We start from the raw sequence: 125,812 nt of genomic DNA, 5'->3' as shown, positions 1-125,812 counted from the left end.
TGTACTTCAGTGCTTCCAATAAGAACTTGTTGAATCAAAATAATACCGCCAAATAATGGTCAAATAATCTCTTTAATGATAACCTTCGAATATTGGATTCTGAGCAAATTTTGGTCGACCGTGCACACACCTTTAGTAAGCCCAAATGTTCAGTGATGATTATGGCTAATTTTTGATGAATTCACGCACAGTTTCGATGGAATTTCCGGTGTGATCACGGATTTTGATTGGCCCACATGTTGATCGTCATTTCGACCACTTTGAAAACGTTAAAACCACTCGTGCACTCTGCTACGGGATAACCAATCATCGCCATAAACTTGTTTAATTAATTGCAACTTTTCAGTAAAAGTCTTAGCAAATTTAAAACAAAATTTAATGTTGGCTCTTTGTTCGAAGCTCATTTTCGCACAGGTAAAACAAACACACTGACACTTAAAACGCAATAACTTCACTTCCAATGTCATAATGAAATGTCAGGAAATTCTCACTGGACAATCGATAAAGATAGCAGATTCTAACGCACCAGTCGACATATAGATAGCTAGTTTTAAAAAGTCCTGTTTACTTTGGAATTTACCTTGTATAAGGGACATATGGGATTTTAAAATATTTTTTAATTTATTTAATGTTTTAAATTTTTAAGAAGTGTCATTTCCAAAAATGAGCATTGAATTATTTATTCCCTTAATGCGACCAGAATCCTTCCATACCTAAATTGTCTTTTCAATGGATATAATCCAGAATCCTGCACACAGAAATCGGCAAAAGGGTTAATATATAGGTATTTAGAATTCTGGTTATTTTCCGATAAATATGGGTAATATAATAGAATGACCATCCCTACACTTCATATACTTTACTCAACTTTTTTTCGCTTTCATATCTGACTTTGATGAATTCAATATGGTGACGAATGGAAATATTTATACTCTGGCAACATGTTGCTATAGATTATGTATTAATAGTGTTGTTCACCCAACGGTTGTTTATATCACCTAAAACTAATCGGGATGACAAAACAAGTTGAGCTCTGAGTGATTGTCTGTGTGTCCACCTCTAAGTAGAAACTAAAATATCTTGAAGAAATTTAGTAAACATGTTCTTTGCTCCCAAGCGGGTTTGGTATTGAAAGCTGTGGGAGGTGATGTCAAAATTGGACTATGAGTGCCCATCTTGGGGTGAAATGAAGTCGCACGTCTAAATATGTTCACAATCGGGCCATAACTTTTAAAGCTCCCATTTAATTAATATGTGGACTTCAGTGCCGACGGCTGCATATTGAATATAGATCAATCTGTGAGGTATCTTAATGAAAGTCAGAGAGTATCGTTTTCTACAAATAATATGTCGTGTTGTCAAAAAATGTTTGGTTACACACGAACTTAGCCCTTCCAGACTTCTTCAGTTTAGTGGACAGATGGTGGATAGTTCATCAATGGAATAAAATTTAAATTTAAATTTGGTAAATGTTATCTCTGACAAATGCGAACATCTTGTTGAAGAGAGATAATCAAATTCCATAGTATGTCATGGTTTATAATGTGATCTTGGTTAATAAGAGTCCTTTTATACTTTCAATTAAGGACTAAAAAAATAGAACACTTTTACGCTTGACTCTATAAGCCGTAGAAAGTACAGCGTTCCCACGTGGGGATGATAATAGCAAGTGAAGTTTTCACTTCCATTTAAGTAAGTAATTCACAAAAAATGTGTAGACTGACGAATCGAAGCTGGTATTTTATGCAGGAAAAAAATCAATACCATTAAACCAAATACACAGCTATAAATATGTCTTCAGATTGATTGATAGAAGCGATAGAAGCAATAGCGTTTCCCAAAGATCATTTTTAAAAAGAGATTGTCGGCTAATACATATACATACATATTCCATTTCGCCGTTTTCAATTTGTCCTTCCTTTCTGCAACTAATAATTTCCCTCTACCACAATATTAGCCTTTTTATTCTCATTCCCGCATCAAAGAAGCGAAGTCAGCCGAGTTAGTTTAGAATGAACAACAATTTTTTTCTCATAAAGTCGCCTAATGTTTCGTGAAAGTGTCACAATAAACGTTAATAATTCTTGCACAATATCCACAACAAATTCCACAAAAAATAAAAATAAATTACAGGAAAAGAGCCGAAAGCAGAGCAGAATGAGCAAAGCGGCCTTGAAGCTAAGCAAGCCGAAACACTTGAAGCCAGCCGAGCGAGCAATTGAGCTCATCGCAAACGTTTGCGGCCAATGTCCATTTCTCGCTTAATTAAGGTCAAATGGCTGTTGGAATTAATCGACGAGGGGCAGCGGGTGCCGACAATGAGCCGAACAACTTGAAAGACGCTCGGCGGCAATTGAATGCGAATAGAGCCGAGGGAGGCGTGCTAATATACTTGTACATCTAAATGTTTAAATGGTGTTATACTATTTGGAATAGTACCCGAAAGCGAGTGTGAGTGTGCTAATGGTGGAGACGTGTTAATGAAGCAATAATACAAGCAGTTAAGTAAATATGCAAATTTAACGAAGCATTCCAATTGTATGGGCTAGCTGACACTTGAAACTGGCTAATAAATACCTATTTGCTTTTATCAACAGGTTGAAGGCAACTTTTTTGCTGTCAAAGGTAAACAAATTTGAGCAGTCCGGTCGGTCGACCGGAATTTTTAAATGAAGTCGATATTATATTGCGAAATTTTCTCAATAGCAGAATTTTTTAGATTGTGACCAAATAACATTAGTTTTTCTTCTAGCATTGTTAAGCCATTGTTTTAGTGTTGATATGAAATAATAAATTTCACTTTAAAAATTACACTGTCCAACAAATGAAGACTTTTTGAATGGAACAGAATAGCGACCCCATAATTCTGAAAGAGTTTGTTGAGTAGATCATTTTTGTAGAACAAAAATGCCTTTGGCTTCTACCAAATTTGTAATTTACGCAGAAATAGCATGTATCTGATTTGTGATTTTCAGGTTCACTCCATACAATAGGCGCAGAAAATGGCAGCGCCTTAGTACCGCCTTTGTCAAAAGACCACTTTCGCAAGTAGTACATACAGTTTTTGGTATCCAAGCTTCACATAAAAATCGTATTCCAAAGAAAAGAAAATATGGTTCTTCAATTGTAGGGAATATCTTTCTTCTGCTTTAAAGGTGCGTAAAATGTCCACAAATAAAACAAAACCAATTTCTTAATTTGCAAACAGAATCCGCCATGCTTATTTAAGCTTTAATTGTTCTTTTTTTATATTCATTTTAGTAAAAATCACACCCGATATGTACTGCTTAGTAAGCCAATTATGCTTAATTTTATCACACCCGATTTGTAAGTCACAGCTGACTAGACGCGAGAACTCAGTGTTTGGCCCGGCCGAACTTGACGACGTTTTCATCTATGTATATTGTATATGTTGGCGTGTAATTTTTTTATCAATCGTAAAGAGCTTTATTTACAACAATGGTGTCTTTGGTGACCCCCACTGAAATTTTCAGCCAAACATTTTTGTAGAATATTTTAATCCTTAAGTGTCCTTTTTTAAAGGATATTTTTTGATTTTCTCGAAAAAAGGGTCAAATTGACCCATAAAGAAACCAGTTAGAGGGTTAAGATCTTCCCCAAAAATAATCTTCATACAATTCCACAATACAACTCTGACCATAAGAATTCTCTCAGACATTAACTTACAATATTTTTTTCATATAGTATAATACTCCCTTCAACCAAAAAATGAAAAACTTTGACCCACTGTAAAAAAAACTCAGACGTGCTGGACCATAAGTTTGTTCTACAAAAATGATCTACTCAAAATACCCTTTCAGAATTATAGGGTCGCTATTCTGTTCCAAAAATGCTGTTGAACAGTGTTATTTAACCTTGTGAAACGATTTCATGGAGGACCGCACCATTGTAACCAAATATTATATTTGTAAGCCTATAGTGTCTCAACTGGTAATGATGTGGTTGACGGATGTAGGGTGCTCAACTACGCTGTCAAACATCTATGTACTTTGCAACTTTTACTCAATGTCGTTTTTGCAAAAGATTTAATGCAAGTCTAACAATGATACCCAATATACCTAAACAATATAGCAAAGTGTTGAGTAATTTTTATTAGAGCTGTTAAGATTATTGTTAATTTCTTCTGATTAACATCATGCTGGTACTCTGCTGTCACTTTGTGTTCTAGAGTTGGACCTTTCATATGCTTGGCAAGCGCTGGTTATTAACCGAAACTTGTACGGCTGAGAGATACTTCGGGCCAATAAGTAACTCAAGAGGTTCTCTGAACTCCTTAGTAAGATTCATTTCGCATCATAGGTTTCTGAATGGGCACTGTCCAATAGGCTTACAAACGGTGTATTACACATCAGTAAAGCAGTATGGAAGACGACGAGGTGTAATAATCTAGACACTTTCTTATCAGCTGCACTTTTGTCAGACTGAAATAATAATATCCCTGCAGTCACACTATCGGCGAACCTGGCAAAGTGGTTGGAATCTTTTAAAGATTTGTAGTAGGATGAATGTTCTTCGTTGATCTATAAAAGTCAGGCGATCCCTCTGGCAGTTTTGGTGTTCACAGAGGACTAATGTTCAAAGTGGGCTCCTTCGTTTCCTTTTTTGTGAGAAATCAGCATCTATGAACAAATCTAATCTACCTTTAATATCTCTATTGAAAGATACATTTTGTAAGAAGTGGACAGGAACGATATTATCATATCGTATTCGATATATATGGACGCTAAGCTTTCGATTGCCACTACTTTTGGCTCAGAGTTGCACCGTATCAACTCTTCCTCCATTATTATTTCATATTCTAAAGCAAAAGAATCTTACGGAATGTACCATAAAAGATCTTCTTAAGGAAGTTAACGTGGTTGCATCCACTTTTTTAATGATTTTCAAATAGTGAGAATGGGTAAAATTTATCCATTTTGTCATAATCCTGCTCTAAGTGCCATTATCATGATGTCGAAATATGCTATATAAAAACACTTTAAATTTGCTGCGAAGGTTACTGTTAGACTCAGGAAAACTGTTCACATGCATAGTCCCTCTGATGAACGCGTTGAAATCATTCGTTACTTCGAGTGCATCTTTGATAATTTGGTCCGAGCCTACCACTGCTCGGGCGGGGTGAAAGAGAGGGAGCAGTAAGCTTCTTGACTTAGTTGGGTATCAGTATATATACTGCTCAAAAATATATCTGCCATCAGAAACCTGAGAATCCATTTCGATAGCAGAGCAGCAATATTACCTTTGACCTCGCTGTCTTTATATACAAGACTGGTTATGAATTGGGCATTTTATCCTTTGGAGTTGAGGTTAGAAGTTGAAAATGATGTTAATTGTCAAATCGTCTCGAGGCCTGGTGGAAACATTCTAATCGACTGTCCAGCTTTTGCTAGACTGAAGTCGAAGCACCTTTTTGTCATACCTTCGGAAAGACAACATAACTAGCTCGAATCAATAATCCCTGCCTCAACAAATATGTGATAGACTCAAAGCGCTTTATTAATGTATGAAGAATTCTTGGACCATACCAAGGGGTTTGGTATTACAAAGAAGCGGTGCTTCTACGGTCCGCGTAGGTAGTAGCGACCATATAGTACCAAAATCTTATGGCGTAAAATTTCCTTAATTTGGGTTGAAATTCAATTTTTAATGAAAAACCTTTTATCAATTAATTGATATCTTTAATTAAGTTACTGTTCACATAAATTCAAATAAATGTTAGCTGAATGATATACAGGTTCTTATATTTGAGGTTGTGAGTTAAATCATAGCATACAATAATTTCATATCTTTCCTCTTTTCAACAATACTACTTACTTATATTACTACTTACTAACCTGAACCAACCCAAAGGGAAACTCTTAATTCGTCTTCGCCAAACTTTGCTGACGTTGTCAGTCGCGCTGTCGTATTCATTCAATTAATCAGAAGCCAAGTGTAATGTTTATTTTTAGTGCCATCACAGATGTGATCTTCGCACCAACACGTCGCTGCGCCGGCAGAATTCAAGCCTCATTTTCACCATTTTCATTACGCTTTTCCGCCGTTTACCGCCGAAATGCCGACACTGTTGCTGGTCATGGTTTTGTGCTCGCTTCGTACGAGGGTGTATATGTGTGTGTGTGGCTAGTTGTGATGTTAAGCCAATGGTTATGAGTTGGTTGTGCAAAGTCAGCGGCGGCAGCAGCCAAAAAAAGGAAATGAAGGCTGACGTTTTTCTTCCTTCCGTCTGTCTGCTAAACGTGTATTATGGCTTGCCGTTATCATTATTGTCAATCTAGCGTAAATGAAATTGATGAAGCCTGGCAACTGAGCATGTACCGAGAGTGTGTGTGTTCGTTTGCGAGTTTTAGCAAAGGGCAATTGCTATTTCAGCTACAAGCTTGGTGAAAACGATTAAATTTCTAATTATTATTGTCAAAGATATTCAATTTTTATGCCAAATTACTTCACAACGATGTAGGTAACGAAATTTTTTTATATACATATGTATGTATGCATATCAGCCGCTAGACAGTTCAGACAGATAACTTCATTTGTTGTGTCTTTAGATATTTACAATTTTTATACTCTCGCAACAATGTTGCTAAGGAGAGTAGTTTTGCTCACATAACGGTTTTTTGTAAGTCCTGAAACTAAAAGAGTCAGATATGGGGTTATATATACCAAAGTGATCAGGGTGACGAGTAGAGTTGAAATCCGGATGTCTGTCTGTCCGTCTGTCCGTCCGTCTGTCCGTCCGTCCGTCCGTCTGTCCGTCCGTCCGTGCAAGCTGTAACTTGAGTAAAAATTGAGATATCATGATGAAACTTGGTACACGTATTTCTTGGCTCTATAAGAAAGTTAAGTTCGAAGATGGGCAAAATCGGCCCACTGCCACGCCCACAAAATGGCGGCAACCGAAAACATATAAAGTGTCATAACTAAGCCATAAACAAAGATATTAAAGTGAAATTTGGCACAAAGGATCGCATTAGGAAGGGGCATGGTTGGAAGTAATTTTTTTGGAAAAGTGGGTGTGGTCCCGCCCCCTACTAAGTTTTTTGTACATATCTCGGAAACTACGATAGCTATGTCAACCAAATTCTATAGAGTCGTTTCCTTCAGGCATTTCCATATACAGTTCAAAAATGGAAGAAATCGGATAATAACCTCGCCCACCTCCCGTACAAAGGTTATGTTGAAAATCACTAAAAGTGCGTTAACCGACTAACAAAAAACGTCAGAAACACTTAATTTTACGGAACGAACTGCAGAAGGAAGCTGCACTCCAAACTTTTTAAAAATTGAAAATGGGCGTGGCCTCGCCTACTTATGGACCAAAAACCATACCTCAGGAACTACTACGCCGATTTCAATGAAATTCGGTATATAATATTTTCTTAACACCCTGATGACATGTACAAAATATAGGTGAAATCGGTTCACAACCACGCCTTCTTCCAATATAACGCTATTTTGAATTCCATCTGATGCCTTTTCTGTATAATACGAGTATATACATTAGGAATCAATCGTCACCCTGATCACTTTGGTATATATAACCCTATATCTGACTCTTTTAGTTACCGTTATGTGAACAAAACTATAATACTACTCTCCTTAGCAACTTTGTTGCGAGAGTATAAAAACCCCGGTAGCGTAGATATTTTTTTATGGTCACTCAAGATGTGCCCCTTAAAGTCTGAGGCTTATAAGTGTTTCTTTATACACTTATATTTATACTCTCGCAACAATGTTGCTAAGGAGAGTATTATAGTTTTGTTCACATAACGGTTGTTTGTAAGTCCTAAATCTAAAAGAGTCAGATATATGGTTTTATATACCAAAGTGATCAGGGTGACGAGTAGAGTCGAAATCCGGATGTCTGTCTGTCCATCCGTCCGTCCGTGCAAGCTGTAACTTGAGTAAAAATTGAGACATCATGATGAAACTTAGTACACGTATTCCTTGGTTCCATAAGAAGATCAATTTCGAAGATGGGCAAAATCGGCCCACTTCCACACCCACAAAATGGCGGAAACCGAAAACCTATAAAGTATCATAACTAAGCCATAAATAAAGATATTAAAGTGAAATTTGGCACAAAGGATCGGATTAGGGAGGGGCATATTTGGCCGCAATTTTTTTGGAAAAGTGGGCGTGGCCCTGCCCCCTAAGAAGTTTTTTGTACATATCTCGGAAACTACTATAGCTATGTCAACCAAACTCTATAGAGTCGTTTCCTTCAGGCATTTCCATATACAGTTCAAAAATGGAAGAAATCGGATAATAACCAAAGTGCGTTAACCGAATATCACAAAACGTCAGAAACACTAAATTTTACGGAAGAAGTGGCAGAAGGAAGCTGCACCCAGGCTTTTTTTAAAAATTGAAAATGGGCGTGGCCTCGCCTACTTATGGACCAAAAACCATATCTCAGGAACTACTACGCCGATTTCAATGAAATTCGGTATATAATATTTTCTTAACACCCTGATGACATGTACAAAATATAGGTGAAATCGGTTCACAACCACGCCTTCTTCCAATATAACGCTATTTTGAATTCCATCTGATGCCTTTTCTGTATAATACGAGTATATACATTAGGAATCAATGATGATAGCGGAATAAAACTTTACAAAAATACGGTATTTGAAAAATATGTAAATGACGTATAATGAAATCTCGATTATCACTTTATCATGCGAGAGTATAAAATGTTCAGTGACACCCGAACTTAGGCCTTCCTTACTTGTTTTTTACTATTTTCAACATTTAATTATTAATTCAAACCGAATATCTATAATATTATATTATTAATATTATTATTAAATATTCATAATAAACCTGGAATACGAGGATTGCAGTACACACATTCATATCCATCATTCATTTAATAATATAAATCAATATAATAATATTATAAATGTGATAGGAAGTATGCATGCATTCACAATCCCAAAAAAAGAAAAGAAAAAACGTTAACTTCTGCTTGCACCGAAGCTAAATACCCTTCACAGGTGCATTTCTGTTAGTAACTACATATGTGTTCAGTTTGTATGGAAGCTATATGTCTATAGTCAACCGATCTGAACATTTTCTTCGGAGATTACATTGTTGCTTTAGAAAATAAAATATAAAAAATTTCGTGAATATATTTTGTCAAGTGTGAAAGTTGTCCATACAAGAACTTGATACCGATCGTTCAGTTTGTATGGCAGCTATATGTTATAAATAACCGATCTGATCAATTTCTTCGGAGATTACATTGTTGCTTTAGGAAATAATATATACCAAATTTCGTGAATATATCTTGTCAAATGTGAAAGTTGTCCATACAAGAACTTGATTCCGATCGTTCAGTTTATATGGCAGCTATATGTTATAGTGGTCCGATATCGGCCGTTCCGAAAAATTAAGAGAAAATGACGTTTGCAAAATTTCAAAACGATATCTTAAAAACTGAGGGACTAGTTCGTATATATACAGACAGACGGACGGACGTGGCTAAATCGAATCAGCTCGACATACTGATCATTTATATATATACTTTATAGGGTCTCCGACGATTCCTTCTGGGTGTTACAAACTTCGTGACAAACTTAATATACCCTGTTCAGGGTATAAATATAAAAGAGATGAACTTAGACTTAACCAAGATCCCTTCTTTCGGTAAAGCACTTCTTTTTCACTAGAACTGACAAATGCTATTAACCTAACGAAGAAAACAGCCTTAAATTCGTTATTTTTTCCATTGGCATTTGATGAACATATTCTAAATACACTAGTACAATCCCCTTGAGTCTTATACGTGTTGACCTTTATTCGTTAATGAATTTTTCACTGTGTTGAATTGTTTATTATATACATACATATGCACCCAATATGCAAAATAACGTATGATCAAAAAATTGTGCAATACCATTTAATGATTACATATATAAATAAGAAAATAAAATTAAATATTATACTTACCTGGGCATTTCTCGCTCCCCAGGAAATTTATGCAGGCGTAACGAGCCTTTACATTTCTACACGCACTTGCGAGGGCATTTTCCTTCTGTAAAAAAGTTTAAATTTGTATTTGGCTTTAATTTAGCTTATAGAATACTAACCTGTCAATCGATATGAACGGGAACGGGAAAGAAATTGATCTGTGAAAATAATAATAATGTAATAATTATATTAAAACTTAAATTACTTACTTTTAAAATGCACCATCCCTCCGTTTGAATATTTTCAAATATTATGCCAGTATTTCTATTGAGCATGGCAAAATAGTGTATGTAAGCAGTAAGCTAATTTAAATTCCTTTAAGAATCATTTTTATTCAAAAACTTAGCTTAGAACTAAAAAAAAAATATGGTAAATCTGTTAGGATGGTCAAACACTCCATTTGGGAACGAGTAAGATTCCTGATCGCTGGCATGTATAGCTAAATTCTGACATATAAAACGTGTATGTAGTTTGTGACTACAAAAATGTATACTTAAAATATAGGAAACATAGCTTTTATAATTATCTTTTGATTTATCTTACATATACTATATCATGAAGGTATAATTAATTTTTTTGATAACAGCTATAAACTTTACTCTATAACAACAACTGAAAATAGTATTTATATTATATAATTATAATTTATAATTTAATATTATAACATTTTCGCTTTCTGCAACCCGTTTTGACCTCTCGCCAGCATTGACAGACGGCAGCGTTAAACCAGATTAATTGCATTTTTCGGGATTAATTCAGGAGTTACCACAGCTAACTCCGTTGCTGAATCCAAAAATAACTCTCAAAATTTTAGGGAGTTTGTGAGATTTTCGTTGGCAACATTGTTAAAAATGGCCAATTTTCATCTATTGTGAATGAAATACAAGCAACCCTGACAGCTGTTTATCAAATTCTCAATATAATATCAATAAAACTTCTATGTTATGATGCAGTTTTAAAAATAATGTGTTGATATGCTTTTGTAATAAAAAAATGGTTTGGTATAAATTGGTCGGCTAACAACCGTAATGTTTATCTTCTATCAATTTTCATTGAAAATATTATAAAAAGGACAATGAGCTGTTTATGAGAGTTTCAAACTCGCATAGCTGCCATCTGTCACCTACAAATTTGGATCTGATTAAGTGCGCAGTTAATCCGGATTAACGCTGCCGTCTGTCAAGGCTATTATTCACCAGAGGTGGCCATGATGTTTTTATTGTAAACGTACACTGGAGGGAGGTCAAGGACTGTGAATTGCTCTTTTACTACGGTGAATGGGACTTTCCCTACTCCTCTATACCATGGTGTAGACGATGCTCGCACGTTTCGTACTAGTGATCTCTCCACTCAGGAAGGTTTACTTTTTCTTCTTCTCAATAGTTTGCAATAGATTCTGCTTGCTGATCACTCTTATCACGCCATTTCGATCTAATTCACAACTAATGGACTATTCAAAGCGTAATGAAGGATTGAACATTGCTTTGGTATTCTAAAAGAACGTTTTGACAGCCTCAAAGAATTAAGGATACGTATTAAGAACGATAAAAGTCATATTCTATGTTCCAACTGGTTTATTGTTTGCTGTATATTGCATAACATCTTATGAGCTTATACTTTTTTTTATCGACTATAACCTTTTTAGCAGATGGAAACCTATAGAACATAGGCACACACATTGTAGTATTAGGTTTTCGTGAGAAAAACTGGTTTTCGAACGGAAACTTGTGTTTTCGTCCATGTAAAATGTGTCAAACGAAAACACAGTTTTCGCTGAAAACTACCTGAAAACTTACATTCCACTCATTATAATCGGTGCCTGCTCTAGTTTAATCGATGTTTTTGGAAGACATGTTTTGCCGGCCCTAAAATTTCACCTGATATTTGTTTACATTCCATATACAAAAACAGCTGTCGCTTGATATTCTCTAGGGGATTCTCTTGCTCTTGCAAAACCTTGCACGGTGCAGAAATTGCAGAATTTTCCTCTTGGTGCAACGGCACAACAACAAACACTCGCAGAAAATTATTTGCAATGGCTATAAATATGTCAGACCAAAAACCATGTTCTGCAATGGTGCTCTCTTGGCCTTGCATATGTCGGTATAGGATTTTTGAATTTTGTGTCTTCGTGCAATCTTGCAAGAGCAAGAGAATGCCGCTATTGATAGTTGTCAGTGAAAACTCATCGAAAACACACATTCCCTGCAAGACGGGTAGCTGTTAGCAAACGTGTAAGCGACTTGTTATTGTTCACTTTTGCATTCGTTAAAATATTTGTTATTTTTGTTCAGAGAGTGGGAAAAAAATAACACAGCTATTTGATGTTCAATGGTTTTCTTGCTCTAACCAATGGCAAATATCGCATGCTGCGTTGTTCTAACAGAATGAATGCATTTGTTAGCAAATCTTTTCACAGTATGTTACGGGTAACAAATTCTTTTGTTAGCGCTTAGCTTACCTGTGTGTTATGGATAACAAAAAGTATTTGTTACCCGAATATCTGTTAGTGTTATTATTTTCGTTATCAGTTTGTTACCTATAACATATAAGCATGTTAGCAAAAAGAAGCAGTAACAAGATTATCTGTTACCCATTTGTTACTTCTAGCAAATTCAATTATTTTAAATAAAATTCAGTTTTTTTATTATTTTGCTTTATTTAATAATAAAATCAAAATCAGATATTTAGTTAATAATATGCCTATTATTATTGCATAAAACTAGAAACTTCAACTTAAAACTAATATATGCAACTTAAAACTAATATATGCAAGTTAAAACTAATTTATATGTATAACTTAAAACTAATACGTGCTCTTCCGGTGACATAGGCAGTTTCGAAGCGAACTCCACGTAATGTTCGTCCTCCAAGTCACGGGTGATGCGGATAATCGAATGATGCATCTTTGCCGCTATGACGCGGCATTCGCGCAATAATTTGCTTTGTGCTTGCACTCGGCCTTTTCTGGCATCTAGAAAATTAAATTATAAAAATTAGCTTCTGTTTTAATTTGGTAATGTAATACTGCGTTACTTACTTTGTCTGTTAGGGACTTTTTAATGGCAGTGAGTCGGGTCTCAATCGCATCCAGCTTCTGGATTACATCTGAAAAACATAAATGTATTTTTATAAAGCAAATACTAATACATACATTTATATAATAATACATTATACCTGCATGGCCGCCAGAAGATGGTGACGGTACCACAATTTGTCATGGTTCTACTCGAGGAGCGCAAACGAGGTTGTAAGATATTTTTTTAAACACTTTATCTGTAAAAAAAAATATTATTAAAACATTAAAAATATTTATGTTCAATACAACCTCTATGGGGGCTCAATGGTTGTGAGCATTCAACTTCGGAATACATTTCTTCCACGAGGTCATCGAAATTCATTCTATGAAAAATCATAAAAAAGGTGATGATTAATGATATTTTAATTTTAATTTAATTTTTAAAATCATGCTTCGGAGCAGAAATGCGTGTATGCTTATTCGAACTATGTTCACTTTTATTCATTATGAAACACTAATGTTGTTTTTATCTTAAACAAATTTAGATATTCTGCATACGAACAGATATCTTAAACGAACAAGTGAACATTTTTAGTTATAGAGGAGGTTCTTCAGTTCAAGAGTAAATATACATATACTCGCGGGAATATTCGAGATATTTGCGTTTAAAGCTGAAAATTACCACTATTCGAAGAACGTATTTTTCGATTTAAAATTAATTTTACACTTATATTTCGCATTTTTATGTTTTATAATATTAACTTATTGTTCAATTATTTTTTTTAACATCAATTAAAGGATTACACTATTGATCTGCAGAACCTCCTCTATCCGACCATACCTATTTTATTCCCGAAATCCTGGGAATTCTAAATTCTACACAATTATAATTGTAACCGGACAATTCGTTTCAATTTAGATTTTAAATTTTTTACATTTACATATATGTAGATATGTATAACGCACAAATTACATAATTCACAAAAATTCACTATCTATAACAACTATTTGAATTAAATATGCACTATTTAACTTTAATAATTTAAAACTTACTCTCTTATTTGTTTGTTATACGGGCACAATTCCGATTACTTTGGCGCCGCAATTTGAAGGTACCGTTGGAAAGAGGAAGTCCTCCTTATTAAAAAATAAATCATAGGTACCGCAAACGCTTAGTTTACGAGATATTCGACCTTAAAGTTCAAAAATTCCCAAAATTCGAACATTTCAACAAGCTATTTTACCACATTAAACACACTTTACTCACATTTTTCATTTCAAATTAATTGAATTAAACTATAAACTTTTAAATAAATCCACATTTTACACTTTTAACAGTCATTTTGACGAAGAAATCTTTATATTATTTCCGAGTTATTTGCAAACCACTATTCTGAAACAAGCTCAGATATTTCATTCAGCACACAGTTTCAAACCTCTAAAACCACCACACTGTCCGACACTTCCTACTCTGTCTCCCCTCTTTCTTTTTCTGCTAAACAAATAGAAACCAGCATTTCACTGTCTGAATTCGAGTTCGTTGCATCTACCGTTAAGGGTAAGTCCCCGGGGCAAGATAAAATTTATTATCCAATTATCAGACATATGCCAAAAAGTCTCAAGCTCCGATTGGTAAAGCTTTATAACAAAATTTTCAATACTGTTGTCTACCCCCAATTTTGGAAAACGTCCTGTGTTATACCAATACTTAAACCACACAAATCCTCCTATGAACTTGCTAACTATAGGCCGATTTCCCTCCTTCCATGTATTGGCAAAATTTTGGAAAAGATCGTGGGTAACCGCTTGATGTGGTATGCTCAGCGAAACAAGTTCATATCACCGAATCAAGTCGCCTACAAAAAAGGTCAAGGCACGTTATATGCTTTAATCCAACTAGACTACTTCATTACTAACGCTTTGTCCAGCAAAAACCACGTGTCCGTACTATCTCTGGACTTTCACAGAGCTTTCGTCAAAATTGGAGCCCATATTATTATTCGACAACTAAGAAAATGGAAAATAGGCCAGAATATGATAAGTTTTATTACTAACTTTCTCACAAACAGAAAACTCAAAGTCAACGTAAATGGTTTTCTTTCTTCAACACTCCCGCTTTCTAATGGTACGCCGCAAGGCTCACCTCTTTCAGCCCTCCTTTTTATCATTGCTTTCGATGATATTAGTAGGATGATAAAAAATTACAAAGGAGTTGAGCACCAGATCTATGCTGACGATGTCCTAATCTACACAAAAGTCTCTGACGTTAATTTAGCTCAATCCTTATTTACTAATATACTCGCCAGAATTGAGACTTGGTCACTGGAGTCTGGTGCTTCACTTTCCTTAGACAAAACACATATCCTTCATGTATGTAGGAAGCAAAATTGCAACGGTATTTCACTAACCCACAACCAAACTAACATCGAATGTAAAACACAGCTGAAAATACTAGGATTAATTTTTAATTTAAAAATTCCAAGAATACAATCGGCTATTTCGAGATGCTTAAGTTTCGCTGCAGAAAATAATATTTTACGTAACGCAACACGCAAATTCACCACTCGACATCCTCCCTGTCTGATCAATGATAAAATACTACAGAATAAGCTTATGTTTTTGTCCAAGCAAAACACACCAAACGAAGTCATTCAACAAACCTTTGCTGAACTGGAATCTAATTACACAAATAATGGCTGGAAGTTATTGTTTACGGATGGCTCCAAGTCCATCGATTCCACTTCGTTAGCAGTTGTCACTGCCACAGGATAAATTATTTGCAATTGGCTTCTTCCCTCAACGAGCTCTGTATTTACCGCTGAAGAATCTGCTATCCTTTATGCAGTTAATTACGCATAAAAGACTAAAGGAAAGTTCCTCATCTGTACAGACAGCAAATCGTGTATGTCTGCAATAACGTCTCCTTCCAATCGCAATCCCATAATAGAAGTTATCAGGGACGCGGTCATTGGTGCCCTTCAGAAAATCCAAGTAATGTGGATCCCTGGCCATGCTGGTATTACAGGCAACCACTTTGCAGACCTCGCTGCGAAAAATGTAGCCAGAACTCCTGCCTTAACATACTACGTCTCATCCAAGCAAGACATTCTTAACCTTATTAAGCACAAAAGGCATCAAAAAAACGCAAGCGAATGGAAAACATTTAAACATCACTACGCGGTCATAAACCCAGCCAGAAATCGTATAATCTACTCGTCAACAGTTCCAACTAGCGCAATGAAGACATATACTCGATTAAGGATTGGACACACTATCATAATACACGCCCACTTACTATCGGGTAAAAGCCCATCCATTTGCCCATAAAACTCTCATAAAACTACTAAGTGAACCTTCAGAAAAAAACGTGATGATTGTATATAGATTCTTAAAAACCAACGATTTGTTAAAATATATTTAAGCAACTTACATCTTTACTAACCCTTAGCAAATAGAATTATTCACCTAGTTAGAATTACAAGACGGCTGAAGGCCTCGTAGCCAGTGCTGCGTTAATGTATTTATATAATAAAACTCTTTTTTTTTTATATGAATTATTATAAATAAATAAATAAATAAAATCTTTATTTTAAAAATTACATTTTACACTCGTAATGAACATCATGTGAGTGCTAAAAATTATGACGAAATGGAGCGCTGCCATGTGATAATAAGGAAATTCGCTGAAATGCCTTTTTTCCCAAAAATTCCTCTACCCATTCATGTGGATATGTTCTTTATTTAATTTAATAAACAAATAAGTAATCTTATATAGTAATATTATATAATATTATATATATATATTATATAATATTATAATATACAAAAAAACGTATTATCAAAAATAAATGGAAAGCGCTGACAGATATAATAACCAAAATTTAACCATTTTATAACGAAACCTCAAATTATGTTTCCATATCAGTGCAAGATAACCAAAAAATATAACCACTTTATAACGAAACTCAATATATTTTTTTTATTTTATCGCAGAAAGGAGTACTACGCGAAAGTACTTCAGTCATATAAATCACATATTACACATATGTATACATATAAAGGAAGAATATTTTTTATAGTTAATATAGAAAAAAGAATCACGCGAAAAAGCACACAAAGAAAAATTGTTAAAAATCCTACATATTTGCTGTTTTCCCTCATAATAGTAAACAATCTAACCTTTTCAACGATGAATGTGCTAAGTGATTTTTAAATTAATAAATTTAGGTAAAATATACCAAAATAAAAGTGAAATGTGAACTTATTTCAATGTTTAGAGTGTATATTTAAATATACGGAGTGAAAAACGTGAAAAAATTTAGTGAGACATAGAGAAATACCATGTATTAGTGCAAATTTTTGAACTTTTAATCGTGAATATTTTAAAAAACAAAAGTTATTTTTATATTATTTTTGGATATTTCTTCTCTGGAGAAGCTCTCCTATCCGCACATACCCCATTTATACGGAAATTCGGTTTTTTACCCCTCCGCCAAAGTAATCGGAATCGTGCCGAAAGTACTTCAGTCACCCCAGGTATTCGCTCGACCAGTGTTATTTTTTTAAAGCGCGGCCGAAGGCCGCCAACGCAGAAAGGAGTACTACGCGAAAGTACTTCAGTCACATAAATCACATATGTATACATATAAAGGAAGAATATTTTTTATAGTTACTATAGAAAAAAGAATCACGCGAAAAAGCACACAAAGAAAAATTGTTAAAAATCCTACATATTTGCTGTTTAAGATGTGGCAAGGCTTGTTTTCCTCATAATTGTAGACAATCTAACCTTTTCAACGATGAGTGTGCTAAGTGATTTTTAAATTAATAAATTTAGGTAAAATATACCAAAATAAAAGTGAAATGTGAACTTATTTCAATATTTAGAGTGTATATTTAAATAAACGGAGTGAAAAACGTGAAAAAATTTAGTGAGACATAGAGAAATGCCATGTGTTATTAGTGCAAATTTTTGAACTTTTAATCGTGAATATTTTAAAAAATAAAAGTTATTTTTATATTATTTTTGGATATTTCTACTCTGGAGAAGCTCCCCTATCCGCACATACCCCATTTATACGGAAATTCGGTTTTTTTATCCCTCCGCCAAAGTAATCGGAATCGTGCCGTTATACGTAATAGATTTGAATTTTCCAAATGGTCCAAATGATTTCTGTAATATTAAAATTTTTAATTATACACACAACATTAAATTCACAATGCTTACCTTTTCTCCTTCTTAATCTTTTTCCTTTTCTCTATAATATATAAAAGAAATTAATAATATACATATAAGAAATTAATTATAAAATATCAAATTATCAAATAACAAACTAACCTCTTTAAAGTCCAAAATAAACTGCGCTTTTCGTTTTCTTCTTCTTGAAAAATTAGGTATTCGTCTATCCTATTCTAGCAAATTAACATTACAATATGTTTAGAATTTCGCTAGTTTTTCTCTATCTTACATGCGTAATCTCCCATTCAATTGAAAATTCCAGAATATGTAACAATGTTAGTGAACAGCTGAAAATGTTTCAATGTGTTTGTGCAATCTGTTACCTCCGTCTTGCAGGGTTGTCGGTCCGAACGACTTACAGCCCGATTCTCATGCCCTCACAAAAATCACCAACCTCACTATAGTGATGTTTTTGTTATTTGTGAGGTTTTCCGTATGCTGGCGAAAATTCAAAAGCTCAAATGCTCACTATTATCACAAATATCGGTGACGTGTGAAAGCAGCCATGATAATACAAAGCATCTGTGTTTGTTTTGTTTTACATCAATATTTGACATTTTTTAAAAAATATTTGAGTGTTATAACTAGCATGGAGGAACTGTTCTTTGCGTATGCGACAATTGTTGAGGAGAAGGGATCGGGTGGTAAGAAAAATTTTGTAGGGTTTACGAGACAAAAGCGATCATTTTACTATGCAAGACACAACATTTATAAATACATTTCGATTCCCAAAATCGCCATGTAAAGTACTTATAGGTGAATTGGTGCCGCATGATGTGCAGAAGTTGAGTATATCTTTTGATCTGCGTTTCCTGGCGTGTTTGTATTTTTACGGGCTTGGCTCTTACCAAAAATGCATTGGTAATAGTTATATGCTCTCTATGAGTCAGTCCTCTGTGTTTAGAGCTCTGCACTTTATTTCGAAATTAATTGTGGATGTTAAGGGCAGTGAAATTTATTTCCCTTCAAGCGCGCAGGATGTTTCAGATATATATTTCCAGTGGCGTTTTGTACTATAAATATTAGTATATACATACATATATGTAAGTTACTTACTGTCTCTGTACATTTTACTTCCTCTAAGAATGAATTAAAAGGCATCTACATATGTATGTTTAAATAATTAATTTTATTTTATTTCATTTTTTTTTATTTTTTTACATTTTTATCATTACTTGTTTATTTTTTCAGACAATTTAGCCATAACCTCTGACAGCGAGGCTATATATGTATATATATATATAAAATTTGCAAAATTACTTACATATGCTGATTATCCATTTGTGTTTGCATATTTTTATTAAAACAGCTGTTTGACAGCAAAAAGCTTTTTACCTCACGTGGTGACTTTTTTAAGTTTTTTTCTTATGAGGTTTGAGCAAGAATAGCCTCACAAAATATGCCTCACAAAAAATCTCTCAAATTTTTCCTCTCAACTCGGTTGAGAGGTTTTTTCAGAATAGGGCTGTTAGATTCCACAACATACAAATGTGTTTTCAAAATGTTATCAATGTCGGTCCGAACATAGTATAACTCTTTATATAAGTTCATATTTACGAAACCTAAAGAAGTAAGCTAACTGCCATATATTTTTCAATTTCGTACAGAAAGAGTGGCTTTCTTTATTTTCTAATTATTACACCTTTTATTTTTCATCAGTTTCTATATTTATTTAACTCTATATCTAATTTTTTTAAATCTATATCCAATTTTCGTTCCTGAATTTTCTTCGAATTTATTTTTTTATTTATTTCACAAAATAATGCCAATCGGCAATATACAACAATTACTTTTATAAGCAAAAAAAAAAGAGAAAAAATATAATAATAAGGGCAATTGTATTACAGCGATCAAATTAATGGTATGGAAGGAGTTTGTCCTTTATATTATTGATGAATGAACTGAGGGAGCCTCCATAGAAATCGATGTTCTGGTCGGTTTTATTACACCATCCCGACAGTTTGTCAATGTCATCTTGAAGCAGCTGGACATCTAGCTCATTTTTGATGGTTCTGTAGATCTTTAGGTCATCTGAGTAGAGCAGGTATTCTGACAGGAGATTTTTGCCAATATCATTAACAAAGATGTTGAAAAGGAGAGGTCCTAAGTGGGATCCCTGTGGCACTCCAAATGTAACCTTATATTCCTCAGACAAGTATTTTTTCTTTTTTTTCAAGTAGGGGGAAGCATCGAAAGCCGAAGTGCGGAACTTTAATCTGCTAAACCTAACCTACTCTCAACTCAGGACTCTCCCACGGAACCACTGGCTAGGTATTACTTCGTGGGAGGGACAAGACATTTAAGTCTCCTCTATTGCGCGGACTGACGGACGCCTAGTCTGTTGAAAAGATCTCAGTTTGGTCATTATGAACGCTGCCGCTTCGCTGATTATTCAAGTTATCGACCGTAAAACTATTGCAATGAAATAATACATGTTCAGAGTCTTCTATATACTCTGTACACGTCGGACAGTTCGGACTAATGTCATTGTGGAATCTGAAAAGGTAGTTCTAAAGCATCCATATCCACTAAGTATTTGGGTCAGATAGAAATCTAAGTTCCCATGTCGTCTGTCTATCCACGAGTGGATGTCCGGTATAAGTCGATAGATCCAGCGCCCTTTGGATGAGGAATTCCACCGCTCCTGCCACATTTTAGTACTCTTGTTTCTCTCCTCTGTCTTTACCGATACTGTTTTCGGCGTTGATAATTGATATAAAGACTCCAGTTCATCTCCCTGGATGTCAATGGGCGGCATGCTGGCTAATACTTCAGCAGCGTCGGTTGATATAGTCCGGAAAGCACTTATTACCCGAATTGCATAAAGCCTATGCACTGCAATTATTTGTTTTGCATACGCTTTTATATCCATTGCCTGTATCCATACTGGTGCCGCATACAGAATTACGGAACTCATTGCTTTCTCTGTTAAGAATCGCCGACCGGAACGCACACAGCCACTATTGGTCATCATTCTCGATAGGGCATTATAAATTCTGTTTGCCTTGGCGGAAGTATACTCCAAGTGTGCTTTAAATTTTAATTTGGAATCTAATATTACCCCCAGATACTTCAATTGTGGCTGCGAGGTAATCTTGCCCCTATGGTGAGCTCTATTCGTTCTTCTATCTTCCTAGTGCTTATCAGTAAAACTTCTGTTTTTTCCTCCGCCAGTTTCAGACTCATAGAAGAGAACCATTGGCGTAGACTATTTAAGCACTCATTACAATTATTTCTCAGGTCGGCTAATTGTTTGGCGACTCTTACCACCATGAGGTCGTCCGCATAAGCTACTAGTTTCACGTCTGTTGGTTGCTGTCTTCTTAGCACCCCGTCACACATAAGGTTCCATGATGGTGGGCCTAACACTGAGCCTTGTGGTACTCCACTTGAGATAGAGTAGCTCTTGGTGCCTTCGTCCGTCTCAAAAATCAGCTTTCTGATTTAAAAATAGCTCGTTATTTTGTTTATGAGGTATTCAGGGGCCCGTAATTCATAAAGGGTTTTAATTATGTCTGCCCATTTTGCTGAGTTGAACGCATTTTTGACATCCAGGGTAATCAGCGCACAATACTTTTTTGTGCCACCTTTCCATCTTTTACCGCTTACTGCACATTTCGCAATATCGACGACTTCTCGTAGTACGTCAATAGTGGATATCTTTTTTATGAAGCCGTATTGTCTCTCTGATAATCCGCCGGCTTTTTGGATTGCTAGTTCCAAGCGGTTTCGTACAATGCTTTCGTACACTTTCCCAATAGTGTCGAGCATGCAAAGAGGTCGATATGATGAGGGTTCTTCTGGTGGCTTTTTGGCTTTAGGAGTAGAACCAGGCGCCGAATCTTCCGCGGATCGGGGAACACCTTTTCTAATATACACGATTGTACATGTTAATAAATAAACTGTGTCTAAGTGTTATGGCTTCTTTAAAGGCTCTATTTGGTATACCATCTATTCCAGGCGCTTTAGAGCTTTGATTTTTTTCGCAATAACCAATAGTTCGTCTTCTGTGACTAATAGGGGTGGCTCCTTAGCTTTGTTTCTTTTAATGTAGGAAATGGATGCATGTGTAGGGAATAACGCTTCGACAACATTTTTCATAAATGATGCGTTCTTAGGTTGCTGCGACTTATTTTTGAATTTCGACATACAAATTTTGTATGCCGATCACCAGGGGTCTATGTTCGCTTCCTTACATAGCTTTTCGAAACAGGATCTCTTACTACGGATAATGGCTGACTTCAGGAGCTTTTTTTTGCATTTAAATGCTTCTCTGAGGCGGATTTCGTTTTCCCCTCCCTGGTTGACAGAGCTTCCTCAGCTTGGCAATTTCGTCGCTCCACCAGAATACCGGCTTTCGATTATTATCGTATCTCGTCCTGCGCATAGTTGCGTCGCATGCTGCAACTAGTTTCTTCTGCACAGCGGATACTAAGTAGGTGGCGTCTTCGCCTGGTGCCTTTACCGCAGTCCAGACGCTCTCAAAGACATCGGTATCAAATTCCTTTTCACGCCAACTACGTTTTCGAGAGGGATTTTTGCGAGGCAGTTCCCTTTCTTGGGAGAACGAAACTTTAGCGATTATAGCCATATGGTCGCTATTTGTGTAAATATCTGATACCTTCCACTCAATATGTCTGCTAAGCGTGTCGTTGGCAAACATTAGGTCTATTATAGAGCCCTTATTACCCTTTTGAAACGTATTTTTTGTGCCATTGTTTAGAGTCGTGAGGTTTGCTTGACTCAAAAGTTCTAGAATGAGGCGACCACGGTGATTTGTAATTCTGCTACCCCAAGCAGTAGATCATGCGTTAAAATCACCCGCTATTATTATTGGCGATTTGTTTCTGGTCTCTAGAGACAGCCCCAGGAGAAAATCTTCAAATTTTCTAATTGTTGCGCTAGAACGAGCATAGCAGCTTACAAAATATATACCTTGTATCTTCGCCCATGTAAAGCCGTTATGGACTTCTTTGGAGGGGGGTGAGAAAGCTTGTCCTTTGCAGGCCCATATTGCTGCCTTGCCACCTCTATCTTTACACCAAGTGCTCTCCGAATGCAGTCTGTATGGTTCGCTTAGTAAGGCGACATCTATATTCTCTTCTTGAACTGTTTGTTTTAGCATATCTTGTGCTGTAGCGCAGTGATTAAGGTTTAGCTGTAACAACCTCATTTTTTCATTGTTTGCTACGTGCCCTGCAGCTCCGCAGCGTGTACAGAGGGCTGTCCGATCAGTCTGACTGACACATTTGTCTGCTATATGACCCAGTTGGAAGCACCTAAAACATCGGGTAATGGGTGAGTATTCTCTAAGACGACACATAGACCACCCTATCTTCACTTTGCCCAATTTTAGTGCAACTTTAGCGTCTTGAGCGCGCAGACAAATAAGAGCTATTTGTGTGCCACTTCGGATTTCCTCATATTTTTGACGCTTGATTTCTTCAGGTTTTGAAACCCACACTCTTTTTTTAGTGCCTCGCAGATTTCTTCCGGTGTTGTAATTTCGTCTAAGTCCTTACACACTATTGTAACGTTATGGGTTTTTGGCTGTATCAGTGCCATTTCACCCACCGCTCTTTCTAAGACGGTTTGAAATGATTCGGCTGTCTTGTCTGCCTGATTTTTCAACTCGATGAGTAGGTCTCCTTTCATCCTCTTCCGTATATAGGTCACGTTTGATCCCAGCTCTTCAAGACCACTGTCGCTTTTTATCTTCCGAAGAATATCAGCATAAGACGCACCGTCCTTTTTGGTTATTAAGATGGTGTCCGGTTTCGTTCTAATTTTCTTCTGAATCGGTTTCTTCTTTTTCACAACATCCACCCATTTTTCACCTGCGCTATGTTGACCCGTAGTATTTTCTTATATTACTTTCGTTGGCTCCCTGTTTACTTGTTGCACCTTCTCAGTAGCTTCTTTCGTTTTTTTAGTAGGGGTAGGTCACCCGATGCTTCACGCAGCCGCTTTGAGGTATTCATCTCTTTAAAAATATGAGATATCTGGGTTGCTTTCTCAACCATATTTTTTTTCTCCGGTTTCTCGGCTTTTTTATATAGGCTCATTATGCTACTCAGTAAATCGCGCACAGCTTGATTTACGTGCCTTTGACCAGCCCTCATATTTTCCAACTCTTTAATTTTACAACCCAGCTTGTTAAAATGGTCGGAAGTTTCATTATTTAGTGAATTCTATTCATTTCTGCTTGCTCGGTCAGTAGTTTCATCGCTAATTGTTGATCCAGCAGCAGTGGATTCCTCATTCCTGCCATTAGGAGGCGTTCTCAAAATTTTAGAATTCCTCCGGAAAGGATTCTCTGGTGTACGGCCCATACTATTCTCAGAGGCAATGCCTCAGTGAGAAAATAGTCTGGCTACACCTGTCAATCAGTAGGTTCAATCCCTACCGCTAAAACCATACTTATATTTTCAATGGTTGGCAACGCCTAACCCAAAAGCAAAACAAAAAGGGAGAAAGCGAAAACGGAGAACAGCTGATTAATCAAAACAAAACGGCATAAAAAAAATATGTGCACGTGTTGCTGTGATTTGCTGTTAGTAGGGGAAATGGAAAAAAAAACTTAAAACTAAAAAATTTGCAAGTTTGCCAAGAAAAAGTACAGTTATGTACAAATGAATTTTTATTTAAAACAAACTGTACTTAGCAATTTCTCTAGGCTTATTGTCCACTTGAATCCTCCGGACTTCCAGTAAGTACCAAGACAAAATCTATGTGCTGTCACTGTGAAAATTGGGATTAATCCAAGAAAAATCAAGAACGTAAAAAAAACACTTCCACTTCACTCGCCTTGTGTCGCTCACCATCCGACAAGACAAGTATCCATCAACTCTAACTTGCAGGTACGAATATAACCAATCCAAGGCATTGCCGTCGACTCCGTAGACTTGAAGCTTAGAAACAAGAATTATGTGATTTACAAGATCAAAGGCTTTGCTAAAGTCAGTATATATGGAGTGAACCTTGAGACCATCATTCAAAGTGTTGAGTAGGAAATTAGTGAAAGAGAAATGATTGGACGTGGTTGATCTGCCACCTGTGAATCCGTGCTGTCTTGTCGTGATGATATCTTTAAAGGCAGCAGTAAGTTGAGTGAGGACCAGCTTTTCAAATAGTTTTGCCAACGCTGATTGAATGTATATAGGCCTGTAGTTGGAAACATCAGTTCTCTGGCCACTTTTGAAGATTGGACTGACATACGACAGCTTCCATGCGCTAGGGAAGTTGCCAAGCTGCAAAGATCTATTGAATATGTGAATGATAGACTCATAGAGCATAGTATCGCAGTTTCTAAGGAAAACATTAGGTATATCGTCAGGTCCAGCACCTTTGTTAGGGTTCAGCTTGAGTATTTGTTTCAGAACATCTTCACATTTGATTTCCAGATTATCGAGATTGGTTTTTGGGTTATTGATCACTGTATTTTTGTTAATTCGATCATTATTGTTATCATCAGTGAATGTTGTTTTGAAGTATGAGACAAACAGGTTACTGATTGATTCACCAGTGGTAGCAGATTGATCAAGCCATGACATCTCAGATGGAATGTTCACACTATTGTACTTCTTATCCTTGATGAACTTCCAGAACGCACTTGTGTCAGACTGAACCATGTTCTCTATTTTGTCAACATATTTTCTGTAGCATTCAATACTTAAAGTTTTGCAATCCCGCCTTAACATGCGGAAGCGAGCGTAATCTCGTTGATTATTATAGTTCTTGTATTGTGAGTGACCCGCATTTTTGACTTTAATTCTGTTGATAAGCTCAAAAGAGAACCAATTAGGGTAATTACTGGCATAATTCTTATGTACAGGCACATATAGGGTAATGCCTTCCTCTAGCTTGTTATAAAACCAAGCAATTTCATTGTCGATAGTGTCTGTTTCATACATTTCTACCCAGTTAACCTGTTAAAAACGTTGAGATTATGATAATCGGCTTTCTTGAAGGAGTATGTAGGTGAACTCGGTGATGTAAGATTAGGTCGAAAATTAAGACTGATAGAGAGAACCGAATGATATTTGTCCTCTTCAACAAATGGTAGGGTTTTATCAACACTAATTTCAATATTACTGTAACAGAGATCCAGAAAAGTGTTATCACAGTTGCTTGTGTTGTTTAATTGAGTGCAATCAAGTAAAGCTAAACCATCTTGAAGAATCCTTTCACAGTCCGCACGGGGGACACTACTAGGCAAATTGAAGTCGCCTACAAGTAATAGTTTAGCAATTTTAAATTTATCATTTATAAAAGAGAGCAGAGTGAGTAGATTAGTATAGGAATCAAAGTTTGAGAGAGGTGGCATGTAGACACAGGCAACAATGATATCATGGGAAGCACCTTTTACGTTGACGAAGACGAGCTCTAGGTTGTGTTGATCAATTTGTATTAGTTCAGGTTGAAAGTGGCATTTGACTGCGATGGATACTCCACCACCTCGTTCTAGACCGGGCAAAACTGGATCCCAATCGTGCCGAAAAATTGTGTAAGTGCTGTCGATTAGTTCGCCATCGTGAATCGATGGGTGTAACCATGATTCAGTAATACAAATGAGGTCGATATTACTGACGGCAGACGCTGTGAAAAATTTATTTAAGTTTGTTCGGAGCCTCCGCGTGTTTTGATAATACACTTGAAGAGCTTCGGGTTTCGTCCTTTTCACTGAGCGAGCGAAAATTTTTGAGAGTGATACTTTATCATCTTCCTTCCATCTTGGTTGACTCTGAAATTCCAAGAGCGATGACGTTTGATCTTACGATCATTAATTTCTTTTATGATGTCCTCAGGAGAAGATGGTGATGATGATGAGATTTTGTAGGATTTTGTAAATTCTTTTCAATAGTTGTAATATGGTCACTCAGACTCGTGCATTTTTTATCGGTGATGGCATGTTGCTTGGCGAGCGCTTTAACTTCTTTTTTTTAACCCGGTGATACTTTCACTAATAGATGATTTAAAGTTTTCAAGATTGTCATAAAATTGTTTGGCAAATTCTTCAAATTGTTTTTTTTTTAGGACTATTTCAAGTCTATCAACGTTGTCATTCTCCTTTCATCCTCCGAGTCATCAGAATGTCTTACACTAACCTCCAAATCATTGCATTCCAGACACCTCCATAAGATACGATTTACCTTGATGTTTGTTGCTATTGCGTCAAATTCAGCATTACTGAGGTTCAGACATCTGGAATGAAACCACTTCTGGCACATAGAGCATCTCAATCCTTTGGTGTTTTCTGTGTTGTTTACAATTAGCTTTTTAGGTGGCATGTTGATAATCAGATTGACACATTACCAGTAGTATTAGTAACTAAAAAATGTATGTTCACAACACGATATTTTACTCTATTAATTTAGTCAGTCAGAGTTAATTAATTTACAAAAATTATTTTCATTAATAATAAAATATCACTAGCGAAAAAACCATGTATGTCACAGATACACATACTTCTTCCAAGAATTCTACTTCGAATTCTGGTGCAGGACTAGCTGGACGCAGCTGAGGCGTAGGAAGGTTACTTGCAACCAGTAACGGTTGGATGGCCGGTAACTGCTTTCCAAATATTTCCTTCAGCTGATCGTAATAAGGACACATTTTAGCAATTTTTGCTGAAATTGGTAAAAAAAGTTTTTTTTTTGTTGTTTTGGTCTGACATATTTTATAACCATTATAAATAATTTTCTGCAATCCGAGCAAGGTTTTTGAAAAAGCAAGAGGATACCCCTGTAGTTTGACGGGCACGATTACGATTCTTGCGGCGCCGCGATTTGATGGTACCAATGGATAGGGGAGGTCCTCAGGATTAAAAAATATATACATATATACCGTCCTCATACGCATAGTTTTCGAGATATTTAACTTCAAAGTTCCACAATTTTACATGCAATTCACTCTTATTTTGTTTTGTTTTGTTTTGTTTTTCTTTACATGTCATGACAAATACCAGTGTTACCACATATTGTCTTTTAAAAAACTGTTCAAAATGTGTCTGTTTAACATATATAAAGAAAATGGAACAAATGGTCTTTGTATATTATGTTAATTGATAAATAAAGATAAAAAATAATATTCCTTTGAGTCGAACTACTTTCTGCACTGGCGGCCTTCGGTCGCGTTTCAAAAAAAATAACCCTCATCGATCGAACACCGGGGTATTCATAGTTCCTTTGTGTCGAACTACTTTCTGCACTGGCGGCCTCCGGCCTCGCTTCAAAAAAAAATAACCCTCATCGATCGAACACCGGGATATTCATAGTATATTATTTATATATTTATATTTATTATATGTATATAAGTTAACACAATATTTTATGAGCTTCTACATAAATTCCATTCCCACATTATATGCTAGAAACATACAAACCGTTTGCATACTTTGGAGTCCTATTACAACCAAAAGTGAAACTGCGCTAAACGCGCATCCGCTAAATTCTTAAGTGAGCGAAACACGCGCAACCATGTCTTCTCCCCCAAAACCAAATCGCTGCAGGTCAGCGCTACACGCGCAAACCCTTTTAGCTGACCAAGCATCTTTGGTCACGTAGGCCGGCTCAAGCATAGGTTAGATTATAAACCTTAAAGTTAAGTGTAGTTAGTTTTGTAATAAAGCTCAACAGAAGCACATAGTGCTGCTTATAAAAACGCATTGTTTTATTTTTTATGTGGCGCCCGAGCAGGGACCGTGAGGAAAAAATAATAATATTTTTTATACTCGCGGACGAAACCTAAATAACATTTAGAATAAATTAAACAAGTGTAAAATAATACAACTATAAAAGGAAAGATTTAAATTAATTCATCAAATACAACCAATACAACAAATACAACTCCTAGAGGAAAGATTTAAGTTAATTCATCAAATACAACCAATACAACAAATACAACTACAAGAGGAAAGATTTAAATTAATTCATCAAATAGAACCAATACAACAAATACCACTACAAGAGGAGAAATCTAAATTAATCACACAAAGGAGGAAACATTATCAACACAGGAAAATGCAAATGATATTTATGTAAGTTTGATATTAAGATTATTAGTAAGTAAGGTTATGTGAAAGGAAATAATTATTGTTATAACAAAAGAAAAGTTAACACTGTAAAAAAAAAAAAAAAAAATTTAATTTAAATAATCAGAAACAAGTGAACAAAATGAGTCAGGAAGAACAAATAGCATCGACATTGTTGAGATTAAATCTGCACTCATCCAGCACTAACGTTTCCTCTCCTAACATCCCTTCCACTTTCACTCCTAATCAAAAAAGAGAACTCGTTTCGTTAATATCGGAAACAGTTTCGACCATATTACACCCACAAATCGAAGAAGAAGTTGAACATCCTGTAGATTTTAGCATTAACGTGGACGCATCCGAAAGAGTTCCGGATGTGGTAAAATGTTTAAGAGAATTTTCGGGTAAAAACGGAGAATTCAGTTCACGGCGGAAATCGGTAGATAGAATATTATTAATGTACGGACAGAATAAGAACACCCCAAAATATTTTGCTATCCTGCATACAATAAGACACAAGATAGTTGGCGAAGCTGACACGGCCCTTGAGTCTTACCGCACCCCATTAAATTGGGGTAAGATAAAAAAATGTCTGATGTTACATTACTCAGACAAGAGAGACGTTAGCACGTTGGAATATCAAATGACAACACTTGCACAACGGGGTAGCACCTTTGAAGAATTTTATCAACAAGTTTATCAATATCTCTCGCTTATCCTAGACAAAATCGATTGCCTGGAGTTAGGTGAAGAAGCTTTGTATGCCATGAAAACGACATATAGAGAAAAGGCACTCGACACATTTATAAGAGGTCTGAACGGTAACTTATCCAGTCTGTTAAGTGTAAAGGAACCAACCAGTTTACCACAGGCTCTCAATATGTGTCTCAAATTAGGCAACATGAATTACAGGACGAACCATACAAATAGTATCAGTCGCTTGCCGACCAATACCAAACCTATTAGTCACAATCAACCCATTAGCCACAATCAACCAAGGTCATACTCATTCAAACCCCAAGTAAGACCCTTTTACCCAGAACTTACAAATGTTCACAACCAATCCCTTAGACAAAACCAAATTCAACAGTACGGACAAAACCGACACTACGTCACAGTGCAACCAAACTTTAGACCACCTCTTCCTCCAAAACCTCCTACACCAATGGAAGTTGATCGCTCTGTTCAAACGAAGCAAATAAATTATCAGAATAGGCCTCAGTATCAACAAAATCAAACATTTTATAATAGGCAGCAAACATTCAGTAACAAACCACAAGCATTTAATAATGGACCAGCGCAGGCTAATAATAATCAAGCTAGTAAGAGACCACCATCACAGATAATACAGACTCCTAATAAAATGCAACGGATCTACAATACTGAAGTTACAGAAACTGACCCAATAGAATACAATAATGAAATATTAGAATATCCTGAAGGGTACTACGAGTCTTCACAGACTACCAACCCGAATACAACGAAGAACAAGAAGAGATCGAAGCAACCCCTAGTGACAATATCAATTTTTTAGACTAAACTCCTCATTGCCATACTATCGTTTCAAAATGAAAAATGGCAATGAACTAAAATTTTTATTAGATACCGGATCGAACAAAAATTATATTAGTCCAACTTATATTAGGAACCCCATTCCGAACAAACCCTTCATTGCAAATTCTGTTGGTGGACCCGTCAAAATTACTCATCATGCTAATATCAGTGTTTTCGGTGATGAAGTAGGTAAATTAAAATTTCACATTTTGCCCAAGTTAAGAACCTTTGATGCCATAATAGGTAACGATACAATGAAAAGTTTAAACGCAGTAATTTTTACTAAGGAGAACTATTTTACATTACTCAATAAATATGAATACCCCATCCACCAGTTAGCAATTAACTCTATTGCACACACTACATTAAGGCTAAATCATTTGAGTCCCGAAGATAACGAAAGATTAAAACAACTCTTTAACTCTTGGCCAACATTATTTGCTGAACCAGATAAAAAATTAATATATGTCACGAACGTTAAAGCCGAAATTAGGACTAAAAGCGATAGACCAATATATTCCAAAACTTACCCGTATCCAATGCCTTTAAAAAAAGAAATAGACAAACAAATTGAGGAATTACTTAAAGATGGCATTATTCGACCATCGAAATCTCCCTACAATTCTCCGGTATGGGTCGTACCGAAGAAAGAAGACGCCTCAGGATTAAAAAAATTTCGTATGGTTATCGACTATCGTAAATTGAACGAGGATACCATACCAGATAAATATCCCATTCCAGATGTTACCACTATTCTAACTAATCTAGGATCAAATAAGTATTTTTCTACAATTGACCTTAAGAGTGGATTCCATCAGATTGCTCTCAACGAAGCAGATATTGAGAAGACCGCCTTCTCTATTGCCAATGGGAAATTCGAATTTACTCGACTTCCATTCGGCTTAAGAAATGCGCCTGCCATTTTCCAACGCACTTTGGATGATGTGCTACGGAAACACATCGGCGTTCGGTGCTACGTTTATGTTGACGACATAATTATCTTTAGCAAAAGTAAAGAAGATCATTTTAGAAATCTTGCAATTATATTTGACACTCTCGAAAAAGCGCATTTAAAGGTACAGTTCGATAAATGTGAATTTATCAAAAAGAAATCGAGTTCCTCGGTATAATAGTTGGCCAAAATGGAATTCGCACTACACAAAAAAAGATAGAAGCTATAATAAATTTTCCACGGCCCAAAACTGTCCATGATTTACGCTCCTTTTTAGGAATGACCGGACATTATCGCAGATTTATAAAGGCGTACGCACAAATTGCAAAACCCCTGACTGAAATACTGAGAGGAGAGCTTGGAAGAGTTTCCAAGAATCAGTCTAAAAGGACACTTTTAAATCTAACAGCACAACAAGTAGAAGCTTTTAAAGACCTGAAAAATTGCTTGACGTCAGACGATGTTATACTTCACTATCCAGATTTCGAAAAAGCTTTTGCGCTTACCACGGATGCTTCAAATTACGCTCTAGGAGCCGTACTTTCCCAAGACGGTAGGCCAATATCCTTTCTGTCAAGAACTCTAAGCAGAGCAGAGGAAACTTTTGCCGCCAATGAAAAAGAAATGTTGGCAATAATTTGGGCACTACAGTCCCTGAAATGCTTCCTATACGGATCAAAAAAGGTTAAGATTTACACTGATCACCAACCATTGACCTTTGCTCTCAGCAACAAAAATACTAATGCAAAAATGAAGAGATGGAAGGCACAATTGGAAGAATATAACCACGAAATCATTTATAAACCAGGCAACAAAAACATTGTCGCAGACCTACTCTCACGACCACCAATCGCTAACTTAAATTCAATGACTTTCCACAGTAGTGACAGCTCTTCCGAAAATTTAATTTCTTCAGTAGAAATACCCATTAACGTCTTCAAGAACCAAATTTTCATATCAGAAGATTCCAAAAATTCATACAAATTCGAAATAGTTTTCCCTACGTACCATAGGCACTTAATAACTGAAACAACCTACAATGAGGAATCTCTAAAATCGCTTTTAAAGAAATATCTTAATCCATCGGTAATCAATGGTATGAAAACCACAGAGCACATTATGCTAAAAATCCAATCAATCTACCCTCTACATTTCGCAAATTACAAAATTCGTTTCACACAAATAGTAGTTGAAGATATTACTCAGACCGAGGCCCAAGATAAAATAATAATCGAGGAACATAATCGTGCTCACAGAAACGAAAAAGAAAATAAGCTACAGATTTTGGAAAAATATTATTTCCCCGCTATGTCGAAAAAAATAACAAAATTATGCAAAGTTTGTAAAGAAAATAAATATGATCGCCACCCAAACAATGTAAAATTAGGAGCTACACCCTTACCAGAATATTCAGGGCATACTATTCACATAGACATTTTCTCAACAGACAAACATAAAGTACTGACTTCTATTGACAAGTTTTCCAAATTAGCCATTATAAAGAAAATAGACGGGAAAAGTATAGACAGTATAAAAAAACACTTAAGAGAAATAATATTTTATTTTGGAATTCCGAAGGCTATAGTTTTCGATAACGAAAGGACATTTAATTCTCAACCAATAAAATTCATGTTAGAAAACGAATTTAATATAAAAATATTCACTGCACCACCCTATAAAAGCGAGGTGAGTGGACAAATAGAACGGTTCCATTCAATAATATCAGAAATTATGAGATGCTTAAAACAGGAACACTCTGATAAAAATTTCGACGAATTAATGGAATGGTCTGTAAACGAATACAACCATTCTGTTCATTCTGTTACAGGAAAAAAACCCGTTGACATATTCTTCGGTAGACCTACCTCAAATGCCACTAACAGAGAAGAAACTATGAAAAAGGTTCTAGAAAAATTAAAAGAGAAACAGGAAAAGGACTTGCAATATCATAACAAATATAGAAAGGAAACTATTGACTATAGAACAGGAGACAAAATTTTTGTTAAACAGAATAAAAGATTAGGAACAAAACTTTCAAAAAGGTACAAAGAGGAAATAGTTAAGGAAAACAGACATGCCACTGTAAAAACAGAATCAGGCAAAATAGTTCACAAGGACCGCATACGAAACTAACTCAGAACATTTTTATTATTTTTAGATCTCTCTTTTTCCTGAACTTTATTTTAAGCGATGGTTCGGTTGAGGTGTTAGATTACACTCAGTCAGAAATCGTAATGATGGAGAAGGCAAAATTCAAACAGGAACATACCGGATTATCCACATGACAAACATAACAGAATACTCTACAATATTACGGGAACTGAACAGAAACTTCATACGAAACATTCCAGCTAACAACCCTCTTTACCCATTTATAACAGATGAAATCAGTAATATCAACATAACAATTAATAACATTTTACCTAAATACAAAAACAAAAGATCACTAGACTACATAGGATCAGCCTGGAAATGGATAGCTGGCAACCCCGACCATGACGATTTAATAGCCATCAACAGCAAATTTAAAGAAGTAATCGAGAATAACAACCAACAATTAATAATCAACAAAAACATTTTAGAAAGAATAAACAATACAACAGAAATTAGCAACTCAATAATAAAGTCTCTAGGAAGTAGTAACGGATTTCAAACCGCCCTAATACTTAAATATAAATTTAAAATTGACATAATCAAAGATGAGTTAGAAAATATTAAAAGAGCAATTCATTTAACTAAAGCGAACATTATTAACTCAGTTATTATTAACAATCAAGAAGCTCATAGAATAAATAAAATTTTTATCGAAGAGAATCTGCAATTTGGTTCGTTAGAAGAATCTCTGAATTTTGCAGACGTTCAAATTGCTGTAAAACAAAACTTACTAATTTATATGATAAAAATACCGAAAACCGGTAAAGAAATTTGCAAATCTATGATAATTAAGCCTTTAAGTAAAAGCGAAACTATTTTAAAGATAAATTTTGAAAAAATACTGAAATGTAATGAAGAATATTATGGTATAGAAAAAGATTGTAAAATAATAAATGAAATACAAATTTGCAAACAAACCCAAATTGTTAATTTGGAAAACGAAAATTGTATAAAAAATTTAATAAGGAATAAACCATATAAGTGCACCGTAACAAATACGGAACATGTTAAAAATATTGTAGAAATAAATAATGGATTAATACTTTTAAATAATTTCGAAGGAAATATTACTGCAAATAATAATACTAGAAAATTAAGAGGATCATATTTGATAAGAATCTTTAATGAAACTATAAGAATAAATAACATGAATTTTACAACTTTAGAACAACATAGCTTGAGACCACTGCCTGCTTTAATCCAACATTCAAACTCAAATTCAGAGTTCGAGGAAGTTCTATCCTTAAAACTTATGAAAGAGCTTAATATAAAAAACATTAAAAAAATAAGTTCTCTGAATCTTTTAGCGAAATCCAGTTTATTCACTCATTTTGGGCTATTAGCCCTAGTACTTACCATAATTGCAATTTTCAGATGCAAAAAGCGCGTAAAGCCTGAAATAATTATTAGCAAACCGGAATCATTTCAAATGCCAGTAATTAAAAGGACGCAGCATAGAAGTCTTAACGACATCCCATTTTTTTAATTAATCAAGCGGGGACGCTTGATATTTCGGAGGGAGGAGTTAACACAATATTTTATGAACTTCTACATAAATTCCATTCCCACATTATATGCTAGAAACATACAAACCGTTTGCATACTTTGGAGTCCTATTACAACCAAAAGTGCAACTGCGCTAAACGCGCATCCGCTAAATTCTTAAGTGAGCGAAACACGCGCAACCATGTCTTCTCCCCCAAAACCAAATCGCTGCAGGTGAGCGCTACACGCGCAAACCCTTTTAGCTGACCAAGCATCTTTGGTCACGTAGGCCGGCTCAAGCATAGGTTAGATTACAAACCTTAAAGTTAAGTGTAGTTAGTTTTGTAATAAAGCTCAACAGAAGCACATAGTGCTGCTTATAAAAACGCATTGTTTTATTTTTTATGTTATATAAATATATCATATAAATATATAAAACAAATTTTTGATTATATATTCAGGACACAAAGTATGGCAACACTGCTATTTGTCACAAATGTAAACACACAAATCGCTTGAAACTTCGAATGTGCAAAACTGTTTTAAAGTATATTTATTTTCTAAAAAAATATACAATTAAAATAAATTTTTGATATATACGAATGTCTACAGTGTAATTAAATATATATTAATTAAAAAATGTGTGAAAAGTGGGTTAAACATAGTGAAATAACGAGCATTGTTTTAACAAATTTTTGAACTTTAAAGTGAAATATCTCGAAAACTATAAGTCTGAGGACGGTATATGTGTATACATTTTTTAATCGTGAGGACCTCTTCTATCCATCCGTACCATGAAATCGCGGCGCCGCAAGAATCGTAATATTGCCGTTTCACGTTTGCAAAAGTGAGCAATAACAAGTCCACAAGCTTACACGTTTACTAAAACATACCCTTTTTCCAGAGTAGTTAAATAAAGAACTATCGACCATGCCTCGATATTTTACAATAATCGATGTAAGGCTTGCATCTCAGCAGTCGGAAAGGCATAATACAGGTGCATATGTTGAATGTACCTTTACTTTGTAAATAATGCCCCTAAAAGATGTGATGGTTTTGGAATTTGTGGGTCTCGCCCCAGGTCCTTTTTGCGGAAAAATTCTGGCAGATTTTGGCGCTTCTGTGTTGAGAATTGATAAGGTAATTTATAAACAGTCTTCTCATTATTTAAAGATAAAAATGTACTATCAACCTATAGGGCAAAGAGCGGTTTAAGTTTTTTCCTTCCGTATATATACCTATTTGCATATGCATCTGCATATTATAATTTGTCAAATATTCACCTTATTTTTGTGATGTGATATGTTTTGTAGCGCAATTCTGTAAGTAGTCTCTAATCACTAATTCAGACATAAAGAGATAAAGTGTGAATTTGTGACTAGTTACTGTTGACATCACAGTCTCTAGTCGATCGAACAAAACGAGTTTTTGGACATTTAAATTAAAACCCCACACATTTAATACGATTAAAAAATTATTTTATCTTGGACTTTGAATATATGATGATCAAACAAAAAACGAGTTTTTGGACATTTAAATTAACCCCCAACATTTATTACGGTTAATAAATTATTATATCTTGGACTTTGAATATATGATGAAACTAGAGGAAACTTTATTTTAGAATATATGTACATATATAATTATAGCTGCCGCAAAATTATAGTTTTCGAGATATCAATTTCATAAATAGGGGTTGTTCAGTATGTTGAGCTGAGTCGATTTGGCTATATTTTAGAATAGCATCCCCAATTTCGGTGTTGCAATGGGTACGTACGGATAAAGGAGGTCCTTTAGATTAAGAAAATATATGAGTTGGGTTTACTTTAGTATCTCATTTTCATTGGTTATTCCTCTTAAATGCGTGCACGGATTTTTTTAAATTTATATAGCACGGATAGCCAATGAATTAAACTTTGGTTTAAATGTAAATTTATTGTTAAATGATAATTTGTTTTTTAGGCACGATTCCGATTACTTTGGCGGCGGGGTAAAAAAAACGAATTTCCATATAAATGGGGTATGTGCGGATAGAGTTGCTTCTCCAGAGGAGGAATATCCAAAAATAATGTAAAAATAACTAATATTTTTTGAAATATTCACGTTTAAAAATTCAAAAATTTGCAGTAAGAAAAATGTTATTTCTCTATGTTTCTCTAAATTTTTTCACATTTTCCTCTTGTTATATTTAAATATACACTTTAAAGATTGAAATAAGTTCACATTTCACTTTTATTTTGTAATATTTTACCTATATTTATTAATTTAAAAATCACTTAGAACACTCATCGTTGCAAAAGCTAGATTGTTTACAATTATGAGGAAAACGAGCGTTGCCACATCTCAAACACCAAATTTTTAGGATTCTTAACGATTTTTCTTTGTTTGTCCTTTTGCGAGATTCTTTTTTCTATATTAATTATAATAAAAAATACTTTCCAACAGTTTTCAAGTTATAATATTGAGTTGTGAAAACTTGTTCCATATACACATGTATATATACATATGTATATATATATACTATACATATGTATGTATATGTATAATATGCGATTTATGTTTAATAAAAATAAAGAAGTAAAAATCTATAATATAATATTGTAAAATATATATCATATCGGGGTGACTGAAGTACTTTCGCGTAGTACTGTTTTCTGCGTTGGCGGCCTTCGGCCGCTTTAAAAAAATAACCCTGGTCGAGCGAATACCCGGGGTGACTGAAGTACTTTTGCGTAGTACTCCTTTCTGCGTTGGCGGCCTTCGGCCGCGCTTTAAAAAAATAACCCTGGTCGAGCGAATATCCGGGGTGACTGAAGTACTTTCGCGTAGTACTGCTTTCTGCGTTAAAATAAAAAAAATATATTGAGTTTCGTTATAAAGTGGTTATATTTTTTGGTTATCTTGCACTAATATTCAAACAAAGTTTGAGTTTCCATTATAAAATGGTTAAATATTATTATATAATATTAGTATATAATATTACATATTTGTTTATTAAATTTAATTAAAGAACATATCCATATGAATGGATAGAGGAATTTTTGGGAAAAAAGGCATTTCAGCGAATTTCCTTATTATCACATGGCAGCGCTCCCTTTCGTCGTAATTTTAGCACACACATGATGTTCACTACGAGTGTAAAATGTAATTTTTAAAATAAAGATTTCTTCGGTAAAAAAACTGTTAAAAGTGTAAAATGTGGATTTATTTAAAAGTTTATAGTTTAAATTAATTAATTTGAAGTGAAAAATGTGAGTAAAGTGTGGTGGTATGGTGGTGGTGGTTAATGCGGTAAAATAGCTTGTTGAAATGCTCGAATTTTGGGAATTTTTGAACTTTAAGGTCGAATATCTCGTAAACTAAGCGTTTGCGGTACCTAAAACCCTGTATATTTTTTAATCAGGAGGACTTCCTCTTTCCAACGGTACCTTCAAATCGCGGCGCCAAAGAAATCGGAATTGTGCCGTTTTTTTTAGATATAAGTAAGCGAAAAACGCACATTTTCACATTTGCTCAAATAATGGCTCTCTTTTCTTTTGAGGTTTTTGTTGCACTGCTTGCAAAAAATTTAACCAATTTAACACACACACATTCTTTGAAATATATTTAATTGAATTAATGATAAATTATGAATTTTAAGTTGCAATTTTATGTACAATTTAATAAATAAAACAGCTTTCAATTACGTGTTATACTGTTCCTTGAAATGTAAGCAAAATTACTGAATAAGCACAAAAGGAAGACAGTAATAACCCAACAAATCAAAATGGTAGGTCTTATATACATATGGGTTACTTTACATAGGACTCGTTTCGGATCGAAGGTTGAAAGTATTAACAAAATACGTCCATATAACGAAAATTTGGAATAAAAAATCGCCCCCAGCCCCCTCCCCCTTTGCGCAAAACCTCTTCAAAATGAGATACTGAACTAAACATTCCCCAAATATATATTTACAGTTGCCGCTGACTTATGGTTTTTGAGATATTTGCTGTTTAAATGACTTAAAGCGCCCATACACGAGCACACAAGTGCGTTCGATCGGTATGTGTGCGCTTGCGGTTTATCGTGTATGGGATTTTCCCGTACCGATCCATGTTCGCGAAAATGTTTGACTTTTTACGATCGGTGCGCGAACATGTTTATCATGTATGGCAAGTGTTAAGGGGAGAGCCTGCTTTCGAGGCTTCAAAAAATCGATTTTTTTTTGAGGATTTTTTTGGGAAGGAAAGAAATAATTGATTCAAGCGAAATTTCTAGGCTTTATAGTTATATATTTGAACATCTTTCACAAATTTTTTGGATACGGAATCTTTGATATTCTGCCTTTGGGAAGCAATTAGCCGATGCATCTCGCATGTATATTTTTCGAACGGCGGGCAGGATGCGGGTCGCAATTTCTATCGGAAACAAAAAATTCAAAGAGATTCATATTTTTTTATTAATTTATCTTCTAGTTAAACTAAGAAAATTCCAAAAAAAGTGTGAAATATAAAATTTTATTAAAAATTGAATAAATAGTGGCTTTTGATCAAAGGAATTTTACTTTATGCTGTTTAAAAATATGTTACAACTTGACTTTTCTTAATTTTTTTTTAGTTTAAATATAAGATAATTTTATGTCAATGATAATAAACTTTGCCCTAATTCCATACGACGTTTAGCTTTTTTTGGGTCGGCTTTAGTATACCATCCCACGATTTCAGGGTTAAAAGTGGTATGGTTGGATAGTGCTGATGCTCCGATTAAAAATATATGTATTATTATTATTTGACAACACGGAACACTTATTGTTATTGTGCGTGTAGTAATATTTATGTAAAATATAAAATGCTTATTTTAAGCAAATATCTAAAATATTAATAAAAAATAAATATGTAGAAATATTGTAGTGAATTGTAAGTGTATAAAAAGTGCATAATACGGAAGAAAAACTAACCATAAGTCGAGAAATTGCAAAATTAAATTTGCAAAATTTTCAACTTTAAATGCAAATATCTCGAAAACTACAAGTTTGCGGCGGCAATAATTATATATATTCTTAATCTGGAGCATCAGCACTATCTAACCATACCACTTTTAACCCTGAAATCGTGGGATGGTATACTAAAGTTTACCAGTTTAAAGTTTTCCGCCAATTAAGAATAATCGTAAAAATGAAAAACCGAGAAATCACGCTTCAAAGTTTTCGCTTTTTGCTTAAGCGCTCATACATATACATAGTGTAAGAAAAATAAAAGTTGGAATAACTTATTAACGAAATACAATGAAATAGATAAAAATGCTACATTAGAAATAAATTCCAAGAAATGTTCCGCTTGCCTGTCGCACATGTTAACTCTGTGAAGGACGAACGCAAAATGGATTTGTGTGTCGTGTATGGGCAAACGAATTCATACCGATCGAACGCACTTGTGTGCTCGTGTATGGGCACTAATAAGCATCTCCCCGCATGTGTATCCCACTCTACCTGGCGCAAAACTGGAGCCCCGCGTGTACCACCGGTGGATATTTATGTTTTGACGATTTGGGACAATGTGACCACCCGTGGACATTGGTGGATTTTCATTATGGGACAATATGACCACCGGTGGTCATAAAAAAAAGGAAAAAAACAACAAAAATGCATTTGGGTTATCAAAAATAAATATCACAAAGTCACCTCAATCGCAAAAAATCAATAATACTAAGTAAACAATCAATAAAATAAAAACAAACAAACTAGCTTGTCAACTAAAGCACAACTCTTTGTCAGCATGCGGTGCAGAAAAAAAAAATGATCACTGGTGGGCACGCGGGGCTCAAAGTGTTAATACACCACATCCGATGGCACCATACATTTACATCACCACACCAACACAACTCACCACACCTCTACCCACTCAACAAAAAAGATGGACATCGGGATGGGACTTTCATTCGTCTCATACAATTCGCACGTCAACAATTCGTTCGACACAATTCGTCACACAATCCCCGCACATCATAATTCGCACAGACAATTCGCTACCAAGTTTCGCATCGACACTGCCGCGTCGATTCCTACGCTATTCCACCGCGATTTATACTTTTTGATATCGATGCGCGGATCACCAGCAGCGTCAAATCATCTTCGGCATTCTACTCATTTGCTTTTAAAGTTCAAAAATTCAACTATTTAAAATGCGTGTTTCTCCCATCTATCTATCCCATCATCCCATAGGGATTTATTATGAGAATTCTGAAAGATTTTACATTACTCATCACACGATAATGAATTTAGTTATGACGTCATAATCTTTCTTTTTTCTTATTTTGATTCCATTACAATATATGGTAACACTAATTTATTGCTTGTTTACAACAATTTTTTTAGTTTATGAATAAATGGATTTTAACTAAAGTTTGATATGGAATTAAAGTTATTTTTGCACTATTATAAAATAAATGATTAGAAACGAATTAGCGAAGTGTTAGTGGATATAAAAGTTAAAAAGATTAGTGTAAAATGTATTATAAATCGGAGAAAAACGCATTTTAAATAGTTGATTTTTTGATTTTTAAATGCAATCATCTCAAAAACCACAAGTCAGCGGCAACTATACATATATGTACATATATATTCTTGATCTGGAGGACCTCCTCTATCCGTTCATATCCATTTTAACTCCGAAATCGGGGGATGCTATTTTAAATCGCATGGATTTTGCTTGTAAGAACCTACTTGTTTGCGTGAGTAATAAGACAATCGTGTATAGTATAATACTCCGGTAATTTATTGTCTCGTCTTCACAGTATAAAGAGTACTGAACTAGAATGTGTATACATGTACGTAATTTACTCGGTATTGGTAGGCTCTCGTTGTTCGCTTTCTGGTTCGGTTCTCCACATCCCTCCTTTATTATAAAGCTTCAAACGTATTTTGGATCCGACGTCAGGCTTGCAACTTCCCGAGGCATTGGTCCGATGTTCGTTGTGACTGTCAGTGGTTGATGGTTGAGGGAGAGGTGTGGATGTGGCAGGGGGTGTTATTCCAGACACTGCAGTCTGAGTTGAGTTTTCGCCTTGGACATGAAGTGGCACCTTCTTAACTTGGCTTATATTCCTACGAACGCGTTTTCCGTCAGCCGCTACTATCACTTCATTTTCACAACACTCTACGACTTCGTATTCCGTGGAGTCAAACGTGGGCGTAAGTTTATGTGAGGTCACAACGTTGCGAAGTAATACTTTGTCTCCCGGCTTTATATCAGATGGTTTTGCTCTGCGGGTCGTATCCCCCTTCCTTTTCCCTTTGTGTTTATTTATCATATCCAAGTCTCGCGCTGCCGAGTCTAAAATATCGTCAGATACATCTTGTATCCCCGGTATCTTGTCTCGAATCGTGCGGTTAAACATCAGTTCAGTTGGTGCGGATCCGGTAGACCATGAGGGGTAACATTATACATTAAAATGAATTTTTCAAGTTCTTTTAGATAGTTAAGTTTTTTTGAATGGGCGATTTTCAAGCGTTTCACCAACGACTTATTCATATTTTCAACTTCGCTGTTAGCTTGAGGCCAATAGGGTGGTGTCGTGATTAGGGTGATGTTGTTATCTTTGCAATATTTTCTAAACTCTGTGATAATAAATTGTCTTCCATTATCTGCTCTTAATGATTTAGGTAATCCTAAGCGACAAAAAATTGCTTGTAAAGCGTTAATTATTTCATCAGAGGTAATTTTCCTCAAGAATTTTATTTCTTGGTAGCGTGAATAATAATCAATTAAAACGAGTAGATATTCGTTATTCGGTAGGGGTCCCAACAGGTCTGTAGCTACACATTGCCAAGGGCCATTTGGAAATACATGCCTTTCCATCGGCGCAGGATTATTTGGACGTGAAACCATTAAACAGTCACGACAATTTTTCACAAAGGTTTCTACTTCTCTGTCAATTAACCACACTTTTGCCCTCAACCTTCTTTTCATGGCAGATTCACCAGGGTGTCCTTCATGAGCTAGCTCCAAAACCTTCGCCCGTATGTCTGTTGGTATAACTATCCGGGTGCCGCGCAAGATTATATCACCAACTGTTGTTAATTCGTGTCTAAATGGAAAGTATCTATTGATAGTATTTGATGGCCAGCTGTCACATTTAATATACTCCATGGCTTCAGTCATTTCTTTATCCCTTGAACCCTTCTCTGAGATCTCGCTTATGGTCAATGCTGTTGGTGTTGAATTGGAAATTATGTGAAAAATAGATTTCTCTACGTTGTCATCAAAGGACTTCGCTCTTTCCAATTTGCATAACCTCGAAAGGGAGTCCGCAATATTTTCTTTTCCTGAGCGGTATATAACTTTAAATTTAAACGACTGAAGCCTCAATAGCCACCGTTCAATTCTCGCAGGTGGTTTTGACGTTGGCTTAAATATGGTTTCAAGAGGCTTATAATCGGTGACCAATTCAAAGTTTAGTCCTACTATAGGACTAGTATAGTAGTAATAGAACCTCTCGACAGCCCATACAAGCGCCAAACTTTCTTTTTCTGTTTGAGAATATCTTTTTTCTACCTCCGAAAGGCTTTTACTGGCAAAAAAAATAATATTCGGTTATTGTTAGAATTGAACTGTATAAGGACTGCACCCAAAGCCACAGGACTCGCATCCGCAATGACCCTTGTTTTATTTGAGGGATCAAAATATGATAAGGTGGGTATGTTTGATAAAATATGTTTCAGTTTTGCAAAAGCGTTTTGTTGTGTGGGGCCCCATGGCTCTGTCGTATCAGCCATATCCGGTATAAATTTTCCGATGTACGTGATGAGGCCAAGAAAGCTTCTTGTTTCTTCTTTTGTTTGCGGTGCTCTAAACTCCAAAATTGTTTTAATTTTGTCCGGGTCCGGAAATATACCTACATCCGACAATACGTGACCCAAAAATTTAAGTTTTCTTGCCCCCCAAACGCATTTTTCATCATTGAGTAAAACATTGTTGTTCTTCAAAACCTTAAGTACATTTGCAACGGCTAAGTCATGATCTTTTTCCGATTTCCCATATACGATAATATCGTCCAAATAATTCAAGCAATTTTGACACGTCGAGAGTAGCTCCTAGAAAACCCGCTGAAATATTTCTGGGGCGGAATTGATGCCAAACATTCATCTTTTGTAACGAAACAAACCTTTATGTGTTATGAATGTTGTAATTTCTCGACTTGATTCTTCAAGTTCCAATTGGTGATACGCCCATTTAAGATCAAGTCGAGAAAATATTTTTGCTTCGCTCAGTTTCGTCATAAAGGTATCGTACGTGGACAGAGGGTAGTTTTCTCGTAGTACAGCTTGATTGGCTTCACCATGATCTTTTAGAACTACGACAATTGGTGAGATCCACTGAGTTGGACCCCTAACTGGCTCTATGATATCCTTGGCGAGCGCTTCTTCTAATTTCTTCTCAACTTGTTTCTCTAAGGCAACTGGAATGCGACGTAAAGGCTGTTTGGTTTAATGGACTTATCAAACGATAGCTTTATCTTAATATTGAAAATTTTCGGAAACGGTTCAATTTTCTCAATTCTATTTACGTCAAGCCCCAATATCAATACCTTGAGTTGAATGGCAGTATCTCGGCCGAGAAGAGATTGTTTCCCATCTTTTATTACATAAAAAGTAGCTATAACTTCCGTACCCTTTCTCACCCCTATTGGTGCTTCGAAAACATCTAAGACTCCCTTTTGATTTTGCAACCACCCTGTTCACTTTTTCACCCTCTTTTTTAGGCAACATGTCCTGCGATTGTTTATATATCTGCTCATGAATCTGACAAGCATCAATAATTTCTTTCAAGTCGTGTTCTTTTTCAAGTAAGCGTTTTTTAAGCTCCAGTGGAGCCCACGACTCAATGAGTTTATCCTTTAGAGCGATGTCTTCTATTTCGCTTTTTTTTCGCCAAAATGGCATTTAGAAGCTTGGTACCTCAAACGCAACAAGAAATTGTTAAAATTTTCGTTCTCCAAAGGCGCTATGTTTCTGTATATGTGTCTCTCAAATGATGAGTTTCGTTTTGGCGAAAAGAAATTATTTAATTTCTCGACTAAAATATTAAATACATCGACCGGCTGTTCAGTGTCTACTTCCACAATGGCCCCAGGGATATTATAAATTACCTCTTGTAGTTGTGGCCCACCTAAGTGAAGCAGTTTGTTTCTTCGCTTTACCTTATTTGTAATATCTTCCGATTGAAGATACAGAGTAAACGACCTCAGCCATTTTTCCCACTCGCTTCGTAATAACGCCCTATCAATGCTATCGCACAGGAATGGTTTAATTTCGCTCATCTTGCTTCCTTTTATTTCTTCTTTAGCCAATTTAATGCCCCGGACAGAAGTATATTTTACCAGTTCAGTGGCTTTTAATTTCCAATTAAATGCTTTAAATTTAATTAAACCAATTTAATTAAACCAATTTAATGGGCAGCCTCTTTACTTATTCAGTTGCGCCAATTGAATGGCCTAAAAAAAAAGAAACATCAAATGGTTATTTCATTTTCTCGCCAAATTTCCAATCTAATGGAACAAACCTTTGCTTATTAGCTTGTTTACTTTTTTTTTTTGGTTTGCTACGTCTCTTATTGACAGTTGTGCTGGTTTGATGAATGTAGAGAAATATTTTCTCCTTCGCTATTTCATCAACTATGTATGTATGTATCAACTCGTTGCTTCGAGTTGACAGTTGTGCTGATTTGCTACATGTAAAGAAATATCTTCTCCGTCGCAATTACATCAACTATGTATATCAACTCGCTGCTTTTGACTCGCCAAGAAAAATCCGATGCAGAAAAACCGATGCTATTATTTGCGTGGAAGAAATTAAACAAATTTTAGTTTTTTTCAACTGAAGAAACTGTTCTGCTGCTACACATAATCCCATCCTCGTCGCCACTGTAAGAACCTACTTGTTTGCGTGAGTAATAAGACAATCGTGTATAGTATAATACTCCGGTAATTTATTGTCTCGTCTTCACAGCTTCACAGTATAAAGAGTACTAAGCTAGAATGTGTATACATGTACGTAAATTACCAATAGCTCTCGTTGTTCGCTCTCTGGTTCGGTTCTCCACATTGCTCATTCGACGAATCTATCGATATTGAAAAAGTAAGTACATACTCGTATATTATGAGAAGAAATAATTCTTTATTTTGAGGAAAATTGGAGTTATTACAAAAATTAATAGAGCTTATACAAATTTAGTCTGCCAAGGCACTGCACCAACTGTACTAAAGTAATTACAAACAGGTGTGTTGTGGAATCCAAGACAGAATTGCTTAGCTGTCAGAATTGCAAACCAATTCTGATTCTCAATGGTGTCACAGAATCTGATTGGATTTTCGTCTTTTCGAACATACGCAATACCAATATTCGAATCAGCTGTTTACTAATGTGACAAAACTTGCAAATGAATACATTTGCAAGAAATCTTATTAAAGTTTTTAATGAGTTCCGAATTAAAGAAAGATTTTAGGAGACAACATTTATCGAATGAATATAGACGCATTTGGGTGTTAAGTTACGTTTAATACGTTTTGTAAATCTTCTTTAAGGGAGGAAACTGCTTTAGAATTTTCAAAAAAATTGAAGTTTTTTTTGCTTAAATGTATGGGCAGAGAGCGAAGACTTTGGCGCGCGATTTCTCGGTTTTTCATTTTTACGATTTTTGGGGCAAAGTTTATTATCTTTGGCATTAAATTATCTTCAATTTAAACTAAAAAAAAACTATAAAAAGTTAAGTTTGAACATATGTTTAAACAACATAAAGTAAAATTTTTTTGGCCACTTTTTTCAAGTTTTAAAATTTTTTTAGAATGTTACAATTGTTTTTGAAATTTTCCTAGTTTAACTTGAACATAAGTTATTAACAAATTTGAATCTCTTTTTTGTTTCCGATAGAAATTGCAACTTGCATACTGCGCGCCGTCCGACAAATGCACATGTGAAATGCATCGAACAATTGCTTCCCTAAGGCAGAATATCAAAGAATTCGTATCCAAAAAATTTTCGGATAATGTTTAAATATATAACTATAAACCCTAGAAATTTCGTTTTAATCAATTATTTCTTTCCATTCCAAAAGAATCGATTAAGCCTCTAAAGCAGGCTCCCCCCCTTTAATATCCGCATTTTTTTTTTTCAAAACTCAATAATTAAAATATTACGAGTTTTATTCTTATGTTTTCTCTTATAGAAATAAAGATAAATTAATTCGTAACAATAAAATAACTTGATTCCTTAACTTGCATTTCAAATCTGTGTGCGATTATCTTCTCGCTTTGTTTCTGACAGCAAAACCGATAAAATTGGTTTCCGTGACACCCAAAACCGATACAAATTCTGTTTCGAATATCAAACCAATAATGTCTGAATTCATGACACCTACTGCTTTTTTTGATCGGTTTCAATTCTGATTCCGACAACTATCAGATTCCACAACACCCCTGAAAATTTATCGCGAACATGCTTGGCGTTATTGGAAGAGTTGGTACACTTTGTCGGCTCCAAATCTGTCAAATAGTCATTTGTAGTAATCCCAGTATCCATTTCGTTTGAGTTTCTCAAATAAATTGACTCATTTTTTAATTTTAAATAATTGTGTAAATAGCAACAGGCAGTTGCAATTAATGTGGCTTTTTCTGGATTCAACATTATATCAGTGTGAAATACCCGAAAACGGCTGGCTAAAATGCCAAATGCGTTTTCTACAATACGTCGAGCTCTAGAAAGTTGGTAGTTAAAGATTTGCTGTTCGATCGATAAATTAGAGCGGCTGTACGGTTTCATTCGATTTTGGAGAGAGGAAATGCATCATCCCCTACGAATACGAATGGAAATACATCTTCGGACAGTGGTAGCTTTTCCGGCTCAGGTAAACATAGAAGCCCTTCATCATAAAAATGCTTCAACTTGGATTGCGCGAAAACACCTGCATCTGATGCTCTGCCATTTGTTCCCACTTCCACTGATATGAATTCGTATCTTGCATTGACCACCGCCATCATCACAATACTAAAACTCTTCTTAACATTGAATTAAAACTATTTTTGTACTATATAATGTAAAATAAATGTGTATAAACGAAGTGTTTTTCACATGACCTAGCCAACAAAGGTCAATGTCTTCGTATATTTCATATAGCTCATCGTTCCATTGAATGCGATATTCGCCGTGGCCAACGCGCAAAGGACCATAAATCTTTTGTAGAATTTTTCTCTCGAATTCTCAACAGATGTTGTCGTCGTCCATGCAATAATGATTCAATCGGTAAGTGTTAATCTTTGTCTTGCAGCAGGGTTGCTCCGTATCCTCCTGACTCGTGCTGGCCTTGGGTCCAATCCGAACCCGGAGCAATTTTTCTGCTGCGTTTGCGCTAAAATTCTCCATCCAAACTCCACCGCGATCAATTGTAACACATGCAATGGATGGAGCCATCTTAAGACCTGCTCAGGCCGTTAGACTCATAGGGAGTGGACCACGAGTTACGCGGCCCTACGGCTGTGCAATCGGCACACAGTTCGCGCGCTGCGCCGCCACTCACCCTGAGTGGCCAACAGAGCTCCTCCACGGTCCCCAGGAGCTCAAACAGGCAACATAGCTCCCACTCTGACTTCTTCTGCCCATAATTATCTCGATTGAGAAACTTCCCGTTTTTATTTCTGTGGGCAACCGCACCTTCGTTAACTTTAATAAAGCTAACTGGGTCTCCTTCACAGAATTTACTGAGAGCACCTTCAACGCTCTACCCATTCCTACGGACGTATTTGTGAGTAAGCTTTCGGCTACTGTCAAAGCTTTGTTTACCTATGTCTTTGTCCACCTAGATGAAGTCCAATTCAATGGTCATGCCTCTTCGGACCCAAAGAAGAAGGCTGCGCAAAATGCCAAACGATTGCGCGCCACTTTTACCGATGAGGAGGTTCAGAATGGCATCAACAAATCCAAATCATCCAAATGTATTGGCCCTGATGGAATCAACATGCTTATGCTAGACACTTGAGGCCTTACTACTCCCGTCCTTCACTCACCACCTGAGCCTAGCCAACCACCAGCGTAAATTGCGAAAAGTGCATAGTTCGTGGCCTAACCAGAAACCACCCTGTGAAAGAACGATCCTCATAGCGTTGGACTTGTCAAAAGCTTTTGACACAGTCAATCACACAACTCTATTGCAGAAAATCAAAAAAACTACGTTTCTTCCAGGACTAAAGAGGTGGACCAGGAACTACTTGAGCGGTCGACAATCATCCGTACTATTTCGAGGTGAAACATCTGAACTGAGAAGAATTAAAGAGGGGGTTTCGCAGGGTGGTGTCCTCTCCCCGCTACTGTTTAACTTCTACATCTAGAAACTTCCACAGCCACCAGAAGGAGTTTCCATAACCTCTATGCAGTGGTACGCAGTTGAGGAAACTTCAGACCTGCTAGAATACTGCACTCCGGACAACGACAGCATGCCTCTTGATGTCCATCGAACACTTACGTAGTGAGACGCTTATGCTCCCAGTTAAGGAGCATAATGAACTCCTCTTAAATCAGCTCCTGTTTTCGTAAAAATCACCCTTGCAGCCACCTGCTAGGAACGGAACCACCTCCTAGGAGCATCAATAGGTCTTTCCTTGACTACGTCGACGACGTCGTACAGTACGCCGACCGCACTTCGGACGTAACTGACTTCCGACAGGTACTGACCGCCATTCACAGTGGAGCCGTCAACACCTCCACCGACTTCCTTCCCGTGAATGGCGTTCTTGGAGTCAAACCACCACCCATCGCAGACGAAGAGCTCGAGTTGCCGCGAGAAACGCGAATGACCCTATCGCAGCTTCGTTCTGGACACTGTAGCGGGTTGAACTCCTACTTGTCCAGAATAGACCCCGACTTATCCAATATATGTCCTGCATGCAATCAGTCTCCGCATGACACTGACCACCTCTTTGCATGCCTTACCAACCCCACTCATCTAACACCCTTTTCCCTTTGGTCCGATCCCGTCAAAACAGCACGTTTCCTGGGCCTCCCGCTAGATGACGTCGACGACAACCTGTATAACTCTTACCATCCTAACGGAGATTGATATACCGTTAAAACAGCAACGGGAATAATGAGTGACTTAGAGGGTTTTGTTTTTGTTCGTCTAGAGAGGACTTTACTTCTCAATTGCCTACTTAGTCCGTAGTAACACCTATTGGAGAAAGATATACTGCGTTGGATTTCGATGCTGACGTTTTTGTTGGGGTTTTTGCTGGTTCCTAAGTAGACGAAATTATCTACAACTTCGAAGTTATGACTGTCAACATTGACGTGGGTGCCAAGTCGCGACGACTGTTTTTTTGATGACTGGAGATATTTCATCTTGCCCTCGTTCACCACCAGACCCATTTGCTTCGCTGCCTTATCCAATCTAACGGCGCGGTTGTTAAGGTCAGTGATGTCAATATCATCAGCATATGCCAGCAGCTGTACACTCCAGAAGAAGGTTGAAGAAGCCACACGAAAGAGTGTGGCTTTGTCTGAAACGTCATTTGGTATCGAACGGCTCGGAGAGGTCCTTCCCGATCCTCACGCAGCTTTTGGTGTTGCTGAACGCCAGTTTACACAGCTGTATTAGTTTTGCGGGGATACCAAATTCAGACATCGCGGCATAAAGGCAGCTCCTTTTTGTGCTGTCAAAGGCAGCTTTGAAATCGACGAAGAGGTGGTGTCAGATGTTGATTTGCCGGGTCTAAAGCTACACTGATAAGGCCCAATCAGTTTGTTGACGGTGGGCTTTAATCTTTCACCTAATACGCTCGATAGAACCTTATACGCGATGTTGAGAAGACTTATCCCACGGTAGTTGGCGCAGATTGTGGGATCTCCCTTTTTGTGAATTGGGCAGCCACACTTAAATTCCAATCAATATCGTGCAATCATCTGCTTATGAGGTTATGGAATCCCCCTCTGGTGGCTGCGGGAGTTTCTAGATGTAGAAGTTAAACAGAAGCGGGGAGAGGACACCACCCTGCGGAACCCCCTGTTTAATTCTTCTCAGTTCAGATGTTTCACCTCGAAATAGTACGGATGATTGTCGACCGCTCAGGTAGTTCATGGTCCACCTCTTCATTCCTGGAGTAAGCGTAGTTTTCTCAATGTCCTGCAGTAGCTTTGTGTGGTTGACTATGTCAAAAGCTTTTGGCAAGTCGAACGCTACAAGGATCGTCCTTTCACAGGGTGGTTTCTGGTTGAGGCCACGAACTATCCGAGCGTTTATGACGCTAAGTCCTGTGGTGGTGCTGTGCATTTTTCGCAATTCACGCTGGTGGTTGACTAGGCTCAGGTGGTGAGAGAAGGACGGGAGTAGTAAGGCATCAAGTGTCTTCAGAACTGTGGAGAGAAGAGTTATAGGATGACAGGCCTCCCTTTTGTTGGCGGGTTTCCCAGGTTTCAGTAGTGGGACCACTATTCCGACTTTCCACACACCGGCATTTGGAGAGTGGTCAGCGACAGGTTAAGGACCTTGGTAAGATAGCTTACTCTCGTCAAGCCAAGATGCTTTAGCATTAGCATTGTAATTCCATCAGGGCTAATGGACTTTTGATTTGTTGACGACACTCTGAACCTCCTCATCGGTGAAAGTAAGTGGCGCGCAGTCGTTTGACATTTTGCGCAGCCGTCGGTTAACACATCGCTTGGCTTTGTCTACCGATGGGTGCAGTGTGCCGGTTCAAATAGCTCGCGCACTTCCTCCGGGTCCGAAGAGGCATGATCAGTTAATTTAACTTCAACTCGGTCGTCATGTCTTTTCGGGTTAGACAAAGCTTTGACAGTAGCCCAAAGCTTACTAACACCGGTGGAGAGGTTGCAGGACTTCAGGTGCTCTATCCCGAATCTCCAAATTGAGATCCCTTATTCGAGGATCCCCGGAATCGGTATGGCGTAAGGTGTGGCGCTCGTTAGCTAAAACGGCTCCTTCGGCTGAGAAATTGGCGGATTTCCGCTATTCTTCCAGCTGGGATGAAGCGAGCAGTAGCTGCTGGGATCACCTTCCGGAACCGACGTTCGCCAACGCATTCGTCCGTAGGAATGGGTAGAGCGTTGAAGGTGCTCTCAGTAAATTCTGTGAAGCCGACCTGGTTAGCTTTGTTGAAGTTAACGAAGGTACAGTTGTCCACAGAAACAAAATCAGGAGGTTTCTCGATCGAGATAAATATGGGAAGATGGTGTGATGCAAGAGTTAACATAGGTCGCCAGGTTATGCTATTTATCAGACCACCACTAGCAATGGTAATATCGGGCGAGCTATTGCAGGTGCCCATAACTCTGGTTGGGGCTTCGTCATTCGTTGTGCAGAATGTCGAATTGTCAATATGTTCCGCCAGCTCCATCCCCCTGCGATCATTTGACAGGTAGGAATGCCAAAGATCATGGTGCGCGTTAAAGTCGCCTAGTACCAAACGGTTTTTACCACGAAGTAACGCGCCTATATTCGGGTGATATGCTGTAGGGCAACAACTGGGGGGATGTATATATTAAATATTTCGAGCTCGACATCGCCTGACCGGATAGCTATACCCTTACATTCTAGGGTACTATCCCTGCGGTCGATGTCCTCATCGATTAGACGATACTGCACGGTGTTGTGCAGTATGAAGACTAGGCCACCACCACTATCTCGCTCGCGATCTTTACGTATTACGTTGAAACCGGCACAACTCAGGGTTAGATCGCCGAAAAAACAGCCCTTGGTCGGATGAATCGGAGTCAATTGCGATACGTAGAACCGGCTTTCGTGGGAAGTGCATAATCGATCTAGTTGGTGGCCTTTCGATACGGAGACAGCCACGTAGCTTGATGTATTTTTTGTGCTGGATTCTAGTTCTACAGATAACTATATTTCGGGCTCCGGCGAAGTCGACTAGCCTCAACCCATTTGGGGATGCTTCCTCGCGTACGCTGACTGTTGCGCCTAAGATACCTTCTTTACCCACCCAGTCGCTAAAGTCACCAAGCACGATTTTGACATCGTGGCGGGGGCATCTTTGGTCACATCGTCCTACTCTTTTCGTCGGGGCGTGGGCGCAAATCAGCAACATGTTGAAGAACCTCGCTTTGATGCGGATTGTGGCTAGACGTTCATCCACCGTAATGAATGATAGTACTCGGCGACGGTGTCTCTCTCCCACCACAAAATCCCACCCCAAATCAATGACCGGAAGTCCTGAGCTGCTTGAGCCATATGTAAAAGAATCGTTTCTGGCCACTGAAATGGCGAACATAGAACTTTCCTCACTTGCGTGAACTTCTACACATCTCTCCATCCTCCAACGAAGTGTTAGTGGATATAAAAGTGCAAAATATAAGTGTAAAATTTATTTTAAATTGATCGCAAAAATACGTACTTTAGATAGTATCGGGTGATTTTTTAAGAGCTTGATAACTTTTTTTTAAAAAAAAACGCATAAAATTTGCAAAATCTCATCGGTTCTTTATTTGAAACGTTAGATTGGTTCATGACATTTACTTTTTGAAGATAATTTCATTTAAATGTTGACTCATGTGGTTTCAACAAGATGGCGCTACATGCCACACAGCTCGCGATTCTATGGCCATTTTGAGGAAAACTTCGGAGAACAATTCATCTCAAGAAATGGACCCGTAAGTTGGCCACCAAGATCATGCGATTTAACGCCTTTAGACTATTTTTTGTGGGGCTACGTCAAGTCTAAAGTCTACAGAAATAAGCCAGCAACTATTCCAGCTTTGGAAGACAACATTTCCGAAGAAATTCGGGCTATTCCGGCCGAAATGCTCGAAAAAGTTGCCCAAAATTGGACTTTCCGAATGGACCACCTAAGACGCAGCCGCGGTCAACATTTAAATGAAATTATCTTCAAAAAGTAAATGTCATGAACCAATCTAACGTTTCAAATAAAGAACCGATGAGATTTTGCAAATTTTATGCGTTTTTTTTTTAAAAAAAGTTATCAAGCTCTTAAAAAATCACCCGATATAAGTATGTATAGTCTTGATCCGGAGAACTCCTCTATCCGACTATACCCGTTTTATTGCCCAAATCCTTGGACAGTATTCTAAAGTCGGCCCACAAATATTTTGTAAATGTAGGTGCACAAAATAGTTTTTAAAGTTTATTTATTTCTTAAAATGTAAATTTTAGATATATTTCAATGTGTCAGTGTCATTAAAAAATATAATGATTGAAAAATGTGTACAATTTTAGTTAAACATAGTGAAATAGCGTGTATTACTTTTAAAAATTTTTAAACTTTAAATACAAATAATTTGAAAACTATAAGTCTGAGGCGGTATATGTGCAAACATATTTTAATCCTGAGGTCTTCCTCTATCTAACCATCAAATCTTGGCGCCAAAGAATCGTATTATTGCAGTGTCATGACTTTTAAAACACGATTTTTAAGTTGAGTATGCAGAATTGTGCATTTGTCCATATTGTGTTAAAATTTCATTCTGCCGTATGGAAAAATAAACAGTTGACATATGGTTGTGATGTTATTTCACAATTTTATTAAATAATTATAATTTTGAATGTAAATGTAATTTTTGAATGTAAAAAATGTCTCTACCTACCCAGTGCTTCATCATTACGGAACAGCTCATTTATGGTGTGCAAATAAGGTGCACTTAGATTCGTTCTAATAGACTATTCAGTCGTTCTATACACTCCTGCAGCAGTAGTGATTTTATCTCGTATGAAGAGATCGCTTTGAGTGCCGCTTGGCTATCGCTTAGTTTAGCTATACGTTCATTGCGGTAGTTGCGTTGGAAGTTTAACTCTACACAACGACTTATAGCAAATACCTTTGCTTGGAATATGCTCGGAAAACTACCAATAAGTACGGAGAGTTTTGCGCGTGGTCCTGCGACCCCTGCGCCAATTCCCTCCGACGTTTTCGAGCCGTCGGTGTACCACCTGATTGTACTGTCCCTAAGCAGTAGCTCGGGAGCGGAGTCGCTCCATTCCTTACTGCTGAGGGTAAACTTAAACTTCCTACTGAAGTTCGCCTCTTTGGTAATGCTATCCCTAGGGAGAAGAGCCAGTGGTATGACGTCACTGACCTTTTCCATACGTTGGGTAGAGATTACTTTACCTTTGCCAAACCCCTCTGCTGTCATTTGGATCAGAGTGTGTTTGGCTTTCTTTGACTGGTATCTCCTACTGTGGTACGGATATCAGCTATTCTGGTGCGCAGCACGGTCTTTATCCATCTGCGCACCGGTGCCACCACATTCCATACTCTTTAATAGGAATGAAGTTAGACTAATCGGTCTAAAGGATTATAGGCCTAACTATAATATGCATACGCTCCCGTATGTTTCTGTCAAAAAATTAACGAAAGGCCTGTCAAATGAATAATGAACGGAGAGTAGACTTTTAAATGACTATAATATACTTATGTACATGCAAAAGGAAAAGAGTCAATAAACAATTTGTGTTTTGATTTTATATTTCGTTTGGGTTTTGCAATACAGAAATTAGTAGAAAATTAAAATATTTTAAAACAATGCCTACATCTGTTTTAGACGGAATATGCATATAAACAAAAATTAGTGAAATTAAAAAAAAAAAGAGCTCGGTCATGTTCAGTGCGGGAAATAAACAGAAAGAGGAAGAAGGATGCGCTTTTTATACGTTCATTTCCTTTTTTCATTTTTGAAAAAACTTTACGAAACTTTATGTAAAGTACATTATAGTTGCAAAATACAATTTATGTGTATTCGGACAGTTGCTTACGCTGGCTTAAGCGTGCTTATTCACATTATAGTTATGCCTTAAGCCAGTGAGTGGTTCTTCCTTCTCACTTTCGGTATGAAGATCACCTTTGCTGTCCTCCATTGTTCAGGGATATACGCCAGCGCCAGGCTATCTCTCTCAGCAGTAGAACCTGCTCTCCAGTTGCAAAAGTGCGGGAAAAATGCCGTCCGCCCCCGGGGACTTGAATTTAGCGAACGAGGCCGTAGCCCACTTGACTGAGTCCGCAGTAAACAGTTTCCTTGCGACTACCGAATCTAGGCGAGACGACTTATGATCGACTACAGATAGTCACTGATCTTCCTCAACCGTCTCCGGGAAATGCGCTTGTAAGAGTGTCGTAGCTCTCTCGTCCGCACTGGTCGTATAAATACCGTCACACTTTTTAATCGCTATAGCTGGTTCGGTCTTTCCCTTAGGAAGAGCTTTGTCTTGCTGCCTATGGTGTTGAAGAGACGTTTTCACAGAAATTCTTAAAATTTTCCCGCTTTCCAGACCTCTTATTATAGGTAGTTACGTTGCCTCAGTACTCCTCCCAGTTCTCAATAAGCTTGTCTTTGTTGAAGAGCTTATGTACCTTCCATCAGAGTACCGAGAGTTTTCTTGACCACCAGGGCAGTTGCATCCTTTGGTGATCGTCTTTTAGGGGCAGCTGCAGTCCAGTCCCAAGGCTGTTGTACCTCTGACTAGCTTTCCCTTCCCTTTAAGATTTAGCTCTAACGTATCCCAATATGTGGCCCAATTTGTGTTTTTTGGAATACGATTGTGGGTGGATTTGCGGGATCCTGTGATCTGACAATGAAAGTTCTGACGACACCGTCCACTGTATACCACCACCGACATGAGTTCGTTACGCAGGGTGATGTCCAGCATTTCCCTCTTGTTACTAGTTACGAATGTAGGTTCGCACCCTAGATTCTCAATACTTAGATTATTACTAATAATAAATTTAACTAGAGACTCACCTCGTGCATTGCAGTCCGTACTACCCCATATGGTGCGCGTTCGCATCACACCCCAGGACCTGCAGTTATTCACCAGGCCCTGCACAGCAGTATGCGTGTCTCATGGAAAATAAGCCGCTGCCAGGACAAAGTCCGCAATTTTGTTGTCCCTGGCCTGCACAGCGACCAGGTGTTAGGAATACTGAAATACAAAAGTAATCAATATTTCTCCTAATTATTACTACACATGCTCAGGATCTCCCAATGGAGAGATCCCAGATTATCTTGTTGCAGTCCAAGTTGAGGCCTCTCCTCTGTGGACCCATGGCTCTTTTATTAACAAGATGCCCACGTTATCCGACGTCGGTGAAGGTGTTAATGGCTCCACTGTGAATGGCGGTCAGTACCTGTCGGAAGTCAGTTGCGTCCGAAGTCCGGTCAGCGTACTGTACGACGTCGTCGACGTAGTCTAGGAAGGACCTTTTGATGCTCCTGGGCGGCGGTTCGGCTCCAAGCAGATTGCTGCAAGGATGATTTCTCCTTAACCGAGAGCATAAGCGTCTCTCTGTGTAGGTGTTCGATAGGAGACATCAAAAAGCATCCCGTCTTGGTCCGGAGTGCAGTATTCTGGCAGGTCTGGAGTTTCTTCATCTGCGTACCACTGCATCCAGGAGACCATATAGGTGGTGCGTAGTTGAGGACCGGCAGGCCAATTGTCTTGTATGTTGCCAACAACGTTTCTTTGTCTTTTCCCTATGTGCTGTCGGCTAGCGACTTCAGGATTTTGTTGCGGCTCTGTACTTTGGCAACAATCGCGGTCGTATGGGGAGTGAAGGAGCATAGACTATCGAAAGTTACACCTAAAATCTTAGGATTATTTACAGTCGGAATTTTCACGCCATCGACTTCAATATTAAGCTCAAGTCTGTACTCTTTCGTCCAGTTCGTAAAAATGGTCGCTGTGGCTTTGGTGGGGGAAAGTGTGAGGTTCCGTGCAGTGAGGAAACGAGAAAGGTCGGAGAGGTAGCTGTTTACCTTCGAACACATGCCATCGATTCCATTTCCCGACGACAATATCGTACAATCATCTGCGTACGAGGTTATGGAATCCCCCTCTGGTGGCTGCGAGAGTTTCGAGATGTGGAAGTTAAACAGAAGCGGGGAGAGGACACCACCCTGCGGAACCCCTTGTTTAATTCTTCTCAGCTTGGATGTTTCACCTCGAAATAGTACGGATGATTGACGACCGTTCAGGTAGTTCATGGTCCACCTCTTTAACCCTGGAGGAAGCGTGGTTTTCTCGATGTCCTGCAATAGCGTTTTGTGGTTGACTGTGTCAAAAAGCTTTTGACAAGTCCAACGCTACGAGGACCGTTCTCTCGCAAGGTAGCTTCTGGTTGAGGTCACGAACTATCTGAGCGTTTATGACGCTGAGTGCTGTGGTGGTGCTGTGCAATTTTCGGAATCCATGCTGGTGGCTGGTTAAGCTCAGGCGGTGAGTGAAGGTCGGGAGTAGCAAGGCCTCAAGTGTCTTAGCTATTGGGGAGAGGAGAGTTATTAGGCGAATAGATTCCCCTTTGTTGGCGGGTTTGCCAGGTTTCAGTAGTGGGACCACTCTTCCGACTTTCCACACATCGGTTATTTGAAGAGTGGTCAGCGACAGATTGAGGACCTTGGTGAGATAGCCTACTCCCGTCGAGCCTAGATGCTTTAGCATTAGCATGTTGATTCCATCAGGGCCAATGGATTTAGAAGATTTTGCTTTGTTAATGATAGCTTGAACCTCCTCATCGGTGAAAGTAAGTGGCGCGCAGTCGTTTGACATTTTGCGCAGCCGTCGGATAACACATCTCTTGGCTTTGTCTACCGAAGGGTGCAGTGTAAACTGCCGGTTAAAGTAGCTCGCGCACTTCTTCGGGTCCGAAGAGGCATGACCATTGAATTGAACCTCAACTCGGTCGTCGTGTCTCTTCGACAAAGCCTTGATAGTAGTAGCCCAAAGCTTACTCACACCGGTGGTACAGGTGCTTTATCCATTTCGTCCGTTTATGTTGATTTAACATACACCGAATCTCCAAATTCAGATCCCTTATTCGGGGATCCCCGGGATCGGCATGAAGTAAGGTGTCGCGCTCATTAGCTAAAACGGCTGCTTCGGCTGGGAAATTGGGGCGGATTTCCGCTTTTCTTCCAGCCGAGATAAAGCGAGCGGTAGCTGCTGCGATCACCTTGCGGAATCATCCCCCTACGATCATTTGACAGGCAGGAATGCCAAAGATCATGGTGCGCGTTAAAGTCGTCTAGTACCAAACGGTTTTTACCACGAAATACCGCGCCTATATTCGGGTGATGTCCTGTGGGGCAACATGTAACTTGGGGGATGTATATATTAAGTATTTCGAGCTCGACATCGCCTGACCGGATAGCTATACCCTTACATTCTAGGGTACTATCCCTGCGGTCGATGTCCTCATCGATTAGACGATACTGCACGGTGTTGTGCAGTATGAAGACTAGGCCACCACCACTATCTCGCTCGCGATCTTTACGAATCAATGGCTTAGTCAGAGTGGGAGCTATGTTGCCTGTTTGAGCTCCTGGGGTCCGTGAAGGTCCTCTGTTGGCCACTCGGGGTGAGCGCCGGCGCAGCGTGCGAACAATGTGCAATGCCTTGTCGTGATCAAACAGGGTTAGATCGCCGAAAAAACAGCCTTTGGTCGGATAAAATCCGAGTCAATTCCGGTACGTGGAACCGGCTGTCGTGGGAATTGTGAATTCCATGAAGAGATCTTGCAGAGCGGTGAGCTCCTCTGCCCCCAGAGTCTCCGTCGTGTAGTTCAGAGGCCGCACATCCATCGGTATGCCTTTTAAGGCTTCCGCATATCTGCGCTGTTCCTCAGCTGCCCGAGAATTGGCCTCCAGTTACCTGAGCATAGTTCCCTCTTTGCCTTTTGGAGTTTGGTGGCTCCTGTGGCGTGATTTGGCTACTCTTGCGATTGGCTGTTGGAGGCGCCGTCTTCACGCTTCCAGTCCTCCTGGTTGGATTAGCTTTGACTGGTCCGCGGTTCCGACCCTGCCTATTCCGCTTACTGCCGGTTGGGATATTTCCGCCTTTACGCACCTTCGAGGTCGGGGAGGCACTGTTGCCTCTGCCCCTGTTCCTCGCCATCCTATCGGCTTCCTCAGGAGTTCTTCCCTCCTTGAAGTGGTAAAGGGGGCAGTCTTCCCCTGCACCTCCTCTTTCTTCTGCCCGCGCCTCCTGCCGGGCAGGAGTCCGAGCAGCTGATCCTGCTTTGTGGAGTTGCGGAGGTGTTCGCTGCGTTATTTGCGGGCATGAGGGCTGCATGACAAACAGCGCCCGCTCCTCAGGCGATAGGGTATCCTAGAAACTAAACTAGCGTTGAGCTACTGAACACCCCATACCTGCATCGGTAACGCTGTTTTTTCCGTTTTTTTTTACCGTTGTCCTTTGTCGTCTGCAATGGTCTTTGCCTAGACGGTCGGGTCTATGTAAGTAAAAGAGAACCACTGCGCTAGAGCCCCATGACGCTTCGAAATCTAGTGGACTGCTCACGGTGAGTGGAAAAACGCAACAGTCGGCTGCCTACTATGGGCTCTATGCGCATGGAATTATTTTCTGCAGAAAATTTAAAATACAAAGAAATGTAAATTATACGGTATTCTAATTATGTATATTCACACATTCGTCTATATGTACATTATAATTGACAATAATTTAGTTACCAAGTAATCCATTAAAGCTATTGATTATTTTCCTGTATCGTTTTATGCTTTTCTGTGGCACAGATGTCCGCTTTTAAGAGCGGAAGAGGAGTATCACATGAAAATTTTAATTAGCTCTGCTCTTATACCGCTCTCAATTTAACAAAACTCCGAGCAGAGCAGAGCACATACTTTTACATTGTTCTGCTACGGCTCTCGTCAAAGTGAGAGCGGTAGCAGCCTAGCGTAGCTTTTCAAACACTGGTTGTGTCACATACTTTTTAGTTTTCGTTTTAGCGTAAAGAACACATGAAAAATTCAATTGCTTAATAAAAAATTATGTAAAATATTATTTAAATAAATGGATCGTGAAAAAATATCTGTAATCTAGCACGAACATTTTTCTCTGGCTTCACAAAATTTCATCGATTTGTCTCCAGTAGTTTATGAGAAATAATTTTACAATTTTAATGTACACTAAGTTTCAACCTTCAATAACTTAAAAAAAAAGAATTTTGGCAAAATATTTATATAACGGGGTATGCGTATGGTCCCCTTTCTAATACACTGCTAATTTTCAAAATCGGTGATTTTGAGAAATTTTCATGAACCACTTGACGTGGTTTGACCCCTTACTTTTAAAATTAAGAAACAAGAACTTATTGTAAATACAACGTGCACTCTGCAATTGTGTTGAAAGCGATTAGATTAGATTAGATAAATAAAGGAGAAGTGCACCGCGACCTAAAGTCTATTGTGTTCTCTCCTTGGTCATAACGACTCACTAATCCCTATTTGGAAACTTGGATCCAAGAGACTTTATCCTGCGCTTACAGACTTCTGCCAGTGAATTAGCAGGTGTTTCGGTATTTCAGGCTCATGTTATATATAACGGCATCTTGAGCTTGCAATGGCCAGTGTAGAAGGCAACAAGTGGTCTGAGTATGTCCCTTAGGAGGTTGATTACTTATTTAAATCTTTTAACCAACCAGATAAGGTGAACTTGGTTAGGATCTGATTGTCTGTTCATTCGTTCCACACAGTCTTGCAGCAATAGAGAATTGATTTTGTATGCAGCGATCGCTTTTAGTATCGCTTGACTGTTGCTGAGTATAACTAATAATATATGTACGTAGTTGCTCGACCCTATAGCAAAGATTTCTGCTTAGGATATGTTCGGAAAACTTATCATGAACCAGATATTCGACGACTTATGGTTGATCCATAGTTCATCACAACCATAACGTATCCTCAAAGTGAAAGGTAGACTGTTTTATACCCGTGACAGACATGTAGTAACAATACCATAGTAAAGGTATCATGGTATTCTGTTTACTACGTTGGTGACACACATGGCAATGTAGTAAACTGAAATACTACCTTTGTTTCATAGGCATTAAATATTTCAAAAAAAAAATGTAAACAATAAATATGTAGATGTGTGTTATGGAGAAAATAAGTATAATTATTTCAAATACTGTAAAGTTAATCTATTTTCATCGCGAAAAAGCGATTTGGTTAAAGTCTCTCTAGAATCCTCACATAAAAAGGGCATTGCCTGCTTTTCCGGAAGAAAACTTTTGAAAAATATTTTGTTTTCTATTTCAATAATTAATTTTTTAAGTCATTTTTAAGGAATATTTCGAAGAGCTTTTGTGTAAAAGCTTTTAGCAAAGTTTGTTACCTGTTTTTTAGCTGTGTTTATACAAACACCACAATGAAACATCATAGTATTGTTACCAGCAAAATACTACATTGCTCATATGGTATTTTGCTAGTAAATGGTGACACACATATGGTATTTGTACCAAATATGGTATTGTTACTACATGTCTGTCTCAGGTATTAACGAAAATATAGATAACAATAACAACTACTCTAACTACAACAATGACTCAAACAAATGTTAAAAGCATTTCAGGGTTTAGATGGCCTAATGAGTCTTAAAGTGAAAAGCAAGGATTAAATTTTTCACCAAGATATTTATGAGATTAAAAGAGTTACCAGGGATTATGGAGAGTCTCAATGATGACTGCAACCAAAAATGTACCAAAAGGAGTCTCACTGGGAAAAAAGAAATGTTTTTAGTACTTGTTAATCAATGTATTTTAGAGAAAAAACTTAAATTTTGCTAAGCAATTATAAATAAAACAAATTTTAGTTTTTACCTTTTATTTTAAGATATTAACTTGTTTAGATACTTATATTTTTATAAAAGGTGGCCTCTCATAACAAAACGAAAGTCATGTTCGAAATCAGCACACTCTAAAACATAAGAATTACGCATAAAATTCTAAAGTGTAGCTGCTGATATATATGGGGTGTTTTATGTTCGTTGCATATGAAAATTTACTGATGCATTTGGATAACTGCGATAAGGAATATGTTCATTAACTTTTCCTTGTGTTTAAATAAAATGTCCAATTTCAAAGGCTCACTTGCTCAAACACACAACGTTTTTTTGCTTCTTTTGAATCTTGCAACATTCACATACCTTTACTGTTGCGTATATATGTACATTATCCTAGGTGTATTGCAAAAAGAATAGCATAGCTTAAAAATTGTAAAGGGTGTTCCTCAATGGGTGTTCATAAATATATGAACATGACACTTTATTTCTTAAGAAAGAATTATATATAGAAAATTATATTTGTGACACAAGTACATTAATATATAAATATACACATGTAAACAATAAATGAAATAAAAAGAAAATACAGTCCACTAAATGTCAAGTGCAATGGTAAGCAACAAAATTGTAATATGAAACTTGCTCATAAAAATGTGAAAATCATTGCCTATTGAATAAATCTCATAAATTAGTATATACCCTGCGAGAAGCATACTGGTAAAATGACTAGTAAAACGACCTGGAGCCGTGACGGGGACTTTCCGTAAATCTTTCAGTCACACTCTTAAGAGCCATGGGAACTTTTTTGACCGTTTCTTTTCATTACGTACCTAATTGTGTGATTGTATATACCGTTCTTACTCAAAGCTTAGTAGCATAACAAAATGTATAGCTGCACCGCTCATTCACGTTATATGTGCCCGGTGTTTTACCAGTAAATTAACTAGTAGCTTTTCCGCAGATTTACTAGTTTACTGACGGTCATTTTTTGAGAAAATGTGTGGTGAAATGAGAGTAAAACTTCTAGTGATTTGACAATTTTTTTGACCGTCATTTTGCAGTTAAATACAAAGTGAAATACTAAGGTTTTTTACTTGCCATAATGGAATACCGCAAAATATAATTAGAAATAAAAATCCATTTTTTTTGTATGTTTTCTTTTATATTAGTATTTAGTATAAGAAAAATTTACAATTTTGTTATGTTTTTTTTGTTCAGCAAATAGCGTTTTTGCTTTTGCCTGTTGTGGCTTTGCTCAACGCTCTTTCGGACTTCCTTTTCGAAGTCGATGCGTCCATGCAGTTTGAAAATTTCTGAAACAAATAAAACATAATAACAGAAAACTTGGTAAATAAAGTTAACAATAGTATGAATTACCAAATAGAGCCACGCTAACTATTTTTAATTCTGAAAGCGATTTCTTCCCGCACCTCCCATCCCAATTGAACAAACTGAGGACTTCGTCGCCAAAAACTCGCTTCATAACTTCGCCAATATCCCCAGAAGTGCCCTTTAAAGTGAAAAGATATGTTATCTGCAAAGACATTTGTGATTTTGTTAATTCATAAACATGTGTACTCTAAGAAAAAAAAACAAAAACAATACTCACAACTGCATCTTCATAATTTTTTTCTAATATCTTCTCCTCCAAATCAAAGACCGCATCCAAGGTCTGCATTGGCATAAGAACTGCCAGTTCGGTGTGAAAGTCTTCGCAACTTTCTCCCGAGATGCGGCACACTGTCTGCTGCACCTTTTTTACTAGGACTTTCGTCTCTCGCACGATTTTGTGGTGGGCCATGACATCAGTTTTATTAATTATCTGAAATATGTACATATGTAGATAGTAATAATTGATATACACCTGTGTGCACAAAAATAGCAGCTAAATTCAAAATTGAATTTTACTGCTATTTTTGCACACACAGATGTATGAAAATTTGCATTAAAAAATATATAAAATGTATACTTCTGTAAGGAAGTGACCTAAATATAATGATCACTTACGTTTTCTTCCAATTTGTCCAGGCGACTTTCCAAGTTCAATTGCTTTTCCAAAATTAAATCTAACTTGGCCATTATATCTGTAAGAATAAAATTATTTGTAGCAAGTTCATACTTCTATATACTAGGAATAATTAGTAAAAGTGCTAAAAAAAATATTGACTTTAATGTTTTACGTAAAGTGGTTAACATTACCTTTGTTTGCATCTAAGCCCTCGGAAGCAGTTGCAGTTTCTTCAGAGCAAAACATGTTTTGGCTGTGCGGAGTGAGTACTGTAAAACATTTCATAAAGTCTGAAGAAAGTTATTTCTATATTTATTTCGAAATTCTTACCTTGACTTGAAGAGCTAGCGTAAAAATTATGCGATAGTTGCACTTTTTTCCTTTTTAAGCCCTTAGGAGTGGAAGTTGATGGTGGCGTCACATTAAAAATATCATTCGACTCCATCATATTGCTCCAACGATGCATTATTTTAAAAAGAAAAATATATATAAATTAGTGAAATTCTAAGTTGAACAGATTTGATAAACAGCAGAATAAACATACAACTAGTGTGCAAAGTCATAAAAGAGGTGGTGTAAAATTGGAATTAAAAGAAAACGATTTTCATGAGGTACGCAAAAGTATTTGTATTTAATATTTTTTTTTGGAAAACGTATTAATTCTTCACTTAACCCACTTGCTACTAAAATGCCAAGAGCAGAAAATGATTCAAGGGGTTCACTAAAGTAATTACTGATTTCTTTAAAATTGTAACCGACTACTACTTCTGCTCCCGATTCAATACTCGTATTTATGACTTTGAAAGGTCCCGTCTCTTGACTGAAGCAAAACGAATCTTTCTCTTTTTTAGGATTTATAAAAAACGTGTCAAACATTGAATTGTTTTCTTCTATTAAATTGTTTCTTTCTTCAATTCTTAAATATAGCTGTTGCAAAATATTCGTAGGGGATTTAATAAGCTTTTTTAAGCGCTGCATGTAATTTTCAAATTTGTAAGCAGAAAATGTGTCTAAGGGACCAAATTCTGTAGCACTTTCAGACAAATGAAGTAGGCCATGCAGGTTAAAACTTATCAAATGTTCCCCATAAATATTGCCAAACAAACTAACAAACTCCTCTAATAATTGTTGTACAATATTTGCTTCTCTTTTGTAAGACCTTTCGCAAGAGAGAATACGTATACTAGCATGTAGTAAAAGAAAATGGTAGTACAAATCTTCATCAACACAATTTTTTAAAATAAATATACCAGAGTATAATAAAAATTGTCGATATTCAGTAGATTTCCAACTTTTTAAATCATTGAGATTTCTGCAAACTCTTCCGAATTCAGAAGGAACCCAAGAAGAAACAAAATTGATCTTTTGATTCATTACGTTAACGTTTACTTTACTTTACTATAAGGTGTAGCAGCTTTTTAGCTACACCTAAATCGACGAGGTGCATGGGATCTAAAGGGAATTGAGAAACCATTCCAAAAGCTGCTACTTCTAGCACGTTTTCTTGTTCCCGAAATTCTAAATTATGGTGTGCCGGATCATTTCTATTTTTGAATGAAAAATCTGTTCTTAATTCACTTAAATTTTTAGAGAAGCATACCCTTCTTTTATTAAATGTGCCTACTTGACAACATTTTGGGCAGCCGTGCTTTGAATTGTGATTTTGAACCCCAGTCACAAAAGCTCTCGCTGGCGAATCACAAGTAAACAAACGAATATTAAAACTTTTCAAAATTGGATTTATTAAACCGACTTTTAACCCGTTTTTTCTCAAGTACACTACCTCGTCACAAAATTCTTTCATAAATTCATTTGTGCTATTTGGTTTCTGTTTTCCTGAGAAGCAGGCAATAGTGAAAGGAGTGGTTTTCGGAAAGCCAACAATTGAACCAAGAATGGGCCATAGGGCTCTGTTCGAACTTTTAAATAGCCTTAAGCCGTCGATTCCAACATCTATTAACACTTCACTTTTTTCATTCAAAAATGGAAATGAATTTGATTTAAAATGCTTTTGAATGCCAATATACGTAAATTCTCCGCCGGAGATATTCTTTATAACGGATTTAATTTTTGTTGTTTCAAGCACAGTTTTTGCAGACAAGGGCAAATCATGCACTCCTATTTTTCTTAAAACACTGAGCAAATCGCTCAATACGGCTTGAGACACATTATTTTTAATTGCCCATAACTTTAAATGCTTGCACTTGAAACAACTTCATTTTCATTTTCCGACTGGCATTCTGAGCCGGAAAATGAGAAAGAATCTTCAGGAGTAGAATGTAGCGCAGCCGCGGCAGCTTCGCCATCTTCCCCATCAGCACGCGCAAATTCCGATAAACTTTCGTATCGCACTGAACTTCTTTCACACTCCTTTTTAACTTTGCACATTTCATTATAAAATGTTTTCCTCTTCATTTTTTGTATAAATAATATCACTTTACTCACCTGATGTAATTGTTTTCTTCTCGTTAATTCACTCGCGCGTCTTTTTGCGGCTTTCGCGTTCACTTGTAAATATGCAATTAATTGTGATACATATGTCGTGCTGCCACTGACATGAAAATAAATGCCACAACAGGTGGAATTGCTTTCTCTTCTTCTAATTTGCCCGAATTTTTAAAAAAGCTTTGCAAATTAATTGATTTTGTCGATTGGGCAACACCATTTTCTTCGTTTTGGTCTTTTTCGGTAAAATGAAACATTGCTCCATTCCTATGCACACAATATGCGCGAATGAATAAAGCATAATGTGAAAGTTTGATGTTGTTTCTTTTTGCCAATCATTACAACAAATTTTCAACATGCTTTTTTATGTATTGGTAAAAATGCTTGAATGTGTTTGAGAATCGGTTATGGAATTTTTGCAGGGTACATACATAAAACTAATACAAACATACAAACATACATACTTCAAATACTAATGCACACAAGCAGCAACTGATAACAGAATATCTATGGAGTGTACGTATGTGTATAAATGCGTTAGATGCATTAAGTCACACAGTGATTCTAAACTGTGCTGTTGCATGTACATATATCGGCGTACTGCTGGTGGAGTAGCCGAGGCGCAGAATACATTCTGAAAGCTGAAGTATTTGATGATGGAGTTGTAATGTACTCACATTGATCCGGGTGTGCAGAGAACGGATTTTGATTTAAACAAGACACATGTTTTTGTATGCATTTTAATTTGCGTGCTTATTTGATTTTGCTTTTTTGACGACTCATTATTAAGGCAAACAAGTTTATTATTTCTTTGCTTTTATTAATTTTATTAGCGGTTATTTAAAATTTCTTACTTCATCGGTATGGTATACCGGTTGTTTAATATTTGCTCTTTTTTATGTTATAGGCTTATAAAGGATATTAACTCCACGCCTGCCTCAAATGTGGCCAGAATGGGTACTCCTTAGCCCTTGATTTAGGACTATGAAATTAGAGGAATCTTGCCAGAGAATGGCCTTGAATGGAGTACGACTTCGATTCCTAAAGTAGAAAATTCTTCATAATTAAGTTGATGCTTTGTTCAGCGAATTCCCATAACCCCGATAAGAGTGACATTGGCCTTTAGTAACTGTATCGCATTGAGAGTATGATGATCCCTTAACCTGCTCTTGAGATTTCATTTATTTGAAAATTGAAGCCTCTGTGGGGCAATATTGTATGAAAAGTGTCGATTTTTTTTTTTTACTTTTTGAGACACTTTTGCTATATATTTTATGTTTGAGTACGTATGCACTAATGTGACGTTTAGTACCGCACCACATAGCTTGAGATCTTTTAAGCAGGATTTGTGCATCATTATCGGCGAAAGCCATCCTGCGGGGTCGAAAAGTTACGAACATACATTTGTGTATACATACATGTTTATATGAGGTTGTCAGAGGGAATCTGACCTTGTTTTTCCTACCTTTATGTGTGGTATTTGAAAATTGTGTGCTACGACGTACCGGCCATTATTTGATCGAGTAGTTGTGGCTTTAGACCAGTCCTCACAATACTGATCTTCTTTAGTTTTGTTGAATATTCGGGGGAGTTTCCCTATCTTTTGAAATTTCCTTAATTGTGAATTAAGGCATTTGTTTGATTTTTTCTCAACTTGAGTTGGTGTGGTGGTAACTAGTTCTGTAACTAGGCCACTTTGTGTTTGGCTGTGCAGCGTTTGAGCTTTTTGTGCCTTTGAGCAACATGGTGTTTCCTTGCAATTTTTTGAATTTTGGGTTTCGGGATTTGCTTTTGCAATTAAACCCGTGGATCTTTTTTTTGAATAAGCCCTTCTTTGAGGGAGATGGGATATCTGCTGTAATGAAGCATTGAATTGTGTCTTTTGTGACAATATAAACAGTTAAAGTTGCTTTTGAAATTATTAAGATTGTGTGAGTGGGACAAGCAGTTTGTACAGAGTCTTTTTGATCTGACAAAGTTGTTCCTTTCATTGACATTCAATTTTTTAAACTTCTCGCAAGTTTTAAGCTTATGCCCTCTTGTGCATAGTTCGCATGACATATGTTTTCTTTGTTCCGATGTGAACGAATGTATTTCGTTAAAAATTGTATTTGATTTGTTTTTGCTTCTAGCTTGGGGTCTATTTAAGCTTCCATTTTGGTCGTTCTTAGTTTTGATTTTTTCTTCTAACCTTTCCGCAATTTCATATTGGGTGGTGAGAAAATCTTTCATTTGTTGCCACGTTGGGCACTTTTTTCGTGATGAGAGCGATTGCTCCCATAGAAGTAACGACTTTTCTGGTAATGAGGCGGTGCAAATGTTTACCAGATTTGGGTCCCAGCTGTCTGTGGGAATATTTAGTGTCGATAGAATCGACAAACAATTTGAAACAGTGGATTCTAGTTTGATGAATTCTACACTTGTCCCTTTCTTAATTTTTGGCAAGTTCATAGTGTCGTTACTTGCTTATCGACCAGCATTCTGTCGTTTTCATATCTAGCCTTTAGAGCCAAATTGAAATCGTCGTCATTTAATGCGAACTGTTTGACTATTTCGCCTGCTTGACCTTTAGTTTTGTATCTGAGGTGATACAATTTTTGCGCATGTGATAATTGAGGATGGTTTATGCACACGGCCGTAAACATGTCCCGGAAGGACGGCCATTCTTCATAACCTCCGTAAAAGGTTTCTGTATCACATGCGGGCACCTGGAGATGGATGCCTGAACTTGCCTTTTGACTGTCTACGAGTATTTGTGGCAGCTCTACTCTACTGTGGAGAGCAGGTGCAATTGCTTTAGTTGATCGGAGATCATAGCTTTTGTTTCTTCGAACTGGTCTAAGCAGTTTTCGTATATGGCGTAAGCAGATAATTTAGATAGATAGATAGATAGGTAGATCTGAATTGTCAGAATCTACTATGGCGTCATGAGCCGCTTGGAGGCGAGTCCAAAAATTTGTAAGATTTTGACTTTTGATTTCTTGTAGCGATTCCGAGTTTTCCTGAATCGGTGAAGAGGCAAATCTAGGGCAGTATCTTGTTAAACTGTCACTTTCTGAAATAAATCTAGCAACCTGTTTAGAGCGTGTGGCTCCTGCAGGTGTATTTTGGTTTTTATTATTATTCATTGTTTTTACTGTATGGTAAAATATTTGTCAAAATGAGTTAAATTTGTCTCAGTGTAAACCGAATTCTCTTTTCAATAAATAAGAGTTTATTTCGTATAAAACAAATTTTTTATTATAACCGTTTCTTATTTACTTGCAGATAAAATATTTTATTTACATATATTTTATTATGAAAATATTTTTTACCGAATGTTGTGTAATTAGGTATACCCTAATACTTGGACTTGTAAACGTGACCTTGTAGGTACCTGTGTTTTGTGCGATTGAGAGCTCGTTGAAGAGATCAATGCGCTATTTACCTAAGTAGGCACAACATGTTTGTGTGTTTATGATTATTCTTCAGCTATTGAGAGCTCGTTAGATAGATCAATTCGCTGTTGTATGCAATCCTGCTTGTTTTTGTTTGCCAAAGAACAAGGGGTATTGCCGAATAGCTGCAAATATGGACTTTGAATATGTGTTTGTACTAATATGTGTCACATGCAGATTCTTTGCCGTATGTTTGTATATACATAGGTTATTATATTTCTTCGAAAAAGTGAGACCGAGATTTAAAACGGAATGTAAATAGCTACAAATATATGTATGTATATTAAAATTTAGTATAGAAAAGTAAGAAGATTTGCATATCCATATGTATTATATTTTTGTTGATAAATTAATATTTGTGCCTTCTATAATTTATATTTGTTACACATATGTTTATAGGCGCATCGGATATTAGATTTATATATAGCGTATATGTATAACGAGGTAAATTGTTATGCATATATGTATGTATGTATGGATGTTTGAGTTTTTTATTTGTTTTGTTTTATATGCTATTTAATAATAATTTTGCCTTTGCCCATATACAATCCTGGTAACTGCTTTATTAAGCAGAAGGGTCTGAGGGAAATTTTCGCAAGTAAATGCTTGATTTGCTTAATGTTTGTGTTTGTTAATAAATGTGTTTGAATACACGAGGGTAAATTATTACATGGGCAATAAATTAATATTATTTATTTAACATACATACATATATATAATATATTTATACATATATACGTTATACCAAACTGAGGTCGGTTTTCCCCGCAAAATAAACTCAAAAGTGGAACAGTTTGGTAACCGTTTTTCCGCTATTAAAACGGCTATTTATATAGCATAGCATAGCATATAAATCGTATTTTTCACATCCCTATATATGTGCATTAAAATAGATTTAATGAAATGAAATAAATACGCTCACTTCGTTTTTCCTCAAGGGGGTGTTTTATGCGCTGTAGGTGTTTACAAGCCTCCCCCTCCACTCCTGAAGTCTGCTGGATACGAGAACGGCTTATAATTTTGGTGTTTTATTGTTAGTATATATTTTGTGTTCGCGCCCGAATATTTGTTTTTTATATATGTTTTGTTATAAGTTTTCGCGCCCGATTGTCTGGGTGTGGTTTTTATTGTTTTTTGTTTGTTGAAATTGTTTATTATATTGTGTTTTAAATTCGCGCACAGTGGGTTTGTTTTTGTTTTCTTGAAATATATATTTATATTTTTGTAAATATGTTTGTATTTTTAAGTAGGTATATTTTTCCCCTTTTTTGATTAGGTTTTTAGTTTTTTTTTATGTTTTTGTTAGTTTCTGCACTTTCTTTTGTTACTTTTTTGTTTTTTTTTTCACTTCAAGTATTACATATAATACCATGATTAAACCCCTCAATTTGTTAGGGCATTCCAGCTCACTAACACCCGCGATTACGAATGCAAAATGAAAATAGAGGGTAATTTCGTGCACAATTTATTTTAATCTTTGATATGTGTATTTAAAATACAATAAAAGGTTTAAATACACTTAAAAAGATTCGGAAAAGTGGTGATTAAACACAGTTGTTTGTTGGATTGATGCTCGCAGGAACTGGGCAGAAAAACGAAGTTAATTTGTAGATCTGCTCCCGTGAATATCGATTTGTGTAAAAATTGAATTGAAAGGTGTCGACGCGGCGCAGTGTGTAAGCGAATGTTTGTAGCGAATTTTAATGCGTGAATGTTGATGTGCGGCTTGTGAAGATCGAATTATCCGCTTTACCTTTTTCCCATTCTTTTTGTTGAGTGGGTTGATTGATGTGGAAGTTTGGTGAGTTGTGTTGAGTGGTATTGTATTAGTGTGGTGACTGCTTGCTGGGGGATGTTCTCAATTGTGGTGTGAAATAGTGTCATCAGCTGAAGCTGTCTTATTAGGGAGCGCCAATTTTCCAGAATGGATGTTTAACTCATTTAAACAAAGAGATTAGAATTAAGAAATGTATCGAGGAAAGAAATTTTAATAAAGAAGATCAGAGTCAAACGTGAACTCTCACGGTACAGAAGAAATTTGCAGACTGTTTTTCTGTACAATGGGAATGGGATATTTATACGTTTATTGTATATTAGAAAATTTGTAAGTGAATTTAACTTTCAGTATTTGCATAATATCAATTTTTCATGGTTAAAATATATCTTATTATCTAAAGAAGTGCTAAGAATAGTATATTATTTGCTTGAACAATGTTCAATGTTGCTTTGTTCTTTGTAAAGGAAGATATTTTGCGATTCCTATTTACAAATATTTATTCCTACATTATTATTACATTTAGATACTTTAAAAAATTTATTGTGACATCATGCGATTTTTTATAAATTTACTATGTTTGCAGTCTAATGGAATTAAATTGTATGTTCACATTTATTATTAATGATAGGGCATTTATAAATAATTATTACCGCATTCATACAAGCGTGAATATTCGAAAATTTTATTATATTTGTTAAAGGAACATCAACCATTTCATTTCATTCATAAGTTCGTGAATATTTTTAAAGTTTAAAGAATAAAATTTTCCATCTCGAACAAAATTAATTTTATTTGTAATTGCCTCAAATTCTTTATTAACTTCTCTGATTAAAAATTCTTTAAAGGATTTCGGATCTAGTTTTTCTAAAAAAATTTCGAATGGAAAATTAATTTTCCTCTATTGGTTATTATTTTCTATTAAATGATTTGGGCCTGTTTTTATTTCCTTTTTTGTTTACTAGAATAGCTTCTTCTTCATTCTGAAAGGGTATTTTAAGACATTCGGACACTTTAATGTTCACAGGATGGTATTTTATTTAAATGTTTATTAAAAATTAGTAATTATAATGACACAGAGTTTAGTTACAAAATCATATTGTATCACACAGGGAGGCTGCGTTCACTTTGGCGATTGAAAATCGAGTGTTGCTTTTGATGTGCCGGTGATGCCACACAGATGATAATTAATATCTTGCATAGGGTTACCTTACAGTCGGCTATCCTGGCAATGTATAGTGCCCTCGCTATGCTCGTCGCTTTCATCATCGGCTTCATCGCTGTTGTCTTCAAAACTGGGAGGAAGTTGACACCATGACTTCATCTTATCGGATGCGTAAATTGAAGTATAGTGACGTGACGATCGGTCTGCTCCTGGCAAGTCTTCAAGTAAATGACGATCTTTACCAAGCACTTGCTTAATTATAAAGCCAGCTTTCTCGACGTTCCAGTACTAGAAGGTTCATTTTCGACTAGCACTAAGTCATTAACGTGAAATTCTGTTGGTTTTGAATGATGATCATCGTATCGTTTCTTAGCTTGTTGTCGTTTCTGGTTTAATGCTTCACAAGTTGCTTCTCGTAGATTTTGTAGATCTTCTTCGCTTGTTAGATTATTGTCGTGTAATGCTAACGAAACTTTATTTTGAAGGATATCTCTTGGCGAAAAACTAAATAAAAGTTCATGTGGACTTCTATCCGTAGTTTTGTTTTTCATCGTGTTCATTGACCACTGGATGTTGAATAGATTCTCATCCCACTTCTCATTTGAAAGGGTATTTTAAGATATTCGGACACTTTAATGTTCACAGGATGGTATTTTATTTAAATGTATATTAAAAATTAGTAATTATAATGACACAGAGTTTAGTTACAAAATCATATTGTATGGCACATGGGGGCTGCGTTCACTTTGGCGGTTGAAAATCGAGTGTTGCTTTTGATGTGCCGGTGATGCCACACAGATGATAATTAATATCGGATATGCATTGTTCTTGTTTCTCGTACTAGTTTCGTACGGTGTAAGTATAGTCATTAAATTCATACTTCAATACTTCCTCAGGCTTGTATCCAGTAGTTGAATTAAGTGTTTTGTTGTATTGCCCTACCGCATTAAACAGTTCTTCGCCAGAAGCTGTTTTATTTTCGCTTGCTACGCTCGTCGAAATTTCTATTAGCGTACTGTTCACCCGTTACACTTGAGTGTTACTTGTTGAGTGTTGAACCCTGTTAAACACTACTTTGCCTACGAATCCATTTTCATTGCCCGTTATAAGATGTTTCGCGTTAGGATACACTTGAGATAAAATTTCTTCTATGTACTCATGATAACTTTATTTATTTTACAGTTGTCGTAAAAAATAATATTTTGAGTACTGTCTATCTTTTTACTATTTCTTTTCGTTTGTCTGTGTCAATAACATATATTAACAGGTTTGTAAATATTCTAAATTTTCATGTTGGAAAATGAGCAATGATGTCGTCTTTGACTTTTCCTTGCGCAGACTCGTTGCATGCAGGACACACATTGGATATGTCGGGGTCTATTCTGGATAAGTAGGAGTTTAACCTGCTACAGTATCCAGAACGAAGCTGCGATAGGGTCACTCGCGTTTCTCGCGGCAACTCGAGCTCTTCGTCTGCGATGGGTAGTGGTTTGACTCCAAGAACGCCATTCACCGGAATGGAGTCGGTGAAGGTGTTGATGGCTCCACTGTGAATGGCGGTCAGTACCTGTCGGAAGTCAGTTGCGTCCGAAGTGCGGTCGGCGTACTGTAGGATGTCGTGGACGTATTCAAGGAAATACCTATTGATGCTCTTAGGAGGCAGTTCCGCTCCGAGCAGGTGGCTGCAAGGATGATTTCTACGAAAATATCCCAGCAGGAACTGCTTGAAGAAGAGTTCATTATGCTCCTTAACTGGGAGCATAAGTGCCTCACTATGTAAGCGTTCGATGGGAGACATTAAGAGGCATGCTGTTGTTGTCCGGAGTGCAGTATTCTAGCAAGTCTGAAGTTTCCTCAACTGCGTACCACTGCATCGAGGTTATCGAAACTCCCTCTGGTGGCTGTGGGAGTTGCAAGTTGTAGAAGTTAAACAGTAGCGGGGAGAAAACACTACACATGCGGAACCCCCTCTTTAATTCTTCTCGGCTTAAATGTTTCACCTCGAAATAGTACGGATGATTGTCGACCGCTCAGGTAGTTCATGGTCCACCTCTTTAGTCCTGGAAGAAGCGTAGTTTTTTTGATGTCCTGCAGTAGCGTTGTGTGGTTTCTGGTAAAGGCCATGAACTGGTGGTGCTGTGCACTTTTTGGGATCCATGCTGGTGACTGGCTAGGTTCAGGTGGGGAGTGAAGGTCGAGAGTAGCAAGGCCTCAAATGTCTTCACTACTGGGGAGAGGAGAGTTAATTAGTGAGACCACTCTTCCGACTTTCCACACGTCGGGTATTATAAGAGTGGTCAGCGACAAGTTGAAGACCTTGGTAAGATAGCTTACTCTCGTCTAGCCTAGATGCTTTAGCATTAGCATGTTAGTTCCATCAGGTCCAATGAATTTAGAAGATTTCGATTTGTTGATGGCAATCTGAACCTACTCATCGCGCAGTCGTTTGGCATTTTTCGCAGCCGTCGGTTAACACATCGCTTGATTTTGTCTACCGAAGGGTGCGGTGGAAACTGCCAGTTAAAATAGCTCGCGCTCTTCTTCGGGTGCGAAGAGGTAGGACCATTGAATTGAACTTCACCTCGGTCGTCATGTCTTTTCGACAAAGCCTTGATAGTAGTATCCCAAAGCTTACTCACACCGGTGGAGAGGTTGCAAGACTTCAGGTGCTCTATCCATTTCGTCCGCTTAGGATGTTTTACCATTCGCCGAATCTCCAAATAGAGATCCCTTATTCGGGGATCCCCGGGATCGGCATGGCGTAAGGTGTCGCGCTCGTTAGCTAAAACGGCTGCTTCGGCTGGGAATTTGGGGCGGATTTCCGCTATTCTTCTAGCTGGGACGAAGCGAGCGGTAGCTGCTGCGATCACCTTGCGGAATCGACGTTCGCCAACGCGTACGTCCGTAGGAATGGCTAGAGCGTTGAAAGTGCTATCAGTAAATTCTGTGAAGCTGACCCAGCTAGCTTTATTAAAGTTAACGAAGGTGCGGTTGTCCACAGAAACAAAATCAGGAGGATCCTCGATCGAGATAATTATGGTCAGATAATCTGATGCGAAAAAATGGCGAAAAAATCAATGACATTCCTCCGAAACTTGATATTCATCGCAGAATGGTTGCTGCAATACTGACATTGTGCACAAATTAAAGAGCGGAAATTTATTTCATATCGGAATTGTACAGTTATGTGACAAAAAGAGGTAAAAATATTTTACAGGTTTTAGAGTTCCGCGTTAATATTTGTTTTTATTTAAATTCTATTCACTGTTAGGAAAAAATTATATAAGTTATGCTTGTATCTAAAAATAATTTTATTTAATAAGAAAAAAGCACATTTTAAAACTTCACAATACCATATTGTCATTCCTATTTTGTTTACACCAATGTATATCTGATAAAACTGTTAATGGGGATGATGCTATGTAGTTATAAAAATTCATTTTAATTACAGTTGGGAAATCTTTTCTCAAGTTGTAGGCTTTTATACGTACATATGCAAGCAGTTTTATATATGTATCTACATAAATATTTAAAACAGAAAAGATTTTCATTAAATGGAACTGGTACTATGTTTAAGGAAAATATATATTATCTTGTTTAAAGAATCTTGTCTTGTGACCATAAGGTATATTTTCTTTATGATTTGTGATATTTTTCAGTTTGGTTCTTTTTCTTAATTGGCGTCGACACCGCTTACGCGATTATAGCCGAGTTAACAACAGCTCGCCAGTCGTTTCTTCTTTTCGCTACGTGGCGCTAATTGGATATTCCAAGCGTAGCCAGGTCCTTCTCCACCTGGTCCTTCCAACGGAGTGGAGGTCTTCCTCTTCCTCTGCTTCCCCCGGCGGGTACAGCGTCGAATACTTTCAGAGCTGGAGTGTTTCCGTCCATCCGGACAACATGACCTAGCCAGCGTAGCCGCTGTCTTTTAATTCGCTGAACTATGTCAATGTCGTCATATATCTCGTACAGCTCATCGTTCCATCGAATGCGATATTCGCCGTGGCCAACGCGAGTTAAGGAATGTATTCCTTATAATAGTAACAAACATCAAAACAACCTTTTGTTTCAGTAAACAGAATGCAGAAACAACCTTGAGTTAGAACAATTGAAGTGCACTGTCACTACAACAAATAATCCTAAACAAACAAGTATCAAAACAACATTGAGTTTGAATACCACAACCTTATCTTAGAACAAAGCAATTGTATCTAAGCAAGCAATATATATATAAACAAACCTAAACAAATAATATAATCTGTATCTTAACAAACTATCAACTAGTAATAAGTAAACATATTAGTTAGTATAAATAGAAGTAAGAACCATGTAATAAGTTAGTCTTAAGAGTATAAATAAAGAGTACACATTTCGGTGCAGCTCAAAATATATTCTTTTGACTCATTTTTACTTATGGTAAAAATTAACTGGGGGCTCAACCGGGATAGCAAATTTATTTGCTATACAAAAACCAGATTTTATTCCGAAAGGAATAAATCAAAAATTCCACAGGAAGTGGGACTTCCAGCACTAAATGCCTGAAAAAGTGCAGAAACAAATGGCAATGGATATAAGTAGAAGTCCTGTAACAGCGGACAATACTTCCAGAACGAATCAAAAGCAGATCCCGAAAAAACGGACAGCGGCGAATTCAGCAAGATTCACAACAGGCCCTGGAAGAGCGGACAACGACAATTCCTGAAAAAGTGGAACAAGGTAAAAAAGTATAGGCCCTGAAATAATGGATAATACTTTCACCAAGATTCGCAATAGACTCTGAAAAAGCGGATAACGTTGAGTCCTGAAAAATCCTGAAACATTGGACAGTTAATTATCAGTTAGGAAGAAGCAAAGATGGTCCAACTCCAAGCACAAGTAACTGCATTGATGGTAATTATAAACAAGCAACAAGAGGAATTTATACAAATTTATCCTCAATCGAAAAGTGAAAATTTCCATAAGCAACACCAATTACCCAAAAAAGGCACCGAAAACAAGGCAAGCCAAAAAGGAAAATGGTTATTGAGTTCTGGAAAATTAACGCTAATTCAAAACGAACTAAAAGAAGACATCATTTGAAACACGAAAAAATAATTAAGTATATAATATAGAAAGATATTAATTATAAACATAAAAAATTTTTCACACATATACGAAAAGTGAAAATTTTCACAAACACAGCCAATAATTCCAAAAAAAAAGGCACCGAAAACAAGGCAACCCAAAAAGGAAAATGGTTGTTATATTTTAGAAAATTATTAAACTAATTAAACACTAAATTATAAGAGAAAGGAAAGCATTATAAGAAACATGCAAAAATAATTATTTACTATATAATATAATATAAAAAGGTAAACTCAAAAAATTAATCAAACACATAAAGTAATTAATTATTATAAGCCGACATCAAGCCTAGATGTTTTGAAATGAGGACATTTCATTTTAACAGAGGGGAGAGTTAAGGAATGTATTCCTTATAATAGTAACAAACATCAAAACAACCTTTTGTTTCAGTAAACAGAATGCAGAAACAACCTTGAGTTAGAACAATTGATGAGCACTGTCACTACAACAAATAATCCTAAACAAACAAGTATCAAAACAACATTGAGTTTGAATACCACAACCTTATCTTAGAACAAAGCAATTGTATCTAAACAAGCAATATATATATAAACAAACCTAAACAAATAATATAATCTGTATCTTAACAAACTATCAACTAGTAATAAGTAAACATATTAGTTAGTATAAATAGAAGTAAGAACCATGTAATAAGTTAGTCTTAAGAGTATAAATAAAGAGTACACATTTCGGTGCAGCTCAAAATATATTCTTTTGACTCATTTTTACTTATGGTAAAAATTAACTCGCGCAAAGGACCATAAATCTTTCGCAGAACTTTTCTCTCGAAAACTTGGAACGTCGACTTATCAGTTGTTGACATCGTCCAAGCCTCTGGACCATATAGCAGGACGGGAATTATGAGTGACTTATAGAGTTTGGTTTTCGTTTGTCGAGAGAGGACTTTGCTTCTCAATTGCCTACTCAGTCCGAAGTAGCACCTGTTGGCAAGAGTTATCCTGCGTTGGATTTCTAGGCTAACGTTGTTGGTGGTGTTTACGCTGGTTCCAAGATAGACGAAATTATCTACGACTTCAAAGTTATGACTGTCAACAGTGACGTGAGTGCCAAGTCGCGAGTGCGACGCCTGTTTGTTTGATGACAGGAGATATTTCGTTTTGCCCTCGTTCACTGCCAGACCCATTTGTTTTGCTTCCTTGTCCAGTCTGGAGAAAGCAGAACTAACGGCGTGGGTGTTAAGGCCGATGATATCAATATCATCGGCATACGCCAGCAGCTTTACACTCTAATAAAAGATGGTACCTTCTCTATTAAGTTCTGCAGCTCGAACTATTTTCTCCAGAAGCAGGTTGAAAAAGTCACACGATAGGAAATCGCCTTGTCTGAAACCTCGTTTGGTATCGAACGGCTCGGAGAGGTCCTTCCCGATTCTAACGGAGCTTTTGGTGTTGCTCAACGTCAGCTTACACAGCCGTATCAGTTTTGCGGGGAAAGCAGCTTCGAAATCGACGAAGAGGTGGTGTGTGTCGATTCTTCTTTCACGGGTCTTTTCCAAGATTTGGCGCATGGTGAATATCTGGTCGGTTGTTGATTTTCCAGGTCTAAAGCCACACTGATAAGGTCCAATCAGTTTGTTGACGGTGGGCTTTAATCTTTCACACAATACGCACCTTTCTTATGGATTGGGCATAGCACACTTAAATTCCAATCGTTGGGCATGCTTTCGTCCGACCATATTTTACAAAGAAGCTGATGCATGCTCCTTATCAGTTCTTCGCCGCCGTGTTTGAATAGCTCGGCCGGCAATCCGTCGGCCCCTGCCGCTTTATTGTTCTTCAGGTGGGCAATTGCTATTCGAACTTCTTCATGGTCGGGTAATGGAACGTCTGCTCCATCGTCATCGATTGGGGAATCGGGTTCTCCTTCTCCTGGTGTTGTGCGTTCACTGCCATTCAGCAGGCTGGAGAAGTGTTCCCTCCATAATTTAACTATGCTCTGGGCATCAGTGACTAGATCACCTTTGGGGGTTCTACAAGAGTATACTCCGGTCTTGAAACCTTCTGTAAGCCGCCGCATTTTTTCGTAGAATTTCGAGCATTACCCCTGTCGGCCAGCTTTTCAAGCTCTTCGTACTCACGCATTTCGGCCTCTTTCTTCTTCTGTCTGCAAATGCGTCTCGCTTCCCTCTTCAACTCTCGGTATCTATCCCATCCCGCACGTGTATTGGTCGATCGTAACGTTGCGAGGTAGGCAGCCTGTTTTCTCTCCGCTGCGAAACGGCACTCCTCGTCGTACCAGCTGTTCTTTTGCACTTTCCGAAAACCAATGGTTTCGGTTGCAGCTGTACGTAAGGAGTTTGAAATGCCGTCCCACAGTTCCCTTATGCCGATTTGTTGACGAGTGCTCTCAGAGAGCAGGAGTGCAAGCAGAGTAGAAAATCGTTCGGCTGTCTGTTGTGATTGCAGCTTCTCGACGTCGAACCTTCCTTGTGTTTGGTGGCGCGCGTTTTTTGCTGCACAGAGGCGGGTGCGAATCTTAGCTGCAACAACATAGTGGTCCGACATGATCGATCTGGTTGGTAGTTTTTCGACCCGGAGACAGCCAGGTAGCTTGATGAATCTTCTTATGCTGGAATCTAGTACTACAGATAACCATATTTCGGGCCCCGGCGAAGTCAATCAGCCTCAACCCATTTGGGGATGTTTCGTCGTGGAGGCTGAATTTACCGACCGTAGTGCCAAATATACCTTCTTTGCCCACCCTGGCGTTAAAGGCGCCAAGCACGATTTTGACATCGTGGCGGGGGCAGCCTTCATAAGCGCGCTCCAAGCACTCATAGAAGGCATCTTTGGTCACATCGTCCCTGTCGGGGCATGGGCGCAAATCAGTGATATGTTGAACGACTTCACTTTGATGCTTCGCTTTGGTGCGGAGACGGAGTCTCTTCCCCACCGCGAATCCCTCACCGAATTTGCCCTCCTTTATATGACCACTGTAGTAAATGGCACAAGGACCTGTGGTTGTGAAGGTTGTATTTATTTATATTTATAAGTGTTAAAATGTCGAGAGAATACACAACAAATAAATCTAAACAAATACAAATGAAACATGTGCACTTAAATTTAACACTTAACAATACAAAACATATTTACCTAGATTAAAAACTTGCGAACAAACTAAACATAACTAATATTAAATAATTAACACTACGTATCAATCGTATCAATACATATACATTTGTAAAAAGGTAGCGACATAATCGGCCGCAAAACAGTTGTCTATTTTGAATGCATACAATTTCGTTGTTCCCATACTAATACCTTTCACTTCAATGAAATTGTAATATCTTGTTCAAAGTGAAATTTTTTATGAAAAAAATAAATAGGTAAATTTATTTGTTTTAAATTATCAATTGTTATTAAAATGATATAACAGACCTATTTCATGCTTCTCTTTATAAAATAACGTGAGGTTTGTTAGAGCTTTGAATAGTTTTACAAATTAGTGGCATCAATCCTCTCTACTGTCCTCTCAACTGTCGTCGGCAAAATTAGAAATATTTTTGATTTATCGAGAGCGACAACTGAGAGTCTGCTGTCGTGTAGTCGTGCAGCTGTCTAAATAACTGTGTCCATAAGAACGTGTGTATTTTAACCCTGGTCGAGACCAACGGTCTGATACACTTAGTCGAGACTAATGGTGCTTGGCTAGGCCAAGAGGTGTTTACATACATTTGTATGGAAAAACGTGCTGTATTTACGTTCATATATGTTCAATATAGATACATTTTTGAAATTTCTTACCTCTCGATTTGGTTGAAATCAAATTGACTGCCTTGTTCATGCTTGGCGTGGCAGTAGCGTTCACAAAAAATGTAACATTTTGAGAAAAATTACATTTTTTCTTAACCTTTTAAAACGCTCTAGCGGCTAAAGTATTTGACCTAGGTGGGTCAAATACATTGCACCGGTTAGGTAATTTAAAGAGCTTTCAGGAAACGATATCCTTGAATTTTTTTTCTGAATTCTATAGACGATAAAATTCTAGGAAGCCGCCTGGAAGCGCAAGTCGTTTGCTACACTTTAAATATATTTAAATAACATTTAAAAACAAAATATGCCTGGCCAGACTCGAGGGTCTCGATGAGGGTTAATAGTTGACAGATGTCGCTTGAGGTCTGATGCTCTCTATGTGTTCAGCACATGAATCTACGAGGACACACCGCCCAATTATCGGACTTTCCTTCTTTGCTTTAGAAGTACCTAATGATTCCTGCCTCTCTTCTTCTTTAGCTCGTGTAATACGATCAGATCTCTCAGTAACATATTCTCTACTTCTGCTACTATGCTTATTTGCGCAATTGCCAGCCAAAGTACCGTAATAAATATCTATATACCAAAGTTGCCAATTTCAGATTACGCTCTGGTACATACATTTGCTTGTAAAATATTAGCATTCCGGCATACGCATGTACACTGACCTACAAAGTACATGTACTAGCGCTCCGACAGGGTCTTCCTGACAACTCATATATGCTAGTGTCTTGACTTTAAGGGGGCATTCTACTCTAGAATTTTGAAAAATTCGATTTTTTTTTCATACATTTAAAGTTTAGACCCTTAAGAACATATCCTCCTAAGGATTTTTTAAAATTAAAATTATGTTAAGAGCTACTGTTACTTTAGTGACGCAGTACCTAGCCCGGTTCGGCCGTATCGAATTTTTTAAACGCGTTTTTCTTGACACTACTTTTTTCCACACGATACCGGCATTATCTCAAGTTCTATACAACCGATTTACTTGAAATTTTGTGTGAACCTTCTTTATATAACCCTTTATCGTTCTTACCAGCATCATGTCAAAATTTTTGTTTTAAATATTTAAAAAAAATTCAGGAATTTCAAAAAAAAGCGTAAAAAATTATTTTTATTTTCAGCCAGTCGCCATTTTTCAAAAAACAATGTCGTGTTCCCTAATGTAGGGACTATAACAGCATCCTAACTGATTAAGAATTTCTTTTGATTTTTTTTTCAGACCACCAAGAGAGTCAGGATCAATGTCACCAAGATGCGCCATTTTTTTACACCTGTCTCTCCCCCCTCTAATTATTTTAATTTTTAATATTTTTTTGTAAATTTTTTTTTTGTATTCTTAAGATATCAATAAAAACACCATAAAGAAATGGATAGCAAAAATATTTTTTGGTACCCCCTTAAAACTAAAACGGCCCATCCTATACCCATATCCGTTTCGTGGTTCGATTATTTCAAACGGATCTTTAAATTGTGGGTCAAGTTTTGCTTATAGACACTCTTCGGTTTTTAGCAACACATGGTCTCCTACATACTATTTTTTGCGCCTTATTCTTATCAAACCTAAGTTTATCATAATGGGCATTTACTTCCATGTTTTTCACGCCAAACAAACACACGACGGCTTTGATAGAACTTTCTGTATCAATGTTTAAGGTGTAATGAAAATAAACAATTTTTTAAATGCATCTATAAAAACAATTACGTATTCCTTTAAGTCGTATATACACTGTGTGCCACGGAATGTCTACCTTTGGTATCGAATGTAATTAGTATTTTTCGGTAATAGATCCGTTTTTGTACGACTAGCTCTTAGCGAATTGCAATCAGTAAATACTACAAATTTACGACACTGTAAATAATGACGAAAATGTTTAATGGCATTGACGAGTGCCAAATTCTCAAATTCGTACTAGTGGTACTTCCATTCAGCAGGTGATGTGCATTTACGAAAATATTCGACAACATAGGGCGTTTTGCCCGTTCTATGCAACAATATTGCCCCATATGGTTAGCACCGGGTCTTGAGTTAAAACTGATATTATTTTCGAGCTCTAACAACCAAACGAAATCGGAGTTTTTCTTCGAGGTGACCGAGTACTAAGGTTTTAAAGTCTCTGAGAGTTTTAGCACAAACTGCTGAAATTAAAAAGCTAGTCCTATAAATTGTCTCAATTGCGTTACCGATTTTATAGGTGGCAATTCTGTCAACGCTTGAATTTTGCGCGGATTAGGGCAAATTTGTCCATTGCTCTCTTCAAATCCCAGATATTCTACTCTAGTTTTAAGAAAGGAACACTTTGTTAATTGAATGAAAATCCATCCTTGCTCAAGGTCTCTAGCACAATTTGCAATCCAAAGCTTCATCCTTAACTTCGGCCACAACCAAACCATCATCGATAGCGTAAGTGTATGCGAGATTACCCTTTAGCTTTAAGTATAGCGCGCTGAAACACAGACGCAGCGTCTTTTAAATCAAAAGCCGTAGTCAAAAATGCATTTGGCCTTCGGGCGTGGCAAAAGCGGTGCGCTCAATTGAATCTGGACGTAGCGGTATTTGGTAGAATCCGCTAGCCATATCGACACATTTTCTTTCCTCACGTGACCTCTGGCCAGAAATTACGAGACACTATAAACTTGTCTCATTCAAAGCACGGTAATCGACACAAAGACAATTACTATCAATTTTCTTTTTAATGAGAGTCATCGGAATAGCGAAAAGTGAACAGCTGGGTCGAATAATATTAGATTTCAGGAGCTCATCAGTTTTATAACGAATATGCTATTTCTCCTCTTCAATAAGTCTATATAGCCGGCGCTGCACTGTGTTTTGTGGATCTATTAACCTAATTTCCAAATGCCCTGTTGTTACACGAGTCTGAGTCCCCCAATAAACCAATCAGAACAGCGTTTCAGAATATTTTTTAAGGCCATCTTATCAGAGTTACTCAGGCAGTCAGCGGAATTAACAAGCTTTTTATAATTGGCCAAAGTTACTACATAAACTCATTTTCTTTTGCAAATACTGAATTTTGTACCGTCGTCGATGCAAAAGCATCCGCTCCAGCAGAAAATCTGGATAGAACTTTGGCAAAGCAACGGGGACAGGCTTTGCATTTGCTACCGGTATTGGTATCGGCATGGACATTATTATACTAGATCCAGAGCACCAACACCCAAAACTTTATGCAAGGATCAGCTAGACTATTTTTTCTAGACGCAAACTGGCTGCACCAAACTCTATATTTCGTCAACCGAAATAAACTAACAAGCAAAAATATAAATACTCGACAAATTTGTAATTGTCAAATTTCAGGGCATGACACTAATTATTTGGGCAGCAAAAGAGGAGATAATAAATTCAAGAATAGAATAAATTTTAGAATTAAAAAATTAATTGAACATCTAACTAAATATTCAAAATTAAATGCGGAACGTCGATACGAGCTGGTGCTCAAAAATCATGCTTAGATGCTTAGGGAACTCTACGGCTATAACATCAAGATGCTATGTCAATACCGTACCCATTTTCTTTTTTTCCAGCATAGAGAAAGTCGAACTAACGGCGCGATTTTTGGGATCAATGATATCAATATCATCGGCGTACGCCAGCAGCTGTACACTCTTATAGAAGGACTTCCCTATTCGGATCTGTAGCTCGAATTATTTTCTTCAGCAGTAAATTGAAAAAAAAACTCGTTTGGTATCGAACGGCTCGGAGAAGTCCTTCCCGATCTTGACCAAGCTTTTGGTATTGCTTAACATCAGTTTACATATCACGTATTGCTTAACATCAGTTTACAAAATCAGACATCGCAGCAGGAAGGCAGCTCCCTTTCGTGCTGTCAAATGCAGCTTAAAAATCGACAAAGGGGTGGTGTGTGTCGATCCTCTATTCACGGGTATTTTCCAAGGTCTGGCATATGGTGCATATCTGGTCAGTTATTAATTTTCCAGGTCTGAAGTCATACTGATAAGGTCCAATCAGTTTGTTGACGGTGGGCTTTAATATTTCACATAGTAGACTCGATAGAACCTTATATGCGATGTTGAAGAAACTTATCCCACGGTAGTTGGCTTGTACAGAGCACACTTAAGTTCCAATCATCGGGATGCTTTCATCCGACCATATCTTTCAAAGAAGCTGGTGTATGCACCTTGTCAATTCTTCCTCGCCGGCCAGTAAGTCAAAGGTCAGTGCCATTTTTTTCATTTTAAGGCTATTCTCATCATAGTTGGAGAATTTCATCGTCATCGGTTGAATAATCGGATTCGCTATGTCCAGATGTCATAATTGCACGGCTGTTCAGCAAGTTGGAGAAGTGTTCCTTCCACAACTTCAGTATGATTTGAACATCAGCTACTAGATCACCACTTTGGGTTCTACAGGAGTATGCTCCGGTCTTGAAACCTTCCGTTAGTCGCCACATTTTTCGTAGAATTTTCAAGCATTACTCCTGTTGGCCAGCTTCTTAAGCTGCCATACATAGTAGAGAAATAAATAATATAAAAAGAAGAATAAAAAAGTAATAACGAATAATTGGCGAACAACGTTGGACTATGCAAGATTATTCTTCGTAAATGAGTACGTGGTCATAGGGTTCGTATCCACATAACTCTCATAAGGGATACTTTTTATGTCCTCTCCTTGGAGAAAGAAGTTAAAAAAGACTATTTGAAAAAAATAACCTCAAAGAGAAGGAAATATAAAAAGAACCTGCTAACTATTTTAAAAAGAACTTCATAGAGGAGGAAGAAGTGGAATTAGTTCTACATAAAACGGTATTTTGAAAGAAATCTACAACTTGTCTGAAATAAGTAAGTTAATGCTCAACAGAATAAAATAATGTATAGAAAAAATATTAACAACAAAATATTTCTACCACCCGACATAGGAAAAATAGGGAAAATACACGACATGGATGAGAACGTAATTCGTTCTTTAATAAGTACTTTCACCGAACATACAAGACAGGAACTTCAAGCTATAATAGACTCCATGAAATACCGCCTCAAATAGAAGAGTATAAGGTGTTGACGATTGCTTCGACTATAAGGTGCAATGAATCTCTAGACACAGTTGAAGAACTAATCGAACAACTAAACCAGATGATAATAGATTACGGTCAAACCGTGCATCTCTCAAATCCTCCTAGCCCGACCCAACCATCTACCGTCAAAAACGATGTAGTAGCTCAAAGCATACAAACAGTTTGAGACGCCAAATAAATTAGACTACAACAGATATATCGGGTGATTTTTTAAGAGCTTGATAACTTTTTTTTTTAAAAAAAACGCATAAAATTTGCAAAATCTCATCGGTTCTTTATTTGAAACGTTAGATTGGTTCATGACATTTACTTTTTGAAGATAATTTCATTTAAATGTTGACCGCGGCTGCGTCTTAGGTGGTCCATTCGGAAAGAAATTTTGGGCAACTTTTTCGAGCATTTCGGCCGGAATAGCCCGAATTTCTTCGGAAATGTTGTCTTCCAAAGCTGGAATAGTTGCTGGCTTATTTCTGTCGACTTTAGACTTGACGTAGCCCCACAAAAAATAGTCTAAAGGCGTTAAATCGCATGATCTTGGTGGCCAACTTACGGGTCCATTTCTTGAGATGAATTGTTCTCCGAAGTTTTCCCTCAAAATGGCCATAGAATCGCGAGCTGTGTGGCATGTAGCGCCATCTTGTTGAAACCACATGTCAACCAAGTTCAGTTCTTCCATTTTTGGCAACAAAAAGTTTGTTAGCATCGAACGATAGCGATCGCCATTCACCGTAACGTTGCGTCCAACAGCATCTTTGAAAAAATACGGTCCAATGATTCCACCAGCGTACAAACCACACCAAACAGTGCATTTTTCGGGATGCATGGGCAGTTCTTGAACGGCTTCTGGTTGCTCTTCACCCCAAATGCGGCAATTTTGCTTATTTACGTAGCCATTCAACCAGAAATGAGCCTCATCGCTGAACAAAATTTGTCGATAAAAAAGCGGATTTTCTGCCAACTTTTCTAGGGCCCATTCACTGAAAATTCGACGTTGTGGCAGATCGTTCGGCTTCAGTTCTTGCACGAGCTGTATTTTTATACGGTTTTACACCAAGATCTTTGCGTAAAATCTTCCATGTGGTCGAATAACACAAACCCAATTGCTGCGAACGGCGACGAATCGACATTTCACGGTCTTCAGCCACACTCTCAGAAACAGACGCAATATTCTCTTCTGTACGCACTGTACGCATTCGTGTGATTGGTTTAATGTCCAATAAAGTAAACTGAGTGCGAAACTTGGTCACAATCGCATTAATTGTTTGCTCACTTGGTCGATTATGTAGACCATAAATCGGACGTAAAGCGCGAAACACATTTCGAACCGAACACTGATTTTGGTAATAAAATTCAATGATTTGCAAGCGTTGCTCGTTAGTAAGTCTATTCATGATGAAATGTCAAAGCATACTGAGCATCTTTCTCTTTGACACCATGTCTGAAATCCCACGTGATCTGTCAAATACTAATGCATGAAAATCCTAACCTCAAAAAAATCACCCGATAGTTCAGTTTTCGAAATCTCAATTAAGTAAAAATAAATTCAAAAATCGACATTTCTAAAAAAATATCGATAATTGATGAAACTCTGGATTTCGATGACTTCAACCAGCTTCAAACGTGGACAGAATCTCTGATTGATGCAAATGATGAACAGGTATTTACCAATAACCACCTTCAAGTTAAAATAAACCAACTTACTAACACCGTAAACACGATTATAAGCTCAACAAGTAACACGAACGTAATAGGACTGATTTTCTTCCGCCGCGACTGTACTTCGGAGCATGCGTGCACTGACTGAACTCGGCAGAGGGCGTTCCTAGCTAACGACAGGTCAGTTGTCTCCGAATACCTGAAGAGTCAGAACAAACATTTTCGCGCGACGTGTTTCTGTGAGTGGTGCAAGCCGAAAATGCAACGTTCGTTAGAGCAGACGTACGCGAAAGAGAAGTTTGATATGATCAAGCAGTTTGTGATGTGTTTCGGTGGTACCAGATCTTTTTTGAGGGTCGGGAAGGGGTCGCTGATGAACGAGTAAATGCAAAGAGAAAACTATGCTAATTGTCTTTTTGACATAAAAGGCATCGTCTACAATGAATTTGTTCCTCTTGGATAAACCGTGAACGCCAAGTTTTACTCAAACGAAGGATCAATCGGCTCTCACCGCCTGTTTCGTGAACAGCTAACTAATCAACGCCGGCTTCCGTAATCGTCCTACAGCCCAGATGTGGTCTCCCCGGATACTTATTTGTATTTGTATTTGGATTTAAACAAAGCAATTAAGCACAAATCAATTTTGTTTGTGTACATAGTCGAAGACTAGGTGTGCAAGTGCATTGGGACGATTACCCAGCAAGCACATTCTAATTAATTTTGAAAAAATACTTTACTAAATTTATTAATTTTCTTTGTTCTTTCGAAAATTCACGCTTCACTAAGAAACAACGCACTACTAATTTGTAGTTCGTCCGTGACTGGTTCTGTAACTTTTGAACTTTTGCAGCATATTTGCAAATATTTTTTAAATTTTAATTTAAAAATTTTAGATCAGATTTTTGCAGTTCCGGTTCAATTGTCGAACACAATGGATACCATCAGAGCATATATCACAGCTGCAGACGCTCTACTGGAGTTTGAAGAGTCTCTTACTCCAACAGCAAACAACCAAAGTGCCTACACTCTTGAAGTACAACAAGCTGAACTGAAATCTCTGTGGGCAGAGGTAGTCAGAATACAAGTTGTGTTTGCCAAAGGTGAATCCTTCCGACACAAGTTCAATTGACCACATTAAGCTTAAATATTCAAGCTGTTACCACGCTTATGTGTGTTGCGCGGCCTTGATGGGCGAACACATGCACAACCTCACGGCGTTCAACTAAAGCCCAACTTCAAATTCAACGGTGATTCAACCTGAACGGTTACAACAAACGGCACAACCCGTGAGGTATTCCATCAACTTACCGCCATGTGATACCGAAATATGTCATGGCGATGTTTTACAATGGCCCTCATTTAAGGATTTATTTGCCGCCATTTATGGGAATAACTCAAGGCTATCTCCAGTGGAAAAGTTATCCCATTTGAATCAAAAAACCCGAGGTGAGGCAAAAGCTATCGTTTCGAAAGCGCCACTGACGAATGACGGATTCGCATTGGCTTGGAATAATTTGTTGTGTAGATATGAAAACAAGCGAGTGCTTGTCAACACACAATTAAATTTATTGTTCAAGCTTCCGCACATTTCAACAGAATCTGAGACCGAACTCAGAAATTTACAGCGGGAGATAAATATGGAAATGGGATGCCATATTTACGTATTTGTGTTCTATCCGACTGCCGGACTATACACTGTCGCATTGGGAACAATCTCTCGGACTCAGAGATCCCAAAATGGGTTGAGTTAGACAAGTTTCTAACCAAACGGGTTAAAACGCTAGAGTGAGTATCAAACCTAAAAGGCGAGTTGGGTACTCAACCCAAGATTAAGTCGGCTGTCAAGGATTGGATCCAAACCCATCAATTCCCATCTAGGGATGCAAACATCGTGAAATGAAACTTCGATGGTTCGATGTATCGATATTTCTTCAAACAACATCGAAATCAAAATTATCGGCCATTGTGTATCGAAACATCGATGGATTTTTGAACTTTTTTAACGTATTTTATTAGTGAGCATAAAAAGCTTATTTCAGAACCATAAATAAGTGAAATACAGTAGTACGCCTTTAATTGATATATATTTTAGCTACCTGTTAAAACTTTTTTTTTATTAATAAAAATTTTCTCAATAAATAAAAGATTTAAATAGTTTTTGAACAAACAATAAATTATTTATTTAGACCAGAATTTAAAAATAAAAATTTGGAAAGTCTTTCCCCTGTCAAGCGATTTCTTTGCTGTGTGATCGTTGCTCCAGCTTTAGAAAACAGTCGTTCACTAGGGACTGAAGTGACCACAATGGATAAATATTTGGAAGCTTGTTTATACAATTAAGGAAATACATTTTTCATATGATCCCACATTTCTGTTGGATTCTGATTGATAGAAGCAACAGCTGATCCAAGATACATATGTATTTCAACTTCCGTTGTTGTAATAGCAGATAAATTGGAAAACTTACATTTCATATTTTGGTGGGCCAACTGTTTATGATGGCTTCAAATAGCCAACGTCAGAACTGAATTAAATTCAAGTTTGTCAAATCTCTTATTCATGTTCTTTTGCAGTTCACTTTTTAGCTCCCCTACAATAGCGTCTTGAGCTGAAATTTTTGTCAGAGCTTCAGTTAAACAGCTTACTAAAGGTATAACCTTGCTAATGATAACGTAGGTATCAGCCGAAATCTCCCTGGCCACAATTTCAAAACACTTTAATAATTCAATCGCCTCCTTAATTTTGTTCAGCTCGGAGGCATTAACCATAGAGGGTGCTTCTGTGCGAGTGAACAGCACTTCACTTAAAATAGGGGCTAACTGGACAAATCTCTCTAACATATAAAAACATGAATTCCATCGCGTTTTTACGTCAAGAATCATTTTCTTGGTATTACTTGTGGAAGCCCCGGTGTCTATTTGTTTCTTCCGCAATTTATCACTAATAACATTAAACTTCTTTTAATAAACTTAACAATGTCGCGCACCTTAGTTATCAAAGCTGATACTTCCGTGGACTTATCTATTGATTGCGTTACAACCAAATTAAGCGTGTGTGCGAAGCAGGGTATTATTTTTTTCGCCAAACAAGCTTCTATTTAATTTAATCATGGTTGAATCATTATCAGTTACACAAGCAGAAACTTTTATTTATGTAAGCGTTCCAATCGTTGAAAAGTTCAAACATAGTTTCATCTAAATAAGCTGCTGTATGACTTTCGTGCAGTTCGATTACTTCTAACGTCCCACTTAACAAACGTAAATTGTCCAAAAAATGAATTGTTACCCCAAGGATCGACTGATTTTTCATTGTCTCCGTCCATATGTTATACGTTAGGCAATAACTGTCACACTTACGAATATACTCTTTGAAAATTGAAGACAGCGTTTCATATTTTTCATCCACTCGGAATTTTATTGTTTCTCTACTTGAAACTTTAAAAAGCGGAACCAGTTCTTTCATCATCTGCAGAAAACCTTTTCCTTCTACAGTGGAAAATGGCTTGTTGTCCATTATAATATATTTCACAAATGCTTTTGTAATTTTCCTTGACTTAGGGCCATGGTAAGATATACTTTTGACCTGCTCAAAAAAGTCTTTTACATTAGGTTGGATCAGCGCTGGCAACTGATCCGATTTATTTCGTAGTACTGATGGAGTACATGTACTAGTTGACGATTCAATACATGCAGTCTTCTTATTACGATTGTCGGATAACTCACTTGACGCTGTCGTCCCAGCGGTTGGTGATATGTTAATTATTTCAGAAATTTGTCGCTGTTTTGGTTCCGAGTGCGGCGTAGTTTTGGAGGAGCATTCTGCATTATGAACTTTATCGAGTAATACCTTTTTATGTACATTCTCAACGTGACAGCGAAGATTCGACGTGTTACCTGATGTTTTTAATTTCTTGTTGCAGAGTTTGCATATGGCGGAAGTATCTGAATTTCTTATAAAGAAGCTCCAGACCTTGCTTTTTATTGTTGAAGGCAGCATTTTGAAAATCTGAAATATTATGTACATATTTAAATGTCTAACGCAATTATTTACATATATTTTATATCCACTACACCTGTAATAAAGTTGTGATTGACAACAGATGAATTCGAAACAAAACTTACATATATTAAACCCTCAAAACCGACTTCTAACACATATAGCTCGAAATAGACTGTCACACCAAATGTATTTTCGATTTTTTGTAAAACAGATTTCGCATTAATTCATAAGCGAATTCTCCGTATTATTCACGTGCACATTCAACCAACGAATTCTCCGTATTTTACAACAAAACACATGACAGTTTGCTAAAGCGTTTCGAAGCAGATGTTTTCGCATTAATACCGAGAAAAAGTGCTGCAAAGATGTGGAGTAAAATTTGAAAAAACATTGACATAAAACATCGAACCAGGCAATATCGATGTATCGATGTTTTTAGAATCACAGCATCGATGCTTTTTGACGAAAACATCGACGTTTCAGAAACATCAATGCATCGTTTGCATCCCTATTCCCATCACGCCAAGATAAACAATATTAAATGTAAACTGTGCTCATCTCAATCGCACATTTGGAAAACTGGTCAAAGATTCATTGAGATGCAGCCTAACGCACGGTTAAATGCTGTTAGAAAACTCCACGTCTGCCTTAACTGTTTATCAGACTCACACGAAGTCAAAACTTGTAAAAGTATGTTCAATTGTTCCAAATGTAAACAGAGACATCACTTTATAATTCACCGGGATTAGAGTGAGGAAATAGCTTAGATATCCGACAGCACAGATACTACTGAGATTTCTACTAAATCTCTTGTGGCCTCTATTAAGGCCAATGTTTCAAATGTGCCTACAATTCGAAGCATGCCCTCTGGTACAGCCATGGTGACCATATGTCACAACGAGAGCACCTTCACTATCAGAGCCCTGATTGATTCGGGATCTGAAGCAACCTTAGTAAGCAACAGCCTACAAAAACGCTTAAATCTGACAAGCGAAAAGGTCAGCACCCGAATTTCAGGATTGAATAATACCGTGTCAGGACGAGTTCAATCGGTATGCTCGATCACAATTGGCTCACCCCGTAACAAAAGTTTAAAACTAGAACCGGAAGCGTTGGTAATACCAAAATTGACTGGACTGCTTCCATCCAGACCAATTAACTCTTCAATTGTAAAAAAGTTTACCCAATATCCTCTTGGCGGATAATAACTTATATACGAGTCAAAAGGTTGACTTATTGATCGGAGCGGATCTCTACCCAAAAATCATATTAAATGGGGTAAAATCGAAGATCTTCGGATCCCTCATTGCACAAAGTACAGTGCTCGGTTGGATTTTAACAGGTTCCGTTCCCTCCGAAGAAACAAAAATAAATGGCAAAGGCGACAGACAAAATTCAACAATAACTCAACAACAAACACAAAACCATTTTTGTAGTGAAAATAATACTAATTTTATATTTATACAACAGCAACAACATCACCAGCATCAACAGTAGCAGCAGCAACAACAGGATCATGCCAGCAATTATGGCAAAACAAATGATGCGCCCGGCTCATCGAATCCCACCGATACGCATGGTGGCGCATTTCGAGCACACGGCGTTGGGATGCAATCGCACAACGGTGACCACGTATCTGGCACTAGTTCGTCACAACAACACAATTCGATGCCACACCTGCAAGCATTCTACGGCGGCCTGCACTCGCATCTGTTCCGCAGCCAACAACAGGCTGCAGCCGCAACGCAACGAGAATCCACAAAAGCAAAAAAAACGGAAGAATCGTGATCCCGATAAGCTCTTCTTGCTCTCACTCTACGAGAAGATCAAACGTGTGCCCGAAGAGATACGACTCGATGTCAAGGGCGAACTCATACAGGTGCTCAAAAAATACCAGAAAAAACCACCGGTGAAACAAGAGAAGCCCCAATCATAAACACATGTACAATCCACAGCGTCGTCAACGAGCAAACAAAGTACGACCACCACAAATGACAAGTTACAATTGTCACAGCATGCGCAAATAACGCACAGCATATATCAGCTGCAAACGTTGCGGCAACCCACACCACACGATGCTTCATGGCATCAGTTCGGACGCCGAAGAACGAGACGAGGAAGTCATTGAATTGACACAGGCACAGCAGGTCGAGGCAGCGGAAATGGAAGAAAATTCATTGACAATCGGCACGACGGATTTGGACCCCTCTCAACCATGTCAACCGACGTCATCTGTCACGCAAAGCTCTGACCAACGATCCTCCCACGCATACCACACGCCCACGGTCGAGCCAGACTCGAGTCGTCTCGCCGATTTCGGCGTGCTGGTAACTTCTCGTCTGAGACTCGATTCGTCTCAGCGACATTGCCCAGACTGAGCGGAACGCCATTCGTTCCACCGGCCACCCCATCCGAGGCGAAGGCGTGGACGAGACGCTCGACGTCAAGTAGATGCACGCCGTATCATCAAGGATAGGCAAGCAACACTACCTTGGCAGCAAAGAAGTGCGCTGTCACCAACCGCCTTAATAAGAGTTCGAACTGCTACAAGGTTAATAACAGTGCGTTCTATGGTTAGCCCAGTCAGTCCATCCATTGTTATCTTCGCCTCCACGATTGCGACTGCGTACACATGCACGTGGAGACAGCCGAGTTTGCGATCTAATGTCTCGGGACAACCATGGTGAAGAATCAGAAATCTCCGTGAGTGCCCCAATACAACGTCGTCCATTACCACCGGCGCCAGTAAGGTCTCTGGAAGACCACACATTTCAACTCTTCCAGAACTTGAGACCGGCAGACAACGAGTTCTGCAAGTCAGCGCCAGCGAGGTAATTTTGGGAGCGGACGTCTACTCCCGGCTCATGTTGCCAGGGTTACAACCAGCGGCAGTGGGATAACTCATCGCCCAAAATACGACACTGGGATATATGATATCCGGCTTCGTATAATATCGGCACAATAAAGTACACTGGCTGCCGACGCCTCTCACATGTACCACCTACCCAGGATCGAGTTAGACTCGAGTCGTCTCATCGACCACGGAAAGTGGTGACTTCTATGCAAATTGGCGGAATGGCAATGACCGAGTCTCAGATTCGTCTCGTCGGCCGCCCCATCTGCAAAGAAGATGTGGAAGACCAAGTGCAGGAGCCAGTCGCACGTTAGTTTTAAGTAATTAATTGTAAACTGCATTTACAGTAATACTGCAAGGCGGGGGAATGTTGACGCCGCCCCGCCAAATTTCTTTTGTTACGTCTGTATCGGCCGAGCAATCTCTTCTTCGAAGTTTTTTCGAAATTTTAATTCGAACGCAACCAAACATTAACTAAAAAAAAGTTGCGCGCTCTCTTCTTTTGCGACAGCTCACCGATCCAGACGTGGTAAGTGTTTTTCCAATTTGTATATTAAAATCATATTTATTATAAGAAACCTTTTGTTTTTTATTTAATATTTGTGTAGAATCATTTGCGCCGTCCGTTTCCCCACGGCCGACCACAACCACGAAACGAGCCACACCGTGCTCCACCACCCGAATTATCAGCAATACTACAACCCTATTACTATGCCCTTAGCTCAGCTGATATTCTGCTGATATATATATAACATATATTTTGCTGCAATATTGCAGTAATTATTTGCGCAAAACGTGTTGCTTAGAAATATGGAAGCTTTAACGCATATAATTGCTGTCGAAATATTGCAAAATGAAGGTGAGAATTTTATGATAAATACGAACAAAATAAGGCAAAAAATATGTAAAAGAAATATTTTTTTTTGTTTAAAGAATACTGCAAAATCAAAGTGATAAAAGTAAAAGACTTCTTCATAAGTATTGAATTATACCCCGCTGACATCTTTTATTTCTTTAATACATTATATCAAACGTAAAATTAATATGAAGTTAATACAAAATTCACTTACAAATCCTCTTCCATCTTATCGCGCATTCAAAACCGTGATGCTTTCTCATCAAAGGCAACACTGCTGCAATATTTTCACAACGACCACACCCTGTCTATTACCAAGTATATAGTTAGAGTAGCTCTTGTGTTTTGAATTTGTTAAGCCAATAAACCACATTCTATCAGGCTGTTACAGAAGATCAACCTAGGCGAAGAAAATGACGATGAGCTAGCCGTTGTAAAGGACAAATTGGTGCAGGTGCGCGAAGGGAATTCCCACCCAATAATTTTGAAAGGAACATTTGTTATTAAGTTTACAGACCATGAATGGAACTGCAGAGGCTCCGCCCGCACAATGTTTGAACTTAACTAATCACAAAACATTCTTATCAATTCCATAACTACATAATATTAACGTAAATAGTCTAATAAGTTGAGAAACAATCATCTGAACAGCTAATAGTTTTCCTCTCTGCAATGCCCTTATTTGTTGTTGCACTATTAGCTCACATTATTAACAGACGACGGAAACGAAACGTTTGTATTGCAATATTGGGCAATGTTAAGTGATTGTGGATGTCACGTCTTCTAGCGGGGAAATAATTAGCATATCACAGTAACGCGTCCTTTGCGCGTAGTTAAGTAATTTTCGGGTTGAGATTACACGTGATATGTTCTCGATCTTAATCTGTTTTAACACGTTCTACCCGGCGTGAACCAATGGTGATCCACGTAATTTATTTGAAAAAATCATTCTTCAATTTGATCTTAAATTTTTACGACGGTAAATTAGTCCCGATATACATTTTTTAGCCTTTATTACTGGAGCAAAAGAAAGATTTGCCAGCTTTAAACTCGTTTTTGCACAACAAATTTTAACATGTTTTAGAGTAATTGCAATCACTTTTTTGATGTGTCTTTCTATTGACAACAATGATGCCACGAAACTGTACGAAGAAATCTTGTTTAGCAGTAAAATTGCATAAAAAATAATAGGGGGATGAGAAAAAACATCGTATAACTAGTAAGGAAGGGTTAAGTTCGGGTGTCACCGAACATTTTGTACTCTCTCATGATAAAGTGATAATCGAGATTTCATTATCCGTCATTTACATACATATTTTTCAATTGTATATACTCGTATTATACAGAAAAGGCATCAGATGGAATTCAAAATAGCGTTATATTGGAAGAAGGCGTGGTTGTGAACCGATTTCACCCATATTTCGTACATGTTATCAGGGTGTTTCATTGAAATCAGTCTAGTAGTTCCTGAGATATGGTTTTTGGTCCATAAGTGGGCGACGCCACGCCCATTTTCAATTTTTAAAAAAAGCCTCGGTGCAGCTTCCTTCTGCCATTTCTTCCGTAAAATTTAGTGTTTCTGACGTTTTTTGTTAGCCGGTTAACGCACTTTTAGTGATTTTCAACATAACCTTTGTATGGGAGGTGGGCGTGGTTATTATCCGACTTCTTCCATTTTTGAACTGTATATGGAAATGCCTGAAGGAAACGACTCTATAGAGTTTGGTTGACATTGCTATAGTAGATCCGAAATATGTACAAAAAACTTAGTAGGGGGCGGGGCCACGCCCCCTTTTCCAAAAAAATTACGGCCAAATATGCCGCTCCCTAATGCGATCCTTTGTGCCAAATTTCACTTTAATATCTTTATTTGTGGCTTAGTTATGACACTTTATAGGTTTTCGGTTTTCGCCATTTTGTGGGCGTGGCAGTGGGCGGATTTCGCCCATCTTCGAACTTAACCTTCTTATGGTGCCAAGAAATACGTGTACCAAGTTTCATCATGATATCTCAATATTTACTCAAGTTACAGCTTGCACGGACGGACGGACAGACGGACAGACACACATCCGGATTTCAACTCTACTCTTCACCCTGATCACTTTGGTATATATAACCCTATATCTAACTCTTTTAGTTTTAGGACTTACAAACAACCGTTATGTGAACAAAACTATAATACTCTCCTTAGCAACTTTGTTGCGAGAGTATAAAAATTATTTGTTTGGTTCGAACCATTTCAGCCATAAAAACTGGAATGGAGTTCGTTTGGAAATGGAAAGTGATAATGCAGTTTGAAATGAATTGGCTGATGCAATGTTCTCGAGGCTTCGACAGCGCAATAGCTGAGTCAGACATTTGTCTCAATAATTTTTTGACAACACTGGATTTATTTTAATTGTTTTAATTTAAAAACTAAAAGTAAATTAATTTATTTATAAATTCTTTCAATGCAACAAAGTAAAGTTGAATATCTCACATTTTAATAAAACTATTATGGAATTATTTAAGAAGTATGTTCCAATACTAATTGTTAATAAAATTAAAAGTACAAGGACGTGGTTCTCGAAGAGTTATATAAATTTAAATACCGAAGAACCCGAGATTTCAAGCATTTTAAATGAAAACTAGTTCACTTGTCGAATATTCTAAATATCTGCGCTGTGTCGATAAAAAATGTTAAAATATTTACTTAAATAAGATAAAAAAGAATATTTTACGTAAGTTTTTTATGATTCGTTAACCCTCTCATGCCCGAATTAAAATGGGTGGAGCTAAAACATTTTTTAGGAGAGATATATGTTAGTATTAACTCAAGTATGAAATGATAAAAATTTAAAAGTCCTTAGTATCCTGGTTCGTTAGTTACAGGATGTTGCCTATAGACAACAGCACTTTTACAAAATTATTTTAAACAAACTAAACACTTTTCCAATGATTTATTTTTATTATTAATAACTTTATTACCTTTATTTATTTACATATGTTGTTTCCTTGGTTTTACAATAAAACAGCTATTTTAATCTTTTAAGCATTTTTTGCGTAAACGCCTTTTTTCGTGATTTTGGCAATTCGCGATCTTGACAATTTCACTCTACAACAAGTAAAGAAGGGCTAAGTTCGGGTGTCACCGAACATTTTATACTCTCGCATGATAAAGTGATAATCGAGATACCGTTATTAGCAACTTTATTGCGAGAATATAAAAATGATGCCCTCTGAATTACATGAAAACATTTGAGAGATTTACTGATATTTTCGGTGAAAAATTAGGTTAGGTTAGGTTAGGCACTAAATTCTTCTTGTTCGATATAAGGGACCTTGAAAAGTTATAGTCCGATCACGACAATTCTTTCACAAGGGATACCTCAGCTCAAATACCGTATTTGTGTAACGTTTTATTCCGCTATCATCATTGGTTCCTAATGTACTATATATTATACAGAGAAGGCATCAGATGGAATTCAAAATAGCGTTATATTGGAATAAGGCGTGGTTGTGAACCGATTTCACCCATATTTCGTACATGTTATCAAGGTGTTAAGAAAATATTATATACCGAATTTCATTGAAATCGGTCTAGTAGTTCCTGAGATATGGGTTTTGGTCCATAAGTGGGCGATGCCACGCCCATTTTCAATTTTTAAAAAAAGAATGGGCGCAGCTCCTTTCTGCCATTTCTTCCGTAAAATTTAATGTTTCTGACGTTTTTTGTTAGTCGGTTAACGCACTTTTAGGGATTTTCAACATAACCTTTGTATGGGAGGTGGGCGTGGTTATTATCCGATTTCTTCCATTTTTGAACTGTTTATGGAAATGCCTGAAGAGAACGACTCTGTAGAGTTTGGTTGACATAACTATAGTAGTTTCCGAAATATGTATAAAAAACTTAGTAGGGGGCGGGGCCACGCCCACTTTTCCAAAAAAATTACGTCCAAATATGCCCCTCCCTAATGCGATCCTTTGTGATAAATTTCACTTTAATATCTTTATTTATGGCTTAGTTATGACACTTTATAGGTTTTTTGTTTCCGCCATTTTGTGGGCGTGGCAGTGGGCCGATTTTGCCCATCTTCGAACTTAACCTTCTTATGGAGCCAAGAAATAAGTGTACCAAGTTTCATCATGATATCTCAATTTTTACTCAAGTTACAGCTTGCACGGACGGACGGACAGACAGACATCCGGATTTCAACTCTACTCGTTACACTGATCACTTTGGTATACATAACCCTATATCTGACTCTTTTAGATTTAGGACTTACAAACAACCGTTATGTGAACAAAACTATAATACTCTCCTTAGCAACTTTGTTGCGAGAGTATAAAAAATGCCTACTAATGAACCATTGCGATAGAACAATTCACTGTAAGCTTACACAATACACCAGACTACATAATACAAAAAACCGCGCGTCAAAAAAATTTATATAACGGGACTTAGAAGCATATATGTAAATGTTGCTTATAGGCAACATCGGGCATGAAAGGGTTAACTCAAAACGCAGGATTTCCAATTATCCTTTTGGGATGGAATATCAATCTATCATATCATGTGATAATCACATTATTTCTAATATGCTTGCACAATTTTTTAAGTCAAACTACTTTACTAATTTTCTTAAAAATTTTTCCTATCAGCAGGTGCCCTGTCCGAATACGTCAATTAACGCTCCAATTACGTCTGAATAAGGCGTTTTACTTAATATAAAAAAATTTAAAATCATCTTTTAATTACGGTTTAGATATGATACATTCCTGCTCCTGAAAAATAGTGCCAAATGTATCTACTCTACTTGCCTTTGACAGGATATTTAATTCTTCTGTCTGTTCAAAAACATTTATTACTTTTCGCCTTAGGACATATCCGATGGAATTCTAGGTTAAGTCTACCTCCACACACTAGTGGTTTAAAACTTATAAATCTACTTATAGTTACTAGTCGCAGGGTAACACTACGCATTATATTAGTAAATCAACACTAACACTGGGCATTATATTCTGAGTAATTTCTTAAATGAAACAATTTGCATTTCTTTTTTTTTTGCTTGAAATTAAATTTAATATCCGTGTTCACATTTCGAGGCAATTTAGATCATTTTAATGACCCCTTTAATGAATTTTCACTCTTTCACATGCAAGAACTGAAGTGAATAGTTATGGTGTTTCTTTTAATGTCAGCTTTTTAATTATCTGTCAAATTTTCATTTTCTAACAGTCCTATTCTGAAAAAACCTCTCAACTGAGTTGAGAGGAAAAATTTGAGAGGTTTGTTGTGAGGCATATTTTGTGAGGCTATTCTTGCTCAAACCTCATAAGAAAAAAGCTTAAAAAACTCACCACGTGAGGTAAAAAGCTTTTTGCTGTCAAACAGCTGTTTTAATTAAAATAAACAAACAAAAACACAAATGGATAATACAGATATGTATGTATGCGTCTGTGCTTGAGGGTGAAACAATCCCAATATGGGTACAATCGATTGCGCCGATTGTGCCCTTGATCCCAAATTTCGTGTAAAATCTTTAAGAGAAAATTTATTTATTTTTTTATATTTATTTTTATTTATTTATCTTACCCCTTCTTTGTATCTGAAACATCCTGTGCGCTTGAAGGGAAATAAATTTCACTCCCCTTAACATCCATAATTAATTTCGAAATAAAGTGCAGAGCTCTTGACCCAGAGGACTGGCTCATAGAAGGCATATAACTATTACCAACGCATTTTTGGTAAGAGCCATGCCCGTAAAAATACAAACACGCCAGGAAACGCAGATCAAAAGATATATTCGACTTCTGCACATCATGCGCCACCAATTCACCTATAAGTACTTTACATGGCGATTTTGGGAATCGCAAAAGCTCCTACTAAAAAAGAAAAAAAAGCAAAACAAAAGCATCTCATCTTCCATCCGAATCAACTAAAAAGTGAAAATTGATTTTTTTGACACCTAAGCCCCCTTTCCGTAGACCAGGTCACATATGTAGTTATGTGATTTAGCAACTTTGAAGGATTTGAAAACATTTTTTGCTAATTATAACTTATAAGAATGTATCTCTTAGGGACTTAAAGGAAGTACATATCAGTAGTAAAGTAGATATTCATAGAGTATTTAAATAGCAATAATTTTTTTGGAGATGCATTTTTGTAAATTATGGAATCGGAATCATTCCTAAATCATACAATAAAGAAAAGCATTTATGTATGTATATAATATAAATATATTTAATGTATTCAAACTCCAAAACTCACATACATAATGTTGTAAGCAACTCGTCTTGAACAATTCTACTAATTATGATTGTGGTTAGTAATTGACAACTACACTTCCGCCGTAAAGGTGTTAGATTTTCAGTATTTAAATTTTGAGTTAAAAATGTATAAGGGTTGCCTTAACAATAATGTATGCATACTATTGCCATATTGTTCTATTTAATAAATTATCTTAAAACAATATTTATTGTGATATACTTGTACATATCTTAAACTTATATAATGTTATTTCAGGTTTGGGAAAATAACTTCGATGTAATGACACATGGAAAGACGACTCTAAATATTAATTTGAAAACATCCGAAGGGCGGAAACTAGCACGAAAACTTGTTCAAGTTCATGATGTACTGATTGACCCATTTAGACCTGGTGTATTAGAGAGTGTTGGCCTTGGTCCCCATGTTTTGTGCAAGGAAAATCCTAGGTTAATATACGCTCGTTTAACAGGTTTTGGCCAATATGGCCCCTTAGCAAAACGAGCAGGGCATGACATTAACTACCTTGCGATTTCTGGTGTTTTATCTATGTTGCGTTCTCATAATAATAGACCAACTCCACCTTTAAATATCTTGGCAGATTTTGCTGGTGGAGGCTTACTATGTGCAATGGGAATTTGTTTAGCGCTTTTAGAACGCCATCGCTCTGGTTGCGGACAAATAATTGATGCTTCAATGTGTGAAGGAGTTGCTTATTTATCCTCTTGGTTATTTTTGTCCCGTTCGCTTCCCATATGGAAGAGTCAATCAGGTCAAAGCATGTTGGATGGAGGTGCTTATTTTTATGATTTATACGAAACGAAGGATGGGAAATATATGACAGTAGGAGCTTTGGAACCAAAGTTCTTCGAATTTTTTAAAAGTAATTTAGAATTGCCTGAACTCTGTCAATTTCCTGAAAATCAATATGAAAAAGATATTACTATAGATTTAGTAAAACAAGCATTTAAAAAAAAAACGCAAGCTGAGTGGTCGGATATATTTGAAAATAACGATGCTTGTGTTTATCCAGTTGTGGAATGGGAAGATGTAGCTCAGTACGGGCATAATAAATTTCGTACAAACTTTCAGCGATTGAATAATGTATGGGTGCCTGTACCGTCCCCAAAACTGAGTAGAACCCCTGGAAACATTAAAAGTATGACTACTCATTCAACAAATGAAAATGTTTTAAAAAATATGGAATTGAGCAAAGGAAATATAAAAGAAGGCGAATCACTGTTTCCGACCAAAAAATCAAAAATATAAGTAAATGTATATGGAAGATTATGTCAATTGACAATTTAAAATAGCGTGACCAAAAGTGTTTTATAAAATCAAGAGTAAAAGCAAAATATATAAGATTTAGTACATAATTAATTATTGTTAATCAGAATGAAAATGCATGGAATCTTTGGATCCAAAGTTTTAATATACACTGTGTATCGCCAACTTAGTACACCTTTATCAGTCTAAGAGAATTGCTTCTAGCATTTTTGTTGTCAACTTGCTTTATTGTTTTGTGATTTTCTCATCTTTCAATCACTGATAAAGAGAACATGCGATAATAATGTTCCATTACATGGTTTTTACTATTATATTCTTTTTAATCATTAATAATGTTTTATTTTTGCATCACCTGGTTAACACGTGCAATTTGATTGCATTTCTCTTCGGAGACTGAATACGTACTTTCACCAAATATTATGATATTGCTAAGTGCTCTATTTTTTTAGTATGGAAAGCAATAATCGAAGCTTATAAATAAAAATTTACTGCTTCCAATAATTGAAATATCAGAAAACTGGCAGAAGTCGAAGAGTTATATGCAATTTCTTTCTTAATAAGTCACGAGTACGGGCGAAATAATGAAGGCGGATTTCAATAAACTGATTTCCGATGTTAACAAAAGAGCAATCTCACGCAACTCTTCAAAGTGTGCTATTGAAACTATTAAAACAAAAGAAATAAACACCATATAAGGTTCCCCGAAAGAGCACGATGGCATGGCTTTAAAGTCTGATTGGCGCTATATTGTCTTTTTGGATGAAAAAATAATGAGGGCCAAAGGATAATATTACTATTATCTTTTTCTGAAGGAGCAACATCAGTTGGAACGGCTTCACAAGTGCTAACGGTATGACTTTGCCATCTTTTATATAATATGTGTGAGCTGCAATTTTTCAAAAGTAATAAGAATGCACCTGTACTGAAAACTACTTTTCTCCATTTAAAACTTTTCGAACTTTGATAGAGTGCCCGCGTGTTTAAGCCTTGGATTGAAGAATAAAACGATATTTAATGCAGTTTCAACGTTACTTTACGGACATAAATGTATTAGAAATATGTGGCGATGGTTGAATTAGTTGATCGTATGGTTGATCATCAATTTTCATGAATTAGTCAATCGGATCTTTGAGATCATTCTCAACAAAGCGGGATCGACTCATTATTAACATAAAATAAAAACATTTAAATTACTAATTACATATGTAAGTTTAAAAATATGTTATTGGCTAAAAACGGTCAACAATATAAAAAAAAGTTGATATGTGCTAACCTATTGACCTAATTTAAATTGTTAACTTTTTTTTACTGATATCAGACAAAAAAAATTATTAAAACATATGGAAAGGGTAAACACTAATTGTTTTATTTGGTGTTGAATACACTTGTACCAACGTTTTTTCCAATCCTCAACAGTTTTAATTAAATTTCCACCTAAACAACCTTAAATGCGGTAGATAGATAATCGAAGAAAACTATAAACAAATTGTCAGCTTGATCACCCGTTCCCGGGTCGTAAGCATAGATCCAAGACTTAAGGCCAGTAATTATACGTTTCATTATATCCTGGTAGTCGGAAAGCATTGTTTCACAGACGCTAACACGACGCTGTTTTTCGAAAAAATTTTATGATTTTGGAACCAATCATGTTTTCCCTTTCCTTAGACCCAAATGATCTTTCAAAATGGTTTTCACTAGGTCCTCCGATATTCCAACGATGCCAGTAAGATCTCTGAATTTTAATCATTGATTCGCAAACATCAATTCCTTTATTTTATTGACGTGTTGATCATCAGGTGATGTTGATGGCCATACATATTGGACATGGTTCGTGGTTAACACGTACTCGACCCTCTTTAAATAATTTGTACCAAACAAAAACACTTGCGACAATACAATTATAACCGAGGGCTTTTTCCAAAATTCTGAACGTTTCGGCACAAGAAATTTGATTCTGCACACAAAATTTATTGAAATTGTTTCGTTGAATAATTTCACTCATCGTAAAAATCACCGAATGCACTTTATGTACTTCAGGAAGACAAACTAAATAAACTGTACTAAATTTATGTAAAATTGATTTATTTTTAACATTTTCGGGTCGGCTTTAGTATACCATCCCACGATTTCAGGGTTAAAAGTGGTATGGTTGGATAGTGCTGATGCTCCAGATTAAGAATATATATAATTATTGCCGCCGCAAACTTATAGTTTTCGAGATATTTGCATTTAAAGTTGAAAATTTTGCAAATTTAATTTTGAAATTTCTCGACTTATGGTTAGTTTTTCTTCCGTATTATGCACTTTTTATACACTTACAATTCACTAGAATATTTGTACATATTTATTTTTTATTAATATTTTAGATATTTGCTTAAAATAAGCATTTTATATTTTACATAAATATTACTTCACGCACAATAACAATAAGTGTTCCGTGTCTCAAATTGTCTCTAACGTAAAATCTCAAATTTAGAGACTTGAGACTGTATCAAAGTACAGAATCGCGCAGTTATTAACTAAAAAATCACTTAGCAGACTTATGGCTAAAATTTTAGAGTGTTTACAGTTATGAGGAAAACCAGTGTTGCCATATCTTAAAAAAAAGTAAGGATTTTTCAGCGACAGCGATTTCTTTGCTTTTACTTTGGCTTGATTATTTTTGAATTATTAACTATTAAGAAATTCTTTACAACTTTTTCAACTATAATTGAGTTGTCAACACTTTTTCCATATTTATGAAAAACATATGATTTATATATGTATAATAAACAGACATAAGGAAAATTTTATAATAATATTATTAAATTTATATCAATGTAATATAACATTTTGATATATAACAATTTTATACCCGTGGTGACTGAAGTACTCTTGCGTAGTACTCTTTTCTGCGCTGGCGGCCTCTGGTCGCGCTCCAAAAAAATAACCCTGGCCGAGCCAATACCCAGGATGACTGAAGTACTTTCGCGTAGTTCTCCTTTCTGCGTTGGTCCTATGTATTTTAATATGTAATATTATTATATTCAGGGGTATTGTGGAATCCAAGACGGAATTGCTTAGCTGTCATAATTGCAAACCAATTCTGATTTTCAATGTTGTCACAGAAGCTGTTTGAATTTTCGTCTTTTCCAACAAACGCAAAACCAATTTTCGAATCAGCTGTTTACTAATGTGATAAAACTTGCAAATGAATATATTAGGAAGCAATCTTATTAAAGTTTTCAATGGGTTCCGAATTAAAAAAAGATTTAAAAAGATAACATGTATTGAATGAATAAAGACGCATTTGGGTGTTAAATTACTTTTATTACGTTTTGTAAAACTTTAAATATCCGGATAGAAATAAAGATAAATTAATTCATAATAATAAAATTTGATTTGATTTCTTAACTTATATTTCAAATCTGTGAGCGACTATCTTCTTGCTTTGTTTCTGATAGCAAAACCGATAAAATTGGTTTCTGTGACACCCAAAACCGATACAAATTCTCTTTCGAATATCAAACCAATAATATCTGAATTCATGACACCTACTACTTTTTTGATCGGTTTCCATTCTGATTCCGACAACTATCAGATTCCACAACATCCCTGATTATATTTTTATATATAATTTTATTTATTTATTAAATTTAAATCGAAAAAAGTTTTTACTTTCTCTAATTTGAAATATAATCTTTTGTTTTTATTAAAACTAATGTTGCTAAATAAAGAAAGAGGAAATGACTTATTATCATATGGCAGCGCTCCATTTTCTCATAATTGTTAGCACATAACTGATGTCCACTACGAGTTCAAAAGGTAATTTTTAAAATATAGATTTGTTGCTTAAAAAAACTGCAAAAAGTGTAAAATGTGATTTCGGTTAAACTTTTACAGTTTAATTTAAAAATTTGAAGTGAAAAATGTGCGTAAAGTGTGTTAAATGTAGAGAAATAGCTTGTTGACATATTGAGTTTCTTAGAATTTTTGAACTTTAAAGTCGAATATATCCCGTAAGCTAAGCGTTTGCGATAGCTATAACCCTATACCTTTCCAACTGTACCTTCAGATCACAGCGCCAATGAAATTGAAATTTTGCCTCAATAGACTTGGTAAAATTTAAGTTTGAAAAGTGAACTTTCTGAATATATGAAGGTTATTTTTGAGAAACGAAAATTAGTTGGAGAAATTTTAGTTTGAATGAAAAAACGAAAATTCCTATGTAAAATGTATGGGAACCTAAAAAAAAATAGCGACCCCTTAGAGTTAAGCTACAGCGCCTGTATTGAGGGAGGATTTTTTGTTTGTCGACCACTAACATTTGAGGGGGTAAGAGTTGAAAAAAAAATTCAAAAATTTTTTTGAGGCACCCTAGTGTATATTTTCAATATATTAAGAATTTTACACTTATATCTTTCAACAATATTCACTAACGCATTACTAAACAGTTTTTATACATTTACCCAATCATAAAAAGTGCCCAGAATGTTTTAAATCGTAATTGAGGTTTTTATAAAATTCAATTATTACACAATAACAAAATAGTTGTATGCGGTGTAAATGTGTAACTATTTAGTGTTGTTTGTTAACGTGCGTTTCTTGCTGCACATAGGCGGGTGGGTATCTTGGCTGCAACAAGATAGTCGTCCGAGTCAATGTCAGGACCTTAGAGCGTACGCACGTCTTAACCACTGAAGACGTGTCTTCCGTCTATCACATGTGTAGAAGCAAGCATGGAAAGTTCTTTGAGCGCCATTCTCTTGGAGTGGTCAGAAATGATTCTTTTACATATGGCTCAAGCAGCTCACGACTTCCGATCTTAGACCAAGTATCCTCTTGATAGCCAAAAAACATCCGTTTGAAGGCGAGCTAAAGTGATACGGCGAAACAACCCCTCCACAGGGTTGTGCGTTTGCGTTTCACAAATAAGCAGGAATGCGAGTAACGTTATCTTTAATGGACTTGTCGTTCATTCCATAATCCGATCTTATCTGGTTAATAAAGAAGAAGATACTCAAGTCCTTGGAAAAGTAATATGTAATAACATAACCTCATGTTGCCAATTCTCTGCCTGCGGCTGCCTTTCCAATAACGATATCGGAAATTTAGTGATGTGACGAAGAAAAACTGTTGTAGTGGATAACTAGATTCTATGAGACGTTGAAATCATTATCGGGTACAAAATAGTTTTTACCTCTTGATTTGAAAAATGGTTATTGGCAAGTGGAGCCCAACGAAGAAGGCAACGCTTTGTTGGAGATGTTCTATAACGACCTTTGAGAGACTTCTGACCTGGTACCATTGAAATGATTGCACTGGCAGATAATTTTCGGACACCTCGACGATATTATCACGTTAGGTAAAAGCTGCGAGAGGTTTTCCAACGAAAAGCTGGCGCTGGTTTAAATCCGAGCTAGTGAGTGTGTTTCTGTTTTAAAAAAGAAGTAAGCTGCTTGCTACACAAAGTGACAACGGAGGGAATTTGAACAGCTAATGAAAAGATATTCATATGTACAAGGATAGCGGAGTTTCCTTGGATTGTGTTTAATTGTCATCGCAGCCAGTAGCCTCCATGCACTGAAAAAAATTCATAAGTTCTTAAATGGAATAAAAAAAGGAAGCGTCTATCCAAACTCTTAAGAAACGCTTGCGCACTACCCGGACCCAGGATCAGCGTTTATTTTGGATACGGATGCTAGTGGGTGTGCGGTATGAGGTGTTCTATTGCAAATAACAGCCAGACAATAAGCAAGACAGAAATACTATTGTGTAACTTGGTCCCTCTCCCCAGTTAGCTATAGCTAGATTTCTTATAAGTATTACATTTACTGCTTGCTACACAAAGTGACAACGGAGGGAATTTGAACAGCTAATGAAAAGATATTCATATGTACAAGGATAGCGGAGTTTCCTTGGATTGTGTTTAATTGTCATCGTAGCCAGTAGCCTCCATGAACTGAAAAAAATTCATAAGTTCTTAAATGGAATAAAAAAAGGAAGCGTCTATCCAAACTCTTAAGAAACGCTTGCGCACTACCCGGACCCAGGATCAGCGTTTATTTTGGATACGGATGCTAGTGGGTGTGCGGTATGAGGTGTTCTATTGCAAATAACAGCCAGACAATAAGCAAGACAGAAATACTATTGTGTAACTTGGTCCCTCTCCCCAGTTAGCTATAGCTAGATTTCTTATAAGTATTACATTTAGTAATGAGTCACACCTATCGTTAATTTGAGGTTAGTGCATCAGCCGCATCTACCAATTTCCGGAGATTTGCTAGTGTCGCTTCATCATCGTGGGACATGTAGCAGAAAGCAAGGAGTAGAGTCAGATAATACGTTTCTCGAGGCTATTCTTGATTCTTAAACTAAAGCCACATCATTGCCGATCATCTATAAATTGAGAAAGAGCTCGGCAGAGGCGACTTTGCTTCTAGGTTCTAGATTTATCTGGAACAACTTTTACTGCTGAAATCAGACTTCTTCTTGGTGTCGGGTTAAGTCTCGGGTCACAGCCTTTTTATTTGAAGAATGTAGTTCTAGCGTCCATCCTTCTTGACGGGACATAAGTATTTTAAATCCGAAAATGTCGCATTGCTTCCCTCGGTTTCCCTTTTGAGGTATCCAAACCAAAGATTTTATGTTACGATTTTAGTACAGCTATTATAAAAATGTATATAAAAAATTTCACAAATGTAAAGACAAATTTATTATGATTGCTTTAAAGTCATCGAATGAAGTTTCAAATACAACAATTTTATAAAGTCCTTTATTATTTTAATTTTTTTATTCTTCTTTACTGGTATATACTTATAACCGGGTTAACAACAGCGCGCAAGTCGTTTTCTTTTCACTATTTGGCGTCAATTCGAGATCCAAGTACACCCACCTGATCTATCCAAAGAAGCGGCCTTCCTTATCTTTTGTTTCCACCGGCGGCTATTGAATCGAATACCTTCAAAGCCGGTCGCAAGTCTGCAGTCGCTGTCCTTTAATTCGTTGAACAATGTCAATGTCGTCGTATATCTCTTACAGCTCATCGTTCCATCGAATGCGATATTCGCCGTGGCTAACGCGCAAAGGACCACAAATCTTTCGCTATATCCTAACATAAGGATAAAACAAAAACCCACGCTCCTGAAGAAGAGAAAAACAAAAATTTCCTGAAAATTGGAAACACAATTTGCGACGTCCCTTATTCAACACCGACTTCGAGATGTCTGCACAAGAGAATGCAAGCTTCAGGACTCAAATTGATGTTTTAGCTTCATCTATAACTGAGAATCAACAAAGAACGGCTACACTGGATAATAGTCTGCCATCGCACGTGACAATTACTGAGCAGCACGAGGACTGTAAACCAAACATGAGCAACGAAATGCAGATTAATTTGGATATTTTCAAAGTGTTGCCAGACTTCACGGGCAATAGAAATCAGAACAGATCATGGGGAAATCGTGCCTGGACACGCGGCTGATGTTTTAATAAACCGCAACACCAAATTCAACTTCTATTCCATAATAATCTCGATTATACTTTTACGGATCAGAGACCTTTGTCTCAAACAAAAGAAGGAAAAAGGACTCTGGCAGTGTTCCATTGCGAAGTGAGATGGGTAACTCAGGAAATTCATCAGCTATGAAAGAATATGTGACCAGGAATATGTAAGGACATTCATTTTCGATCTGAACAGCAAATATACCAGCGGTACCCTCTATTGCCACAATCCAAAAGAACCGCTTACGCTTACTTATAAATTTTTTTCAAACCCAACCGTTTGTTTGACAAGAAAAACAATTGCTATGTATTCCTCGAATTTCTATGTAAGAAATATTGTCGGTGTCGCGAGGTATATAAATTATTCAAAATGTATTGTTCAATTTTAAAATTATTTTATTTGCCGTCATCTCGGCTTAGTTGTCAAGTATAAAGTGCCCCTTAAAATTATTCCTAACTTAGCTCAAGCCACCAAACCGCATCGCGTTGTGGCTCCTCTGCTGACGTTTTGCTGACCTTGCGCCTCGTGCATGGTGTTTGTTTACTTTGATGTCTGGCCAATGTTCTCACGCAAAATGTGCTGACTTAGCGACATGTGCAGAGTGGTAGGCTCTTATTACGACGGGAATTAGGGTGTGTCGTTTCCTCGCGATAACTCCTCCCCTTCTAAATGGGGAACGTCCTCGGTCCTCAAAGAAGCGGTTTTAATTGCAGTTTCAACGGATTTGGCTATGATAATCTCTCTCTTGGTCCTCCTTATCCTGAGAAGGACGTAAACAGTGAATGCCATGATTAATAAGACACCAAAGGCTGAGAAACCTGTAACGTGGCCATAATGGATTGATTTATTAAAAAGTAAATTATGTTATTATACTGTAATATCTTAATTCTAGCCACTGCCATAACATCGGCCACGGTAAGGTCAGTGAAGTGCTCGTCTCCTGTTATGAAATTTATTTCGTTACTGTCTAAGAGAATGGGACTTAAGACCTCAATTTTGGCGAAAGTGACAGCTGTTATAATGTTATTTAATTCTGTAATAATTGCTCTGTTTCTAGCCAGAAGTATGTCATAAAGGTGACCGGTGTTTATTTCTCTTTCTTTTTGTTAATTTCAGGATTTTATTTACTGTAATGGTAAGGTTATTGATTTCTTTCTGTACCTGGGTGTTTATGGTAAACTGTCTGTCCTGCGAGTTAATTAGCTGTTCTTCTGTGTTCATTAATCTATTGAAGTCGTCATGGTCAGGAGTTCCAGTAATGTATTTCAGGACTGTCCCTAGGGCATTCAGGCTTCTCGCCTGTCTGTGGTGAGCGTTTATCATTTGTATCAGTCGACTTATCTGGTTTATGTCCGCGTCTAGTAACTTCCTCATATGTGACTGAGGAAAGTGGTCTGTGGCATTAATTGTCTCGTCTCTCAGTAATTCGCAAAGTGTCAAGTTGGTAACATGCTTGATGTGTCCTGAATTCTCCCAAATTACAAGGTCCTCACCGACCACCGGAATGTACTCTTGCATTGGTATAGTCGATTAACCTTCCTGTCGTTGCCGATATTGATATGGCTAAAATTATGAAAATCCTAAAAACATATATGAAACTTTTTTGTTAATTGTTTATCATTAGAAACACCTAGGTTCTAGATTAAGTTTAACGAAGGTTGTCTTTTTGGACCCTTCTCCCTTTATTAAAACTGTTTGTACCCAAGTCTTTTTCCACCTCTTCCTCAGTATAAAGAGGCGTAAAAAACATTGCCTAGTCTCCTGTTATTTTTAACAAGTACTTTTTCTCCAACAGGGAACTCCCTATCCTGCCTGTTCTTATTATGAGTTGTTAGTTCTCTTTCCTGTGCGTTTCTTAAGCGGCATGGTATTTGGTTGTCATCTCTAATTGAACGAAATACGGTAAGGGGCTTCATCCCCGTTACTGTGTGAATGGACCTGTTATACTCAATCTTAGCTAAAAGGACAATTTCCTCAACATCATCAAGATTTTTGTCAAGTTTAAGGCATCGTGCTATTTCCATTAGTGTGCTATGGAATCGCTCCACCTGACCATTTGATGTACTATGTAGTGGTGAAGCATTCGCAATGTCGATATTGAAGTGATTCTTTAATGTAGCTTTGATGCTGTGTGAATTCAGCGACTTCTCATTGTCGCAATAAACTATTCGAGTACCGAAAAACATGTTGAGTAACTGAAGGAGCTTTGGTTTAACATCTACTATCGTTCTTGATTTCAACTACTGTACTATCGCAAATTTTGAAAACTTGTCGATGCACGTCAAGAAGAACTTGGACCCGGTAGAAAATATGTCAATGTGAAGAATTTCTCCACAATATGTTGGTATGGGCGTTTGAGCGATAAGAGCTGTTTCTTTGGGGTGCCGATCATACTTCGCTTCCGGGCGAGCAAGTTCTGACAATTTCCACAAATTGTTTGAACTTTTCTCCATTTTTGAAAGAAATAATCCTCTAGAATTTGTTTTGTGTTCTCCTGCGCTGCTCGATGCGCTCTGTTATGTTCAGCAGCGATAATTTCCTGCTGCTCATTCGGATTCGTAATGTCGTTAACGAATTTCTCCGTATGTCTGAATTTAACTGTTGGAAACATTTCGACCAGTTCGTGCTGAAACTGTGCAAGTGCATGCAAATCTCAGTGTATTGCGTTTACTGCTGTTGTGTTTACGGCCTCCTGTAAAAGTTCTAATAAATCCTTTTTTTCTCGGTAAGAAATGATATGCCTTGTCTTTTTTTCCAAAAATTATAAAAGTTTTCTTCTTTGAGGTTCTGTACCTACCTCCACAATAATCTGTTGCGGGAAGCAATTTTACCGGTTTTTCCGATCTTTCAATTGTATGGGTTGATGATTCCTCGCTATGAATTGTCTCGATGCTCGTGTTATCTAAAGCATTTATATGTTGCCTAGATAGAGCGTCTGCCACCACATTTTCCTTTCCTGGTTTGTAGATTAGCTTTGCGTTGCATTCGTCTATGAAGGCTTTCCATCTTTTAATTTTCGAATTAGGATTCCTATCCGAAACCGCAAAGGTCAGCGGCTGGTGGTCAGTATAAACATTAAGTTTTGTTACGCCGTGCAGGTAGTTTCTAAGAGCTTTCAATGCCCATACAATAGCTAACAATTCCCTTTCATTGGTAGCGTAATGCTCCTCGCTCCCGGACAGAGTGCGAGAAATCATGGTAATCGGTTTGCCCTCCTGAGAGAGGACGGCGCCTATAGCAAGAGCCGACGCGTCAGTAGTTAGATCGAATGGTTTGTTAAAATCTGGGTACGTCAGGGTTACATCCTCTGACGCTAAAATTTCTTTAATTGTTTCAAAGGTCTTTTTCTGTTCATCCGTCAAATCAATTCTGATTTTTTTTGATTGGGACGCAGTAACTCGACCGTATTCGCCTCTCATGATGCTCGACAATGGTTTTGATATTCTAGCGAAATCCCTTATAAAACATCTATAATAACCCGCTAGACCTAGGAATGATCTGAGTCCCCTTAGAGAAACTTCGTATTGTGTCGACTTTGTCTGGACACGTTTTTATTCCTCCTTGTGAAACTAAGAACCCCAGGTATTCGACCTCAGTCCTAAAAAATTTGGATTTTTCAACCGACACTCTCATGTTGGCCCTAAATAATTCATTTAAAATTGATTCTATATCTTTCAGGTGCTGCTGTTTGTTTTCCGAAAAAATAATAACATCGTCTACATAGACAAAACAGCTTTTCCCAATATGCTCTCTTAATACGTCGTCTATGGCGCGTTGAAAGATGCTCGGCGCGTTTTTTAATCCAAAAGGTAACCGGAAAAATTCATACTTGCCATTCTTGACAGAGAAAGCTGTTTTTTCCCTATCACGCTCCAATAGTTTAATCTAATGGAAACCAGATTTTAAGTCCAAAGTGGTGAAGTATTTACTACCACCCAAATTGGAAAGAATTCCTGTTATGTCGGGAATTGGGTATTTATCACCGATAGTTTTTTCATTGAGCTTCCGAAAGTCAATAACTAATCTCTGCTTCGCCTGTCCGTTTTCGTCCACCCCCTTTTTCTTTTACCACCCATATAGGGTTGTTAAACGGTGATCTTGATGGCCGGATAACTCCATTTGCTAACAAGTCCTTGATTTCTTTGTCCACGAAATCCGCTACACTCAGTGGGTACGGGTATAATCTTGAGTAAACTGGTGTTTCGTCCTCCGTTCGAATTGTTGCTATCACCTTTGTATTGTACGGTAATGCCTTATTGGGGTCAGCAAAAACCCCATTCATCCTTTTGATCATCCTAGAAAAATCTTCCCTTACGTCTGTTGGTACTAGATTTGGAAATGAAGAAGATTTCCTCCTCACCAAAATCATGATTTATTGTGTTCGATTTAAGGTCAATGTTCGCATGGACCCTGTTTAGTATGTCGAGCCCAATCACGCCATCAAATGATGTTAAGTCCGGTAAGATGAAAAATTCTGCCACTACACCAAATATTTTTTATGTAGCATTTTTCCATGATAGAAGTAACCCGTGAATAGATTTTACAGAGAATGTGTCCCTGAAATGTTGTGTCCTTAAAGCCGGTGTTGGTTTCATATAACTCCTCGACGCACCAGTATCGATAAGGAGTTTCCACTTCTTTCCTCCTAGGGACTTTGAAATCCAGGGTAGGGGGACCTTCCCCTAAAAAATTAAGTTGATCTAAACTTACGTCATCCGCCGCTTGTTCGGCTTCTGCACCGTACAATGATTCACTCTGTGGCTCAACTTCCTCCTCCAGATGATTAACACGTTGGATCTTTGGTCCTGTGTAACGTCCAGAATTTGCTGGACGTTTTTGTTGATACCCCTGTTGCATTCTATTACTGTTTCCTTGATAGGCACCTCGGTCTCTGTCAAACGATTGGTGTTTAAATTTCGATGAGGATGGATCAACGTCCATTGGTTCCGCTCTGACTAGTCTGTCGCTGTCACGTCCGTTATTTACCCTTTGATTTTCCGTAAAATGAGGTGCATGTCCGGGTTTGTACTGCCTATTACTATAGTAGTGTGGGCTCTTATGAGCTGAGGGGATGGATCATAAGTGTTTGTCCTATGGTTGTTCTGGCTTGAAATTATATTATTATTTTTTTTTTAGTAATGTGGCATGTTTGCCCTCGACGTTCCTGGCAGCAAAATTGGCCGCGAAAGCATACCGCTCATGGTTTGAGTCTACCTCCTGTGCTAAAGCAAGGAAGGCGGACGGAAGGTCAGACGGCCGTGAAGCGAAAAGAATGTCGCATAAGGGCTTCCTTAAGCCGGAAATGAAAACTCTTAGGGCATCTGCCCTATATTTCTCGTTTATAATTTCTGCTACGCTACTCTCGTAAGACATTATAGTCTTATTAGCTAGTAACGTTAGCTTCTTTTCTACCTCATCGTAGAATTCCAGACAGGACCTAGAACCCTGTCTTAAGGTAGATAATTCCTGCTCTATAAGATATACGGGACGTTTGTCCGCGTACGTAAAGTCTAAACGTGCTATAATGGCATTGAAATTAAGCACAGTACTAAACGATGAGAGGACCGCATCGGCAGCCCCTCTTATTTTGTTCCTCAAAATGGTAACTGCTTGGTAGTGTCGTTCACTGCCATCGTACCTTTTGAACAGTTCATAAGCGTTATGCGCCGCCTCGCGCCATGACACATATGTGCCTATGTGACCATGAAATTCAGGAAGTGATTTGATCGCATCAAGCGTTATGTCACATGTCACTAGTGGATTTACAGATACCTTTAGATATTTTTCTACCTTTGGCCTGCTGCCCGTCACTTGGTTTTGGATTGCTAATAACTTCCTATCGAACTCCAACCTTTGTGCTGCCAAAGCACTTCTAACCTCCGCCTTACTATTAACTCGCTTATTTGTTTCTGTGTTCATATTTGCTTTCTGACTTCCTAACTTTAAATTTTTAAAAAGGTCTTCCAGACCTTCACTCATTAATTTTTGTTCTGTCACTTTCTCTTTATTTTATTCACAATTATTGTTATATTTATTCCAGGAAACGAGCATCTCACTTACCCTTCCATTGGATTTGAATAGATTAAAATTAGGTTCAGGTTCTTCCGGTTAGTTGATCGGGCCAAAGGTTGTCTCTTCTTAAAGTCCACGTTGAGTCCAAGTAGTTGATTGTTGTTGATTTTAAGTGAGCCAGCTATCGTAGTCACACGAGTCGAGTTAAGAACTTTATATTTTTCTATTAAACTTTTCACTCGCGTGCCCCACGTTGGGCGCCAATTATTCAAAATGTATTGTTCAATTTTAAAATTATTTTATTTGTCGTCATCTCGGCTTAGTTGTCAAGTATAAAGAGCCCCTTAAAATTATTCCTAACTTAGCTCAAGCCACCAAACCGCATCGCGTTGTGGCTCCTCTGCTGACGTTTTGCTGACCTTGCGCCTCGTGCATGGTGTTTGTTTACTTTGATGTCTGGCCAATGTTCTCACGCAAAATGTGCTGACTTAGCGACATGTGCAGAGTGGTAGGCTCTTATTACGACGGGAATTAGGGTGTGTCGTTTCCTCGCGATAACTTATACACTAGAGTGGGTCGATTCCGGACTTTTTTCGATTCGGGATTTCTAATAGTGCGGAAAAGTTGCCTTTGCACTTCCTGATTCCAATGCAACTTTTTGTTTTGAGATCGGATTGCATCTTCAACCCTAACTCCGGCCTTGAAATTTCGGAAATTCGCCTAAAATCGTGAAATTGTCTACCTAGCGCCTGAAATACGCATCTCATGGCAAAATGTATAAAACAAAAGTTATTTGTCACGTCATTTGCTACCGAAATGGTATGTGATCAAGGCCGTAGGACGAACCGTTCCCGATATACGAGGGTAAAGGCGGCGCGCCACAGCGCAAGGTGAAAATTGTTGCAGCTCTCAGCTAACCTGTATTGGTCACCCAGAACCCACCGCGTGGAGGTGGCTGCTCTTCGGGTTCCTCCCAAGCCCAACCCAACCAACCAACCATATGTCAGGCTTGTTTTAGTCTGAATCTGTGTCAAATTTATTGATAAAATCAGATTTTGTACTAAACTTTGGCACTTGTTGCCTAGATTTCAGTGTAGAGCGTATAAAACGATCACGAGATTGGGGCCAATAACTTTAGAAGATGCCTCTGTCACCAGTTTGACGGTTCTCTTGACTGCCACGGTATGAGAGTGGAATTCACTAAATTTCCATACCTCTGCAGTGTCTGCTGACAGCCCTTTTATAAGTTCTTCATTAGAAACTGAACAAAGAACTGGTGGAACAGTCAAGGTAATAGTCTTCCAGTTAATCATATCGTAATAATTATTAGCTTTGAAATTCAGCTTTGGCACTTTATTACATCTAACCCTTCCATTTACAGTGTCAGACTCTGCTTCTCTGGCTGCCAAAAGATGGTCAAGGGCCAACTTTCTGACTTATATCCGTTCGTCAGTCATCATACTAAGGAGAATGTTTTCTGGAAAGAGCAAAAAAAGCATTCTGTTGAATGGATGAATCGACAACCTTGGGCAGTTAAGCAGGTAAGTATCTCGACCTTTGAATTGCAGCATAGAGATGGCGCAAGCCATCTTTGATTGACCTGTTGAATCTTATTGAGAACCACAAAGGTGAGTAAACTGTAAGTATGTACTTGACCAAATTCTTTATTTCCTTTGTTGGTTTGTCAGTATAAATGTATAATCTCAGAATTCTATTTGCACAGGTGAGCCAGCGAGATTTGCACATGTTACCTGGATGCACCGACGCTTAATCTGAGGAACATTGACCGGAAATAACAGCTTCTGATATTTTATAGAGATAAGCTTGGTCTTTGCTAAGTTGGGTCGGATTAATAACCTCAGAAGGTAATTGGCAGGATGGAAAACTTTCAAATTTGACAACAGGCAACTTCTCACAATCAGGGAGCAGTTTACGTATGTCGCCAGAGAATGTATTTGGACTCTTTGAGACACCATCTATGTGTTCGAAAAGAGCACGAAATGGAAGTTCGTTGAAATGAAGAAGACAAACAACCCACTGTAATCGCCTAGCTATTCTTTCTTCTAGTTTCCGAATGATTCCACCTTTCCAACCTCTGTTCGTGTTGGTGCCATCAGCACCGACAACTTCTAGATGTTCCACATCAACTGAATTGTCTTGTAAATGTTGCCATATAGCTTGCGTCTCATCCTCAGCTGACCCGGAAGGAGAGGTGACGTGGCCAAAGTGATGACAACCAGGTTCCGCTATAAGAGAAATATTTTCCTCTTTGACAGTGTCGTGATAGTACTTTTCACCTTCGCTGACTTGTGTAAGTGTATTGTCTTTGCGGCCGGCAAAATACAGCCCATATACAGAGTCAATACTTTCGGTGTTTTGGAGCTTAACTCCAACACTTTTCTTTGCCCGACTACTCTTGCATTTGTCAGTGACAAAGCTAGCCTGATCCTCTGTTATCAAACCTACTTTTTAGGCATCCAGAAAAGCAGATGAAACAATCAAGGCCGCTGCTCTATCACTTACTCCAAATCTTTGGGCAGCTAAAGCAGTGTGTTCTAATACTAGTGTGTTTTGTTTGGTTTTAGAGGATGGAAGAGAAAATTCATCATCAGCATTGTTTTTGGAAGAATCCATGTGCGACACATTTGTCGTCTGTATGAGAGTCTGGCTGATCTGAATGGTCACGTGTTCTAGCTGATACTTTTCTGGTAAGTGTTGATTTTGAATGACGTTTTGAAAGCTTTTCTTTACGTTAATTTTTCTTTGTAATCTTTTTTGTTTCAGGTAGATCAACACTTCCAATGCGACCAATTCTTCTGGTTCTCTGGACCAAGAGAAATGGTTGTTCAATGATAGGAACTTTCCTTTCCTTTGGACAAGTGCAAGAAGAAAAATAAATGCATTTACAAGCAGCGATATCAAATAATTTTCCGGCAGAAGAGACAAAGTCGTCTCTTTTAGAGCTCAAACCTATTGGGTTCCTTAAAAACATTTGTTTAAGTGTCAGAAATTTCTTATGGTATGTGGTGAGCATTTGTACAACTCTGGTGTGTGAAACTATCGGAATAGATGACTTTTTGAAAGTATTTTCAACCTTTTTTGCAAATATTTCTGTAACCTCTTTACTCCTAGGTTCATAGTTGTCGCCTCGGAGTCGCCCTATACGAAATCTTTCAAACTGGTAACACAAAGAACATCCTGGTAAGTAGGTAACTGGGACTCAGAGAGATTGTATGGTTATATATCACAAACACAGGACATTTCTGTCTAAATTTAAATTTAGATACAGACATTTTGAGTTCTGTGTTCTGTTGAGAGAATATAAGTGATAGCACTCGGCGAAATCAACGAAAAGAGTGAAGGAACTCGATGAAAACATATTTATGTGGAGACCAGTCCGAACGTGTCGTATGGCGCAGGGAAATGAATGTAAGTGATAGAACTCGGCGAAATCACCGAAAAAAGTGAAGGAACTCGATGAAAAAATATTTGTGTGGAGACCTATCCGAACGTGTCTTTTGGCGTAGGTGATTAGCACTCGGCGAAATCAACGTCAAGAAGTGTGGCCGCAAGCCGATTTGCACCTTGCGCTGTGGCGCGCCGCATTTTCGCTCGTATCTCGGGAACGGTTCGTCCTACGGCCATGATCACATACCATTTCGGTGGCAAATGACGAGACAAATAACTTTTGTTTTATACATTTTGCCATGAGAGGCGTATTTCAGGCGCTAGGTAGATAATTTCACGATTTTAGGCGAATTTCCGAAATTTCAAGGCCGGAGTTGGGGTTGAAGATGCAATCCGATCTCAAAACAAAAAGTTGCATTGGAATCAGAAAGTATTAAAGCAACTTTTCCGCACTATTAGAAATCCCGAATCGAAAAAAGTCCGGAATCGACCCACCCTAATATACACAGTTTGTCATGGGCATTTTAACTTGTGAGTTATTTATAGTTAGTTTGATAAAAAATGTCAACAAAGCAGAAAAAATCATTGCAAATCAGATTAAATTTACGAAAAGACGGCAGCTGGCCGAAAAACGATAACTATAGAATCATATTTATGTTGTATGCGAACGCAGATGGTTCGCATAAATTGAAATCATTGATAACACTGGTAAACACTTGTCACATGAACGTTGTTATGATTTTTATTGATGTTGGTGTACCCTCATTTCTGACCTTTTATACGTTTCTTTGTTTACATAACTGCATTTAGTCGACTGTGTAACTATTCTGTTTGCTAAATTACATTTTATTAAATTAGTTGGATCGTAAATATGCCACGAAAGTGTTTGAACAACCCGGACAATTTTTGTTATGTGTGTGGAGAATTAACTTTTACATCTCAGCGTCGAAATTTCACATCACTAATTGAACAGCGCTATTTAGACTATTTTGGTTTTCCTGTGAGGAACCACGACAAATCCTGGATTCCACATAAATGTTGTGTAACGTGTGTGGGGCTCCTTGTAGGTTGGGCTAAACAAGAACCTAGACATTTGTCATTTGCTATGCTAATGATTTGGATGGAACCAAAGAATCATGTAAGTGATTGTTATTTTTGTTTGATTCAAACAAAAGTTATTACTACCAAATCCAAACCCACTATTCAGTATCTAAACTTGTCTTCGGCCAAGAGACCCATCCTACATAGTGCCGAACTGCCTGTGCCGATGCCTCCAAATCGATCAAAAAGTGAGAATTCCAGTCCGAAATTTGTTATCAGTCAGTATAATAAGGTATCTGAAGATAATGACTCAAGTTATGAACCGTCAACTTCAAAAGTACCGCACTTATTAACACAACGTGATTTAAACGATTTAGTACGTGATTTAAATGTGTATAAGAAACATGCTGAGCTTTTGGGGTCTAGATTAAACGACTGGAATTTACCTTCTCGTGGTACAAAAACTTATCTGAAGGAGGTGATTTAGTCTATTGTAATAACGTTTCTGTTGTGATGAATTTATTAAATTTCGAATATGATCCAAGTCACTGGCGACTGTTTATTGACTCTTCAAAGCAGTTTGAAAGCAGTGTTACTGCATAGAAATTTACGATGCCGGCCATATACTAGTGGGTATCAAACCCGCGAACTCACCCGTTGAATAGCGACGAAAGTGAAGTAGAGGGTTCCGACTTCAAGCGACGAGATAGCAATTGATGCGTATATGCGCGCGGATCTTAATCAAAAGAGAGCGACGCCTAGTCCATCGGTCCCTTTTGTTATTTTTTGTGCGGTGTCCTCATGTGTGTTGAATTCGTGATGCGTTGGTGTGTGTGGGATGAAATGATGACGTGTGGAGTTGGTGTGTGTGCGATGAGAGGATGATGTGTGGAGTTGGTGTGTGTGCGATGAGAAGATGATGTGTTGAGTATGGTGTGTATGCGATGAGAGGATGATGTGTTGAGTATGGTGTGTATTGTGAGAGGTGTAGATGTATTATTTTGAGAGGGGGTCAGGTGCTCATTTAGCCACTGCATAACGGAAATAAACTTCCTTCAGTGCCGATTGCTCATGGTTCTAATATGAAAGAGACTTACGAAAATAAGAGATTTATACTTGAAAAAATTGAATACAGTAAACACCCTTGGAAAATTTGTGGTGATTTTAAAGTCATTGCACTTTTTTTACTACAGCTTGGTTATACGAAATTTTGCTGTTTTATTTGTGAATGGGACAGTAAAGACAGAAAAAGTCAGTATACAAAGAAAGTGTGGCCCAAGCGTGAATCACTAACTCCAGGCCATAAAAATGATCCTCTAGTGAACCCTGATGGCATGCTTTTACCATCGTTGCACATAAAGCTTGGCCTGATAAGAAATTTTGTAAAAGCTATGAATAAAGATAGAGATGGATTTTTATATCGAAAAGAGAAATTCCCTAAACTCAGCGAGGCGAAAATCAAAGAGGGAATATTTGTAGGCCCACAAATATGGCAATTGATTAAGGATAAGAGCTTTGAAGAAAAACTGAATGATCAGGAAAAACTCGCCTGGAAATGTTTTGTGAATGTTGTTCAAAATTTTCTAAAATGAACTTATGATATCATTTAAAGCTTTGGGGTGTAATATGTTCTTGAAAATACATATGCTGGACTCTCATCTGGATTTCTTTCCGGCAAATTTGGGTGCTATGAGTGACGAACAAGGTGAGAGGTTCCATGAAGACATTTCCTTAATGGAGAACCGTTATCAAGGGAAATGGAGTCCAGGAATGCTAGCAGACTATTGTTGGAGACTTAAAAGGGACCTAACGGAAGTCAAAAATTTAAGAAAATCATAAGTATCTATTAGATATTAGGAAATAATTCTGTAAGTGTGGCTGACTTTTGTACTTTTTACGAAAATATATGCTTTGATGTCACAAGAAAACATGATGTGTACATATTTTTTTCATTGATATACATATTATTATTTGGTGGCTCTAGTATATTGAATGAAGAACCATTTATCAGGGAAAATATGCAACAACAGAAAGTGAGTTTTTTGGAAGCAGTTAAATGCATCAATACCTTGATAATGTGGTATGAAAACAATAATGCTGCAAATCAGATGTCACATCCTATTAATTTGTTTACAAAAATTGTCAGAAGCTATTACACAAAAGGAAAGAAACAAATAAGTCTCTACCGCTTCTTTAAACCAGCGCTTACAAATTAATATGTACATGTGTATGTACTTGTACAATGTAAAAAAGTACAAACTAAATCTAAGTTTCTATTTTGTTACAAGTAAAAGTGAGTTCCGCAAATAAATTGAACTATTATATTACCAAAGTTATGTTCATTTCCAAGTTTTTTTCAAATTCGAAAACTCTTTGGAAAAGTTAATATTTCGGAATAGAAAAACACTCTTGGGACATTTTGGTTAACTTTTTCGCGATTCTACTGCACTAAATGTAATACCGGTGAGTCTGTTCCAATTAATCCTATTAAAGTGAAAACTCTTCATAGTTTCTCAATAGAAAACTCAAAAAAAATAGTATCAATATTAGATATTCTCCTTACATCTTTTGAAACTGATGCATTAGAAGAATTTGATATGCTCCTGGACGTCTAGGGACTCAGAACAGAAAATAATGCAACAAAATGAAAGTACTAACTCAATATTATTATTATTTAATTATTATTATCTGTACAATTCACCCATTTGGACAGTTGCTAAAAATTGACCGAAGAACAAAGGAAACCTAAGAAAGGTTGTCGACTTTCAAAACGCTCAAACTATTACTGATAGATACCCCATACCTGATGAAGCTATGACTATACAAAATCTTGGTAATGCAAAAATATGTACAACTTTAGATTTGGAATCTGGAGAAAACAAAACTTAGTGTAAATGAAGCCGAGTATGAATTTCTTCGCATGCCTTTTGGACGGAAAAATGCTCCGTCAATTTTTCAAAGATATATAGATGATATCTTCAGACCATATATTGGCAAGTTTGCGCGTGTCTATACAGACGATGTTCTCATTTACCCTTCTACTCCCGAAGAGCATATCGAGTACATATGTACGTATAATTATAATTATAAATGCACTTCATTAAGCTAACATGAAGATTTCTAATGAAAAGTCGTACTTCTTTCAAGACTCTGTAGAATATTTGGGACACATAATGAAAT

At 37.2% G+C, this 125,812-nt stretch overlaps 3 protein-coding genes across 3 annotated transcripts; 2 read left to right on the top strand and 1 right to left on the bottom strand.

Moving 5' to 3' along the window:
* Positions 1-36,397: 36,397 nt before the first annotated feature.
* LOC120781380 (alpha-methylacyl-CoA racemase) lies at positions 36,398-105,778 on the top strand. The gene is made up of 2 exons (XM_040113586.1): positions 36,398-36,574; positions 103,660-105,778. Exons 1-2 carry the CDS (start codon positions 36,467-36,469, stop codon positions 104,668-104,670), a joined length of 1,119 nt encoding a protein of 372 aa, XP_039969520.1. The 5' UTR covers positions 36,398-36,466; the 3' UTR covers positions 104,671-105,778.
* Positions 64,234-66,397, bottom strand: LOC120781381. Its single transcript, XM_040113587.1, has 5 exons — positions 65,351-66,397; positions 65,212-65,289; positions 65,020-65,096; positions 64,622-64,834; positions 64,234-64,546 (listed from the first exon to the last, which is right to left on the bottom strand). Exons 1-5 carry the CDS (start codon positions 65,484-65,486, stop codon positions 64,370-64,372), a joined length of 681 nt encoding a protein of 226 aa, XP_039969521.1. The 5' UTR covers positions 65,487-66,397; the 3' UTR covers positions 64,234-64,369.
* On the top strand, positions 94,766-97,155 carry LOC120781382. The gene is made up of 2 exons (XM_040113588.1): positions 94,766-96,827; positions 96,907-97,155. The coding sequence occupies exon 1, from the start codon at positions 94,961-94,963 to the stop codon at positions 95,378-95,380; it is 420 nt and encodes a 139-aa protein (XP_039969522.1). The 5' UTR covers positions 94,766-94,960; the 3' UTR covers positions 95,381-96,827; positions 96,907-97,155.
* Positions 105,779-125,812: the final 20,034 nt, after the last annotated feature.

Source organism: Bactrocera tryoni, unplaced genomic scaffold (genome assembly GCF_016617805.1).
Source record: "Bactrocera tryoni isolate S06 unplaced genomic scaffold, CSIRO_BtryS06_freeze2 scaffold_7, whole genome shotgun sequence".
NCBI lineage: Eukaryota > Metazoa > Arthropoda > Insecta > Diptera > Tephritidae > Bactrocera > Bactrocera tryoni.
Note: the sequence above shows the minus strand (reverse complement) of the source record. Positions and strands in the feature narration are given on the sequence as shown.

What these genes read in the sequence shown, in the direction of transcription:
- LOC120781382 (XM_040113588.1), top strand. Translation starts at nt 94,961, where the DNA reads ATGCCAGCAATTATGGCAAAACAAATGATGCGCCCGGCTCATCGAATC.
- LOC120781381 (XM_040113587.1), bottom strand. Translation starts at nt 65,486, where the DNA reads ATGCATCGTTGGAGCAATATGATGGAGTCGAATGATATTTTTAATGTG. An exon ending in GGGCTTAGATGCAAACAAAG is followed by an intron (nt 65,097 to 65,211) that starts GTAATGTTAACC and finishes TTATTCTTACAG; the next exon opens with ATATAATGGCCAAGTTAGAT. An exon ending in TGGACAAATTGGAAGAAAAC is followed by an intron (nt 64,835 to 65,019) that starts GTAAGTGATCAT and finishes TACATATTTCAG; the next exon opens with ATAATTAATAAAACTGATGT.
- LOC120781380 (XM_040113586.1), top strand. Translation starts at nt 36,467, where the DNA reads ATGCCCCTAAAAGATGTGATGGTTTTGGAATTTGTGGGTCTCGCCCCA. An exon ending in CTGTGTTGAGAATTGATAAG is followed by an intron (nt 36,575 to 103,659) that starts GTAATTTATAAA and finishes ATGTTATTTCAG; the next exon opens with GTTTGGGAAAATAACTTCGA.